Source organism: Myotis yumanensis, unplaced genomic scaffold (assembly GCF_028538775.1).
Source record: "Myotis yumanensis isolate MYYU_CA2020_CCGP unplaced genomic scaffold, mMyoYum1.0.hap1 SCAF_1, whole genome shotgun sequence".
NCBI lineage: Eukaryota > Metazoa > Chordata > Mammalia > Chiroptera > Vespertilionidae > Myotis > Myotis yumanensis.
The window spans coordinates 236,961,737-237,101,422 of NW_027223752.1; the positions used below are offsets into that span (position 1 = coordinate 236,961,737).

A 139,686-nucleotide genomic window follows, 5' to 3' on the forward strand; every position below is an offset into this window, starting at 1 on the left:
CGCCAACCTGGCTTTTCTAAGCTAGAAAGCGATGGCGGCCAGGGTGGAGCACGTTCCTGCTATTGGTCTCGTTTCCCAGCTGGCCCAGAACTCAGGGTGGGGGAGAGGAGAGCTCTTTACGACCCCCTCGGGCACTCCCAACAGCTGAGGGGGTTCCTTTTATTTCCAAGAAACCGCTAAGAGGAGGATGAACCTCAGGGTCTAGATGGGGTGTGTGGGAGGGGAGATGCCAAGTAAGACAGAACATCCGTCTGCAAAGGTCACGGTGCACAGCAGAGGGGCCGGTGGGGGAGGGGGAGGGGGTGGGGAGGAGGCATTAGTCCAGCTCGTGCTGTCTCACTGCCCCGTGTGTGTCTGTGTGCGCTGCTTCTCCCTGTGGGCGATGGGCATCTTGGGGGCCTTGCTTTTCTCAGCCTCTTCCCCGGCACCGCGCACAGCGTCAGGCGCTCAGCGGGAGCTCAGTCCACCCTTGCTGAGAGAAGACAGTGTTCATTGGACACAGGACTCCTCCACGAAGCCTTCCCTTGCTGGGAAGATGACAGTGCGGGTTGCCATGGGAACCAGAGGCATCACAGCTGCTCTGCTCTGGAGCGGTCCTCTTCTGTCCCCCATAAAAATCCCTCCCTGCTGGTCAGACACGCAGGAACCCCACACCCTGCAGGAAAGCCAGCAGCGAGCGAGGCACAGGTGTGAGGAAGGGCTGCTGCCCACCTTCGCTGGACAGCGGAGCAAGGACGCTGTGTCAGCCGTCTGGTGGTCTAGGTCCGTGGTCGGCAAACTGCGGCTCGCGAGCCACATGCGGCTCTTTGGCCCCTTGAATGCGGCTCTTCCTAAGCCTTAGGAGTACCCTAATTAAGCTAATAACAATGTACCTACCTATATAGTTTAAGTTTAAAAAATTTGGCTCTCAGAAGAAATTTCAATCGTTGTACTGTTGATATTTGGTTTTGTTGACTAATGAGTTTGCCGACCACTGGCCTAGGTGAACCCTGATGTCGATCCTCCAGAAACCTAGCAACGACCTAGACACCTGTCATCCATCTGATGGTCACACTGCTCCACCTCTGCTCCCCCACGGCGATGCTCCTTTCAACAGCAGCCCCCACCTACTGTCACCGTCACTGCTCCCACCGCCTGCCCCTGCCTCCCCCACACCCGCTCTGGTCACCCATAGCGTCCCCATCACGAAAGTCAAGACATTCCTCCGGCCTCAGGTGACTAAACTCCAGCAACGTCAGGCACGCTGCCCACTCCTTCTTCCGGATCCCCTTTTCTCGCCTTCCTGACTTCCCCGCCCTCCCGGGTCCCCGACTTCTAAATGTGGGAATTCCTTAGGCCCCCATCCCGGTTCCCTCTCCTCTCTGTCCTCTCTCGGAGGTTCCTCCCTCAATCCCACCTGCGGCCCAGAACTCTCTGAGAACAGACCCACACGACTGCCCACTGACACCTCCATTCGGGGTCTCCCAGGCATCGCCACCTAAAGCCCGACAAGAGTGGCTCCCCCCGCGCTCCCCCTGCTGCTCAGCCTGAAACTCAGGGTCAGCAGTGCCGGCTTGCGAACCCGCCCCCAACCCATCGGCAGGTCCTGCTGACTGTCCCTCAAACGCCTTGATTCCACCGACACATATGAGCCCGTAGATGGACGTCAGACGGGCCTACATCCTGGGGGATCCTCCGGGAGGATGGCCTCACTCCACTCGGAGCGAGGGGCGAGGGAGCAGCTGAGGGATGGACTGTCACGGGGGAGCACCGCTGTGTGGGTGGCAGGAATGCCCCCCCCCCCCCCCCGTGAGGGTGTCCTGGACACGGCGGACGTCCTCGGGGGAGCGCTGGGCCACCTGTGAGGCCGTGTCACACCTGGGACGTGCTGGGTTATCTTCTGGTTTGAGAAACCTCGAAGCTTCTCACAACCTTCGCTGTCAAAGTCACCGGACAGTGACTGTCCATCACGGCCATCGCTGTGGGTGGCTCCCACCCCACAGGTACCTACTGTGTGTCAGGCACCGTCCACGGCATCGGAGATGCATCAGAGACCCCTGTCCTGTGAACTGACCGCCTGGGCGGGCAGCCACATTCCAACGACATCACAAAAACAGACAAGCAGACTGCGTGCCTTGGACAGCCTGTGCGATGCGAAGAAAACTGGTTTTTAGGATAAAGACCGGAGGCGGAGCTGCTCCAGGTAACACCGCGCACTGGCTGTGCAACCCTCCAGCCACCTCCCCAGGCTCCTGCCACCGGCCCTGGCTTCTCTTTTTTCTTTTTTTACTATATTTTTAAAATTGATTTCAGAGAGGAAGGGAGAGAGAGAGACATACAGAAACATCAATGATGAGAATCACTGATCTGCTGCCTCCTGCACACCCCACACTGGAGATGGAGCCTAAAACCCGGGCATGTGCCCTGACTGGGAATCGAACCGTGACCTCCTGGTTCATAGGTCAACACTCAACCACTGAGCCACACTGGCTGGGCTGTCCTGTCCTCTTTTTGATCATCAAATGCCACCCCCTGAGCTCTGCACATGCTGCCCCCCACGGAGTGCCCATCACTGAAGCCTCCACACAGCCGACCCTCCCTTGGAGGGACCTCCCCGAGCCCCCGAACTAGAGCAGCCATTCCCCCCGCTGCCCTGGCCACGGGGACGCGTGCGCAGCTGTCGGGAAGCACCTGTATTTTGTCATGAACTTGGTGGGGACAGAAGCCAGGACTCTGGAGCACCCCGCAGCCTGCCGCCGCGCCCACGCAGAAGGGGCTCCGCGGGAGCTGCTGCCTGAACGATCCGCTTGGAAATCACTGCACCGCGAACCAAGAACCCAACCAAAGGAGGAGTGAACAAAGGAGCCCTGGGCGAGCGGCTTCAGGTCTGAGAGGAGGAACAGAACCACAGCTCGGGGTGTCTCTATAGACGCCAAAGACAGCGGTCACAGAACGGCTTCAGGTCTGAGAGGAGGAACAGAAGCACAGCTGGGGGTGTCTCTATAGCCGCCAAAGACAGCGGTCACAGGAGCACACCCCGCGGCGGCACAGGGAACACAGCTCCCGGAACCCCTGCTTTGCACGAAGCACAATTCTGAGAGCTCAGAGGGCGGTGCTGGTCGCATCGAAAGACAGGAATAAGCTTCCTCCGCCTGACAGAAACAAACGCAGGCCTGGAGCTCCGTTCTTCTCATTTTCCTCGCCTCGCTGGGAAATTCTAAGCTCAGGCTTTTTAAAAAGCTGTGATGTCAGGCCGGGCCCAAACCCATGACCACGCGTGTGACCGTGGGCAAAACCAACAAACCTTTCTGAGCATCAGCTCCCCCCGAGAGTTGCTGCCAGAATTAAGGGAGATCTCGGGCAAGAGGTGCTCGGCGGTGGTCAGGCCAGAGCAAGGCCCGAGCTCAAACCCTGCCGGGACCAGCCAGTGGTGCCCCGTTCCTCCTTCCTCCTGTCCCAGCATGCCTGGGGCTGAGCCACCTCCATCAGGGCAACAGTCAGGGAGCCTAATATAAATTTCAAAGGAGCCCGGGCTGGTGGTTAGAGCATCGGCCCACGCACCTAAGGTTACAGGTTCAATCCCCGGTCAAGGGCACGGACCTGGGTTGCAGGTTCAATCAGGCGGGAAGCAACCTATCGATGTGCCGCCTCCCCCCTCTCTCTCCCCTCCTTGCCTCCCTTCCATTCTCTCTAAAAATCAATGGAAAAAATATCCTTGGATTAACAACAACAACAATCAAAGGAAATACCCCCTCCTCAAGTCCTCTCCGCAGAGCTGGCCTCCAGAGAAACAGCCACGCAAGCCAAGCAAATGCCCTTTGTCAAAAATCAGTCAGGGAGCCTGGCCGGTGTGGCTCAGTAGTTGAGTGTTGACCTATGAACCAGGAAGTCACGTTTCGATTCCCGGTCAGGGCACATGCCCAGGTTGTGGGCTCGATCCCGTGTGGGGCGTGCAGGAGGCCGCCGATCAAAGATTCTCTCTCATCATTGATGTTTCTCTCTCTTTCTTCCTCCCTCTCTGAAATCAATAAAAATATATTTTTAAAGATAATAATAATAATACCACCTGCTCTGGGGAGCATTCCCATGACCCTCTCAGAGGTAATCACTTCTAGGCTCAGCTGGCCCTGATCTTCCCCGTAGCGTGCTGCTCATCAAACTCTGACAGGCACTAGGTCAGCCTGTCTCAGCACAAACCATGTCTTATTCACCTCTTCTCCCAAGTACCAAGCATAGTGTTCAGTGCATGGCAGTTGCTCGATTATGACCACTGAGTCATGAGTGACTGCATGAGTTCATGAATGAATGAAACGTGCCCAGCGTTCGCTCTCATGCCTCTCCCGTTAAGCCACTCACCACAGCTAAGAAAGCATCATAAGATTAGAACTCTTACTCTTCCAGGGCTTGCAGCATGCTCCCGGGGTCCTCTGAGGACAGGATGCCAATCATCTGGTCATTCAGAGCCAGATCTTCATTCACACCGTCGGCCGCTGTGAACTGGGAGTGCTCCAGCCTGCTCTCCTGATGCCGAGCCTTCGGGAGAATTGCAGAAACAACAGAGTAGGCCTTGTTGCGAATGTCGCGTGTGGAAAGTCAGGAGGGAAGGTGGGGACTCATAGGCCTCACCTCTGTGAGCAGGGTAAACTCATCAAAGAAATAGGATCATAATTCCAATAGCCCTGCACAGAGTGATGTGGCTAAAACAAAGCAATGAATGGATAGACCAGTGGTCGGCAAATTGCGGTTTGCAAGCCACATGCAGCTCTTTGGCCCCTTGAGTGTGGCTCTTCCACAAAATACCGACTTCTGCGCATGGGCCATGGAGTTTCAATCGCACGGTACATGTGCGCCCACACATGGTATTTTGTGGAAGAGCCACACTCAAGGGGCCAAAGAGCCGCATGTGGCTCACGAGCCGCAGTTTGCCGACCATTGGGATAGACCATTGCAACCAGTCAAGGCCTATACAAATACTTCACCATCACCACCATCATCACAACCATCACCATCATCATCACCAACAGCACCACCACCATTGCCATCCTCACCATGACCATCACAATACCACTATCATCACCACCACCACCATCACCACCACCACATCATTACCATCATTAATATCACTGTCACCATAACCACCATCATCATAATTATTACTATCACCATCATATCCTCACCATCACCACCATCATCATAATCATCACTATCACCATCATATCCTCACCATCACCAACATCATCGGCATCACCATCGGGTAGAGAAAAATTACAGTTGGCAGATAGACTTCAACATCATGAATCTGCCAGGTTTCTAATTAGCATATACAATTGTAAGATTGAAGTGACATCAGAAATAATTAAGCCCAACCCTCTGATGGGATCGATGACACGTCTGCTTTGTTCCTGCCGGGGTTCTTGTTCCAGCATCTAAAAGGGTTCAGCAATCTGGAGAAGGCTGTGTGTAACTTAAAGAGTCCAGAGACGAAGCATAATTTTGAAAGGCATATGGGGGTCAGAGGAGCTTAGCTAAAAGGAGCTAAGATCTCCTTGTCTCAGGACCCCATGCTTTTTATTAACACAAATTGTCCTGAGGCGAGGTGGAGATACACACTTCAGAGGGTCAGGGTTTCGTATAGAGTCCATTGTCAGAATGGGGGAATTTGCCTATGGCTGTTCAGGTGTTTGGCCAGTAGGAGGCAATAACATGTAGATTAAGATGCCCTGAGCTGTCTGGCAGCTAAGCAATCATCCCTTTTCAGGTTTGGGGAAATGCCATCAGCCATTCCCAACAGGTGACAACTTATGTGACTCAGCCCTTGTTGAGTCCCCAAGTTCCATCAACCTTTTGATGAAACTCTTGCAATTATGACCTGCTGGCATTGGCTTCCAGCAGTCCCCAATATTAATTCTGCAGAAATGGGTGATAACTATAGCTAACATTTAACAGTAATTCCTGCCCCTGTGCCTTGTATGTGTTATATCATGAAACTATCACAAGAAAATAAATGTTGTTGCCCTCACTTTACATATGAGGAACCTGCAGCTCAGAGAGGTGAAGTAACATTATGTGAGTTGACACAGATCGTAAAGGGCCAGGTGGGTATTTGATCCCAAGACAATCTAACCCTAAAGGCTTCTTCTGTTTTACATAATGTTGTCTTATCGATTGCCACCATGCTGGCACCAACAAAGAAAAATGTGAAAAGATTTCATTCTGTGCTGCAGGAAAAAAAAAATACCGCAAGTGTTTTCAACCTTAAATCAAATTCACACTTTGCTTTCCTCTCCGCGGTTGTAATGATCAGCCTTTAATCTTCAGGAAATGAATCCTGCTCCTACATCAAAGTGAAGGATGAGTTTTGTTCTTCTGTGACTGATAACAGCTCCGGGAGAGTAAGCAGGATGCCTGATGAGATGGCCATTTTTCTCCTCACTCTTGCTGCCAAGGAGATTGTGGGCTGACCTCACACTGAAATGACAATTCTTTCCTCTGGCGAAGCAGGAGCAAATTGAACAAGGGGGCAAGCCTTCCAGCCTCCAGAGAGAGGGGATCTCCAGAAGCCAGTCTACATTTGGCCACTTAAAGCAAGTTGTTTAACTTCACGGGCCTCAGTTTCACCAATATAAAGGGAGAAAGATGATAGCTGTTCCTCCAAGTTGCTGGGCCTCTGGGTAACAGCAGCTCCAGCCCTCCATGGCCCTGAAGAAGCACTGACTCCCAGCAGTGCCTCTGGCAGCACTCCTGCTGAGCTCATCTCACTCAATGAGTGCTGTCCTGCTTTCCCCAATACCACCAACAGCATCATCATCATCACCATCACTACCATCATCACTACCACCATCACCAACATCATAATCACAATCACCATCATCATCATCATCACCATCACTACCATCACCAACATCATAATCACTATCACCATCATCATCACCATCACCAACATCATAATCACTATCACCATCATCATCACCATCACCAACATCATAATCACTATCACCATCATCATCACCATCATCAACATCATAATCACTATCACCATCACTACACCATCACCAACATCATAATCACTATCACCATCACTACACCATCACCAACATCATAATCACTAGCACCATCATCATCACCATCACCAACATCATAATCACTAGCACCATCACCAACATCATAATCACTAGAACCATCATCAACATCATAATCATCATCACCATCACTACACCATCACCAACATCATAATCACTAGCACCATCATCATCACCATCACTAACATCATAATCACTATCACCATCATTATGATCACCATCACTACCACCATCACCAACATCATAATCACTATCACCATCATCATCATCATCACCATCACTACCATCACCAACATCATAATCACTAGCACCATCATCATCACCATCACCAACATCATAATCACTAGCACCATCACCAACATCATAATCACTAGCACCATCATCATCACCATCACTAACATCATAATCACTATCACCATCATTATCATCACCATCACTACCACCATCACCAACATCATAATCACTAGCACCATCATCATCATCACCAACACCAACATCATAATCACTATCACCAACATAATCACTATCACCATTATCATCATCACCATCATCAACATCATAATCACTATCACCATCATCACCAACATCATAATCACAATCACCATCATCATCATCATCACCATCACTACCATCACCAACATCATAATCATTATCACCATCATCATCATCACCATCACCAACATCATAATCATTATCACCAGGGGTCCTCAAACTTTTTAAACGGGGGGCCAGTTCACTGTCCCTCAGACCGTTGGAGGGCCGGACTATAGTTTAAAAAAAAAAACTATGAACAAATTCCTATGCACACTGCACATATCTTATTTTGAAGTAAAAAAACAAAACGGGAACAAATACAATATTTGTATTTGCATGTGGCCCGCGGGCCGTAGTTTGAGGACCCCTGATTATCATCATCATCATCACCATCACCAACATCATAATCACCATCACCAACATAATCACTATCACCATTATCATCATCACCATCATCATCATCATCACTATCACCATCATCATCATCATCATCATCACTATCACCATCATCATCACCACCATCACTACCATCATCATCACTATCACTACCACCATCACCAACATCATAATCACTATCACCATCATCATCATCACCATCACTACCATCACCATCATCATCACTAACTATATCACCACCATCACCATCATCATGTAAAGGAAAATTATAGTTGGCGGATGACTTCAACATCAAGAATCTGGCAGGTTTATGATCAGAATACAGAATTGTAAGATAGAAGTGACTGCTGCTTGCCTGAGGCCTTATTCATTCCTTCACATATGTACTGAGTGCCTTCTAGGCACCAGGCTCTGTCGTGGGCAATGGGGATGTAGCAGACACCATCTGTTTTCTGCCCATGTTCCCTCACCCTTGCCACTTCAGTGCCCACAACCCCAAGATCCACCAGCCTTCAGAGCCCGTGCCTGGGAAATACCACCCTTCATCTTGCCCCGCACCTTGGCCTCAACCAATAACCATTGGGCCTTGGTGGACAAATACCCCAGCTCCTTCCCTGAGGTTCATTCCACTGTCCCCAGAGTTCCTGAGCACAATAAAGCTCCAGGTGCCCACAGGGGTAACTGGATTGGCTGCCTTCCCTTCCTGCCTCACTCCCCCAGCCCTCACCATTATTCCCTGGGGTCCCTTCCCATATAATCTACCTGCATTTGGATCCTGGTCTCAGGATGTGCTTCTGGGGGAACCCAGACCAAGACCGGAATGTGGAGACTGAGGAGTTTAGAGGGGCCCAACAGATGAGGGAAGTGCTGCATGGGGTCTACAGTGCTGTGTGGGAACCCAGGGAGAAGCCCCTAACTCAGCCAGGAAGTGGCCAGTGTTGACTTCCAGGGACAGGCAAGGCCCGAGCTGAGTCTTAAAGGACAGGTCCAAATTATGCTCAATGAAGAGCAGAGACCGAAGAAGCTCTGAGGCGAGTATGGAGGGCTCGGCACTCCCAGAGAATGTCAAGTCACTGGGGGGAGGGTTCGGCTGCAGTGTGAGGCGGAAAGTGGCAGGAGCGGTGGGCAGAGGCAGGGCCCGGGGGCTGTATAAGCCGTGCGAGGGAGTCCAGGCTTCCCCCTGAGGATGAAGTGAGTCTCCAACAGCATTTCAGCGGGGAGTGTGGAACCGGACCTGAGTTAGGGTGTGGCAAGACGACGGAGCTCACACAGGTGGGCGCTCAGTTACTCAGCCAGACCACAGGGGTTCTCCACACTGGCCACTCGCAGGGGCCTGGACATCAGCGCTTGTCTGTAGTTCCCCAGGGGATTCTGATGTCCACCCGGGATTGAGACCCATTGAACTGGAGGATAAACTTCAACTTCACAACCATCACCAAGCAAACAACCCCCCAGGAAGAAGATGCGTGCGGAGACTCACCTGATATCTGGTGAACATGCTTCTCTTGAAACACTGATAGCGAACCATGAAGAAAAGTGTGACCCAGGCCAGCCCAAGGGAGACGATGAAGGCCACGAAGAACCCGGCTGCATGAAGGCCATGGTTTGGTAGAACCTACTGGGACAAGAGCGTGACAGGGACTCACCTGCGGTCATACTTTACATCTTTCAAGTTGAGCTACAACTTACTTATAGCAGAACAAGGATGGAGTCAGCGAGACCGAGCTGGGGTTGGACGCAGCTTGCCACCTACTAGCTGGTGCCCTTAAGACAGCGGTTCTCAACCTGTGGGTCGCGACCCCTTTGGGGGTCGAACGACCCTTTCACAGGGGTCGCCTAAGACCATCGGAAAACACATATATAATTACATATTGTTTTTGTGATTAATCACTGTGCTTTAATGCTGTTCAATTTGTAACAATGAAATTGGGGGTCACCACAACATGAGGAACTGTATTAAAGGGTCGTGGCATTAGGAAGGTTGAGAATCACTGCCTTAAGAGAAGTCTAGTTTATCTATTTTTCCTTTTGTTGTCTGTGCTTTTGGTGTCATAGCCAAGAAATCATTGCTAACCCAATGCCATGAAGCTTTCCCTCTATGTTTTCTTCTAAGAGTTTCATAGTTTTAGATCTTACATTTGTCTTTGATCATTTTTGGCTAATTTTGGTAGATGCTTCAAGGTAAGGGCTCAACTTCATTCTTGTGCATGTGGAGATCCAGTTTCCCCAACATCATTTGTTGAAATGACTGTCCTTGCCCCCATTGCATGGTCTTGTCGCTCTTGTTGAAAATCATTTGACTATACATGTGAGGTTTATCCAGGGTTTTTGATTCTATTCCATTGGTCCATGTCTGTCTTTATGCCAGTACCCTGCAGGTTTGATGACTGTAGCTTTGTGGTACGTTTTGAAGTCAGGAAGTGTGTGACTCCCAGTTTTGATCTTTTTTAGGTTATTTTGGCAATTCAGAGTTCCCTGAGAGTCCATATGAATTTTAGGATGGGTTTTCCTATTTCTACAAAAAGATGCCATTGGCATTTTGACAGAAATTGCATTGAATCTGTAGATCAGAACAACATGAGGTCTTCCGGTCCTCGTGCAAGGATGGCCTAACACTTAGTTGTGTCTCCTCTCATTTCCCTCAGCGGCACTCTGTGGTGCTCAGTGTACAAGTCTTTCTCCTCTCGGTTAAGTTTCTTCCCCAGTATCCGATTCTCTTTGATGCTACAGTAAATGAAATTGTTTTCATAATTTCCTTTTTATATTGTTCATTGTAAGTGGACAGACATGCACTGATTTGTGTGTGCTGAACTTTTAATAGCATAATGCTTATGTCCTAATGTAACATTTTTAAAGAAGAGACAAAACTATATACACAAGAAGATTCCACTTTCATTAAAGTAAAAATAACATCTATGCGCACAGACACGCATGTAACCCAGAGCTGGTCCGCAGTGGGCCTGGGATGCACACCCAGCAGCCTGGCTGTAGTCTTCGTGCCACAGCCGCCTCTCGGGCTCCGGCCTCAGCGGACCTTCCCCCAGGAGCACTGCCCCTGGGTCCTCAGATGCACGCAGTCCTTGTCTGCTGTGGGGCACGGCCGTCCGCCCCTCCCCCCCCCCCCAGGTTCTGAGAGGGGACTGCACCCCGTGGGCATAAACACACCCGGGGCAGCAGGAGCGCCCAGGCTGGACCTTCCTCTTACCGTTACTGCTTCCTCTGCTGTGATGGTGAGCAGGGCTTTCAGCTGTGTTCTGTTCTAGAAAACAAAAAAAAAAACGTGTTGGTCAACAGGTTTTGGAGTCTGACGCGTGGGGTAACGTTTGGTGTACTTCCCACCCACTGTGCCCAGAGCCCTAAGGGGCCTGACTGTGGGGGTGTCAGAGCGTGCAGGGTTCTTAGTCCCGTCAGGGGGGGAGGTGGGACCTGGGAGGCTGCCTTCTCTCCCAGAGGCGCTGTGGCTCCTACCCCGTGTCCTCACTGAGACACTGGCAGCCAGCTGCAGCCGAGAGCGACAGCCGGGTCCTAACCGGCTCACGCTGCGCGCTCCTCTCCCTCGGCCCCGCCCTGTCTTCCCACACCCAAGGCCCAAGCAGACAGGAGCTTCAAGCGCTGGGAGCTGGTCTTCGCCTCTGCAAAATGTCCATCCTCACCCGGGCCCACGGCAAACACTCCGGGCTGGGAAACACGGTCCGGTCAGCGCGTGAAGTCAGAGGCGCGACTGGGTCCCTCCCTGCAGGACCCGGGGCTGCACTGCCACTGGCCCCGAGTTGCCTTGTTGGCTCTGACAACCGTGTCATCTGAGACTTGATTTAACCCACCCGGTTGCCAGGCCTCTGAAATCGGGAGTGCTTCTAGGCCAGTGGTTCTCAACCTTGGCTGCACATTAGAATCACCTGGGAATCTTTTTAAAATCCTGATTTCTGGGCCTCATCCTCCGGAAATTCTGTTTCTTTGTTACCAATGTTGTGGCCCCACCCCATAACAGAGAAACAGAATTTCCAGAGGATGAGGCTCAGAAATCAGGATTTTAAAAAGATTCCCAGGTGATTCTAATGTGCAGCCAAGGTTGAGAACCACTGTTCTAGGCCGTTTTATTTCTATTTTTTAACTCTTCTCTGTCCTCTGTCCTTGACTTTGTGCTGAATTATTTTCTGAGAGATTTGTCTTTTCTGACAGTTTCATATTGTTTTCTTGTATCCGGTCCTTCCCTTCTGGAATCTTCCATTTGATCTAACTTTACCTGGGATGTTCCCCCTATTGCAGCAGCAACGCCACACACAGGCCCGTCAGCCTCGGGTGCGAGGGCCGGGCAGCTGTGGGTCTGAGTCTGCCGCTGCCCTGTGACCTGGGCAGTCCCCTCTGGTCTTGTTTCCCAGGCGCGTGAATATCCTTTCTCCAGGGGCTGACGCCAGAACTAAACGGCCAAAGCAACTAGCACATGAGCTGCTTGAGGACAAGGACGGAACCTCCCCCTCCCGGGCCCCCAGGTGTGCACAGCGCCTGGCACACGCCACACAACCAGGGCATTCACCGCCCACGGGGATTAACAGAGAGGTGAATGCATGGGCTGAACCGTGCCCCGCCCCCCAAATCCCCAGGGTGAAGCCAGCCCTCCCCCAGTGCGACAGGATGTGACTGTGATTAGAGATGGGGTCCTCTCAGGGGTCATTAAGGTCAGACGAGGCCATCAGGGTGGGCTCTGTCCAGTGGGACTGGTGGCCTTATGGGGAGGGGAGGACACAGAGGGACAGGCCTCAGAGGGAACCACCCTGCGGACACCCCGACCTCGGACTCCAGCCTCCCGGTGTGAGGGTGTAAGAGTCTGTTTTAAGCCATCTCATCCGCGGTACTTGGTCATGCAGCTCCCGCAAACCAACCAGGGTGAAGGCCACTGGCTGGATGCTCGTTCTGCGCACGGCACGGCAGGAGCATCAACATCTAGTATCAGTGATCCTCCTAAGTCTGCCGCGGCCCACGGCGTTCAGTGATCACTCAGGGACACAGCGAGGGGTCAGGGCCCCGGCTCACGGCAAAGTGTGTGAGATGCCTGGGCCTGTGCACTTATCTGTAATTGGATGTCACTGAAGGAGGAAGGCAGGGAGGGAGGGAGAGTCAGGGGAGGGAGGAACAGATCATGTGCCCTACGTGTGGATGCTGCTAAAACCACCTCCCGGGCAGTGAGCAGGCAGACAGCAGAGCGACGCAGCCATACACACCGCGGAGGCGCTCTGGAAGGTGAGCAGGGCCGGCAGCAGCAGGACCTCTCCACGCCCAAGGTCCCCGGCCTCCAGCGAGGCTGTGTAGCTGACTGAGAAGGAGTCTCCGACTGCTCAGAGAGAAGGCACATGGGGGTCACGACAGGGCCTCTGCCACGTAGCCACGCCCACCGCACCCCAGACACCCATGTCCCACCACCAAGAGATAGCCATGCCCAATACCCCGACAGCCACACCCACCACCACCAGACAGCTACATCTTCAAGAGGAGGTGGCCACCGAGGCCCACGTGGGCAGTAAGGGAGTCTGAGACTCCCCCACCTGTTAGCAGGGAGAGTATGCTCACCCTTGGCGCCCTGGCTTTTCCCTTGGGAGGGGCTGTGGGCAGGTGCCAGGGGCAGGAGCCCCTCTCTGCTCCTGTGATGTCATACCTGCCCCTCCCCCCCAGCACTGCATCAGACGGGGTCTGTCTCCCGATGCAGGATGTGTTCAGCTCACTCTCGTAGGAAATCTAGAACCTTCCTGTTTGCTTCGGAATCCAGGTGGGATGTGTTCATCCCAGCATCCCATCCACGCTAAGGGAAGGCATCTGCAGGTCTGTGGGCCCTGGTGACAGGGTACCCACTGCCGTGTGGACACGCCAGGCAGTGGGGTCTGCGCACAGCAAGCGGCGCCAAGCCAGGGCCTGCAGGTCTTACCTACGCATGCCCTCCAACTTCGCCTCCCTGTGTGACAGGCTATACCAGCCTAGCATGGGTTCCATCTCTCTGTACTCACACCTCTCTCCGGCATATCCCGAAACGGGCTCCGCTTACTGAGTGATGGCAATTTTGGTCATGTGGGTGATGGATGCACTGGGGTTCACTATAAATCCATCTTTGCTCATGTTTGAAATAAGAATGAAATATAGCCCTGGCCGGTTTGGCTCAGTGAATAGAGCATCGGCCTGTGGACTGAAGGGTCCCAGGTTCGATTCCAGCCAAGGGCACATGCCTGGGTTGCGGGCTCGATCCCCAGTGGGGGTTGTGCAGGAGGCAGCCGATCAATAATTCTCTCTCATCACTGATGTTTCTATCTCTCTCTCCCTCTCCCTTCCTCACTAAAATCAATAAAAATACTTTTTAAAGAAAGAATGGAATATATATAATACTTTAAAGACTCTTTCCCCAAATCCTCTCTCTCTGTAAGTGAAGTAACAAATCCAGCCTGTCAGATGCAGATACTGGAAGGCGGTCCCCTCCTCTGACGGCCCATCCGCCGGGAGGACTACCTGGGAGAACACGTGTGCTGTGTCTAAGCGCACGCCTGTGGGCGACCCCGTGCTCCTCGAGCCTGCCGTTCCCTCCCTGCCCGGCCCCGCTACCACCACCTTGCAGAAACCGCCGCCTGAAGGCCTGCAGCCCTGTCGACGTCTTGTTTCCCGCTGACTCCCTGACGGTGAGGCCGGTGATGTTGTCGAGCAAAAGCAGATCTGACAGGTCGGAGGCCCCCGGCGCCGCGGTGTTGTTCACCAGCAGATGCACCTGGGCCGTCTGCGCCACGCTCGGCCCCGACACCTGCGTCGGGATGGAGAGAGGGCAGATTCAGGGAAAAGGCCCACTCCCTAAAACGGTGCTCCGGCTCCACTTAGGCGCGTTAGGTCAGGCAGAGGTCCATGTACTATGCACGTGTGTATACATGTGTGGAGGGGCACACACATGTGTGCACCCGCTCATACTTGCATGCACATGGCACAAAACGTCCCTAGGACAGAGGGCATGAGGGTCTCACAGAGGTTCTGAGAATTCCCCAGGCTGATCTCAGAGGCCCGGGAGAGTCCTGGCACAGCCAAGCTGTGGCCTAGAGACAGTTTGCAGTAACCGGGACCCTGGGATGCGGTGAAATCGTTCCTACAGAGAAACGTAGAGAAAGCATCCGGGCACAGAACCAAAGTCAGGCTGGGGAGAGCGACACTGGGTGCCACCGAGAGAAGCAAACAGTGGGCTGTCTCCCTCCCTGATCTGGAGAGTTGGCCCCAGAACCCGCCGGGGCCTCTGCCTGCCATCTGGTCTCCAGCGTCGCCCGAGCTGGGCTCCTGCCTGCAGGCCTGTGCCCCTTCAGGTTCTGTCCGGCCACGTCTGGCTTGGCTGTTGGAAGCAGCCCAGTGCCCAACAGCTGGGCTCCCCACCCGGGCTCTGCAAGCTCGCCCTGCTCCCCTCTCTAACTCATCTGCCACCCTCCCTACCCCTCCTTTGCCCGGCATGTCCCCAGGAAAGTGACTCAGGGATACAAGTGCAGAAAGCAGGTCGGAGACTGTGTGCCGTGCACGCACCTGTGTAGGGGGAAGAGGAAGGTGTGGGTCCAGATACACACAAGTACACACATGCACACTTAAGATTGCATGCATGTGGAGAAAACATTCTACGACATGGAGGGACTGGAACACTCATTGTAGGGGGCAGGGCACAGGACACCCGCGGGCCTGGGACAGGATGAGGGCTGTGCACAGGGTTCGCTCAGAGGGCTGGGGCTGCCCCACCCTGCACATCCCAAGGGAAGGCTGGCCCTGGACCAGCTCCTGCGGGACTGACCTCCAACGCCCTTGGAACACCGCCTGGAAGGGGGTGTTCACACACCTGTGGATACCTGTGGCCTCGGGCCACAACAGGGAGTGCGTGCTCACAGGGGGATTCCTGGTGGGGCCACGGGCCACGGGCCACGCTGTGTCATGGTGACCTCTGGGGGGGCTGGAGACTCAGTAGCTGACCCACCCCAATAAAAATCCGGGACACCAAGGCTCAGGTGAGCGTGCCTGGCTGACGTCACGCTTCACTGGAAAATTAAACGCTGTCCATTCAATTCTCCAGGAGAGGGCAGTGGGGAGCTATCCCTCTGGAATGCTGCCCCACGGCTGCCCCGGCTGCCCCAAGTGTGTTTTCCGTTGCTGAGCACAACCTCTTTGCTGAGTTCTGTGAGGCCTCCTGTTTGTTTAGTTTTGTTTTGTTAATCCTCACTTGAGGGTATTTTCCCATTGATTTTTAGAGAGTGTAAGGAAGGGGGAGAAACAGAGAGAAACCTAGAGGTGAGAGAGACACATCAACTGGTGGCCTCCTGCACATGCCCCGATCAGGGCCGGGGACCGAGCCTGCAACTGAGGCACATGCCCCTGAATGGGGAGCAACCCTTCAGTCTGGGAACCAATGCTCTACCCACTGAGCAAACTGGCTAGGATGGTAACGCCTTCTATTGAACCACTGAGCCTGAGGGTGGGCTTTCGGGCCCCACCACAGGATGACGCAAAAGCCGTCTCGTAGGATTAAAGGCCTAGAAGATGGTAAATAACTCTTTAAACTGTCAAGCACCACAGCCCTGTGAAAACCTACGGTAAGTGATCCCAGTGGATTTTCACTAACAATAATTTCACCGTCACCAAAAAACTTAGCCCTGGTGAAATAAGATGTAAATCCCTCGTTGGCCAGCTCATCACTCAGTGCCCAGACCTGGGTAGGTGACCCTGCGGTCTCCCCGTTCTTAAATGCGTCGCCTCGCTAATCGATGATGTGGGCAAAACCCAATTATTTTCCCTCCGCGCGTGAGCCCCCTCCGAGCACTCACCACCGCACATTTCTGGAAAACCACTCTGTCCTCAGAAGTTCCTTGAGTGTCTCTTGAAATGTCTCCACGCTACAAGGAGATACAGAAATTATTAGGAAACAAAAACCATGTCATGCCGCACGCATTTAGGGAAAGTGCAAGGTGCACTTTTGAGGGGGTAAAGCAATGCCTTCTGCTAGTCCAGCACCTGCCTTACGTAACCTCGGAGGTTTCTTTTAAAGAGCAGCAAAGGGTTGGAACCCAAACCCAGGAGGAAAGAGGAATGCGGGCTTTTCCTGGTCTGGGTGCATGGGAGCGACACCCGCTGTCACAGGGACGCCACAAACCAGGGCTGGCATTTCAGCCGGAGGCATTAATGACTGCTCACGCCTCCTGGGTGTCGGCCCACGGGGTACACCAGCCCACACAGGGGTGACGGAGTGGACGCGGGTTGCCGTGCACAGGGAGGACTCCCGTCAGCTGGTCCATCATCCACGTAGAGAAGGCGCCCAGGTCTGGCCCGCTCCAGCCCTGCCATGGCTCCCCTGGAAAATCCCAACGGAGAGCCCGGGCTCGCCCACCAGACGCCAGCCCTGCCGCCCCTCATCCTCACAATGTGTTCGTTCTGCCCTTGCCACGTGCCCCCTGACCCAGGCCTGGCCCCCATAAGGACACACCCTTTACCTACATACTCTGAATCACAGACCGGGCAGGGCAGCTCTCAGTGAGGTCAGTAACTATAATAATGGCCATTATTTCCCTGGTGCTAGGCGTAGGCCCATCACTCTATATACCCTAATTCTTTTTATTTAAAATACTAGTGGCCCAGCGTGTGAAATTGCGCACAGTATGCCGCCCGCCACTTCCGAGGGAGCCGGCGGGAGCCGGCGGGAGCCAGTGGGAGGGGGTTCTGGGGGAGGGACCGAGAGGTGCTCCATGCGATGAAGCCAGTCACGTACACAGCCCCACCCACCTGCACATGCCTGCTGCACACTCAGCCTCCTGCCGACCGGTTATTATGCGTGAGGGCATGACGACCATTTGCATATTAGCCTTTTATTATATAGGATATTTTTATTGATTTCAGCGAGGAAGGGTGAGGGAGAAAGACAGAAACATCAATGATAAGTGAGAATCATGGATTGGCTGCCTCTTGCACGTCCCACACTGGGGATCGAGCCTGCAACCTGGGCATGTGCCCTGACTGGGAATCAAACCGTGACCTCCTGGTTCATAGGTCAATGCTCAACCACTGAGTCACGCTGGCCGGGCCATACCCAAATTCTATTTCTCCCATTTGAGAGATGAGGAAACTGGCTCATGGAGGCTAGCTCACCTGCCCAAGGTTGCACAGGCAGGAAGCTTGGACTCTACCCCGGCCTGTGTGACTCCACACCCTATGATCCTTCCACAATGCACACCCCTCTCCAGAGTGCTGCCCTCCCACTGCACAGGGGCACAAAGATGCACAAAGGAGAAGCGATGCTCCTGAGGACGCCTGCACTCGCAGCAGCATCAGTCACCAGGCCTCTGCCTCGTGCTACGCTCCCGGCTCTGTGACATGCCAGCACCCCAGCCAGTCTCTGAGCCCTCACGCAGGGTCCTGGCTGGCGAGTCCTCTGATGCTCACACAGCATCCTGCAACCAGCTAAGAAACACAGCTTGGCCTGGCCAACGTGGCTCAGTGGTTGAGCGTCAACCTATGAACCAGGAGGTCACGGTTCGATTCCCAGGCAGGGTACATGGCTGCTTTGTGGGCTTGATCCCCAGTAGGGGGCATGCAGGAGGCAGCCGATCAATGATTCTTTCTCATCATTGATATTTCTATCTTCCTCTCCCTTCTCTGAAATCAACAAAAATCTATATATATAAAAGGCTAAACGAGCAGCTGACCAGCTAACCGGCCGGTAGGTATGACACACACTGACTACCAGAGGGTAGACGCTCAACGCAGGAACTGCCGAGCAACAACAACTTTGCAGAGTGCCCGCTCACACTCGGGGACCCCTCGGGGGATGTTGGACTGCCGGTTTCAGCCCGATCCCCATAGGCCAGGCCGAGGGACCCCACCTGCCTGAGGGACCCCACTCACTCCGCAGACGCCCTTCAAGCCCCAGTGCTGCTCCAGGTGTGGCCGGCCAGGGAGGGACCTCGGGAGGTTGGTTCCAGGGCTGAGGCAGCCGCTGGGGCTACTGCCTTGGCCTGAGGCAGCCGGGGCTGCAAAGGCCTACTCTTGCACAAATTTTGTGCATCGGGCCTCTAGTCTATAATAATAAAAGGGTAACATGCTAATTAGGCTGGATGTCATTCCAGATGAAGCTGGGGCCAGAGGGAAGCTGCCCGGGTCCTGGGTCCCGGGTCCTGGAGGGAAGCCGGTGCTGGCAGCCGGGGGAAGGAAGGCCTACTCTTGCACAAATTTTCGTGCATCGGGCCTCTAGTATATTTATAAAAGAAAAAGAAACACAGCTTGTAGAGCAAATACGTGCAGGAGGGGCAGCTGAGCACAGAGGTGCTGATGCAGGAGGCGCTGCTGTGAGAGGCTTCCACGAGTTAGCTGAGGACTCCCCAGTCTTCCATCTGCTCAGGCCCAGGTCTTCACTTACTAGTACATCCTTGACCCACACTCAACTCATGTTCAGTGTCAGTTTCTCCATCAACCCACACCCACTCCCAGCAAATCCCACTGCCTCTACTCTACCTTCAAAACATTCCCACAACTCAGCACCGCTCACCGCCCTGTCCAGCCCGTCTCCATCGCCCGCCTGGTCTCCACCTGCCTCCTCTCTTGGTCTCCTGACTCCCTCCACTGCCCTGTGCTCTATTCTCACTCCTGCCATAGGGATGCTTTAATTATTAAAGTTTAATAGGACGGCTCAGAGCACGTCATGTGCCTGCTCCCATGGCCTCCATCCTACTCAGAGTACCAGCCGGAGGCCCGACCACTGGCTCTACTCTTTCTGTGGGGCCTTTCCTGGGCCCCTCCTCACCCTCTGGCCTCACCCCTCCCCTCCCCCTGCTCTGCTCCTCTGCACAGACCTCCTTGCTGGCTGGCCCTGGACCACACCAAGCAGACCCACCAATGGCCTTAGTCTCACTATTATCTCAGCCTGGAAAGCTCTTCTCCAACATGATCTTGACCTCATTCATCCCATACAGGGAGGGCTCTGCTCAACAGGCCGTCTCCTCAAAGCACCTCCCTGCCACCCTGTCTGGAGGGCACTCGTCGCCCTCTCTCGATCCCCTTCGCCCGCTGTATTTCTCTCTCTGTCACCTCAACCACCATCTGTCACCAGGGCGACAGCATTACCTAGTGTCCTTCCCCTGCCCTGAGAAAGCAGGTCTCCTACGAGCAGGGACTGCCCTGTGCCCTTGTCCTGAGCCCCCAGAGCCCCCAGGGGGGCCTCCGGAAGCACTGGGGACGAATGGCCCTCTCGAAGCCCCTTGTCCACTCCGCCCTTCACCCTCTCTCCTTCCAGCAAACCTGCAGGAGAACTGTCCTTGGGGATGGGAACATTCTATGGTCCGGGCTTCCAATACATCAGCCACCAGCACAGGGGCCACCGAGCACTTGACCTGTTTACGTTTAAACAGCTACACGTGGCTCTGGCTACTGAAGTGGACAGAGCAGGTGGCGACCGTGTGGGAAATGGGGTAAGTGCCTATTGGCTCACTCACCTCTGTGGGAGGAGAGAGAGAGAGGATAGGTTAACAGGGAGAGTTTATGTTCAGGTTTTCAAAGTACTTTCTTGCAGAGCCGAGCAACAATCTTCTATCAGAACGTTCCGGCACTGGCTTCCCGAGGGAGGAGCAGGTGCAGAACAGCAAGGAGGGGTGGGGAGGGGGCAATGCCTCTGGACTGGGGCCAGGGCCTGAGCACAGGGCTTCCTGCAAAGCCAGGCCACTTACTTGCCTCCTCGGTGGCAGGAACAGGCAAGGGGACCCTGTGAAATGCCTGTCAGGGTACTTTTTAAAAGCTCAGTAATTGACGCCATGGTATCACTTTTGTCTTCTCTAGGAAAAACCTGAGAACCAATAATAGAAAGTGAAGGAGACCTCATTAAGAGACCTGCGATCTGTAGCCCCCTCTGCAGGTGCCCTGGGGCAGCAGGTAGAGACCCTTCCTGGACCAGGGGGCTGGGTGAAGGATGGCCGGTGGACCCCAGGGTGGGGATAGCCCCTGAGCCCACATTCCTGGGAACAGAGGCTGGGGTGTGCCACGGGCCTCGGGTGTACACAGGGGAGGGAAGTGGTCAGAGGTATACACCTGGACAGACCACCTAGAGATCTGGGGGAGATGGGTGGGAGAGAGCACAAATCAGGGGGCGAGGGAGACCCAGAGAAAACAGTCCAGGAAGGCCAGAGGGGAAGGGGTGGGGACTGAACCAGGGCAGGTGGCCCTGCGGGAGGGGCAGACATCTGGCCTGATCAGGAGAAAAAGGCAGCAGGACTGGTGACCACTTGGGGGAGAAGAGGTGAAATCTAGGGTGACAGCCAGGGCTTCGAGTCTTCCCAGTTTGGGGACCGCAGAAGGAGGAGCAGGGTGGAGAGGGCAGTGGCTAAATCCATCCGCCAGGAGAGTGCAGCCAGGCGCAACTCCAGCCGGTGATCCCCAAACTGTTCTCCTGGCAACCGGCGCTCTTGGTGGAGCGCTCCCTCCCTGAGACGTGAACTCACCAAACTCTCACATCGCCCCCTGCGCCCTCCCTTTCTGCTCAGATCCCGGCTCCACGGAGCCCAGCCACCGCAGTCAGACCCCGGACGGGCGCCCTCCTTACCTGCGCCGCGCGCTCGGGGCCCGCCCCGCGGGCTGCGCGGGGACCCGGGGGCGCCTGCGCGCCGAGGGGATGCTGGAGGGGACCCGGGCCCGCGGGGAGCCGGCCTCGGACCCCGGGCACAGCGGGCAGCGCCAGGGCGGCGACCAGGAGGCCCCCAGCCAGCACCCAAGCGGCGTGCCCCGGGGAGGCCGCCCAGCCCATCGCCGCCCCGGCTCCGCGGCTCCAAAGTGGCGGGCGCGGCGGCGTCTCGGGAGTTTTGGCCGCTTCCGGGCCCGGGCCCGCCCCGCCGGCCGCCGCCGAGCATGCCCAGTGCGCGCCCAGCCCCGGGAAAGTTTTCTGGAGACGCCAGGGGCTGGGCTCGGAGGGCGGGAGGCGGTCCCGGCCAAGGACCGGGTGGGAGGGAGCGGGCCAGGCTGGCGCGCCGGCGCTCGGCACTACCCACCGCAGACCTGGAGACCCCCCTGCTCCCGAAGATTCCAGGGGCTCCGAGTGCCCCTCCACGAAGGCCCACATTGTTCTCTAAGTGTGGGGTGTGCAGGAGGCAGCCAATCAATGATTCCCTCTCATCACTGATGTTTCCATCTCTCTCTCTCCCTCTCCCTTCGTCTCTGAAATCAATAAAAATATATTAAAACAACAACAAACTAAAGCTGGGTAACCAAAGAAATAGCCCCCATAAAGCAAGACCCCAGGTTATTGCCCCCACAGGCCTCCCCAGGAGTCTCGCAGATGCTTCTAAGGACGCATTTACAGACCCAGGCGTCAACATACCTGTCCCATCGCCTGGTGGCAACACCTGGGGGACCACTTTTCCCTCGAGTGTCAGTTTCTCCATCTATAAAAACTGAATCTGGATAATAGTTCCCAGCCTGCCCCCAGGAAGGGCTGATGAGGAAACGATGAAAAAACTAGAAGTTTGAGCTGCACGCCCAGGTTAAGAACACGGAAGCCATTCTCGGCTGTAGCAGCTCCCCGTGGTCCCCTGCCCCAGCCCTCCTAGGGAATTAAGCTCCAACCTGTAAGAGTGTGTGTATGTGTGTGTGCACACGTGTGTTCCCTGCTGTGCCCCCAGCCCCCAGGACAAGAGCTGGCACATAGTAGCTGCTCAGCTAATGTTTGCTGCGAGAAAGAGCAAGCTGGACACATCCGGTTGTTTCTCCCCACACAGGCGTGCGATACTCCAGGCCCTGACCTTGTCTGGTTCCTTGCTGGCCTGGTGCTGGTTGGAGCGGCGGGTTTGCTGTAAATGCCCAGGAATGAATGTCCAGGCAGCCTCTGGTTTCTCCAGCGGCTGGGAGCACAGTGTCTTAGAGCAGTGGTTCTCAACCTTCCTGATGCTGCGACCCTTTAATGCAGTTCCTCATGTTGTGGTGACCCCCAACCATAAAATTGTTTTCGTTGCTACTTCATAACTATAATTTTGCTACTGTTATGAATAGTCATGTAACTTATCTGATATGCAGGATGTATTTTCATTGTTACAAATTGAACATACTTAAAGCAGAGCAATTAATCACAAAAACAATATGTAATTATATATGTGTTTTCCGATGGTCTTAGGCAACCCCTGTGAAAGGGTCGTTCGGCCCCCAGAGGGGTCGCGACCCACAGGTTGAGAACCGCTGGTCTTAGAGGAAAGAAAAGGCATTGAGACCCGATTCTTAAGAACAAGTTCAGAGGCAGTGGTGGCCTCGCCCAAGGTGGCCAAGGGGTGGAGGTGGAGGCCAGGCTGGAGTCGGGCCTGCCCTGAGTCCCGAGGCTCTCACTCCACGCCTCCTCCATCCCCAGGTTTGCTGAGAAAGTTAGAGATCCTCAGACTGAACGCTTGGCGGACTGTAAGCGCCCAGTAAACTGCTCCAAGCAACGCCCTCCTCCGCGGATGGGCACCCCTCTCCGCTGAAGTCCGGAGGCCCAGGGGAAACCAAGAACCCTCCCAAAACTCCGGCTGGAAAACAGCTCCCTCCGGGCATGCTCAGTACAAAGGCAGGGCTGGGGCGGGGGCGGCTCAAAGTTTTGGGCGGAAGATCCAGGCTCCTCCCTCAGGCTCAGGCAGCGCCGGGTCCCGGGAAAGAAGACCAGGGAAGGAGACTACACAGGCCGGAAAGTCGGGAGAGCGCAGCGGCCCTGGCCCGCCCGGGCTCCGGGCTCCGAGTCCGGCGTCGCCGACCTGGCGGAGACGGTGCACCGGACGGCGGGCCGGAGCGGTGCCTGCCGGCCGGCGGGATGCAGCCGGGCCGCGGCCTGAGCGCCCCCGATGGCCCGCGGCGGGGCGGACTGCGGGAGCGACGCGCGGCTGCTGCTGGGCCGGGACGCGGTGCAGCCGGTGCCCGCGCTGCTGGCCCCCGCCGTGCTGCTGGGCGCCGCGCTCGGCCTCGGCCTCGGCCTCTGGCTTAGCTGCCGCGCCGCGCGCCCGCGGCCCCGACACCAGGTAGGTCTTCCGAGCCGGTAGCCAGAGTGCGGGGCGCACGGGGCGCGGGTTTCCTAGGTCCCTGGGCTGCGAGCTTGGGCTCTGCGTCCCCTGGAGCGGGATGGCGGGCTTCGCGCGCAGCTGGTCCTTGCTCAGGGCTCCCATTAGGTCCAGGAGGATGCGGGAGGCGGTGCCTGCCACGTGATGTAAACAACCGCTCAAGTCCCCGGGCCTCGCCTCCGCATCGGGTAGCCCAGGGGGCTTGGCCTGTGTTGGGGTCCAACCCCAGCAGGTCCAGGGGCCCCCAAAGGTGTGGACGGAGTCAGCGAAGAAGGAAGGACACGGAGGCAGCGTTCAGTTGATCAGCATGGTTGGGTTTCTCGCCTGGTTCTAGCCAGGATCTCTAGCCAGGATCTGTCCATTTCTCGCCTGGTTCTAGCCAGGATCTCTAGCCAGGATCTGTCCAGGATCTCCAGCCAAGTTCTGTCTAGGATCTCCAGCCAGGTTCTCTCCAGGTTCTCTCCCTAGGTTCTCCAGCCAGGTTCTGTCCAGGTTCTCTTGCCATGTTCTCTCGCTAGGTTCTCCAGCTAGGTTAGGTCGCCAGGTTCTCCAGCCAGGCTCTATCCAGGTTCTCCTGCCATGTTCTGTAGCCAGGTTTGGGGGGTTACAGATAAAGTTTAGCAAGCTCTCGAATTTGCAAATGCAGAATCTGCTAAGTGCGGTCACTGGCCGTTCACATAAAGCCATTCTGTGATTCAAGGCAATCTAACACATTTTCTGAAAAGTCATCCCGTGACATCACTGGTTACAGGGCCACCGCCCTGAAGAACGATGGAATGCGCTTTGACCCAAGTGTTCCTCTGGGGCCTGAGGACATGCTGAGAGGGGGTTCCGGGGCTCCTCAGGGTGACCCCTGGACAGCCTGGCAGGATGCGGCTGCCCCCGAGTGGGAGTGAGAGAAGGGGAAGTGCACACAGGCCAGGAGGAAGCCCGGAGCCGAGCCAGTGTGACCGCTGGGGGTAGGGGCCCTGGGCTGCGCACTTCAACCCGTCCCCACCTTTGGTTTTAGGTAGACGACGCGCAGAGTCTGCTCAAGAATTTGGAGTCTAGTGCACAGACCCTGTCCGAAGCCGGCTCCCCGCCCAGGAGGAGGAAGAGAGAGGCGCGGGCCTCAAAGGATGCGGAGGCTCTGGACGTAAGTGGGGTGTGGGATGTGTCTGCCCAGGTGCATGCTGGGGTCCTCTGTCCCCCCTGCCAGCACAGGTGTCCTCCAGACGAGCCTCTGACAGAGCTGAGGTCCCAGTGGGCTTCCTTTTGAGGCATCATTTACACACAGTAACAGGCAAGCTTTTCAGCTTAGTTTGATGAGTGAAAGCTGTGTACACCCTTGTCACCGATACCCCAGTCAGAGACGCTGCACCCCCTGGAAAGCTCCCCAGCGCCCTGCGCCCCTTTCCGGGCTACCCCCCACCCCAGCCCCTTCCCGAGGCGACCACTGCAGCATTTCTAGTGCTGTGCTGGCCTCGCTGTTCCAGGCTTTTACACGTGCGTCTGGTGCCTGCGTTTCCCCGTGTCTCGCCTTCGAGATGCAGCCTCGTCCTTGCACCTGTCAGTCATTCGTCCTGTGATCACGTGGCCCGTCATGGGGATGTGCCCGGCGTGGCGCTGGCCGTGGCCGCTATTCCTAATAAGGCCTCTGTGAATGTGTGTATAGGTTTGTTTGTTTTCATTTTGTTTTATTTCTTTTAAGTAAAAACTAAGTAAACATCCAGGAGGTGGAGTCCTGGGCCTTGGACGGAGATATTCAAAGATGGATTCTCCCTGGACCCCCTTCCTGGCCCCCCACTCAGTCCAGCCTGAGCCTCCAGGGAGCCTCGCTTCCTGGGTGGGATCCAGGATCCTGGAACCCAGGCCCAGCTCTGCCACCTGTTTGCTGTGTGAGGTGGGGCAAGAAACATACCCTCTCTGAGCCTCAGGTTTCTCAGCTTTATGATGACAGTGATCCGCCGGCTCCCGGGGTCCCCATGAGTCGCCTGGGATCATTCCGACCGAAGCAGTGTGTGCAGGGAGCCACGGCCTTCCCCCTCCCAGGAGGCACGCTCATGTTTTCTCCCTGCGGACTGTTTAGCTGTGCCCAGGCCACGCCCTTGACAGGCTAATAATTGCCAGAGCTGAGTTAACGATCTGCCCGCTCCAGGGACTGGCTGCCCGGGTGCCCCTGCCCTCTGCAAATAGCGCCTCCGAGACTGGGCAGGGGACTGATTCTGACAGGGTGCGTCCAGCTGACCCCCGTGTCCCCTAAGGCACAGAGAACCGAGGCACGGTGCCTCCTGTCCCTCCTGGTCTGAGCTCTGGAGAAATAGCTCACGTCAGCCCAAAGCAAACACAATCCCCCGGGCTCCGGGCGTGCGGCTCCCAGCCCCGGCTCGCTGCTCTGCGTCCTGGCCTGGCAGTGGGCGAGACGGCCTCTCCGTCCCTTCAGTCCTGCTCTCAGTCATTTCTGAATAATGGCATTGCTTTGGCGGAGGAAGTTTTACATGGAAATTTCCGCTGCATCCAGTTTCCTGAATGACCGCGTGGCTGGTGCTAGGAGGTCGTCAGAGCTGGGGGGAGCTCTGAACTGGGGAGCCCTGAAAGCCCACACAGCCGGGCCCGCAGGCTTCGGACGCCTGTGCCCTGCCCCAGGCCGTGCTGAGTGCCTCCGGGCCTCCATCCGCTGACAGGCACCGTGACCGGCCCTGGGCCTGCCCTCGAGGGGATGGTGCACCCCAGGGGACAGGACAGAAGAGCCACAGCAGTCTCAGGTCTCCCTCGTGGCTGGGGTCACACCATCAGCTGGGACTGCGTTTTCCTGCACAGGCCCGGGCGCCCCACCCTCAGGTCCTGCTTCCATAGGTGTCAGCTGGACCAGCCTCTACCCTAGTGATGGCGAACCTTTTGAGCTCGGCGTGTCAGCATTTTGAAAAACCCTAACTTAACTCTGGTGCTGTGTCACATATAGACATTTTTTGATATTTGCAACCATAGTAAAACAAAGACTTATATTTTTGATATTTATTTTATATATTTAAATGCCATTTAACAAAGAAAAATCAACCAAAAAAATGAGTTCACGTGTCACCTCTGACACGCGTGTCATAGGTTCGCCACCACTGCTCTACATCCTTTTCTTCTCATAACTATGGGTTGTTTTAATTGATTTCAGAGAGGATGGGAGAGGGAGAGAGAGACACACCCAGAAACATCAAAGATGAGAGAGAATCATGGATCGGCTGCCTCCTGCACACCCCCCACTGGGGATTGAGCCCACAACCCAGGCATGTGTCCTGATCAGGAATCAAATCGAGACCCCCTGGTTCATAGGTCGACGCTCAACCCCTGAGCCATGCCGGCCGGGCAATGCTTTTCACAGGAAGCGCAGTTTTTGTTTTGTGTCTCCCCGCTGAAAATGAACCCCCGGAAGGCAGGGACCAGGCCTTCCTCCCACTGTTCACCTCTTCTGTTCTGTCCTCTCACTCGATGTGAGGAGGTTAAAGTGGCCGCGCCCTCTCTGCTTTCGCGTGGAATTCTCAGCATGGGTGTCTCCTCTTGTACGTCAGCCAGGCCTGTGATGTCACATGGCCGCGTTCCATCGGGCCCGCCCCTGCTTCGCAGACTCGGCTGTCTTGAACTTCTTAATCATTTCGGAATAAGACCCCCGTATTCATTTTGTACTGAGCCCCACAAATTATGTAACCAGTTCTGAAGACAGACTTTGCATCTTACTGCCATTCTTTGCTTTTGTCCTAAAAAAGCAGAGAGCGAGACTGGATGCTGGGGGCCGGGGGGCGGTCCTCCCCTGGGGTCAGAGGGCAGCCAAGAGGGTCGGCAGTTGGGCAGTGACGGGAACTGCATGTTTAAAAGGTCATCTGATTGCCCAGGAGGATGAAATGGAGGGTGTCGCCCTCTCAGCCTTGGTTTGCCCCTCCGGAGCCAGAGATCTGAGTTCAAATCCCAGTTCTGGCATGTATTAGCTGTGCAGCCCCGGGCACATGGCTTAACCTCTCTGTGCTCATCTCTCCTGTGTGAGAAATGGAGACAGAAACCGCTGTTGCCAGACCCTTGGGAGCTTAAGGATGAGGCACATGTGGGAGGTTTCCCATTCTTGTCACCTAAGCCTATTTCTGCGAGTCATAAGGGACGAACAGAAATGACGAGAACCGGGCCCTGCCCCTCCCTGCCCTGCTCAGTGGGGCTTCATGGGGAACCCTCTCAGGAGACATAAGGGGCCTGGTGCTGGCTCGGGCAGGTGCTGTTCCAACCTTCCACGTTGTGAGGAAGTAGAAAAGCTGTATTTTTCGCTCATTGTCATGGAGCTCTTTCTTCAGGATTCAGCTGCAAAGCAGGGAAGTAGGAGTGGGTGCGGTTTCCCCCACCAGCCTCTTCGAACTGGTGGGTGGAGATGGCTGGAGGTCTGGGCGCCAGGCTCCTGACTTAGTTGCCTGCTCACCTTCTTCCACGTGCTGGTTGTTTCCAGAACATTCATTCAGCACCGACTCTGCCACGTGCAGGGGGACGTGCTGGCAGGGGAGAGATGTGAGAGACGCGGGATGGAGAGTGGCTGGGAAGAGCCATCCAGCTGCGGTCAGGAAGGCTTCCGGGGCGGTTCCTGAGCAGGGCCTTGCTCGCGGGCTCCTCGCCATCCCTTCCAGCTGCGTGGTCTCGCTTCACCTGCGCGGCCACTTGCTGGGTGCTCCACCTGCGCGGTCCTGGGGACAGGCACCCACCTGGGCTCTGTCTGGGAGGACCAAGGCTCAGAAGAGTGAGAAGACCGCCCACCTCTGCTTTTTGTGCGAGGGAGGGTCTAACCCCAAGTCTTGCGTGATTACTGCCGCGTGTAAGTGTTTATGCCGGCGGCACAGCTAAAATTACTCAGTCGGACTTTTCCACTAAAATGTGCACAGTTTTAGGAACGCTCTTGTTCATTATTGTCATGGTATTTAAATCCTGATTTCTTCCAAAGGTGAAGACTTGGAATTAAATGCATGTGCTATTTAACATCTGTCAGTACATCCCTCCCTCCCCCATCCAGCCATCCACCATCCACCCACTTGTCAATCCGTCTATTCATACCTATCCATCCATTCATCTGTCCATATACCCACCCACCTATTTGTGTGTCCGTCTGTCTATCCATCATCCATCCATCCATCCATTCATTTACCTGCCCATCTATCTTTCCAGCTGTCTGTACGTTCCTCTATCTACCCATTTGTCCATTAATTCACTCATTCATCCATCTGTCCACCCACTTATTCACCTGCCCATCCATCTACCCATCTATCTGTACATTCATCTGTATACTCATCTGTCCACGTATTTGTCCATCCATCCATCCACCCACTCACCTGCCCATCTATCCATCCATCCACTCACCTGCCCATCCATCTATCCATCCACCCATCTATCCACCCATCTATCCATCCATCCACTCACCTGCCCATCCATTTATCCATCTGTGTGTTCATCTGTCCATCCATCCCTCTACCTGTTATCTGTCCATCCATCTCTCTACCTGTTGTCTGTCCATCCATCCACCCACCTGTTGTCTGTCCGTTCGTCCATCCACCTGTTCCCCTATCCATCATCCATCCTCTGCCGAGGGCGTGCTTACTTTGGCCTGTGTGAGCCTGTGGTCCCTTTCCCAGGCCGCCGACACAGCGCGGTGTGGCACTTTGGAAACCCTTGGCGGTTTATCCTTCGTCTCGCGGAAGCTCCCCATGCCGTTTGTTCTTCTTCCCAGGAACGCGAGCCGTCCTTCAACAGCAACGTCACAGCATTCGCACTGAAGGCGAAAGTCGTCTATCCCATCAACCAGAAGTTCCGGGTGAGAGGCCCGAGCTCCGTCTCGGGAACCAGTCGCTCAGTGGTGCCCTGGAGGTCGGGGTGCAGTCTTGGGGTTCGATGGGCAGTTCAGGTTCTACTTGTGGGTTTATGGCAGCCAGTGTAATAGGGATGAGCGTGAGGCTTTGTCACCGAGCAGCACTTAGGGGTTTGGTGGCAGTGTGGTCAGGGCCAGGGTGTGCCTGGGTGTATGAGGTAAGGAATCACCATGGTGTTTGTAACCCGGGGACACCAGGGACAGCACAGTAGGACAGCGCCCACCCCGCTCGAGCAACACTAATACAAATACCGATACTGACACAGCTTCCAGCATCTCATTCCCAGACCCTGAGGTTCACGCCAGCAGCTGACACTCCTGAACACTTGCGGTGGGGCCGGCCTTGTGCTAAGCGTTTGTCGTGCATCCGGCATTCCAGCCTTACAGGCTCCTATGAGATAAATAATACTGTCGTCTCCACCTTACACAGAGGAAACTGAGGCCCAGAGGGGCTAATGACCTCCCGAGGCTGCTGCAGAAAGAGGCGGGTCCAGTCACCCCCCTCACCCGGCTACAGGCCTTACACCAAAGGCAGGCGTTCATACCCCAGCCGGGAGCTTCGCAGAGAGCGGGCTATCCCCTGGCGCCTCAGGAGCCCCCAGCCGGCGAGATGCTCTGTGGGAAAAAGAGTTTCCTGGTCAAGAAAGTTGAGGAAAATGCTGGCGGGAAAGAGGACAGGACCCCGACTCAGTCCGAAGTCCCCCCGGTCCGCTGTGTACTGCAGGCCATTTCCTGACTTCTGGGGCCTCAGTTTCTTTATCTGTGAAATGGGAGCAATGGGCCCTCCTGCCTCACCCAGTGGTTTGGGTTAAATCGGACAGTAGACGTCAGGGCTGAGGCCCGTGTGTGACAGCTAAGCCTGCACCCGTTCTGTTCCTAGATCAGCACTTGCCTGGGAACAGCCAGAGCATATCGAAGGCTCTGAGAATTCCCACCCCGAGGAAACTAGTCCACCCTGGTTCACACAGACTTTCCCAAATTAGATTCCCCGGGGAACCCTTACGGTGAACAGAAACAGGTGGCAGTTCATGGACCTGTTCCCTGGAACACACACTGGGAACCACTTCCTCCCTTAGCTCTGTGTGTGTGTGTGTGTGGGGGGGGGGGGGGGGGGGGAGCACTCCCAGAGCAGGGGCATTTCTTCAGCACCACACCCACGGCTGGGCCACCTCCCCAGTGGCCACTGGGCATGGCTCGGGGTCAGGGGAGCATGGTCCTCACCCGGGAGGCTGCCCCGTCTGGGAGGGACATGGTGTGGTGTCAGGCTGCACAGAGAGGACAGAGGCCTGTAGGAGCTGGTGTGGGCTGGGCGTCGGAGAAGGTAGGCTCTGGACTCTGTCTGGGGTACGGCTGCTTCCTCCCAGCAAAGAGCGGGGAGAGGGTTTCAGCCTGGGGGGCAGAGCCCTGCTCAGGCTGCGCCCTCTTGAGGTCATGGCAGGAACTGCATTTCTTTGAGCCAACCCCAGGGCAATGGCAGGTCTGGGGAGAGGAGGTGGCGCCCACGTCAGTGCAGGTGAAGAAGAGCTAGGTGGTCAGCGGGTTAGTGGACAGAGCTGGCCCCGGGTCTGAGACAGCAGCGAGACAGGTGGGCCAGGGCCGGGGGGCTGCTGTGGACACGGGCAGGTGGCAGCTGAGTGCCAGGTGAGGGGTCATCGGGGCAGAGACAGGCTCCTAGCTAAGGGGTGGGAGCCTGGTGCAGAGCCTTGGCCTCTTGGGGACAAGAGAGCTGTGACACGGGTCCACTCCCACCCCTGCCCGCCTGGCCGCCCCGGGAGCCACTGTCCAGTGTTACGGGTGGAATTACCGCGTCAGACTCCTGATGGTCACGTGCACTGAGTCCCATGTCTCTTCTGCCACCCCAGCCTCTGGCCGACGGCTCCTCCAACCCGTCTCTGCATGAAAACTTAAAGCAGGTAGTTCTGCCCAACCAGCCGGTGGAGGCGTCGCCGTGCAGCAGCCTGGGGAGCCTGAGCCAGGCTGAGAAGGACGAGTGCAGCTCCTCGTCCAGCATCCACTCGGCCGCCAGCGACGACAGGTTCCTCCGCCGCACCTTCCTCCGCGTCCACAGCTTCCCCGAGGCCCTGACCTGCGAGAGGTGAGGAGGGCGGAGGGAAGATGCGGGCCCATGAGGCATGTGGTTGTCAGAGGAGGAAACAGAGAACAGAGGCCCAGAGAGGTTAAGCAACTCAGCCAGGGACACACAGCCGCCCCGTGTCAGAGTGGGACCCTGTCTCCCTCTGTCACTTGCCATGTGGTATTGACCCGCATAGGAGTTAAGGAGTCAGGCTCCAGCCGCGGAGAGACTTCAGGGGACCCTGATACGTCACCAGCATGCCTGTGCATGGCATAGCAGCCAGCACTGAGTAGGCGCCTTCCAGTGTGCCCTGTGCACGGCATCGCAGCCAGCACTGAGTAGGCGCCTTCCAGTGTGCCCTGTGCATGGCATAGCAGCCAGCACTGAGTAGGCGCCTTCCAGCGTGCCTGTGCATGGCATCGCAGCCAGCACTGAGTAGGCGCCTTCCAGCGTGCCTGTGCATGGCATCGCAGCCAGCACTGAGTAGGCGCCTTCCAGCATGCTCTGTGCATGGCATCGCAGCCAGCACCGAGTAGGCACCTTCCAGCATGCCCTGTGCACGGCATAGCAGCCAGCACCGAGTAGGCGCCTTCCAGCATGCCCTGTGCACGGCATAGCAGCCAGCACTGAGTAGGCGCCTTCCAGCATGCCCTGTGCATGGCATCGCAGCCAGCACTGAGTAGGCGCCTTCCAGCGTGCCTGTGCATGGCATAGCAGCCAGCACCGAGTAGGCGCCTTCCAGCGTGCCTGTGCATGGCATAGCAGCCAGCACTGAGTAGGCGCCTTCCAGCATGCCCTGTGCATGGCATCGCAGCCAGCACTGAGTAGGCGCCTTCCAGCGTGCCTGTGCATGGCATAGCAGCCAGCACTGAGTAGGCGCCTTCCAGCGTGCCTGTGCCCGGCATCGCAGCCAGCACTGAGTAGGCACCTTCCGGGTGTTGGGCAGAGTGCCAGGCAGTTTGCAGGGGGTACTTATTGCATGAGCATAAGGAACAGTCCATCCCATCCCCTGCCCTGTCTCTTCCGCCAGTGGGAGCCTGGGACCGGTTCAGTGATGGTAACTACTGGTCAACGAACTAATTCCCCCTGCCAACCTTATCAGGTGGGGGCAGCTTTGCCCCATTTTATGAAGGAAATGTGCCCTGACCAGGAATCGAACCATGACCTCCCTGTTCATAGGTAGATGCTAAACCTCTGAGCCACACCTGCCGATCAATGGTTCTCTCTCATCATTGATGTTTCTACCTCTCTCCCTCTCCCTTCCTCTCTGAAATCAATAAAAATATGTATTTACGGAAGTAATAAAAAAAATAAAGTGAGTCTCAGAGAGGCTAGTGACCTGCCCAAGGTCACACAGCAGATGGTGATGGAACCAGGTTTGACCCCACCACCTTATCTCCAAAGCCCACGCTCAAAATCTTCAAACTATCCAGCCTGGAGGAGGGCTCAGCTCGTGGTCAGTGGCCAGAAACTCACTCTGGGGCGGGGGTGTGTTGTGGGGGGGCGGGCCGGTCCTCAGGCCTGTCTGCTCTGACATTCGGTGAGCTCGAGGGGCCGTGGACGCGGCCAGGGCTGTGGCATGAGTGGGCTCAGAACCGGAGCTTGGTGAGGACCCTGCAGGTGGCCCGTGGCGGGAGGGACGTGGCTGGACTGGAGCCCCTTTCCTCGCTGGGAGAGGCTGTGTCTGAGCCTTGGACTTAGAGGACATCTAACCGTTCGGGGTTAGTCATTCAAAAGGCCTTTGCCTGTGTCAGAGAGAAGGCAGAGCCTTTCCCTGCACCCTGCCGCCGACCGGCCCTGTGACCGCCACCAACACTGATTTCTCCGGCCCTCGATGTCCTGCGTCAGCGTCGTCTGCACGGTGGGCACAGGATGTCCACGCTGAGCCCTCAGGAAGGCGGCCTGTGATACGGGATGCACGTGCCAGTGTCTTTCTCCCACCTGCCGTCTTCCGGCTTCGTCCTCGGTGTTCAGGCCAAGTCCCCTCCGGTCACGAGTGGGTCGCAAAGAGCTCCTGACACTGGTCTCGTAGACCGTGTGGCTATTGGGAATCTCCGCGCGCGCACACGCTGCGGATGTAAAATCTGGGGGCAGGACCCGCGAGGCTGGTACTGAGCAGGGACGCCCTATCTGTCACCCCCCTCCCCACCTCAGACACTAAAGGTCTCGCTTCCTCTTGCGACTTTGCAGCGCCGACCTTGACCTTTGCATCTATCACCTCCACTTAAAGGATCTGCTCCAGCTGGACGCGGTGCTGAGGCAGGACGAGCACTCGGTAGGTGGCGAGGGGCTCGGCACCCCTCAGGGCTCCGGCACCGCGACCCGGGCACCGTGCGCCGGGACCCCCGGGAGGTGGGTGTGGGGAGAGAGAGCCAGCACCTCGGGAGGAAGAGCCATCTTAGGAAGAGACCCCAAGCTGGGAAGGCAGCTCCTGTCTGTGGGTGGGTGCCGGCTTCACTTTACCCAGAGAGGGAGGGAGAAAGAGAAAAAGAGAGACCGAGAGAGAAAAGGAAGCAGAGAGAGAGAGAGAGAGAAACAGAGAAGCAGGAGGGGGGAAGGAGAGGAGGGAGGGAGATTCTGTTGTTTAAACCTTTGTTTCTGTTACGTTCCCTTCTTTGGCAATAGATGTTTATTCAGATTTTTAAAATGTGCCTCATTGACCTCCTTCCGAGAAAGAAGCCTGATGACGAATTCTACCAGAAGATTCTTTCTAAACAGGAAAATGTAAGTCTTCAATCTATATTTCCAGGTAATTGGAAAATAGCTTATTACAATATTAGAGGCTGGGTGCACGCATTCGTGCTCCGATGGGGTCCCTCGGCCTGGCCTGCAGGGATCAGGCCAAAACCAGCTCTCTGACATCCAGGGTCCCTGGTTGCGAGAGGGTGGTTCTCGGGTGACACACCCCAGAATCGGGCCCCCTCCTCTCCGGTTCCAGGTGTGTCACGTGAGAACCGCCGCTGCCAAGTCACCGCAGCTCCTGTGTTGAGTGCCTGCTCCCTGGTGGTCAGTGTGCATCATAGATACTGGCCAGTAGGATGGTCGCTTAGGCTTCATATTAATAAAAGGCCAAGAGGCGTCATGACTGAAACGACCAAACGACCAGTCACCATGAGGTGCATGGAGCACCTCTCGGGCCCTCCCCCATAGCCCACAGGCACCTATTGCAGCAAGGCTGGCGGCTGGCAGGCAGGCGGGTGGGCGAGGCGGGCATGGCGAGGCACTCGCAGATGGGCAGGGCTGCGAGCATGGCCGGGGTGGCGGGTGGGTGGGTGGAGCTGCGGGCGCAGTAGGGCACACGCGGGTGGGCGGGGGCCACTCGATTTCGCACGCTGGGCCTCTAGTTTATATATATATAGATACACTTTTAACGTAATACAGAGATACAGATATGAGTACAGATGTAAAAACCACAATGTGGGCTAAAATGGGAAAAAACATTGGAGGCAGAAAAGTGAGAAGAATGTTAGTCATGTTCTCTGTCCAAGGGAGTTGCTGTGGGCGGGACTTCCTGTTCAGGCTGGGGCGTTTTTAAATATCTGATTTCCCAGGGCTTCAGAGTGAAAGATGCTGTTTCATTGCTTTCTAAGCCTGGTCTACTTTTTGTGGGGGGTGAGGACTATAGAAGAGAATAATCCATCATTCTCGAGGCTCTACGTTTAAGGAGAAAAATCGATTTCTATCATCCAACCTTAAATAGGACAAAACCCATAGCACTGACGTAGGGTTAAGAAATATTACCCGGGGGGAAGAAATAAGTATTCCATGAGAATGTGAAAAACAAAAGCATTTCTTTCTCCAGAACTTAAGACACATCCAACTTGTTCTTTATTTTCTCTTTTGCCTTTTGCAGGATTTGGAGGAATTAGAAAAGGGACTTCGGGTCAGACTGTCAGACACGGAGACGCTGGGCGCCGGCGACTCCCAGTACATCACGCTGGCGGACGTGGAGAAGAAGGAGAGGGAGTACTCCGAGCAGCTGATCGATAACGTACGTGATGGGCTTGTTCCTGCGTAAAAGCCGGGGTTTGGGGACAGTCCAGCGGGGAGATTAGGGAGTGGATGCGCCTAGAAACGTGTTTAACACTGGGATTTCCTGCTGGGTCGGCCCTGGAACCAGGGATCCTCTCCGAATTGAGTGATGGAGAAGGTGTCATTAAGGGCCAGGATTTTCAGAGGGAGGCGTCTTATTGTTATAACCGATTCCTCTGGCTTAAGTTTTAGATGGGCCTTCATATCATTTAAAGCAGAGGTTGCTCTGACCCTGTGTGGGTGCAGCGGGTGCTGGCTGCCACCTCCTCACCCCCTGGGCATCTCCTAAAAGCAGGTTTTAAGTTCCAGAGAGGAGGGCTTCCGGGGGGCGGGGGGGGGCAGCGGGGGGGGGGGGTGACAATGACAGGTGAGCAGATGAGGGTTACAAGTGTGACAGATGGGAACACAGGAGCGCTGAGGCGCAGGGGAGAGAGGAACCGTCTTACCCCCGATTAGGGAAGTTTTCAGAGAAGAAAGGGCCACTGAGAGGCTGCCTGGGAGAGGTGTGGTGCTGGCCAGCAGGCGGCAGAGAAGACAGCAGGGAGCTGAGAAGCAGGCAGAGGGAGCTGAGCAGAGCCTGGCAGAGGGGCCTCCTCTCACCAGGAGGGGGAGTCGCTGAGGGTTGCAGCAGAGGGTGGCTGGGTCCCCTCCTGCTTTGAAGGGCTGCACAGGCTGCTGTGTGGAGGCCGGTGGGAGCTACGGGGCTAGTGCACTGGGGTTTCATGAAGGTGTTGCAGTGGGTGGAGGGTAAGGAGAAGTGGGAGCCGATAGGATGGGACGTAAGGAGGTGCAGGGGCAGGGCAGGGGGTGCAGAGAACTGTCTACAGAAATCAGGACCCAGATTGAGAACAGGCTGGGAGGGGATGGTGGGCGGGGTCTGACCAGGCCCAGGGGGGAGGTCGCGGGGAGCGAGCGCGTTCTCGAAGGCGGCGGCGCGCAGGAGGGTCTCAGCCAGGAGTCCGACAGGCACATGGCGTCCAGGCTGCACAGCTCAGGAGAGGGCGCACGGTCCTCGGAGGTTCTGTGAAGTCCTGGTGACCCACGAAGGAGATGCCCCGGGCCCAGGACTGTGTGGAGGACGGCAGAGAGGCACCTGGATCCTGCCCACAGCGAGGAGCACGGGCGGAGGGGGCCTGGAGGCACCAGGAGGAAGTCGTGTCACGGACGCCCGGGGAAGTCAGAGGTTCATAAGAAGGACGGCCGAGTGTCCTGGCTCCCGGGGTGGAGAGGAAGCCGCAGGCTGGGGGACATGCAGTCTGTCCTGGGCAGGAATGCGTGGACGAGCGTCCACGTCTCTTACGGAGGGCGGAGAGGTCGTCTGACGGTCGAGGGGACAGCAGGTGTGAACCTGCAGGGGCGGGGTGGGTCCGATGGGATGAGCTGCTGACGGGCGGCGAAGGGTGTGCTGAGCTGCCCGGAGGCCCCAAGATGGGACAGGAAGCTTCTGAAGAGGCGCCAGTGCCTCTGGGTGATGTTCTGTCCTGGCCGAGCCCGGCCCTGGCGTCGGCTGTCAGGATTAAGCGAGCCTCAGGTTGTCATTATCTCTACCTTCAGCCATAGCAGCCAGGTCAGTGTGGGCTTCTGGGGCCACTGACCCCTGACCCCTCCCACGCGGGTCCAGCAAGAAGTGTCCCTCTCAGCCTCAGAGACGGGCACCAAGGAGATGCTCCAGCTGGAGCTGCAGGGACCTGCCCCAGATCCGCTGCCTCTGCCTCTCGCTCGCTCCAGGGCCAGGGCCCATCCCCTGCGCCTGGTCCTCGTCCTCGTCCGCTCCAGCTGTACTGTTTCTGGAAGGAAACTGCGTGCCACATGCACCCTGCACGTCATAAAGCAAAAGACGCTGAGACCCCGGGGTCACTGTCCTCGGTGCTGAGGCCACAGGGACAGCCCGAAGCCGGGCATTCGCAGCCACTGGCCGTCCCAGCGCCGTGCCTGACGAGATGGGGCAGGAAAAAGGGTTTCCAGGAGGACGTTCCCACGCTCAGCATCGTCTCTGCCGCGTTCTCTCTGGTGCTTTTGGAACGAGAACTAACATTTCAATGGCCGTTCGTGCTGTTATTTCCAGGACACGTTCAATCTCTTTTAAATCTCTGGAAGATTCCTAGAGGGCACTGGAATTCACGCACTCCTCCCCCGCCGGCAGGACTCGCCTGCTGGGTGTCTCCGCCTTTAAGCTGGGAGATCCCGGGGTCCGCAGCTCATTGCTGTTCACTATGTGGAACAGGAGGAACCTCTGGAGAGTGTGACGCTGCGAGGTGAACGTGCCCCGGGGGGTAGAACTGTCCAGAATCTCGGTCTGTGATACGCAGTGATTGCAGTTCCCACGCCTGACCATATGGCGTTGCACTTTCTTAACTAAGTCTCCTCCCCTCCTGCCTCTCCTCCCTCACAGATGGACGCCTTCTGGAGGCAGATGGAGAGCATCCCGCACTGCCTGGTGGACCAGTTCAAGTGTCCCAGCGCCAGAGCGCGCCAGCTCGGGGCGGCCCTGACGGCCAGAATGATCACTGCGGAGGGGCTGCTGCGGGACTCCCAGGACGTGCAGGCGCTGGTAATGCGGGTGGGAGGGGCGGGGGGTGGGGGGTTTACACAGAGATGGAATCAGGAAGCTCCACGTGCTGTAGAGATTGTCCGGTCAAACACCTTCGTATTGTGGATGGGGAGAGAGAGCCCAGAGAAAAGCAATGAATTCGTCCTTCCATCATCCCTTCAGTCCTATCCAGTCCTTTTTTTTTAAAAGATATATTTTATTGATTTTTTACAGAGAGAGAGGAAGGGAGAGGGATAAAGAGAAACATCAATCAGCTGCCTCCTGCACATCCACACTGGGGATGTGCCCGCAACCGAGGTACATGCCCTTGACTGGAATCGAACCCGGGACCCTTGAGTCCGCAGGCCGACACTCTATCCACTGAGCCAAACCGGTCAGGGCCCTTCTTTCTATCCTTCCTTCCTTCCTTCCTTCCTTCCTTCCTTCCTTCCTTCCTTCCTTCCTTCTATCCTTCCTCCCATCCATCTATCCGTCCACCACCCATCCATCCTGTCCTTCTATTCCATCCTTTCTTCCTTCCATTCCATCATTTCCTTCCTTCCCTCCTTCCCTCCATTCCATCTATCCATCATCCATCCTTCCATTCACCTTCCTTCCTCCCTTCCTTCCTCCCTTCCTTCCTCCCATCCATCCCATTCATTCATCCTTCTATCCATCTATCCTTTCATCCCATCCATCTATCCATCCACCACCCATTCATCTAGTCCTTCTATTCCATCCTTCCTTCCTCCCTTCCTTCCCTCCCTCCCAGGTGTGGAGATGGGGCTGCTCCATGTCCCGCAGCTCAGAGCACTGTGCCTCCCCCCTGGCTGCACACTGACATGATCCGGGAGCTTTACAAGGCACTGATGCTGGGGTCCCAGATGAGCCCCCACCCGAGAGCCTGAGTTACTCAGCCTGGGGTTGGAGCTCCGGTGACCACGGAGGCGAGCAGTCGGGGTTGACGCCCACTGGTGGATGGAGCTTTGGTTTGCTCTCCTGCTGCCTCCCGAGCCACCGAGGGAGCTTCCAGCAATGTCTGCGCCTGGGCCTCGTGCCCAGAGGCCCCTTCTGACCGGAGCGAAGCAGAGGCCCTGGTTCTGCTGGTTGTAAACTCCCCAAACAATTCTGACGTGCAGCTGGGATGCAAACCACTGGGGCCGAAGAAGCTGCAAATCCATCTGCTAGGCCCAGCCCCTTGCAGCTGTGTCACCTGGAGCTGGTTACTTCCTCTCTGAGTTCCAGTTGCTCTGTTTATGAAAGGGTGGTCCTGGGCCTTGTCACAGACAGGCCCGGGGAAGCGCTCCGTGACCTGTAACACGTTAATCACCAGGAGGTTTCTCTGTGGAGGTTTTGGGCTCACCTTGCTGTGTGCAAGGCCCGGGGCACGACCCACCCATCTCCCCTCCCTCTGGCCTTGGGAACTCGTAGGTTACATTTCAGAGCCGTGCACCTGCCCAGGTCACACGCAGCTCAGAACCCTCTAGCGGCCACCCTGCCCCCGGCGCAGACTCAGCTCTCAGACCCGCGGAGCCGGTCCTGAGGAGCCAGAGCGACTCCTGCCGCTTCTCCACAACCATCTGCCCCGAGTGTGGCTGCAGACCAGCGGCTTCCACGTCCCCTGAGAGCTGGTTAGAGACGCAGGTCCTCCCCGCACGCCCAGATCCACTGTGCGCGTTAGCAGACGCCCGGTGCACAAGGCCGCTGGAGAACACTGTGTGCTTCCGTCCTGTACACAGTCCCCTCTCCGCCTGGGCCCTGCTGGAAGAGGCAGGAAGCAGCCGGCTGTGACGCACCTGGGCCACCCTGCCTAACGGCGTGGCCGAGCCTGCGCCCCCGGCCTCAGGTTGGCCGTCCAAGCCCCTTGAGCTGGACTTTAATTTGATCCGGCTGCTGATATGGACGCTCAACAAAGGAAAACGACTTTCCTTTTCTCTTTTTTCTTTATTTATTATCATCCTGTCAGCACGATATTGATGCAAAAAAACCCACACACACAAAAAACACAGTGTAGCCTGAGCTGACTCTGGCCCAGGAATTAGCCAGAAACTTCCAAGTAGGAAGGAGGGAATGAGTTATTCGAGTTCTCAGTAGGCTCTTCCTTCAGCCAACATTTAATGAGCACCTACTATGTGCCGTGTCATGTTACAGAAACCGTATTGCAGACTCGAGCCAGGAACCTGAGCACAAACCACAGTCCTGCCACTTCCTAGCCGTGCGGCCTCGGGCCGTTACTCAACCTCTCTGTGACTCAGTTTGACCGTCTGTAAAATGGGATCGGAGTGGCACCTGCTCCGAGAGTGTCGGAGATCAGACAGGACGTTGATCTCACGTGGGAAGCGCGCATGTCCGGCCACATGTCAGCGGGCAGAATGGACAAAGAAGGCACCGCAGTGCTGCCTGGGAAGGGGGACGGTTAGCTCCCTGCATCCACACCCCCCCGCCCCCACCCCGAGAGGTATCTAGGAATGTGCTGTGATAAACTCTGGAATTTCAGTGCTTGGGCTGGTGTCTGAGCATTTGGCCTGGGCAGGTGGCCCTGGAACATGGCACTGGCCTCGGGGACTCTCAGAACAGAGCCTGGAAGGGGCCATAAAGGTTGTGCTGCCACTAGGAGCCTGGAGGGCCTCCGTGAGCTAAACCAGAGGTGGCTGTCCCGCCGCCGCCCTGCCTGGACCCTGCCACGGGGCACCTGCGCTTATCCTCCTGCGCCCTCTAGTGGCCATGGGCCCTGACTGCTGGCAGGTGTTGCACTGAAGGAGGCAGATTCCCAGCCATTGTCCCTCGGGCTGGTTATGTGGCCTTCCGGGATAGACCTCAGCATCCTTGTCCAGAATCGGGGGATCATCATCCATGCCCCGTTCACACGCTGTTAGAACGCCTCCCCCCCCCAGTGGGGCTCAGCCACAGTGAGGGCAGGCTGGGCAGTGGGTGGCTCAGATACACTTCTGGCATCAGGGCTCTCCAGTAGGTTCCTTAGATCAGAGCCTGTTGGGCGAGCAGGGCTCAGCCAAGCCGCGGAGTGAGTACGAGGAGGCAGGGAGGTGGCCCAGGAGGAGGCCCGCCAGGAGCTGCAGGGAGCTCCCGTGTTCTGGGAGGCCAGGAGTCGGCAGGTGGGTGGGGCCAGGCTGGGGACGAGGCCAGGCTGGTCCTGAAGGCCATGTGCCCCAAGCCCGGGAGTTTGGACTCGGTCTGGGGGCAGTGAGAGAGGGTTGGGGCCAGGGGACTCGAGAGCCACGTCTGCGTCTCAGAAAGGCCCGCTGCCATGCGGGGCCCAGTGTGAGGGGACAGGTGGAGGCTGGGAGGCCAGGCTCGGTCCCAGGGCAGGAGTGACTGTGAGCTGGCGGGAAGGGAATAGGGAGGGGGATCTGAACAGGGCAGGATTGCAGGCGGTGAAGGGGCCGGGCTAACTCGGGCCTCCCGAGCCAGGTGGCGGGTGGGGAGGGACGCAGCCCTGCACCTCTCACGTGGTCCACGTGGCCAGCGCGGTGATGCTGCTCCTTCCAGTGTCCTTACTCTCATTCGACAGCCTCACTCATTGGGCATCTCCTCTCTGTGATAGAAGGAGCCCCGGCCCTGTAGTCCTCATTTCCTGCGTGGGGAGGGGGTCGGGGTGTCTTTCCCAGGAGTCCTGCCCTAAGTCACGACCACGCCCAGGACAAGGTGGGCGGTCCTAAGGTCTGACGCTGGGCATCGCCCCCTCAGTCTCTGAGTCCCAGCACCCGGGCTCTGAGCGCAGAAGCCCTGGCTCCTGTGACCTTGACTCTCCCTGTGCCGCTTCCCGGGCTGTGGCGGCCGAGGCCCGGTGGCTGCGGGAGGCGTGGCTGTGATCATAGGCGTGCACTGAACTCCTTCCCGAAGAGCGACCCTCGGGGGAGCACTCAGTATGTACGAAGCGCTTTGCGTGTGCTCTCCGTGTCCGCCTCGCCACGTCCCCACGAGGGACCACGGGGTCCCCATCTGAGAGGCAGACACGGGAGGCTCAGAGGGGAGCTACTCCGTCTGTGCTCAGCGCTCAGCGAGGTTTGGGGCCAGGAAGCAGCCGAGGCCGAGCGCCGCCCCAAGATTCCCCACCTGACGTCTGGTGCCTCTCCCCTCAGGACCTCCTGGAGAGAACGATGGGCCGTGTGCACATGGCGAAGACGATCGAGTTCCTGAGGCTGCAGATCCAGGAGGAGACCAGGTGCCGGCTGGCCGCCATCTCCCGCAGCCTGGACCTGCTGGCCGCCCAGGGCCGGCTGTCCGGGCGGCAGAAGGAGGAGCTGCTGACCCAGCAGCACAAGGCCTTCTGGGAGGAGGCTGAGCGCTTCAGCAGGGGTGAGCGGCTTCCTCGGGGCCTGGGGCCAGGCTGGGGGCCAGGGGGCCGGGCTGGGGGCAGCAAGAGTCCCAGTTCTGCCCTTGGGGACCAGCCCCTTATATGCTCTGCGCTCGCTTGCCTTCCCCATAGATCGGGGTAGACAGGGCTGCCTCCCTGGCGGGCTCTCCTGCTCCATTTCCTCGTCGGTGATTCCGGCTCACGGAGACCCCAGGGTCTCTCGGCAGAGCCACCAGGAATGTGCAGAGGGCAGGAGGGCGGAGGTGCCCAGCGCCCGCAGCCCTGCACCAGCCACGGGCCCTGAGATGCCGGGTGGGGTGTGCGAGGCAGGAGAGGGCACCCGCCGTGGCCGCTTCCCACACACACGCCTGCTGCTCTGCCGTCTGGGAAGTGGCAGGTGAGGGTTCAAGACATCCGGGCACCGAGGCTTAGTCGGGGTCAGACCTTTGGTGGGGCTGCAGGAAGCAACCTGGCCTCCTCCCTGCAGGGCGGGGACCCCTTCTGCGCCCTCTTCCTCACAGCCTGGGCGAGAGAGCCCGTTGGTGCTGACCCAAGGCTGCGTGTGCCCGGGGCCCCTCGGGTCTCGTCGGGACGTCTGTAGGGCATCTGTGTGCCTCGCGAGCCCCCCAGCAGGTTCTGACCCCCACACTGGCCTGGATCCTGTAGGACCGGGGAGTCTCCGGGTGTCTTGGCTCGGGCCACGGTGACAAGATGGTACCTACAGGGGCCCGGACAGCAGACATTTGTTCTGGAAGCTGGAAGTCCAACTCAGTGTGCCCAGATTTGGTTCCCGGGGAGGGCCCACTCCTGGCTAGCAGGACGTGGCGGAAGGCGCGCGCTCACATCTCTTCTAAGGCCTCTCTCCCCGCTCCCTTCCTCCCTCCCGCCATCTCTGATGCGGGCCTTGGGCTGGAGGACCAGGCTCTTGACACCGGCCTTTTGGAGCACATGTGCCCGAATAATGAAACTGAAATAAACTGGGGTTCGCCCCTCAGTGGCGCCCCTCTTGGTGCTGGCAGAAGAAGCCAGGGAGGTTCTGCTGGGAGAGTCACCTGTGACGTCCTGGCTTATTCCACTTTCAGAGTTTGTGCAGCGAGGCCAAGAGCTGGTCCAGGCGTCGTGGGCTCGCCAGGCGGAGGGCACGGCGCAGCTCATGCGGGCCCAGGAGGAGGAACGGAGGGCCTTCCTGGCGGAGGCGCCACTGACCGCCAACCCCGAGGAGCTCCTCCAGGTGACCCTGCGCGCGACCCAGCTGGCCTGGCGTGGCTCAGGCCCTGTCACCGGCATCCAGCAGACGGGGGCACTTCTCGGCCTCCCGTGGGTCCGCCCAGTGACCGAGTCCTCTGAGCCTGCATCCCCGGCTCCTGGTCTGCACACCGGTGACCAGGGCTCCGCAGGGCGGGTCTCCCAGGCCTGGGCAGGGCCTGCAGCACTAAGCCAGAGGACGCTGTCCGGGCGGCCTGTGTCCAGGAGAGAGCAGTCAGGGCGGCCTGCAGCCCCTCCGCCTTCTGGCTGGACCAAAGCTCAGTACATGGCTTTCCTGGGTCCAGGCTTGCTGGTCCCTGCCGTGGCCTCAGCCTGCAAGCCACAGAAACCCCGTGGCCCCATGCCTCACTTTTCTCAGATATAAACCAAGGGTGAACGTCCTTTTGATCTGAGAGTTGGGGGCAGGTGGAGAGAACTGTGCATTTTCGGCGGGGGGGTGGGGGGGGGTGGTTGTGCATTTTTCTGTCCGATTCAGCTCCTGCATTTACTCTCAGGCTTTTCACGGGGTCCTGGAGCGGCAGAGGGTGACGCGCAGTGACCTGGAGGAAGAGGAGAACTTCAGGGCCACCGAGGCCGCGGCGACGCTCTGCCAGGTATATGGCCCCCAGGTGGGCCGGGCTGAGAGCCCTCAGGATCTGAGTGCGTGAGGACCGCACATCCTCCTGGGCCCAGGCCCCAAAGGCCGAGAGTGACTCGCCTTGCTTTCCGAGGCCTGTGCAGACAGTGGCCTGCAGGGGGCAGCGCTGGGAGCAGGGAGATGGGGAGGCATCATGGAGAGAGAGCTGGGGCCGGGTCTGTTTTGGTGGCCAGCATCAAAGTCTCCTCCGTGAAGATGGGGTAGTGAGCTTTCTTCACAGGACTGTCCGGCGGTTTAAATAAGCTTCCACAGGCAGAGCACAGAGATGCTGTGGGCACGGAGTGAGCATCGTACAGCGTTATAAGTATTCTCGTCCTCACTGTCTGTCTAGGAGGGTTCGCGTGCACAGGAGGGTGCGCGTGCATGGGAGAGCTCTCGTGCATGGGATATGCTGACAAGGTACCTCACCCTGCAGCCTGGCAGGCTCTTTCCCAGACCTCTCCCAGCAGGATATGGTGGGCACAGGGCTATGAGAGAGACACCATCATGGTATGGTGGGCACGGGGCTGTGAGAGAGACACCATCATGGTATGGTGGGCACGGGGCTGTGAGAGAGACACCATCATGGTATGGTGGGCACAGGGCTATGAGAGAGACACCATCATGGTGTGGTGGGCACGGGGCTGTGAGGCACCATATGGTATGGTGGGCACAGGGCTGTGAGAGAGACACCATCATGGTGTGGTGGGCACGGGGCTGTGAGGCACCATATGGTATGGTGGGCACGGGGCTGTGAGACACCATATGGTATGGTGGGCACAGGGCTGTGAGAGAGACACCATCATGGTGTGGTGGGCACGGGGCTGTGAGAGAGACACCATCATGGTATGGTGGGCACAGGGCTGTGAGAGAGACACCATCATGGTGTGGTGGGCACGGGGCTGTGAGAGAGACACCATCATGGTATGGTGGGCACGGGGCTGTGAGGCACCATATGGTATGGTGGGCACAGGGCTGTGAGAGAGACACCATCATGGTGTGGTGGGCACAGGGCTATGAGAGAGACACCATCATGGTATGGTGGGCACGGGGCTGTGAGGCACCATATGGTAAGGTGGGCACGGGGCTGTGAGGCTCCATCATGGTGTGGTGGGCACGGGGCTGTGAGACACCATCATGGTATGGTGGGCACAGGGCTGTGAGGCACCATCATGGTATGGTGGGCACGGGGCTGTGAGGCTCCATCATGGTGTGGTGGGCACGGGGCTGTGAGATAAACTGACGACCACCTCCCGTTCTCAGGCAGCAGAGAGCAGCATTTTTCTAAATGCCCGCTGTCTCCTGACCTGTGAACAAACAGTGAGGTCCCAGCTTGGCTGACGTGGATGCTACTAAATCCCAGGTCACACGGCTCATAGAGAGGTCTCTGAGCCCAGCCCAGCGCCACCCGGCCCGTGGGGACAGGCGCGGAGCCGAGCGCCACGCGGGCCTGCCTGCTGCCTGTCCTGCCTGTGCCATTTCTCTTGAAAGGCTCCGGGGAGTGGGTGAAACAGCCCCGCCACGCTCCGGCTTCGCGGCCTCGGTTCTCACCAGGAGTCGGGGTGGACAAGGAGAGAAATGAACCTCCTCAGAGAACACAGGGACAGTAGACACGGGTGATGTGCCCCCGCCCACCGAGCGTCTCAGGTTCGGTTCTCGGTCAAGGGCGCATACCTGGGTTGCCGGGTCACTCCCCGCCGGTCGGTTGCGTGCCGGGGTAACCAGTTGAGTCTCACATTGCGTTTCTCTCTTTCCCCTCCCCCTCCCTCCCTCCCTCCCTTCCTCTCCTTCTGAAAAGCAATGGGAAAACTATGCTCAGGTGAGGATGGAACAGAAACATAGTCCCCACAAGATGCCTCACTGACACCAAACGCAAGTCCCCAAGACCACCCTCGGCTCTTCAGTTCTCTAAAGCAGCGGCGCCCGCGGGTGGTCCCTGAGGTCCTAAAGGGTGGCGCCCGCTGCTCTAAAGGACTCGCTGCAGCTGTTCCCATGGCGGGTGGTTGCAGCGGGAGCTACAGACCCAGGTCAGCCGGAGGTCCCAGGCAGAGGCCTCCAGCATCCTCTCAGGGGGCACGGGCAGCACTGGCCTCCTGACAGCGCTGTGAGCACACACTGGCCACTGCCTACCCGGAGGCTCCCCGAGCTCGGCGTCCAGTTTTACTGGGACGCGGTCACACAGACGTGGTCGCCCGCCGGTGTGGCTGGCCTTAACCCCCCTCCCCCCTCCCCCCTGCCCCCCACCCTCTGCGGGATGAACTGATAGCACGCGGCCTGAGGCCCCAGCCTGATCACATCACTGTCACAGGCTCCCTGACGGGGCCCAGGCTCCCCCCTAACCTGAGACCCTCGTATCCTATCAGGGAGGACATTCCAAGAACGTGGAGGTCCCCTCGCAGGAACCGGGGCAAACAGGCCCCTCCCAACAAGGTCGGTTCTTGCTGCCCAGCGGTGAAAGGTTAAGGTGTTTTGTTTTAGGAAACTCAGCTGGGAGCCTGGGCTTCAGGCCTGGGGCTCATAGCATTCAAAGAGGAGGGAGAAGTGGCCTGGTGAGCAAGAGAAGGGAGAGGCGGTCAGGCAAAACGGATGAATAAACGAACGAGGGGATCGAGGAATGAGCGCGCAACTGAAATTCGGGCGTTCTGATGAGAAATTAACACAAACTCTCAACAAATTAACACAAACTCAGTGGCTAAAGACAACAGTTATTACCTTGCAGTCCTGGAGGTTGGACGTCCGAGGGGGCGTCACTGGCCAAAAGGAAGGTGCCCGTGGGCTGGGTTCCGGCTGGGGGCCCCGAGGGAGAATCCGTTCCCTTGACTTTCCCAGCTGCTGGGGGCGCCCACATCCCTGGGCTCGTGGCCCCTCCTCCGTGCCAGAGCCAGAGACCTGGTGCTCCCGCCTCTGTGCCCACCATCCCGTCTCCGCTCACCCTGACTTCCTGCCTCCCTCTCACCTGGACGGGCCCTTGTGCTTACATTGGACTCACCTGGGTCTCTTCCTGTCTCAGTCCCTAACGTGCGTCTGCAAAATCTCTTGGACCAGTGGTTCTCAACCTTGGCTGCACATTAGAATCACCTGGGAATCTTTCTAAAATCCTGATTTCTGGGCCTCATCCTTGGGAAATTCTGTTTCTTTGTTATGGGGTGGGGCCACAACATTAGTAACAAAGAAACAGAATTTCCGGAGGATGAGGCCCAGAAATCAGGATTTTAAAAAGATTCCCAGGTGATTCTAATGTGCAGCCAAGGTTGAGAACCACTGTCTTGGACCCTGTAAGGTGGCATATTCTGGGGATTTGGACATGGGCGACTTGGGGAGATATTATTTTGCCTAACGAGATAGGAAGCACTAGGTTTCAAAGAGTAAAAGAAATTGGGTTTGGGGGAAATGCCAGAGCAATGGTTCCCTGGGCCGTAGTCTACCTGAGGTAGGTCTGGAGGAGCGAACGGTAGACGCTTGGCACCCTGTGGTCCGTGTCCCTGGAAGGAGGTGTCCGTGGGGCGGGAGGGTGGGAGTCAGTTTGCCTGGTCCTTTAGCAAGGTGAAAGGGTAACAGGTCGTCTCCAAGGGCGCAGAGTCTGAGAAATACAGACTGGCACATACAGGTGTACCCCATGGCAGCTGGCGAAGGGAACGTGGCTCTTTGTTGTGACGTAAAGCCACTGGAGCCGTTAATTTACGTTTTCTTTATTTGCAGAAGTTAGACTGGCCAGCGCCTTCATGGTCCTGCATGCTAAGTGGTTATAGCCCCTCCTCCCTTGTAGTCATTTTCCCAACCAGCTGACCTCCCTGCAAAGAGGCGCAGATTTGCAAAGTAGAGAAGAGTCGCTTGGGAAGCAGACAGAGCAGAGCAGTGTGGCCCTTCCTGGCTGTGTACCCACCGTGCGGCCCTGTCCGTATCGCCCGACCTCTCTCACCCAGGAATTCTTAGCTGCCCTCCGTGTAGACTGAGCACATGAATGAACTCACGTAACACCCAAAATGCCACCCGTAGCCCCCAGGCTGAGCTAACACCCCTCACCTGGTCCGTGATGACCACCCAGGCTGGTCTGTGATGCTCCCATATGGCCTGGCCCACGAGACCCAGCCCGTCCGACCCAGAGACCTGCCCAGCCTGGCCCATAAGCTCCCCTATTGTAGCCCACCAGGCCCTCATGACCACGTATCTGGGGTCATGTCCCTTGCTTGCTTCCTTCCAGACATCCCTCAGTTCCGCAGAGATGCCCGTCCCTCCTACCCCAGTGCCTTTGCGTGTGCTTTCTCACTGCCTGAAACTCGGTCCCCTCCCTTCCCTCTGTTTTGCTTGTTCTCGTTCTTGTCTCAGTTAAACGTCCCTTCCTCAGACCAGATTCCCTGGTCTGTCCCTAGGGCCGCCACCCTCCCGGCCATCGCACTTGTCAGAGCAACCCCTGCCCCCGCTGGGCTGTGCACTCCCTGAGGTCCGGGTCCACGTCTGCCTGTCACTGCCATGTCCCTGGCACGGAGCCCATAGCAAGGACTGGAGAGACGTTTGCAGAGTGAGCCTCTGAGCTGTGAGCATAAGCCTCCTTTGTCCCTCGGCTGTGAGGGACCCGCCCCTGCTGTGGTGGAGGTCACGTCACCATGACCACGTAATGTCGTGCAGCGAGACACCTCGGAACCCAGTGCTGGAAGCGACAGTGACGTGTGCTCGCGGTCTGCACTGGCCTGAGGCGGCCGACCTGGGCTTGATGGACACAGCGTGCTCCACCTGCCTCATGTCCTCCCGAGGCCGTGGGCTGCCTGGGGATGTCTCCCACCGCAGAGGTGGAGGTCTGGCCTGCACTCTAGCCCACGGCACACCACCTCATTTGATTGGCTGACACAGGTCACATGACTGGCCCCAACCCTAGAGGACAGGAGGGTCCTCCCCTCTCCCTCCCCTCTCCTGGGGCAGAAAGCCGGCCCTGTGCCAGGTGCTGTGTGTCATCATTGCAGTCGGCCCCCAAAGCAGGTGCTGTCCTCACAGACCTTCTGCAGACGCAGGTGTGAGCACTCCCCCTGCCCCAGCATTGCTCCCCAGGCGCCAGGCTGCAGAGGGGACACGGACACGAGTGAAGGCCCGAAGTCAGAGGGAATTCCTGCCCTTGCCTGGTGCCCTGGGCTTCTGTCTGAGGGAGAGTGCAGGGCTGAGGCCCGGGGCCGGCCTCTCTCCCCACCAGGTACCCCCCCCCCCCCCACTCCCCACCCCCGGCTGCCCTGACCCGCACACGCACAGAGGAGCACCACGAGTCAGTTCGGTTCTGTTCCGGGCGCAGCATAGACCAGTATCCCCCAAATGAAACGCGTCAGCGTGAAGCAGGAGCACATGGATGTGGCCTGTCGGAGCAGGTGACAGAGGCAGAGGAAGTGACTCTGCAGGCAGGACCCAGCGCGGTCTCATTAGAAAGAGCCTGGGCTCGAGGACCGTGGCGCTTGTACAGAGTTCGCCTTTTCTTGAGTTTGCAAACAGCTTATTTCTGTGGCTTGACAGTCACGAAGGAGAAAGAAAAAGGTGTGTCCCAGCCACTGCTGTGCAATGACAGCGTCCAAGGCAGGAGGATCGATTTAAAACCCTGTCTCCCGGCGGAAAGCTGGGCCAGCAGAGGCTGGAGGGAAATGTAAACCAGTCCCATGGTTTCAACCCTTCTTCGCTGTGAATTGAAACACCCGTAAATACGTGGGCAGCACAGCCGTATGGACTAGCAGATGGTTATTAAAAACCATCTCTGTAACCATCACCCAGATGAAGAAAGATCGTGGCAAGGACCCTGGAAGCCCCCTCACACCCCCTCAATCCCAGGACCCCCCCTCCTCACAGGACCCATATCTGGTTTATTTGGCAAACATCAGGTCCTTGCTTTTCTATAAACTAGAGGCCTGGTGCATGAAATTCATGCAGGGTCAGGCCCCTAGGCCTCGCCTCCCTGCCTCCCCGCCTCCTCCTTCCCTCACTCTCTCAAGTGCCCCACAGCTGCTGGTTGCCCCCCCCCCCAGTTCCACGCCACCCCCTGGTGGTCAGCGCACGTCATAGCAAGCAATCGAACTCACGCTCTCCCGGTCAAACTCCTGAGTGGAAAATTTGGATATTAGCCTTTTATATATATAGATGGAATCGTGTGACACATGCTCTTGTGTGCCAGGCTGCTTTCACTCAGCTTTATGCTTAGGAGATTCATCTGGGTTGCATGTAGCAGTTCATTCTTCCTCGTCAGTCTGTATTATCCCATGGTATAAATATATCACCATTTACCTGTTCTACTGTTGATGGGCATTTGTATGGCTTCTTAGTTTAGACTATTGCACTCTCTGCTGATATAAACTTTCCTGTAGAAGTTGTTTGATATGCTTGTACATGCATTTCTCTCGGGCAGAGACCAAGGAGCAGAATTGTTGGGTGAAAGAGTATATGTAGCCTGGCCGGAGTGGCTCAATTGGCTGAGCCTCGTCCTGTGCACCAAAATGTTGCTGGTTTGATTCCTGATCAGGGCACATACCCAGGTTGTGGGTTCTCACATTGATGTTTCTCTCTCTCTCTCTGTCTCTCCCTTTCTTTCTCTAAGCATGTCCTTGGGTGAGGATTTTTTTAAAAAGAACAGATATAGATTCAATCCATATTCTCCATAGTTATTGATATAACCACCAATTTGATTAGCATTAGTAATTTATGGATATTTTGGTTAGAATTAACATCTTTACAATGTCAACCTTCCAATCCAGAAACATGGTATTTCCTTACATTTATTTCAGTCTTATTTAATTCTTTTAATATTATTTTACAGTTTCCACCCTTAGGTATAATTTTGCTATAGTGTTTTGGGGTTTTTTTCAGATTAAAGAAGTTTCCTTTCATTTCTGTTTTGCTAAGGGTGTTTCTTATGCATGGAAATTAAATTTTGTAAAATGTTTTTTCCTCATCTAGTCACATAGTCATCACGATATTTTTCTGCTCTACCAGGTATACTGTTAATGTGTCAGATTGCATTGATGCACTGATGTGGGTAATGCCATTAAGTGCATACAAATTTAGATTTTCACATCTTTCTGTTGAGTTAGATCTTTTAGCATTATGAAGTAAACCCCTTTATTTCTAGTCACCTTTTTTTTTCTTAAAGACTATTTTATCTACTATTAATGTAGCAGAAAGTGGTCCTATGTTTACTAGATTCTGGTTATACACTCATTCATTCATTTTCAAAAAAATTTGCTAAGATCCTAGGTGCGAGGGCCTCCTATGTAAACTTGTGCAATTTATGGCACCTCCCTTTTACTGTGCAGATGAAGCCTTCATTTTCTCAGCTGTAAATTTCTTCCAGCAGTTTTGGGAAATGTCTAAGCCATCATCACATCAAATATTGCTTCTACCTGGGCTCTCCCTTCCTTTCTTTGGAGACTCCAATGAAAAATGTTAGATTTTTGCCCTGCCCAGTGTCCTCAGTGGTTAGGGCGTATGCCACGCACTGAATTTTGTAAAATGTTTTTTCCTCATCTACTAGTAGTCACACAGTCACCATGATATTCGTCTGCTCTATACTGTTCATGTGTCAGATTGCATTGATGCATCGATGTGGGCAACGCCATTAAGTGCATATTCCGGTCAAGAGCATGTACCGGGTTGCGGGTTCACTCCCCACCCCTCATTGGGCATATGGGGAAGGCAGCCAGTCGATGAGTCTCACATTGATGTTTATCTCTCTTTCTCTCTCTCCCTTCCTCCCTCCCTTCTACTCTCTCTCTGAAAAGCAATGGGGGGGGGGGGGAAAATCCTTGGGTGAGGACAAAATAAAAAATATGTTGGGTTTTCTCATTGCATCTTTTGTGCTTTTATCTTCTCCATATTTCCCATCGCTAGTCTCTCCTTACTTTGTTGTGGCTTTCCTCCTGATCTGTCTTCCAGCGTACTGACTCTCTCTTTAGCTGCTTCTAGCTGCCATTAAGCCTATTCATCACTATCTATACTAATAAAAGCGTAATATGCTAATTAGATCTGATAGACCGGACATCTTCCGGATGTCATTCCCAACGTCCTTCCTGACAAAGCTGGGGCCCAGCCCAGGTGAAGCCACCTGGGGTCCTGGGTGCCTGTGGCCGGCCCAGGCAAAGCCAGCCCAGGTCCTGGGTGCCAGAGAAAAAACGGTGCTGGCAGCTTGGGGAAGGAAGGCCTACTCTTACACAAATTTTCGTGCAATGGGCCTCTAGTTAGGTTAATAAAATTGGACCACATTCTTCAATTCTGAAAATCCTAACTGGTTCGTTTAAACTAAGCAGTGTTATTCCCAGCTCCTTGCTTAATGTGTTAAGCGTGGCTTTGGCCGTCATGAGCACAGAAAACATCCACACTTCCGGGTCCAGCCTTGTACTCACGCTCTCTGGACAACCCGTGGTCTGACGGGAACCCCGCCGTGTGGCTCTCGGTTGCAGGAGCTGTACCGCAGCACCATGGGAACGTTCCAGACGCTTGCAGACGTCCTGTTCCTGCAGACGCTCCCCGACATGACGGGCCTCTCGCGGGCTGAGTGCGACTCCGTGAGGCAGGAGGCCCAGGAGGACGCCGCCCTGCAGCTGGGGAACGCGGATCGCTTCCGCCGACAGCAGTGGAGGCTGTCCCAGGACCTCCTGGAGCACGAGCAGCAGGTGCGGCCCCTGTGGAGCGGCCCAGAGTCGCTCTTTTTGAAACTTAGGAAGAATAAGGAGCGTTTTGTTCCCTGAGCACCTCCCGGGGTCCTGCTGGGGGCTTGACCAGGATCCTGGTGGCCAGCCTTTCACCTCAGCCCTCAGGGGGGTCAGGGAAGATTGCAAAGCGCTCCTGTCCCAGGACAGGAAGTCATCAGATAATCCCTTTAGCCGATCCAGTGAGGAAGAGCAGCAAAACCGGCTCTTTAGAGAGAAACGAACAGCAGAAGGTGGCTCCCAGGGCCGTGGGCTGGGGTGGGCTGGGGGCTGCACTCATGGGACACCTGCTTTCCAGTGAGTCTGTTTCACCATTAAAACCTCATCCATATGCCGGAGGTAGAGTAATGGCCCCCACAGATGCCCACATCCTAACCCCAGAACCAGAATCTGTCACTTCACGGGGCACACGGGCCTTTGCAGATGCCGTTACAGATCTTGAGATTTGGAGCTCATTGTGCCTTCTCTGGGTGGGCCCAGTGCCATCATGAGGGGCCTTATAGGAGGGAGGTGAGGAGGAGGCAGAGGGAGACTGTGCCGGAGCAGAAGCTGGCATGGTGGGGCCAGGAGCCGAGGGATGTGACGCCTCCAGACGCTGGAGGAGGCCAGGACAGGGCCCCCCTGGAGCCGCCCCAGGAGCCAGACCTTGACGTTGGCCCAGGGAGACCAGTCAGCTCTGACCCCCAGAGCTGTGAGATGATGTGTGTATGGTTGGCTCCTGCTCTCACCCCCTGCATCCAGCTGGCGGGGAATAGTGTCCGTTCCACCTTCAATCCAGACGGTAGCCCCTCCCATTGCCCGCACGCTGAGCACCCTGGGCAGAGCCACCTCTTGTCACTGAAGGGTGGCTCCCCGGTCTCCCTGCGGCCACCCTGGCCCGTGATCTATTCTCGACCCCCAGCCAGAATACATTTAAAATACTGTAAGCCACTCATTGTTAAGATCTTAAATATATATTTATATATTTTAAATATGTTTAAACGTCCCCAAACCCATTTAAAATGTATCTTAACCCCCGGGAATGGAGAAGCAGCTTCCTGTAATTGGCAGCGGTTTCTCCCTTAGTGAGACCTAAAGAGACGGTGCATCTTGTCATCGCTGCACCTTCGACTGGACAAGACACCACATTGCATCGTGTCACCTCTCTGCTCAGAACCCCCCACGGCTTCTCCTTTCACGGAGCGTAAAAGCCAGAGTCGCCACCAGGCCCCGCCAGGACCCGGGGTCGGGGCCCGGTCACCCTCTGCCCTCCTCATCCTCTCCTGGCTCGCTCCGCGCCCGCCTCTCCGGCTCCTTGGCGGCTCTGGCTCGCTGGGCACGGTCCTGCCTCAGTCGTCCTGCTTCAGGTCTTTGCTGCCTTGCCCTCCCCAGCCCCCCAGTGTCTGCGTAGAGCCCGCTCCCCTGGGAACCCCTGAGCCCGCCCGGGATAACGGCGGAGAGGTCGGAGGGACAGTGCAGGCACACCTGGTTGGTGACCTTGGTGCTGTGGCTGGTGGTGTCTGCATCCTCCAAACTCACACCAAAGACCCCATAGGCTTTAGGGACAAAGCCAGTTTACCTTTCAGAGAAGCAAGACTAGCGTTTTCTGTGTCCTGGTTTCCCGGGCACTTTGTTCCTGTAGACGCCTCACTAGCGGAGCCAGAGACCGTCCGTGACAGGAGAGGAGACGCAATGCGATTTTGTGACATTAGGTTTAAGTGGTACGAGTCACAACGCCCAGAATGAACTCTGGCTGCGGTGCTTGGTGTAGGCTCTGTTCTACCCGAGTTCTGTGTGCAGCGGGCGCCCTCTTCAGGCGGCTGAGGGTAGCGCCCCTCGAGCAACCACAGATGCTGGAAAAGTGAAGGTCTCGTTCAGGCCTGAGACCCTGGCTGTAAGTCCGGCTGCCTGGGCGAGTCCTGGTGGCACAGACTAGTTGGGGAGGAGCAGCGCAGGGCCAGACAGGACTTGGCTTTGGAGAAAGACAGGCCTAGATTCAGTTCCTGCCCCACTCTTTAAACTTATTAGCTCTGTGGCCTTGGACCTCACAGGAGTGTTCACAGATGTAATCCAATCAAACAACAAGAAAACCCAGGGGAAAAAGCTGTTTTTCCAAAACTTGCTAAAATCCATGGGAAAGGAAGAATAACCAAGCGTAGCTAATGCAGTGTTGTGCACGAGAACATGGGAGGCCCTGCCCTGGCAGCCTGAGGCTTGCTGTGAGTGGCAGCTGAAAAGCAAGTGGTGTGATACAGAAACGAACAGACCACAGACTACAAGAGCATAGAAGGAGGCGCATGTTTCTATGGAAACTATGTACCTCCGGAAACTACTAGATCCAAGGTGGCATGACGGCCAGTCATACAAAGATAACCGCTAACAAAGGGTGCTGGCACAATCGGTATCCATCCATCCACAGCAAACCAGATCCCTTCCTCACGCCATAGAAAATTCGTATTAGATGCTTTACCATGCAAATAGGAAAACGTGTAAGTCTTTAGAAGGAACTATAAGAGAAAATGGTCATGAAATCAGGGGAGACGGGTTTTAAACAAGAAATAAAAGGCAGGTTCCAACAAAGCAGTGATGGATGAGAGGAGCTCGAGGTGACCGTGTCCCTCTGTCTGGCGTCCAGGTGTGGATGGAGGAGCACGCCCTGTCCACTGTGCTGCAGACACGCCTGCGGGACGACCACGAGAGCGCCATCCACTGCGTGCTGGGCCGGCTCGGGGGCCTCAGTGAAGAGTGAGTACGGCTTCCTGAAGGGCCGGGCCTTGTCTCCGGTGTGACACCCACACCGGTCCTCACCCGTGAGTGGGCACATGGACGCCCGCCTCTTACAGTGCCGTGTGACTATTGGGACATTTCTTGGTAGCTCAGTGTATTAGGGTTCTCTGGAGAAGCAGGGCCAACGAGGGGTGTGTGTGTGTGTGTGCGTGTGTGTGTGCGCGCGTGTGCGTGTGTGTGTGCATGTGTGTGTGCGTGTGCGTGTGTGTGTTTAGCTATCTATGTGTCTATCGATGCATCTATACCTGTAGAGACAGAAGGAGAGGAGAGAGCAGCTGAGAAGTTGCAATATCTGCCGGTTGGCAACCTGGAGACTCGGGAGAGCCCACGCGCATCCCCGTCCGAGTCTGAAGGTCTAGAACCAGGAGAGCCGGTGGGGTCAGTCAGAAAGCCGCCGGCTCGAGACCCAGGAAGAACCAGTCTCTCAGTCTGAGCCCCAAGGCGGGGAAAGGTGTCCCAGCTCAAGGCGGGCCGACGGGCAGTTCCCTCTTGTTTATGGGAGGGTCAGCCTCTTCTCTGCTTCAAGCACTCACCTGATTAGGCAGGGCCCACCCCATGAGGAAGGGCAATCTGCTGTCCTCGTCTACCATGTCAGCATTGCTCTACCCAGAAACCCCAGAGAACATGTGAGCAGCTGACACATAAGAGTAACCACCCCAGGCAGAGAAGCCAAGAGCACTGACCCCCATCCCTGCTCTCCCCAAAGGTCTGCACGGTGCCTCCTGCAGGGGCATGAGCTGCTCCTGTGCTCCGCCCTCCGGAGGCTGGCTCTCCGTGACCACTCCGTCGCCGTGCTGGCGCAGATGCGGCTGTCTGGGAAGAAGCGCCTGCTGCAGGAGCTGCGCGAGCAGCACGCCCTGGAGCAGGGCTCCTCCCAGTGCCTGGACGAGCATCAGTGGCAGCTGCTCGGAGCCCTGGTGAGATCGCTGCGCGGCCCTAGCCAGTCCCAGCCAGGCTCCAGCATGGTAGCCAGAACCCAGCACTGCCTCCCCATGGTCTCAGGGTGGGGGTGGGGGGGGGTGATGACCACCCTGTCCAGGGGCTGCCCAAAGGCTCCAGTGCATGCTCGGATGAGAATTGTACTGAAAGTGCATTTGAAATCAGAGCGCAGATGGGCACAGTCATCCCTGGGAAAAGGGGGCCCTGTCATCTGAAGGGTTTAACAATCGGAAGGAAGAACATGTAAGTTACAGGGCTGAGCTATGGGAGCAGCCGGCGTTTTCTGGCCCGTTGGTGAGGGACATGCTCACTCCCACTGCCCCGGAGGCGCTGTGGGAAGCAGGCTGCTCTGCCTCTGACTCCCCTCGCCTCCTTCTCTGACTCATGGGCACGAGGAAAGCCGTCCCCAAGGCTCCATATGCCCTGCTGTGGCTTCGGTGATGTCCCAGATTCCTCCCAGACTCGGATCTGCTGTGTGACTTTTAGAAAGTTACTTAACCTCTCTGAGCCTCTGTGTCCTGATCACGCCTAACGCTCAGGCTCCCAGTGTTCAGGAAGAATGAGGAAGTGCTTGTGCATGTGATGGCCCTGGGCATGCAGCTGATGCTCACTAAATGCCTTGGGTTGAAGGTACCTTCAGCAGACACCTCGCTCATCCATTGTGCTGGGGTTTGCAAGCCCAGAGGCCCCCACTTTCTGGCCCTTCTCCCTCCCTTCCCCAACCCTCCTGGCCCTGGGCAGGGCGAGCCCATGTCTGGTCCTGCCGATCTGGTGCAGGGCCGCAGCGAGGCTCCTCCCTCCCTCTGTCCCGTCCTTCCAGGAGGCCCGCGTGCTGGAGGAGACCGGCCGGCTGGAGGAGGAGGCGCAGCTCACGCGGCTGCAGCTGCAGCAGCAGCTCCTGGCGGAGGCGCAGGAGGTGGGCCGGCTCCTGCAGCAGCACACGGAGCGGGCGGTGGGGCAGGCGCTGCTGGGGCACGCGCGGACCGCCGCCACCAGGAGCCGGAACAAGGACCGGGAGGACTTCAAGGTGCGTGCCAACCCCATCCCTGGGAAACGCGAGGGCAGGAAGGATGGGGGAGGGAGGCAGGGGCAGACGAGGAGATGGACTTGGACAGAGCGGCCTCCTGGGCGCTGCACCTGCTGTCCCCACCCGGGAGCTATGGCCTTGCAGAGGGTGTCCATTATTTTAAGTGGAAGGATGGTAACCAGTAACCCTGGTGGACCGGGCACCCAGCCATCACATCTCCAGCCACAGGCATCTCAGCATTTCCTCTCCTTCCTGCCTTGGGTCAGAAGGTGTATCACTGAGGAATGCATATAACTCATGTCACCAAGTCCTACTGAAATGACTCCAATAAGTGAGCCACTCATCCCACATAATGAGCCACGTGGAGGCGGGCGGGCCCAGGCTCAGAGGCCCTGCCATAGCGCCAAGGCCCAGGCTCTTGCTTTCTGATCCACATTCTCAGTGTTAGTTTGTTGCCTCATGGTCTCAGAACGGCCACCGATCCTCCGACATCACATCTGCATCCCAGGAAGGGGGAGGAAGATGGCCAAGTCTCTCTTCCCGCTGGAAAGGGAAGCCCCGCCCCAGCAGACTTCCCTAATGGCGCATCTCATTGGCCAGGGTCGTACACCAGCCTGAGACCATCCCCGACCATGGAAAATAACACAGGGTGGGCAAGAGTAGGCTCACAGGTGCGAGTCCGTGAGACACGGAGTTCATTCTTGTGTTAATCATTTATTAATTATTATGTATTTTCTTTTTTTTAAAGGATTGTTTTGCTTTAAATACATTTTTTATATATATTTTTATTGATTTCAGAGAGGAAGGGAGAGGGAGAGAGAGATAGAAACATCAATGATAAGAGAGAGTCATTGACCGGCTGCCTCCTGCACACCCCACACTGGGGATCGAGCCCGCAACCCAGGCATGTGCCCTGACCAGGAATCAAACCATGACCTCCTGGTTCATAGGTCAACGCTCAATGCTCAACCACTGAGCCACACCAACTAGGCAATCTATATATATAAAACCCTAAGCATCCAAATGACCGAACAAGTTGACTGGTCGCTATGACGTGCACTGACCACCAGGGGCAGGTGCTCAACCCAGGAGCGGCCCCCTGGTGGTCAGTGCGCTCCCACCACGGGAGCACCGCTCAGTTGACGGACAGGTGCCAGACAGATAGGAGCACCTCTCCCGCCTCCGTGGCTGCGCTACCAAGCAGCGGCGGCAGGCACAGCGGGGCTGGGAGGAGCAGGAACAGAGCAGCGCCCGCAGAGCCTGGCCCGGGCTGGGGCTCCTCCCTGGCCACCTGGCGTGTCCCGCACCACTACATCCCCCGAGGGGTCCTGGATTGCGAGAGGGCGCAGGCCAGGCTGAGGGACCCCACCGGTGCACGAATCTATGCACCCGGCCTCTAGTTATTGTATATTTTCTGTACGAACAACTGAAAACCTACTTGTGCCCCACCCCATGTTATCAACTGGTTTAAACCAACCACGCACTCTCTGCCCGCTCCCTGCCCAGTCCAGGTTGGGAGTGGGGGGAGGAGGAGAGCCAGGGCCGGGGAGGTGGGGACCACATGTGACCTGCTAAGGCCTTTCCCCTCCTCCCTCAGAGGACGCTGCTGGAGGCGGCCGTGGAGAGCGTGTACGTGACCAGAGCGGGCGTCGGCCGGCTGGTGCAGGCGTACGACCAGCAGGTTGGGAGGGCCATGCGGGACCACGCGGAACGCAGGCTGGAGCACCTGGAGAGCCTGCAGGGTATGCGCCTGGGGAGCCCCCCGCCGGGAGCTGGCGAGCTGGGAGTGCTCAAATTCCACTTTTGGAAACCTTCTCTCTTTAATATTTTGTTTCCTTATGTGTCCCCTGCTCGTCCCTAAAAGGCACTTAGAGAAACGTATGCATGCAGCACGTTGAAGTAGATGGATCGGGACAAGAGCAGTGAGGTGGAGTGGGGAGGGCTCTGTACCTGGGACCTATGTCACCAGAGCCCCACTGAGTGGCCCCATGGTTCGGCTCTGGCTTCCTCGTGGCCAGAGAGATGGACACGTCCTCAACCTGAGCTGTTAAGGGGCCGTGAGTGAGAACAGGCCAGTGGCCCCTACGCTGTGCCCAAGACCAGGGAGTTTTCCCGGGGGGCTCGCGTAGTGGTGACTGGGTAACGGCATGGACGTGTCCCCAAGACCAGCGTAATAACAGACAAAAGCCGCTGCTGTGACGTCCCTCCCTGCACAGGCCTGCGCGCTCTGAGGGCTGCGCTCGGCTTGTCCACGGGCAGAGTTGGATGGGTCCCCGCTGAACGCGTGGCAGCAGTCGGAGGCAGGCTCCTGTGATATGATTTCCCTCAACCAGCTCAGCTGGCCTGTCCCCCCTTATCCTGGGGAATTTGAACCCTGGATTCAAATAAAACCTGGGACAAACCCAGAAATGTGCCGGCCCCGCGGACCCTTCGCTGGGGTTTTCCAGAGTCAGGGTGGGTCTCGCCCGGTGGGGGACGGCCGAGGCTGGGACACTCAGGACCGGGGAGCTCACTTCCCCTTTCTCGGCCTCAGTTTCCCCATCTGTGGAACGGGGGATCCGTCAGCCCTCCACGCTTCCTCTCGGCTCTGATTTCCCGCTTCCCTGATGCCCAGCCCTAATGTGGGGATTGCCTGTCAGCGAACGGAAACAATGTCACTGAGCTTGATCGACCACATTAACGTCACCTTTTCCTTCATTCCGTAAATTCCTTTCTATTTAAAACTCGCAGAGTGCCATAGCCCTGGAGGTCACCCAGTTAAACCTCCCTTTAAGGGCTAGAGCCATGGTCGGCAAACTGCAGCTCGAGAGGCACATGCAGCTCTTTGGCCCCTTGAGTGTGGCTCTTCCTAAGCCTTAGGAGTACCCTAATTAAGTTAATAACAATGTACCTACCTATATAGTTTAAGTTTCAAAAGTTTGGCTCTCAAAAGAAATTTCAATCGTTGCACTGTTGATATTTGGCTCTGTTGAGTAATGAGTTTGCCAACCACTGGCCTAGAAGCTCAGGTCCAGCCAGGAAGGTGGCCTGTTGGACAACCCACAGAGAGGCAGGTATGGTGGCTAGTTAAGTGTGACAGCTAGTTAAGTGTGACAGCTAAACTAACAACTAGGGAAGTGAAGCAGCTAGCTAGGCATGGCAGCTAGTTAGGCACAGCTAGTTAGGTGCAACTAGTTAGGCATGGCAGCTAGTTAGTTAGGTGTGGCAGCTGAGTCAGTGTGCGTCTGTGTGGACACGCAGTCCCGTGCACCTCAAACTCAGAGGCCAAACTCCCCAGATCCGTGGAAAGCACCCACCTCAGCACCCACGCCTGGAGGGGAACGCTGTCTGCACGTCCACAGCTCTGCATGTCGAGCCGCTTCTCCTTTCTGGGGTGGGTTGTGGCCGTGTGGTGGCCTCTCGGTGTGAAATCGTTCTCACACGCCTCCCCTTCCGCCTGGTACAGGAACTCAGGCCTGAGAGGTCGGAGGGAGAGCATGATTGCTTTCCCGCGGGGCTGCCATTATGTGACGGAAGCCAGGGGATCCATCCCCCCAAGTCCTCCCAGGGCAGATGGGGGTGGGGGGGCGTGTCCCTGGTGCTCTGCCAGCACCCACCCCGACCTGGCACAGAGTCAGTCCCTCCAACACATTCATGATCGCTGTGTGTTACCGTCCTAGGTGAGAGAAGGGACAGTTACAAGCTGCGGAAAAAGCAGGGACTCAGCGACCCTCCGTCGGAGGGCAAGGAGGCGGGTGGAACTCATGAAGCGCCCCAAGGCGTCCACCAGAGGTGAGGCCCCGCTCCGGGCACACTCAGCCCGCACGTCATGCTTCTCCTCATGGCCTGCGGGCATCTCCTGTCCACGGGGGCCCGGCCAGGGCCTGGCACAGGGCACGCACCATCAGTGTGGCCCTGGCTGCGTTCCTAGTTCTAGGTGGCGCCCACAGCCCTGACACAGCACCCCACCTTCTCCCTCATACCTTGGGGTCCTCCAGAAGCCGGCCAGGACTTGAGGATTGGGAGGTGGGTTTATGGGCGGTGACCCCAGGAAGCCAGGCAGCCGGGGTCTCGGCTGCTGCCTCCCAGGGACCCGCACAGACCTCGCAGGTAGCCGATGACTCACGGTTCCGCGGGTCAGGCGCCTGGGCGCTGCTACTTCCCCGAGACCCACATGGCCACATCAGGTGTGGGCGGGACGGGCCCTGATTGCGGGCTCCAGGCGGGCGCTCCAGGCAGTGGCCCTGCCTTCGAGAACGAGGTCCTGTTTCCTTGTGGCTGTGAATGGGGGTCCCCTGACCGCCTCTCGGCTCTCTCTGCTCCCCGCACGTGGCCCCCACATCCGGGCAGCAGGTCCCGGCCACACCTGGGACTCCCTGCCTTCTTCCCCCTGGTCTCTGGCTCCAGCTGGAGAGACCTCTGCTTTAAGGGCCCCGCTGATTGAGGCACCTGTAACCCAGGTCCTCTCTGAATCCCACAGTCACGCCCTCAGCAGGACCGCCAACCCCCGCGTGGCGTAACCTTCACGGGCTCCAGGGATTGTGGCGTGGACGCCTGTGGGGACACTGTGTGGCCGACCCCCACGGGAGCACAGCCAGCACCACCTGCGATAAGGAGGGTTTCCAGGGCAACAGAGGCCGGAGCATTGACCTCCGGGTATCACAGCCAGGTGTCCCATAGCGATCCCTCGCCCCCCAGCTCGGGGGGCTCCGGGAAGGCCGGGGCTGTGAGTCTCACTCACGCCTGCATCTTCAAAACCCGGCACAGAACCTGGCAGCCCCGAGATGCTTTTATGAAGGAACAAAGGAGTGGATGGGTGGGTCCATGCAGGATGGGTGAACGGATGACGGGGTCTTGTAGGATGAATAGGAGTTTGCCAGGCAAATAGAAAGAAAAGAGCATGAAGCAAAAGCCAGGTGGCATTTTGTGCCTTCAGTGCACTTCCTGGGCCGCTGCCTGTGATGCAGAAGGCGGCTTCTGCCTTTAGGTCTAGAAATTCAGCAAATCAGACACAAAGGACAGAGAAGGGGGCAGAGAGTAATCCTGGAAGCAGGTGATGGGGTTGCAGAGGCCAGAGGACCGTGGGCCAAGGAAGGGAGGGAGTTCACACAGCCAGGGGAGGTTTCAGTGCCTGAAAGGGCGGGGGGCGACTTCTCGGGTCGGGGACCCGCTTTTGGCCCAGCTCTGTCCTCCACTCGGAGGGACTCAGCTTCCTGGGGAAGGGGCGGGGCCAGGGCGATCCTGCAGTGTTAACAAGGAGCGCGCCCCCACCCGGGCTAAGATCGCTTTCTCACACGAAGACGTCACCTGCTGCTCAGCCACTTTGCAGCTGCAGGACTCCAGGGACACCCGCCCCTCTGGGCTTCTCCTGCCCCCAACTTTTCTGATCTCTGTCCTGCTGGTGTCACCAAGCCACTCAGTAAAAATGTGCCCGAGAGATTCCGTAACCCCCAGAGTGAATCGCTTTCGTGGTGAGCCAGCCTGTGGGCCAGGGGCCCTAGTGTGGCCACAGATGGCGGCCTTTCTTCTCTCACAGCTGTGGGTCACGGGCCTGCAGGACGCAGCGGGCTGGGGGAGGTTGGCGCTGGGTCTGATGCTCCTGGCGCCCGGGCAGCGCTGACGGCCGTTCCCTCTGCCAGGATGCGGGCGCAGCAGAAACGGTTCCTGGCCCAGTTCACGGCCCACCAGCGCACCCGCCTGGACACGTGGCAGCAGAGGGCGCGGGGCCTGGACCTCCTGGAAGCCCAGCTGGAGACGCAGCTGCAGGTACAAGTTTGGAAGCAGGCCTGGGAGGTGCGGGCAGGGCTTAGCGGGGTGGCCACAGCAAAGACTGGCCCTGCCATCAAAGGTCAGCGATGGGGCCTTGGTGAGGGGACGCCCACCCCGCTCGCTCGGGACCCCTCGGCCCCCGCTGAGTGTCACCGCTGATGCCGCATCAGCCTCTCGGAGCCTCTGTGAGCCTGGGGCCCCCGAGAGTCTGCAGCGCCCGGCTCACCAGGCCAGTCCTGGGCAGGGGGCGTCTCCCTGGCGGGGTCGGCCAGCAGGTGGGCTGCTCCTGTCAGGGCTGATCGGTCCTTTAGGCAGTGTTGCTGGGGACTGAGGCTTGTCCTTGACGTAGAACATCCCGGAAGCTCAGCGCTTGTGCTCGAACGTGGGCGTCTCAGCACAGAAAATCCTCATCGGCGTGTGATTGTGAATTGCGGCTAGAAAGCGAATCGGCTGCCTTTAAAGCAGCGGTTCTCAACCTGTGGGTCTCGACCCCTTTGGGGGTCGAACGACCCTTTCACAGGGGTCGCCTAAGACCATCGGAAAACACAGATATGATTACATATTGTTTTTGTGATTAATCACTATGCTTTCATTATGTTCAATTTGTAACAATGAAATTGGGGGTCACCACAACATGAGGAACTGTATTAAAGGGTCGCGGCATTAGGAAGGTTGAGAACCACTGCTTTAAAGGCAGTCAAATATTGGAGGCAGTTGTGAGGGTGTTGGGCCTGGCAGAGCACAGGCCACCAGAGTGGCAGTGATGGTGGTGGCGGCGATGAGGATGGAGAGGGCATTCAGTAACAGAGGGTGAGTGGTGGCATCCCTGGCTGGGCCACCTGTGCCACCTGAGGAGGAGGTTCCTGTGGGGATCCCAGCTACAGATGGGGAGACTGAGGCTCCAAGAGGTTGAGTCACGGCCAGGGTCGCATAGTCAGGAAGTCGTGGAGCCCAGGTCTGTGTGGTTAAACCACGGGGCTGGTGTCACAAACTGAGACTGGAGTCAGGCAGAAGCGGGCGAGATCCTGGACCAGCCGCTGCCGCCTCTGTGGCCCTCCCTGAGCGCCCCTCACCTCAGTGTTCCCACCTGTAGAATGGGGGCATATGGCTGGTGTGAGTGAGGAGGGACAGCTACCTGGCAGGAGCTGGCTCATGTCAGCTCCCCGCCCCCCCTCAGGTGCCTCTGCCCTGCTCCTGGCCTCCCTGGTGCTTCTGGGAGGATTCTCCTCCCCGTGGGACATGCCCTCCTGGCGGAGGGATTGGGAGGCCCCGCTGATCCTCTGGCTTTGCGTTCAGGAAGCCGAGCAGAGCTTCATCGCCGAGCTGGCGGCCTTGGCCCGGGTGCCCCTTGCCGAAAGCAAACCGTCTCCAAGTAAGCGGGGCCTGCCAGGTAAGGTGTGGGCGAGGCTGGGAAGAGGGGGTCCAGTCCCATGTCTCCCACACCTGGCGGTGTGGCCTTGGGAACTGTAGGTGCCCTCTCTGGGCTTCCGTGTCATATCTGTAATGAGCAGCCTCCGTGAGGACACCCGGGGGCCCCCTTGCTCTCCATGGGTCAGTGATTCCCCTTCCGGGGCCTGCTGCCCACCAGCTGCGTCCGAGCTCTGACTCCGTTTCCCCATCTGTAAAAAGGGGATGATTAACCCTCCCCCTGCCAGAGACAACTCAGTATGGTCACCGGCAGTGGCAGCCGCTGACGGGAGAGTGCGGGGAAGGTGTGTGGACAGACACGGCTTCTTAAAATACCGTCTGGGTCCTGGGCTGTGTGCTCGGGGTCCTGCTGCTTCCGGGCCTTCCCACCAGCCGTGGCTGGGGAAACACAGGGAGCCTGGCGGCCCCGAGTGCGAATCCCGACTCTGCCACGGCGGGCTGTGCGGCTCGGGGGAGGGCACCTCGCCCGTTCCCTTACCCGTTAAGCGGGTGTGAGACACTGAGTCCCGAGGCATCCTGGCCCCGAGAGACTCAGGTCAGGCTGGCGGGAGCGAGGCCGAGGTTGCACGTGCCCAGGTCACAGCCCCGCCCGGGTCCTGTGTCTTCACAGAGAAGCCCCTCAGGACCAAACGGAAGAAGCCGGTGCTCCGGGACCGAGGGGACCTGGGGGGGGCCAGCAACGACGAGCCTGCCTCCGGGGAGCATCCCTCAGGATCGCTCAGGTACACAGGGTGCCCGGCTTAGTGCCCCGGCTGCTCGTGGACCACCTACTGTGTGCGTCGGCCTGGCCAGATGCACATCAGCTCTGACGCGGCCTCTCTTCCATGCTTCACGCAGCCCAAGGCCCAGCCAGCAGGAGGGCGACGCTGGTGCCGGGGAGGACCCCAGGAAGCTGCTGAAGAGAAGGAGCAACTTATAGTCTAAGGCCTGTCGGTGGGGCGGAATGTGAGGTCTGAGTGCCTGCCCCGCCCCCTGCCTTGTGAGACTGAGGAGGGCCCCCACACAGAGGTGCAGACTGCACCCCCTCCCTAGGAGGAGTTCCTGGGGGCACCGCTTCCCTAGTGGACGCTGAGAAGGCCCGAGGCTTCCAGACCGGCCCACATCCACCCCCCAGGAGAGGTCTTCCTACGAGGAAGGAAACGGCTCTACTCGGCCAAATCCTGGATTTCGACCTCGGCACGTGGTCGTGTTGGGTGAGACCATTCTTTGGGGGGCCGCCCTGGGCATTACGGGGTGTTTGGCAGCGTCTGGCCTCTCCCCACCAGATGCCAGTAGATGTTTTTGACAACCAAAGACGTCTGCAGACACTTCCAGATGCCCCGGGGGCACCCCCGTGACCTGAGGCCACCCCGATGAAGAGCTCAGTGCTGCCACGAATCCCCGGAATAAGGAGGGCTCTGGGCTCTGGGCGCCATGTCTCGGGGATATTCTAATCTAGACTGTTTATGACCCGAGTGTTTATTTCTTAAAACCCAAACTAGACTCTCTCAGGCAGGAGGGTGGCTCCTTAAAGAAGTGACCCACACGAATGACGGGGTTTAACCATCCTCCGAGCATCCCTCAGTCCCCACTGGTCAGCAGACAGACGGGATTCCCCAAGTCGGCCAACAGCGCCCTCTTGTGGCCAAGGAAAGCGCCTCCTTATTCTGCAGCGTCTGGAACACAGCTCCTTGGAGCAGCACTTAGAACCTGGTTCACAGAGAAATCATTTCTGTTTTCGTCCCGTGGGTCCCGCACAGAGGCCTTCAGGCAGCGGGCTCCCAGCTGGGACGTCTGATTGGGTGACGAGGTCATGGTAGAGGCCGCGCGCTGGCGGCCTCCACCCTCTTGCACTGACAACTGTTTCACTCCCTCGGTGCCGCTTCCTTAGCCCGAGGGGGAGGGGGTGTCACAGGTCCCCCGCCTGAACCCTAACTGCTGCACGGGCAGCTCGGGGCACGGAGCTCTGAGAAAGCGTCAATGACGACACCCCAGGCGGGCCAGGGGCCGTTCCTTTTATTTTCCACAAGCTTTGAATTCAGAAATAAGAGCCACGATAAGTCGGTTATTAAGTAAAAATGGGGGTGATTACAAAGGAAAACTCTGTACAAAACGTTAAAAATCTGGCTGCCCCGTCAGCCTCCTCAGGGACGAGGACACGGGCAGCCGGAAGCAGCATCCCCCACGGTCGTCAGCCCTGCATGGGGACGAGGGACCCCGTTCTGAGTGTGAGTCCGGCGCGGCCCGACGCCCAGAGCTGGCTGGGAGGACAGACACGCTGGCCGAAAGGCGTCAGGGCCAGGGGCACGCGCCACGGAGGCCGGGACACGGGATGTGGATGGCAGGCGTTGCTCAAAGCTCCCCGCCTTCCGAGAGCTCACAGGTCCCGGGGGATCGGGGGGCGTGGGCTCCTCTTGTGCCCACAGAGGTGGGGGCGATGAGTAAACACCTTCGCGTGGAGTTTGGGACCCTGAGGTCCTCGTGTGCCGTCAGACGCTCGCACAGACTTGCATACATAACTTAGCAACATGCATCAACTACCCTAGAACAGCTACGAGGGTGCAAGGGAACCACTCGGGGACCGTGAGCCGGGACAGAGGTGGGAGGGGCGGTACAGACGGCTGGACACACACCTGCGGGGCGAGGGATTTCCAAGCAAACAGACCACACTAGTACCACGTCTTCCTAAACGTCAGCAAAAGGAAAGAGCATCATCCGATGTGTCCCCCGTCAGGACCAAATGAAACACTGGGCTTGGAACACACTGACGGGGGAAGGAATGGACATGATTTTCCCAGAATCCTCCACTCCAGCGCATCCGCTCCTCTGTGGTCAACCGAGGCTGGTGATGTTGCAGCGGCCACCAGGGGGCGCCACGATGCGGTGGCCCGTGCGCCTGGGGTTGTTGTCATCTGTCTGGGCACCTGAAAGAGACCGCCGGTCACCAGCGCCGCTCGCTGCCCCTGAGGGCTGGGTGCCTCCCACGGCCCCTCCCCATTGTGTGCGGGATCATAGGAGCGCGGCCCCGGAAACCGCGTGGGGGTGGCGCCGCGCCGCGGCCCTTACCGGACAGGCTGAAGTTGGACTGGTGCAGGTTCCGGAAGGGCGGGGGCTGGTGTTTGGAAGGCGAGGATTTGGCAGAAGGAGCGGGAGTTGCATATTTGGGCGTGGCTGGCACCTCGTACACGGGACCGTCGTACATGCCCCTGGGGACCCCTTGCAATCCACAGACCTAAACGGGGAGGGGGAGCACGAATGATGGGCAAGGTGCCCGCACACCTTCCTGTTCAGAGGCCTGTGGGCGCGAGAGTGGCCTGAGGTCTCCTCGGGACATGCACACACACACACACACGCACACACGCACACACTACAAGGTGCCTGCTCACTCCACACACACATGTGCACGCCCCTCTACAGTCGGCAAAGCCCTGGGATCTTCTGGTTGGCGGTGACTCCAGCCTGAGGTGCAGGCAGGACTGTGCCACAGCTCCACTGACACACGAGCTCAGGGAGGCCCCGTGGCTATGACGCCCGCTGGCGCTGCACACGGGGACCAGGGCACGCACCTTGCTCCTGATCCTGACGCGCTGGTAGAGGTGCTCGGGGAAAGGCTTCCGGGGGATGAAGCGGCCCATGCCCTTGCTGACGCTGATGGTGCCGTCCTCGAAGACGATCTTGCCCTGGCTGATGACCACCAGCGGGGAGCCGTGGCACTCCATTCCCTCGAAGATGTTGTACTCCACGGCCTGCCGGCGAGAACCACGCTGTGCCTTACGGCTTCCACGGCCCCGTGGTCCCCCACAGTGACTCCACGCCCCCTCAGATCACAGGCACTTCCGGGGTTCCTCTGGAGACACCTTTTTCAAGGCTGTGTAATATTCCACTGTGTGCTCCTCCATTTGCATGACCAACCCCTCGCTATTGGGCATTTGGGTGGAGGGTGGTTTTTTATGATCAAACTAATGTGGTCTGAGACGTCATGGATGTGAGGGGCCCCTGGGGTTAGGCACATGGCTGCACTGATGAACAGACATTTCTGGGTCTTTTAAAAAATATTCTTTCTTGCCCGGCCGGCGTGGCGCAGTGGCTGAGCGTCAACTTATGAACCGGGAGGTCATGGTTCGATTCCTGGTCAGGGCACATGCCCGGGTTGCAGGCTCAATCCCCAGTAGGGGGTGTGCAGGAGGCAGCCGATCCATGATTCTCTCTCATCATTGATGTTTCCATCCCTCTCTCCCTCTTCCTTCCTCTCTGTGAAGTCAATAAAAACATTTTCTTAAAGTGAACTAGACAGAATATTTTAAAAACAAAAAGGAAAACAGCATCTGACTGTCAGGATTTGCACCTGGTTAATTACCAGTGAGACCGGGTCTGTTCTGAAGTGAACACAAAGCGTTCGCCGTTCCTTCTGGGTCCCAGTTTTGTGTTTCTGCCCACCCTTCTATCTACCAGGTTTTCAGATAAATGCCCTTAGGTTTGCCGGATGCACGGAGAGGTCAGGGACACGTAAGGCACAAAGCGCAGAGGTAACGGCCCGCCACGGGCGTGGGGCCTGGGACCCGGGAGCAGCCCCCGGGGCTGTGTGCAAACAGGCGGCTGCAGGCCCAGGCCTCTCCACTGCTGACCGTCAGCAGTGGACACGCATCGGAGCAGGAGGTTTCTAAACCAGACCTAACGCTCTCCAGCTCCACAACGGGAGGAAGATTCTCGGACCCTGCACTCACGGTCCTGGTCTCTGTGAGCGAGAGCCAGAGATGGGGGTTGGGGGGGGCAGGAAGGAACAGCTGGCCGTGCCCATAACAGCGCGAGCCCAGCTGCCCAGACCCCGTCCCCCCAGGAGGAGGATGTGAGCGGCCGAGTCAGGCAGACAAGCAGATCACACCCTGGCGGAAGCCTCGCGAGTCATTTCTACCCAGAGGCCCCTCAGTGACCGCGGGGCACGACTCGCTGGCCGGGCCAGGAGTGTCCGGGGAACCAGACTCACCGACTTGTGGCTCTTGGCCGTGATGGTCTTCACCCTGTCGGGGTCCCAGATGACCACGTCGGCGTCCGAGCCCACGGCGATCCGCCCTTTCCTGGGGTACAGGTTGAAGATCTTGGCCGCGTTGGTGCTGGTGACCGCCACAAACTGGTTCTCGTCCATTTTGCCTGTGGCCTGAAGGGAGGCGAGACCCGCAGATGAGAAGACCGTCCCATAAGAGGGCCGGAGACGGCAGGCGCCACAGACCCAGCCTGGGGGCGGGGGTCCTGCAAGGAGCCTGGAACCTTCTCTCCTGGCTGAGAGCGCCCCAGGGCCAGGCACCAGGTGAAGGGAAGTGAACTGACCGCCCACAGGCACCTGCGCCTGCGGCAGAGCCTCACGGCGTCCCGCCACCCCTGGGCGAAGGGTAACACAAAATAACAGCGTTTGGTTTCTAGTCAGTGAAGTCACCTTCACAGGAGCTAAAACGTGGTTACAAACAAAACAAGACGGCCCGGCCAGCGTGGCTCGGTTGAGCACCAACTTATGAACCAGGAGGTCACTGGTTCGATTCCCGGTCAGAGCACATGCCCAGATTGCGGGCTCGATCCCCAGTGGGAGGCGTGCAGGAGGCAGCCGGTCCATGATTCTCTCATCATCGATGTTCCTATCGCTCTCTCCCTCTCCCTTCCTCTCTGAAATCAGTAAAATATTATTTTAAAAAAACAAGCACTTTTGTCATTCCTGAGGAGGAAGGACAGCTGTCAATGTGAGGGCCCCCGGCCTGGGCCTCTTCCTCCGCTCTCGGCCTCGGCCCCCACATCATTGAGGACGGCGAGCTGAGGACCACGGCAGGCTGGCTTTTGACGGCCAGGAAGGGTGCTTCTAGGATGTTCCTGGGGGCGGGAGGGGGGCCGCCTTACCACCGCCTTGTCCCAGACGACGGTCATCCGCTCCTCGATGCCGTTGACGCCCTCGGGGATGAGGGTGAAGTTGTCCTTGCCCACCGCCTTCTGGGCGGTGCTGTAGGGACAGTGGCCGCTGCCCGTGACCTGCAGGTCTCCGCTGGGAGGAACGAAAGCGGGTGGGGCTCAGAGCAGAGTTCAGGTTAAAGGGCAGATCCCTGCTTCACCCGACATGGGCTTGAACTTGCAACCCCAGGGAGCTGCTGGGAGGGGGCTTGGAGCACATCACGGGCACGTGAGGGACGTGACAAGGCCCTGCGGCCGCGGGCGTCTTGCTGAAGACCGGGAGGAGCCATGGACACGGGAGAAGGTCCTAGGTTAGAGTGGGCTCCGGGCTGGTCTGGGGAAGGAGGGCTCCCTGTGGGCCTCCTCTTCCTCACCTGAGAGGGGTCGGCCAGAGGGGCCGGGCTCTGCTGCCCTGAAACGCTCTGGTCCCAGGACAGCTGGGCCGAGAGGGTGGGGGCGGCAGGTGAGTCGGGGAGTGAGGGCCGGGTCGGGTTCTGCCTGCGGGACACCATGGGGACTCGTGCTTCTCACTCTGAGAGGAGGGAACTGCAGGTCCCCGGGGGGAAGAGGCTTGGTCTGACTCAGGTTTTAAAATACCTGGGCGCCCGCTGGGAGTGACTGACACGTGGGGCGGGGGCGGGAGGGGGGGCGTATGGGAGTGGGAAGGCCAGTCAGGAGGGAGAGACAGGCAGCGTGAGCCCGGGCGGCCACGCCATGGGTGGGAAGAGGCCCATGTCCTGCCCTCAGTCCGTGTCCTGCCGCCCGACAAGGCTGTGGGCTGCAGCTCTGGGGGAAGGTGGAGCCTGCATTTTGAACTTGGACGTGGAGCCGCAGGCGTCGGGCTGCGGGCGGCAGGAAGCTGCTGGCTGTGCAAGCCCAGGCTGCACATCTTTGGGGGAAAGAGAGCCCCATGGCAGGCACACACCCTCAATCCCGTGCTTCCTTCTGACCAGAGCCCCATCTCCTCCTCACCCATCCTGCAAGCTGCTACCATCCCAGCGTCAGGCCCGCTGCCACCTCCTCCCGGAAGCCCCTGCAAGCCTCCTGGCTCAGACCCGCACACTCAGCACCCGCACCCTCAGCACCCCACCTCCTCTCGGCCAGAGTGGCCCCCGCGCCTGGCTAACGGCACGGAGTGGGGGAGTGACTGTGCTCCTACTGTGTGCACGTCGCACAGCTCAGCCCAGCGGCTGCGTAGGGAACCGGAAATGCCAGCTTTCCCCCACCGCCTCCTGCCCAGCTCTGCGGAGGTTCCACATTCTCCCACTTCCCAATGCGTAAACCGAGGCAGAGACATCCGGGCTATGCGACATGCCCACGGTGACACCGCCAATCAGTGGCCGAGGCAGGATTTGAACCCGGTCTCTCCTTCCTAATCCTGGCTGCTCCCCAATATCCACAATGTTGGGGGGGGGGGCGCAAAGGAGGTGCTGAACGAGCAGGAGCGGGCTGATAGCCGATGGAAGGGCTGGGAGTAAAGCAGACCCTGGCCCTGAGGGCGCCGCAAACACTCAGGTTTGTGCCGAGGCCTCCATGTCGCCAGCCTGGCTCCCCCTCCGCCTGCTGCCCCCCAAGCCCTCCCGCCCTCACCAGGCCAGCAGGGAGGTCAGGTAGTCGGGCGTGGTGGGGTCCGGACTCAGGGGTGGGGACGTCACAAAGGCCGCCGCCTTGGCCCAGTTCTTGCTCCAGTAGTGGGTGCCGTCCGTGCCCAGGCTGGCAGCGATGGGCTCGCCGAACACGAGGGGGCCTGGGGGACACACACGCAAGCACGCGGTTAAGAGCGAGTGGTCTCAGTGTGGATATGGTTGCAAAAAAGGAGAGGAGCTCAGGCTGGAGAAAATAAACCCGAAAAGGCTTCCCCCTGCGCCGGCCCCGGCTCGACCCCCGCTGCCACCCACAAGCTTAGGGATGGCGGTGCTGTCAGTCCTCGGGCAGGACTGCCCTCTCCTGGCGCAGGCTGGTCCTCGGAGGCCGAGCCTGACCGGCTGCCCCATTAGGGACCTGCCAGAAGCAGATGCTCGAGGAGGAGTCAAGGTCAAGGTCACACCTGGGAGGTGATGCCGAGACACACCGGCTGGGGACTGAGGACAGGACGCACGGGGGCAAAGCAGCCACGAGGTGAGTCATCACCGAGTCATGGCTGTGGGCACCTGGCTCAGTGCATGGGGCCCCCTCACCTTCCAGGGAGGGGCTGGGACAGTCTTCGCATGAGAGACAAACCCAACAGCACCTCGAGGATCACCCCAGTCTCCCTGAGGCTCAGACACCCTCACCCAGGGTCACACAGGGCCCACGGCACCCAGGGATCGCCTAAAACCCGCCTCACGTCTATGACCTGCCACCATCCCATCTCCCTCTCCCAATGTGCAGGGGCCCGGGGGGCCCAGGCTCCTGGCCGGGCAGAGTCAGTGACCTTGAACCTGCTGGCCACCCCCTGCCTTGGACAGAGCCGCCGCGGAGGCCGGCACGGGCGCACCTCTCTTCCTGGCCAGGGCGATGATGTCGGCCGCACTCTTGCTCATCACCTTGGTGATGTACACGGGGCAGTTGATCCGGCCAGCGATGGTGATGGCCCGGAACACGGCCTCGGCCTCCAGCTGGGCGACAGCAAATCCAAGGTCACAGGAGGGAGGGGCGAGGGCAGCCACCCGCTCCCAGAGTTCCCAGGGCTCTCCCTGAATCAGTCCTCCGGCCTTCCTCGAGTGTGGCCGGAGGAAACCTACTGCCTCAAAGGAGGAAACAGTGTAGACATAAGACAGGAAAGAGCCCTGGCCTGTGGCTCCGAGGGTCGGAGGGCCATCCGTGTGCGAAGGGCCTTGGGTTTGAGTCCCGTCAGGGCACATGCCCAGGTTGGAGGTTTAAAACCCATCGAGTGTGTAAGGGAGGCAACAGATGTATCTCCCTCTCTCTCTCCCTGTCCCTTCCACTCTCTCTAGAATCAATGAAAAGCATATCCTCAGGTGAGGATTAAAAAAAGAGAGAGAGAGAGAACATTAATCAAAATGCATCTGGGTGGAGGGCTGGGAGGCAGGATTACGTTTCTATGCTGCATGTTCTGCTGGGAGGGGATACGCCGGGCAGAGCAGGGCATCAAAAGGCCATAAAATGGTCCATCGTTTATGAAACGCCTGACGCAGTGACCCCCGGCGTCCACCACGCCTCCCCTCCCCTCCCCTCCCCTCCCTTCCCTTGCCAGGTGACTGCCTGTGGTGGCTCTGGTCTCTGCCCGAGCCCAGGGCTTCTTGAACAAAAGGTCCAGCTATGTTTCCTATAGTTTTGTTTTTAGTTTCCAGTCTGTGATGCCCCAAACCGGGTCCTTCTGCCCGTGGCTGGCACACAGCCCTGGCAGCGACCGTGTGATATGAAAGTGTGTGAACAGAGTCTGCGGGTCTGTCCTACCTCACCAGGGCCCAGAAGCAAACCGCTGGCGGGCCTGGGCAGGGGCAGGGCTCCGGGGGAGGAGCCTGTCTACTGTGCTGTGGCCCCAGGGGTCTGACCCGGGCCAGGCCCAGAGCAGAAATCTGGGAGGACGGGTATGAAGTGACGAGGACACAGGGAACATACTCAGCTCGAAGGCTTCCAGGGCGCCCTGCTTGCCTTCCTCTGTCCCCACACATACACACACGCTCACATGCCTGCTCCTATGCGCACACATATGCACACACGCACACACACTCTGCCACTCCAGGGAACTCATCCTTTCTGAGTCTTGGGAACACAGTGGGAACCACGTCATAGGCACGAGGCCTGGAACACGTGGCTGCACTTCCCTGTCATCAGATCTGCCAGGTCCTCCACCAGGGACTGGACGCTGGGCTGCCCGTGGGGCCTGGTGTGAGCGTCTGGCTCCCTGGGCTCTGGGGCAGCGCCTCTCCCTGCTCCTTGGTTGGCCTGCAGCCCCCAGGGCTCCCGATCAGAGGGCAGACCCCGGAGGGCCAGGCATGCCGGGTGCTCGTGCAGGGGGCATGGCAGGGGGCGGGGGCTGGCGGGGCTGTTCCAGCTAGAAGGGCACGGGGTAAGCTCAGCGGCGTCACAGTCCTGCCCTTTACCTCCTCGGGTCTGCTCAACACGTGGCCCTCGGGCCCGGTGATGCCCATCTCCAAGATCCGCTTTTGTTCCTGCAGGACAAGCACAGTGAGTCGCCGTCACCGAGCATCAGAGCTGGGGAGGCCGGTCCCCAACCCCTGCCCTCAGACAGAGAACAGCTGAGGACAGGGGTGCAGGGCTGGGCCCATCCAGCGCTCCCTCTCCTTCCAGACACCTGCCCACCTTCCCTCTGCAGCCCATCACTGCAGCCCCACCTGCCTCTGTGCCTGGCAGGGGCCAGCCCCGCCCTCCCAGTCTTGGGCTCGCTGCAGGCTCTCATCTGGAAGACAGGTGCTGCTCGGACATAGAAATCAAAGCCCCTGAGCTGGGAGCCTGGCTCCTGGCTCCCGGAGCCCATCCTGTGACCGGACAAGCCTGTCTTCCCTTCCTCTCTCTGGGGACAGAGCGCCTGCCTCCCCGAGTGCCCGTCTGAGTGAGGCCGCACGTCCAGGGCCAGGCAGTGCCCGGCGTGTGAGGCTCCTCGCCTGGGAGCCGGCTCTCATTATCTCTGCGTTGCCTCGTCCCGGTACCTGCCATCTTCCCGGCAGGAAACCCTCCTACAACCTTGAAATGGCCCTGAGCCCACGGCCCAGATTCAAACCTGTTTGCTCTGCATTTTCTCGCCCCAGGAATACGTTCATTTCTCAAAAACCATTTATTTTTACTTTGCCCGACGTCAGCTGAGCTGCTGCTGATTCTCACTGCTGCACGCAGTTCCTGTACCACCGTCCTTCCGGGGAGCCCTGGGCCGTGTCACCCTAAAAATCACCACCTCCACCGCATCTATGGCTGTGCCGCTTGGGCTCCTGAGAGGACCAGGCACTGGAAACGATTTCAGCTGGGGGGGGCGGACCTAAGTACACAACCAAATCACCTGGGCTACTGGAGGTGATGCTGACAGAGCACTTTTGTAAAACTTTTTACAAAGAGATTGTAGGTGTGGACACGGCCCTGTGCAGCATTGTTTAAAAGTCAGTTACTCTTTCTGAGGGAGGGAGGGGGAGGAAGGGAGGGAGGGAGGGAGGAAGGGAGGAAGGGAGGAAGGAGAGGGAGGAAGGGAATAAAGGAGGGAGGGAGGGAGGAGAGGGGAAGGTCGGGGACAAAAGTGACCATGGGGGAAAGCACAGGTCACTGGAGACCGGAAATGAAGATCGGGGGCTGGGACTTGCATTACTTTTGCTCCCCCGGAAGCCCCGTCAAGTGACAGGAAAAGTACACAAAAGCCGAGAGAACGCAGAGAAGACCACAGACAGCATGATGGGGCTGCAGAGCGGACGTAAAGGTGGCAGGTGCAGGGGCGGGGAGCGCGAGGGAAGCGGAGTGACAACTGCTCGGCAGTAACAGTACCGCCTGATGCTGAAGAGCACACAGCCACCTGCAGCCCCGCCCAGGGCCGTGCTGCGGGACCGCCCAGGGCCGTGCTGCGGACCCGCCCAGGGCCGTGCTGCGGGACCCGCCCAGGGCTGTGCTGCGGGACCGCCCAGGGCCGTGCTGCGGGACCCGCCCAGGGCCGTGCTGCGGGACCCGCCCAGGGCCGTGCTTCGGGACCGCCCAGGGCCCTGCTGCGGGACCCGCCCAGGGCCGTGCTGCGGGACCCGCCCAGGGCCGTGCTGCGGACCCGCCCAGGGCCGTGCTGCGGACCCGCCCAGGGCCGTGCTGCGGGAACGGGAGCCCAGGTTTCTCGGAAGCCTGACCCAGACTCACGGGAGCTTCACACACAACAGCCCCAAATCGGAAACGATCCGAATTCCCACCCCCTGGAGGATGGTCGTGACAAACTCCCGCAGCGGATTCCACGCTGGATGACAAAGAGGCTGCTGCTGCGCGGAGCCAGGGACCGAGTCTCAGACTCAGCACCGAGCCAGAGCAGCCAAGAGCGCTCACCGTCGGCTCCATTTTTATCAGTTAAGACCCGGCAGAACTGAGCAGCGAGTGGCTGAGCTGCCTCCTGGTCTCCACGCCCTTGTGCCACCCCCATCCCTGTGGAGCAGGCAAAGGACCAGGCCCTCCCAGGTCCGCAGGGCAGTGGCCACCCCATGATGCAGATGAGCAAACCGAGAGGCCCGAGGCCACGTGGACTGCGCGAGGCCCGGCTGCAGATGGCGGGCGCGTGCCCCATGCCTGGAGTGTCTGATCCGCCGCCCAGTCCTTGGCCTGGTCTCGTTGCCCAGTCACCTCCCTGCTCAATGCCCGCACCCCCTTTGTCAGGCCTTTACAGCAGGGGAAGGGGTGGGGACGCACACCGCTCACCTGAGCTATCAAGTCTCCGTTCTCCGCGTGGACCAGGCTCACAGCTCCCAGGCCCTTGAGGAAGGTGAAGGCTTCATAGAGCTGAGGGGGGACACACAGGGGTCAGTGGGGTAAGATTAGCAGCGGTGCCGCCAGCGCTGGCCCCGGCGGGGGCTGCATGGCCGCTCCATCGAGATCAGGGGATGTCTCTCTCAACAGGTGAGACTCCGGCAGGGTCTGGCCTTGACCCTGAGAGGCTGGGCGGGCGGAGCTGGTCCATGTCCCAGCAGGGACTGCACCCTCCGTCTCCGTGCCTTCTGCTTGGAGTTCTCCCCCCCAACGCTTGAGAAGCCAGTGTGTAGTTTTACTGAACCTGTAACTAACCTGCTAAGCCCTGTAATCACCACACACCTCCGAGGCCTGTGCCTCTTTGCAAAGCTGCAACCTGTGTCATTTATAGACCTCACAGGCAGGGGGCAAGCTCTCCCATAACTGTGACACTCAGATGGTACACAACCCCCCGCATCCCCGGAGTAGCCGGAGTAGCCAACATGGGCCTTGCCGCTGCCAGGCCCTCCTCCCGCCCACGAGGGAGCTGCAATCGACCTTCGTTCACACAGCGAGGACCAACGCCACCGTCCCCCTCTTCAGGGCTCTCGAATCCTAGCTTTGTTCTCCGTGTGTGCAAGACAACCCCCACCTCCCCGTGTGCGTTCAGGGGCAGACAGCAGGGGGCACTGGGAGGCGTGAGCACTTTCGAGGCCCCGGACCCCGAGTCCACCCGGGGCTGCAGAGAGAAACGGGGGTGGCGGGGCCTACCTGGCTGTCGGACATCTGGTAGAGGTCCTTATAGGCCATGTAGACCTGGAAGGAATTGACGCCTGTTCAAGAGAGAGAGGAACGCAGGTGAGAAACACGGAGGTGTCTCCTGCAGGTCGGGGATCACAGCGCAGGGTGGGCGCGGCCAGGACGGAAGGCGCCTCGGAATTCACAGGGGGAACGTGCTCCGCTGCGCCCAGCCAGCGCCTGTCCAGAGCTGAGAGCAAGCGGCAACTGCTTGTTTTCATCAGTTGTGGGAAAATGCTATGAAGCGCCCAAACCTACGGCGCATTCTTTATGAGCTTATGTGAGCCAAACAGACGACATATGCACCGGGGAGCAAGATCTCAGATAAACTCTTATAAGAATTCCCTACAGGTCCCGGCGTTTCTTGTGCTGAAATGTGCTTGGGGCGGTGGCAGGAATGGTTCCAGGATGGCTGACCAGGGTCTGTGCTCCCTGGGGCGGTCCTGTGGAAGGTGAGCTAACCTGGAGGCACAGACAGGGGCGGGGCTGCTGAGGGCAGGGACACTGCTCTCACCGCAGGGGGAGAGGGGTGTGGGGCGGGGGGAGATCCGCATCTGGGGCGGATGGAGGGGACTTCACCACGCTGCCCGGGAGAGCACACTTAAAACTCAGGAACTGCTTATTTCCGTAATTTTCCAGTTAATATTTGTGGGCCCTGCTTGACCGCAAAGAGCTGAAACCCTGGGAGGTGAAACTGCAGAGAAGCAGGACTCCTGTGCAAAACTGCAGCCTTCCCTGGACCATGACTGTGGACAAAGCCAGTGTGGCTCCGGGACTGCGCTGGAGGGCGATGCCTTCCTGATACACAGAGTCGGACACACAGACACCCTGCCTGACGGGGGCTAAAGTGCCATCGGACACGCACACAGGGCAACACCTGCACAAAGCGTTCATCATCAGCCATTAGAGAGCGGCACGCACAAGGGGAGACGGACCCTCCCCTCAAATCCACAAGGGGGCCCCAGAAGCAGCCACGCCCCAGGGTGCGAACACGCAGGGGCGAGCCGGCCAGTGGGTGCACCTTTCAGGAAAGCGATTTGGCACTATGTTTCCTGACCCTGAACGAGGTTAAAACCGTGACCTCAGCCCTAGCTGGTGTGGCTCAGTGGACAGAGCGTCAGCCTGCGGACTGGAGGGACCCAGGTTTGATTCTGGTCAAGGGCACATGCCCGGGTTGCAGGCTCCATCCCCAGTAAGAGGCCTGCAGGAGTCAGCCAATCAATGGTTCTCTCTCATCATTAATGTTTCTATCTCTCTCTCCCTCTCCCTTCCTCTCTGAAATCAATAATATACATATATTAAAAAAACAAAAAACCTTGACCTCTTAATTTCACTTCTGGAAATCGAAGGAAAAAAGTAGAAATCCAAGCTCATGTTCACATAGGAAGATGTTCTCCATGTCATAGCTTTCAGTGGTTCTCAACCTTCTGGCCCTTTAACTACAGTTCCTCATGTAGTGACCCAACCATAAAATTGTTTTCATTGCTACTTCATCACTGTAATGTTGCTAATGTTATGAATCGTCATGTAAATATCTGATATGCAGGATGGTCTTGGGCGACCCCTGTGAAAGGGTCGTTCTACCGCCAAAGGGGTCGCGACCCACAGGTTGAGAACCGCTCGCTGGCTTAGAGTGAAGCAAACAGAAAACCCAGGTGCCCAATAAAAACGAAACAGCTACGCAGATGAACCGGGACCCTGTACATCACGAGCCATTAAAGAAGTTATTAATGAAGAGTAACGATTACTCATCAAATGTGAAGTAAGAAGAGGAGGATTCTAGTGACTGCTTTCACATAACCACGTAAGGAGAACCTCGTCTCCATAGACAGGATGGAGGGTAACACTCGTTACCGTGAATGGCAAGTGGCAACTGGGGAGAGGACAGAAGGAAAGAAGATTTTGCCGTCTGTTCATTTTCTGACGTTTCTGTACGTGGTAATGGTACTTTCATAATGAGAACACATAGCATATCTATCTAAAAACTGCAAACAGCCCCGCCGGTGTGGCTCAGTGGTTGAACGTTGACCCAGGAACTAAGAGGTCACAGTTCGATTGCCAGTCAGGGCACGTACCCAGTGTGTGGGCTCCATCCCCAGTGGGGATCGGGGGGACCGTGCGTGAGGCAGCGGATCGATGATGCTGTTCCTCTCTCATCAATGTTTCTCTCTCTCTCTCCCTTCCGCTCTCTCTAAAAATCAATAAAAACTTTTTTTAAAAAAAGGTTGATTTAGAAAAACAAAACCTGAAAACACCCGCTAGCTCTCCCTGAAGAATCGCATTCATTTCAGGCTGCCTCCTCAGGCGGCCCCCGAACGCCCCTCTCCGGCCTCGTGCCCTGTGCACCCTGTTCTCTCGCTCTTGGCTTCCGCGTGTCTCCTGTTCGGTTCCCCTCCCCGCGATGGGACGCACACTGTCAGCATCTACACTGTGCAGGGCCACCTGGCGGAGCCGAGGGGAGCGGAGTGGGATGCCGAGATGTGAAGGCTCAACCCCTCCTGCACAGAGCTCAGGGTTCAATGGCGGAGCCAGGCGGACAACCAGTGTCCTGCCATCCAAGAACAATGGAAACGGTGCCTCAAAGAAGCCCACGTAACCTGCTCTGGATATGCAGGAGGAGAAGCCGTCCTGACTAGGGAAACTGGAGAGGTGAGGGCTGAGCTGGGGAGCAGGGTAGAAGGGCATTCTGGGGGGAGCAGCGTGAGCCAAGGCCCAGCGGGGGAGCAGGATTTAGGGGATGGCATCCAGGACAGCAGTGCCCAGATGAGTTTATGGTGGAGAAAGAAGAGCCAGGCCAGGTCAGCGAGGCCTGTGTGCCAGGCGAATGCAACCGGGCGTTCTTCTATGAACAGGGGTCCCTCCAGGGCCTGAAGGGGAAGACAGGCTCCTTAAAGAGGGTCCTGTTTCTCCAGTTTGTCGCAGTACACAGCTCAAAGTTGGGCTCGTGGCACGCAGATAAAGGGATTTTAACTCCATACAATCAGATCCACCACAGAGCCAGGGATTCCAGAACTGCCCCGCCCCCCCAGGGCATGAACTGACCTTTGTCCTGCACCAGCACCTCCAGCTCCTCCCGAACGCCATCGGACCAGCCTGTGATGTCCACGTGGAGGGAGTAGTCACAGCAGGATTTGGTGTCAGCTGCTTCATGCCACTTCTCGAAGGCGGTCAGCAGGCTGGACCCAGGTTCTGGGACCACATGGTCAACTAGGACAGAAACATGTGTCACATTCTAAGATGCTTAGGACCCAACTTGTTCCAATGGTGGCCTCTTCAGCATTATCACCACCACCACCATCATCATCGTCACCACCATCACCATCATCACTATCATCATCACATCAACATTACCACCATAATCAATATCACCATCATTGTCAGCATCATCATCACCACTACCATAACCATTGTCACTACCATCACCATCATCATCATCACCATCATCATCATCACCACCATCACTATCATCATCACCACATTAACATTATCACCATAAACAATATCACCATCATTATTAGCAGCAACATCACCACTACCATAACCATCATCACTACCATCACCATCATCACCACTATCATCATCATCACCACATTAACATTATCACCATAATCAATATCACCATCATTATCAGCATCACCACTACCATAACCATGGTCACCACCATCACTATCATCACCACCATCACCATCATCATCACCATCACAATCAATATCACCATCATTATCAGCATTATCATCACCTGCAGGAAGCCACTGCTTGCCAATACTGTCACAGGAACGCACCAAGGAACGCGGAAGGTCGATGGACCTTGGGCGTTAGCAGGGCTGTGTTGAGACAGTGGTGGCTCAAGGCAATTCCCTAATCTGATCATCCTTTTACTGTTTACCAAACTTTACCTTTGATATGTCTGTATGCATTACTGAAGAGCAAATGTGTATTCGAGTAAATAGAAGACCAGGCCAGAAGTCAGTGTGTCTCTTCAAGAAAGAGGCTCCCCCTGGCCTCCAATGCCTTCTAAATTCATATTTCTTGTATAGCATTTTCATTTGTGGGTTGCCCCTCCTTCAGATCCTGAACCCCACTGCGAAGGTCGAGGCATCCACCATCACCATAACCATCATCATTACCACCATCATTCACCATCACCACCATCACCACCATCATCACCATCATCACCATCACCACATCATTAACATCACCATCGTTATCATCATCATCACCCTCACCATCATCACCACCACCATCACTATCATCATCATCACTACCATCACCACTACTGCCATCATTAAGATCAATATCCTCATCTTCACAATTCTTTTCATCAACACTCCCACCATCATCACTGTCAATATTGCCATCAATGTCACCATCATATTATTATCATTAGCAGTGATACTTCAGTGAGTCTTCATTACCACCATTGTCATCACCATGGTTACTGTTGTCATCCTCAGCATCATCATCACAACTATTTATTGAATGCTTATTTATGTGTCAGATACTGCCACAGAGGCTTTACATAAATTATCTAATTAAATCCTCACAACCATCCTGTAACATTTTTCAGATGAAGAAAATGAGGCTCAAAGAGGGTAAGGAACTTGTCCAAGGTCACACAACTAGTAAATGAAGGTGGGGGTTAGATTCCCAGAGTCCTGTGAGCTCAGAGTCTGAACTCTTTCCCACTACTCCACACTGTGTCTGTTGGAGGGAACTATTTGTTATGCAGCATTGTGGCAGCAATACTGACTAATACAACCACTTCCCAGCTGTGTAGTCTTGAGAAGGCTACTTCACCTCTCTGAGCTTCTACTCCTACATGTGACATAATAATACATATGTCACTGGTTCTAAAACTTTAGCCATCAGCAAACCATGTTTAGGAATATTTTGCTTTATCTCCCTATAATTCATATCACTGTTTACTTAATGCTTTTCTTAAATCAATTCACAGTTTCTAAAAGTCTAAATTCTGACTTCAGACTCAACCTAAGCAGTAATATCCATGAGGTGTCATTTATTTTATTTCCATACGCACTAAAATACTTTAATATTTTCAATGCCTATATTGCCTCTAAAATCACTTTGTGCACCACCAGTGGCACGTAATATACGGATATATATTAGGTATAAGGCAGGGTTTAGTGACAATCACGTTAAACTGAGCTAAGTGCCTGGTACACACTGAGCACTGTGTTGCTGCTGATGCTGGTGATGGAGAGACGTCACAGCCTATGTCCCTGAGGCGGGTGCAACTCACTGATCATTGTGGTCCCGCCCGCCAGTGCTGCCCTGGTCCCTTGGAAGAAGTCGTCGGCGGCGGTCATCCCCTGGGACGGCTTCTGCAGGTACGTGTTGACGTCGATGCCCCCGGGGATCACCATCCGCCCGTTGGCCTCGATGGTCTTCACTCCACCAGGAACGATTAAGTTCTCTCCTATTTGTCTGGAGACAAACAACAGAGAAGGCGTCGGTTCTTTGAAAGAGGAAATGGTACCAGCCACCTTGCAGCTTCAGACCATCAGGGAGACACCTCCGAGCCAGGCCCCATCCCGGGCACTGGGCGGACAGAGACAACGCAGGCAGGGCTCTGCCCTCGAGGACTCAGGTCTAACAAGGAGGCAGCTCATGTCGGCAGATGGTCACGATCCAGTGCAGCAGAGGGTGGGTCACGTCAGTAGCCTGGTTATCTGGGAAGGCTTCCAGGGGGAGGTGGCGGCAGAGCTGAGACCAGCATCGCCATCAAGTGGTAAAGGGTTCCCCGGACAGCCCGTCACTCCAGAGCACGTCACACACCTCTAGCAACTGGCTCGGGAACGGAGGGGAGTGTTTGCAGCAAGACAGAGTGAAAAGCCCCCTGGGCCCTACGAGCTTTCAGACAGTGTGATGGGCTGAACTGTGCGCCCCCACATTCCCAGGTTGAAGCCCTAACACCGGACCTCAGAATGTGACCGTTTACCAGGGTACAAGGAGGCCGTAGGGTGGGCCCTGACCCAGCAGGACTGGAGATTCCGAGCAGCTGGAAGGAAGCTGTGAGCTCAGTCGGGTGTGCGAGGCTGGAATTCACGCAGCCCCTCACTGGGTCTGTGACGCGGGACAGACTTCTCCCTGCCCAGCCTCCCAGGAGGCTGTGTGTTTCCCAGCCTCCACGGGAGCTGTGGCCTGCAAGAGGCTGTGGCAGAGCCAGGCACCGGGGTGGGGACACTCAGTAAATGCTAGGACCTCCTCCACCCGCAGTGTAAACCTCCCCAAATCTCTCCAGCCCTGATAGTCACAGCAACACGGCAGTCACTGTGTGGCAGAGCCCAGCTTCCCATTCCCTCTGAGACTGGCTTCTTAACAGGTCTGTTTGGCCCGGCTGGTGTGGCTCAGTGGTTGAACATCAACCTATGAACCAGGAGGTCACGGTTCAATTCCTGGTCAGGGCACAGGCCCGGGTTGTGGGCTCAATCCCCAGTGGGGGGCGTGCAGGAGGCAGCTGGTCAATGACACTCTCTCATCATTGATGTTTCCATCTCTCTCTTCCTCTCCCTTCCTCTGTGAAATCAATACATACACACACACACACACACACACACACACACACACACACAAAAGGTCTGTTTGGTCCACGCACTTTATAAGCCCGTCTTCCAGGTAGACGTCGGCATAGAAGGACTGGTCATCGTTGATGATCCGTCCACCTTTGATGAGGAGCCGGTCACTCTGAAAAGAAAGCAAAGTGTTAAGTGTCACTGGGGAAAAGCCAGGAGGTCTTTTTATTTGCTTTTAACTTTTAATATGAAATTATTCAAACATTTTCAAAAGTAACAAGTGGCGTAAAAAAGCAAGGCCCGACAATCTGGAATCTCGAGCTCTTGGGAGAGTTCGCTCTCCCACTTGCTTTCGGCCTCTGCTCAGCGTCACTTACCTGAGAGCCCTCCCCTGCTGCCCTCTTAGGAAGACCATACACAGCTTCCTGCCAGCCGCCCCCACACCCCTCCCCCATTTATGGTTACCCAGCACTTATTGCAGGGCGTCTGACATACTAGGTATTTACATGTTTGTCTGAAATGTGACTCCCCATGGGCATCAGAGTTGCAGTGTGTTAGTTACCCCACCTGCTGAGTCCAGCGAAAACTCACAGAGGGTCAAACACACACACGTGGGTGTGGATGGATGGCGCCACCTGGAGCTGAGCCCTGCACTTGCCCTTACGAGACTGTCAGCTCCAAGGGGGCAGAGATGTCATCCATTTTACTCACAGCTGCATCCCTGACACCTTGGACACAGCCTGGCCAGATGGGTGGATGAAAGGATGGGTGGGTGGGTGGGTGGATGGAGGGTTGGAAGGAAGGAAAGAAGGAAGGAAGGAAGGAGGGAGGGAGGGAGGGAGGGAGGGAGGGAAGGAAGGAAGGAAGGAAGGAAGGAAGGAAGGAAGGAAGGAAGGAAGGAAGGAAGGAAGGAAGGTTGGGTGGATGGATGGAAGGAAGGATGAGTGGATAGATGGACAGATGACTGGGTGGGTGGGTGGATAGATGGACAGATGACTGGGTGGGTGGGAGGATGAATGAGTAAATGGATGGATGACTGGGTGGGTGGATGTGTGAATGGATGGGTGGATGACTGGGTGGGTGGGGGATGAATGAGGAAATGGATGGAAGAATAGATGGATAGATGGATACCTTGAAGGACGAATGGGTGAAGATGGAGAGAAAGGCATTGCAGCCACGAGACAAGAACTAAGCCACGATCCAAGGAGGAGATGTGTGAACGGCACGTCCTGTCCCCCGGCAGGAGGGTCTCTGGAGGGAGGGGCTCCAGCTCAGTCAGGGCCCGGCCCAGCACCTGCCTCTTATCCCTGCGGGAGAGGCCAGCCAGGACGTGTGCGTCCCAGGGAGGACGCCCTCTGGAGGGCACTCCAGGACCAAAGGAAAGAGGAGGCGCAGGCTGTGCAAATGCAGATGCAGAGACAAGCTCCCGAGGGAGCAGGGAACTAACTGTGAGTCACAGGCAGCTGGCGCGTGGCTTCCGGGACCCGGCCTCCCGCAGGCAGCCGTCTGCCTTCACTTCTAAGAGAGAGCTTCTCAGGCTCCGCCTGCAACATGGCATTAGGTGTGCTGTGAGCCGAACACCAGCCCCACCTGCTCTGCTCTTCCTGGAACCCACGGTGGAGCTCGGGCTCATACCCCGCCCCTCCCAGCACCCAACTACCAGCACGTACCGAGGCAGCTGCTGCAAACGGGGCCACGCCCCTGCTGTCCTCAGGGGCCAGCGTTTTTCTTAAAATATAAGTCCATGACCCGGCAAGAGCTTATGTGACTTTCTCGTTATCTGTGCCTTTGCCTTTTAATTGGCATTTTCCAAGCCATGTTCCTTGGGACCCTCAGTCACAGGGGTTTAGCAGCTGGTGTCCCAAAAAAGGGAATCCCAGGTGTCGTGAGCTTAGAAAAGTCTGGGTTAAACAGAAGCCAAGACTGTCTCTGTGACAGGAACTCCCAGGTCCTTTACTCCGCGGTGTGATGTGCATATTCAGAGGGAACCGAGCTCACGGCTTTCCCAGCGGATCCTTTTGTTTTGCGGGAACTCTGACCAGGAGACTTCCCCGCAGGAGGCGTCTGGGGACGTGCTCCAGAGCCCGAAGGTCCTGCCTGCGCGGACCCTCATGGCGCGTCCGGTCCGACCGAGGGGGGAGCGGCTCAGACGGGTGACTCCCAGGTTCACACACAAACAAGGGCGCAGGTTGCCTTTCCTAGCTTCCTCCCCAGCGTTCACTCCATCAGACACACTCTGTCACATCTTAAAACATGTTCAGATCCATCACATCCCATAATCAGATTCCATCAGGAAAAACCCAGGGCTGTGATCCACGGGCCAGTTCCCTGGGGCTCTGCTTCTTCACTCAGCAAACTCACAGCAAGAGCCAATTGTGTATGGGACACCAAATTTTAAGAATTTTGTAAAAGTCACACATTTAAAAGAAAAATGATAATACCCTGCCTCTCCCAGACTACCACGAGGGACAAACAAGATATGTGAGCGAGGACAAGCTCTGTATAAAAATCGCTGTTTAAATACTTTGAAGAAAATAAAACAGCTAATTAAAAATCCAACAAAAATCTGACTGTCAGGGTGCCGGAGACGGCCAGTTCCGGATTACGACCCGCTCGGCTCGTGTCCCGGATCAGGGTGCGTGAGAATGAAGTGTCCAGAGTCCGACAGGTGTGGGTTCCGATCCCTCCGCTCTTCCCATCCAGGTGACTTAACCCCTGCTGGCCTCAGTTTCCTCATCCGTAAAATGGGGATAAGTGTCCCTGTCTCCTAGGGCTGCAGGGAGGACTCCTGGGGACAGTTCCACCATGATGGGTGCTCTGTGCTTAGCACAGGCCTGGCTCATGTACACTGTGGGGTCAGCTACACACCGTTAACTCCTCACTGTTCTCTGCAGCAGGAACTCCGCTCCATACACAGCTGTTTGAGGAAGGAGGGTGCAGCTAAAAGAAGCAGTTCTCAGGCCAGGGGGGGCACTGAGTGGTAACCCGGCCTTTGCACCCAGGCTGGGAAGGGCTGGCAGAGATTGGCAAGGAGGCCTCCACACCAGCCCTCCCAGGGAAAATGAGTAGGATTTAGCCCCACAAAAAGAAGCAAAGAGCCTGCAGAGAAGGGGAGAGGCGCGGAGGCCGCAAGGCACCTGGTGGGCTCGGGGGTCTGTCAGCCGTTTCCTCTGGCTGCACTGTGGCCTCCGAGGGCACCTGGAGGGGTATGCAGGTGCCAGCTCACAGGACCCTGAGGGACTCTAACATCCTGGTGGGAGGAGCCTGGGCTGGCGGCGAAGTAACTGCAGGGCTTGCATCAGGGAGGAGCTCAGACACAGAGGGCCCTGAACAAAGACATCGTGGAAACCCTGGGCAGAAGGGGACGAAGGAACACTCGTCACCTTCACACCCTCCTCAGAGCTGGCCTTTCTCAGTTAGAACAAGTGCCAGCCAAGTTTGCAAACGGTGTCAAGGGCCTTAAAATGGGTCGTGACTTGACCTAGAAATCCAGCGCCGGGAACTCGTTCTCTGGAAAATGTCCCGACGCAGGGCAGGGAACTGCACTGAAGTGATCCCGAATTAATTCCCATCGCACGACTGCACCACCAACGGGGTGTCGCTCAGATACTAAAATGCTCCCCGGGGACTTCTGAGAACGAACAGAGGCATTGAGCAATGACATGTTAGGTGAAAAAATAACATTTCTACAGTGGTATTCTGGGGTGGGTAGATCTTTCTGGCAGTAACTGACTCCCCCCAACAGAGAGTTTGGGGTGCCTCCCCCATGTCTCTGCTGCCCATCCCTCTCCCATTACAGTCATCACACTTCATGGTTGCTGTTCACATGACCCTCCCTCGGGTGGACACCTTCATGGCCAGGAGGGCCTGTGCCATTCATCGCTGTGTCCTCAGGGACCCGCCAGGGGCTGTGAGGGCACCGTATTTAGCAAATGTTTGCTGAGCGGGAGGAGAGGGGCTTGACAGGCAGGAGGCAAAGGAAAAGGGAGGAAAAAGCAAGAGAATATTTGAAGAGAGTGAGAAGGAGAGTGATATAAAAATTATGAAGAGCCCGGCCGGCGTGGCTCAGTGGTTGAGCATTAACCTATGAACCAGGAGGTCACGGTTCGACTCCTGGTCAGGGCACATGCCCGGGTTGCAGGCTTCATCTCCAGTAAAGGACGTGCAGGAGGCAGTCGATCAATGGTTCTCTCTCATCATTGGTGTTTCTATCCTTCTCTCCCTCTCTCTTCCTCTCTGAAATCAACAAATATATATTTAAAAATTAAAAATAAAATACCTCCAGGCATTGCCCGGCTGGTGTGGTTTAGTGGTTGAGTGTTGGCCCATGAACCAGGAGGTCACGGTTTGATTCCAGTCAGGACACATACCCAGTTGCAGGCTCAATCCCCAGCAGAGTGTGTGCAAGAGGCAGCCAGTCAATGATTCTCTCTCATCATTGATGTTTTTCTCTCTCTCTCCCTCTCCGTTCCTCTCTCTGAAATCAATAAAAATACGTTTTTTTTAAATGTCAGGCACTCCTTCCCATACAACAGCAAAAGAAACAGCAGCCTCGGCTTGGGGGGAGGGTGGGGGGAGGTCCGGGTCACAGTGCATTTCTTCCGTCACCGTCTATCCCTGAGCAAAGCATGAAACCTCTGAGTTGTGTTCCCCCCACTGCATGGTGGGAAGAAAATCCATCATCTCCACCAGAGTCAGAGGAATAAAACATCCGTTGCAGCCTGAAGATCCTCAGGAGAAAAGAGAGGTGCTTTTCACATCAAACCCACACGTACCCCATAATCACGCGCTTAGCAACCTTGGCTGTCTGGTAAACAGCAGAGAACCAAAGCTGTTATTACAGAGACAACAGGGAAAGAGAGAGGCTATGTCATCCAGGAGGGGGCGTCTGAGCTGGGTTCTGAAATATGAGAAGTTCAAGCAGCTGCAAAAAGGAGAAGGGGCACATTGCAGCCAGGTAAGCAGTATAAGCCCAGACAGACAGCCTGCTGAGAGATCCAGGTAGAAGATGGAAGGAGGGTGTGTGCTGTCCATGGTCCTGAAACGCCCTTGGTATCAGGACAGTGAGGTCTCTCCAAACCCCAGGATATTGAAGTTCCCTCTCCCGCCTCTCTCTCTCTCTCTCTCTCTCTCTCTCTCTCTCTCTCTCTCTCACACACACACACACACACACGCCCATATTTCCTCACTGCTTTTCTTTCTCAGCTCACTGGCATATCTGTAATCTTTACGCTCCCGCAGAACCAAAGCAACCATGGCTTAGAGTCGGTTTCAAGTCCTTTCGACTCTTAGTACCAACCTTTCAATACTTTACTTCTCCTTCCCCAGGAAGTTGGGGGAGGACATGAACCCCCTCTCCTATGATGCTTCACTAATGCAGAGATTGGAATCTGCAGCTAACAAATGGGTAAATGTCAAAAAAAAAAAAAAAAAAAAAAAAAAAAAAAAGGATTGCAGCCCAGCTATGAACCAGGAGGTCACGGTTCGATTCCTGGTCAGGGCACATGCCCAGGTTGCGGGCTCAATCCCCAGTGTGGGGCATGCAGGAGGCAGTCGATCAATGATTCTCTCTCATCATTGATTTTTCTATCGCTCTCTCCCTCTCCCTTCCTCTTTGAAATCAACAAAAATATATACATTTAAAAAAAAAGGGATCTCAGAGGTTAGTCTTCACACTGGGAAGGCAGCTCCAGCCGAGGCTGCTGGGACACACGGATTCCAGTGGGGCTGCCTGGTTCATCCCTGGGAAGGGGCTCGGAATAACTAAAAGACCTGTCGTTTCTGGAAAGATAAAGAACATGTTTTCTCTAAAGGGCAAGCACGGAAACGAGTCTCAAAAAGTTCAGGAAGCCCCGTTTTTTTGTTTATTATTAATTTCAGAGAGGGAGGAAGCGGGAGAGAGAGATAGAAACATCAATGATGGGAGAGAATCACTGATTGGCTGCCTCCTGCATGCTCCCCACTGGGGATTGAGCCAGCAACCTGGGCATGTGCCCTTGACCGGAATCGAACCTGGAACCCTTTAGTCCGCAGGTCGATGCTCTATCCACTGAGCCAAACCTGCTAAGGCAGGAAGCCCCATTTTTATAGACACCTGCTTGTCTGTGCATTAAATGCTGATGGAATTGCTTTCTCTTTAGACAAAGGAAATGTCAAGATAAGCTTTGAAAGTTATGAATCCTTCAAATCCTACAAGCCATTGATGGTGAGCTCATGTTTGCAACTCAAAAATTCAACAGGACCAAACCCCACTCGTACACATACAACTCACATGGCACCGTAGCCTTGGTGAGCCTCAAGTCCTTCGGGATGGGCTGCGAAAATTCCAGGCCAGGTGCTCTGGTGGGCCAGGAATTCACAAACACCCCAGGTAATGCCTGCCGGGACCTTCCGTGGTAGATTGGGTTCCTGTTTCACAATCCCACCTGCCTCCGCCCACATGACTTGCTTTGACCAATAGAATGAGAGCGGGCGTGACCGCACCCTCTGAGCACAGGCTTCCAGAGGCTGGGGGGTTTCAGCTCAGGCTCGGAGAGCCCACTCTCTGCTGGGAAAACCACACGACCCAAGAAATGGTGTCTCCTTAGGTCTGAGTCCCAGGATGAGAAGAAAGGCGGGGCAGACCTGACCTAGGCAGAAGCCCGAAGACAAATCTGGCTGAGCCCCCTGCGCCTCGGCCCCTCCCAGACCTTTCGCTGTAAGTAAATCGTTGGTGCCGTGAGCCAGGGCAGCAGGGTTGCCTGCTGCTGGGCATCGCTGCCATGGAAGAGAACTGGCACCCCATCAGGGTTCCGTGCCCAAAGCCACAGCCAGAGGTCGATATCTGGCCCAGAGACTTCATAATTCCATGACTCGGTCACGACCTTTAGTAGCCAGAGCCGCCTGCCTCCCAGCTCTGGGTGCCATCCCCCCAGCCTCCTATGGCTGCAGGGCACTCCTGTGACTCACAGAAAGCCAGCCCATTGCCTTTGCCTCTGCCTCGGGGGATGGCCTGTCAGCTGGAGGCCCTTTCTCACTTCCCAGGAAGGCAGCCCCGGTGACAGGCCTGACACCGAATCCAATTAACACACATTGTACTCCACTTGCATGGGCAGGGCACACATAGCATGGCATTCTCCTCCTCCACCAATCAGAACCACAGGCAGTCCCCATGGGCTGCAGGTCTTTTCTGCGAGCTCAGGCCCGTTTCCATGACAACCGCAGTTACAACACAGAGATCTCAAGTCCCATGATACCTGGTAGGTATTCAGGAAATCCTCCCTGTGGGACTGAGCACCTGGTTTTAAAACAACACCCCTCTGTGGTGCCCTCAGGAGTGGGCAGGGCCTCAGGCTGCCCACAGGAGGTGGGGCCCAGCTGTGTCGGCCTCTACGCCTACACTCAGTTTTGTGTGTCCTGTCTGCTTCTCGCCTCACACAAACCACTCTGAACAGAAGCCCACCGCCTTTAAGAGACTCACATTCCCGAACGCAGGCTCAGCGTCAGCTCTGCATCCCGTGGGTTTCCAGTTTCAATTCTTAAAGAAGTGGGTCTGATTGCTGCACAGGAGGAAACTGAGAAGTGAAGCCATTGGCTCCAGGTCACACATCGAGGAGCCGGTGGAGACCCACTGTAACCTAGTGCCCCCTGCTGGTTAGCCCAGGGTCTCCCCCCTGTATCTGATCAGCATGTGTGAGCCTCAGTTCCTTCCCCTGCACAATGGGGACAGGTGAGGACAGACAGTCCGCATCTACTCGGCTCCTATGCAGCCCGTCCCCAGGCACGTGCACCTCCTCTTCCCTCCGGGTAGCGTTGCTGCAATTATGGCCAAAAGGGAGGAGGCAGAGTAAAGGCTCTGCAAGTTGCCAAGGGCTCTCCAGAGGGAAGAAATCAAATGTGAGACCCGATCAGCTAATGAACATCGGCAACACCCCCGCAAGCCAGGTGCCTTCACCTTTATCACCGCGCTGGTTAAGGACAGGGGCCCGGCCAGCTGCCTGTGGCCTCCCCTGCCCCACAGGTGCCAATAACCCCGAGGCTCAGGCAGGTTGCCTCTCTGTGCGTCAGTTTCCCGTCGTAAAGTAGAGGGCAGTTCTGAACGTTAAATGAACACGGCACTTAGAACGGGGCCTGGTTTTTTAATGTCCTTGCAACCTGGGGGGATGGATCGCATTCAGATGCTCACGTCCATCCTCAACTTCTCTCTAACCGTCACCCCCAACCCCTCCCCAGGACAGCCCGTGACCCTGCTGACACACACGTACGCGTCAGCCCTCCCCTTGAAACCCGTGCCCAACTGTCCTCACGCAGACAAAGCACATCCTCCTGGCTCCTCCCGGCCTGGCCGCCCCCCTCTCCTGGCCTTGTGCGGCCATATTGGTCTACTCGCACGGCACTGTCACAGCCTGGGCCTCCCTGAGGCCTTCCTGCCGCCTGGAGGTGCTGCCATACCTGCTGCCCCCCCCCCCCCCCCCCCCCCGCCCATCTCCAGCTCACCTGCTGGGCACCTGCTCTGACGCCAGGAACCTGCTGTCTCCCCCTGGAGTGCCCACGGCGCGAGGCGCACACCTGGTTAGCGCTGTGTCCTGACACCGGACGCTCTGTCTGCCGGCTTGTCTCGATATGTATCTTCTCCCTGAGCCTGTGAGATCCTTTCCACCAGGGACCGCGCCTCAGCCCACCAGCCGCTCAGCAGGGAGGCCGGGGCAAGGCCCTCCGCTCTGGGAGCCTCCGGTGGAACTAACCACAGCGCCTCCCTCCCGGGGCTGGTTCAGAGCACATGTAGGAGCTCTCCACACACTCAACACTGGCCTCTGAGCGCCAACGCCTGAGGCCACGTGTCTGCACCGGACGTTTCCACCGCTTTTATCAGCTCCTCAGAGTCTATGACCCGGGATGTTTTTAAGTCTGTGTAAAAGGTGCCCAGGAATTAAGTTTTATTTTGGATCCATTTTGTTCTGCAGGCTCAGAAACCAAGGACAGCAGAAAGAAGAAAAAAATGGAACAAAAAGTCCAAACATTGTACCTGGAAACTGTGCTGGGCGAGGACTAGAGAACTGGGAACAGAGGAGGTCCTGGGTCTCTGTGAAACAGCTTCCAGGAATATCCGTGTGGAAGAGGAAGGAACCATAAGATTCTCAGGGCACACATGGGGCAAAAGGCAGACCCTCAGGCCACATACAGAAGAGCTGCCCAGCCCTGACCGGTTTGGCTCAGTGGATAGAGCATCCGCCTGCGGACTGAATGGTCCCAGGTTCGATTCTGGCCAAGGGCCAGGAGGCAGCTGATCGATGTTTCTCTCTCATTGATGTTTCTAACTCTCTATCCCTCTCCCTTCCTCTCTGTATAAAATCAATAAAATATATATATATTTTAAAAAGAGCTGCCCCACGGCAGAGCTGTCCTAGAGTAAACAGGCTGCTGGGTAAGGTGGTGATCTCCCCGTCACTGGAGGTATGCAAAAGGAGGGTTTGGAATTCCTACACTAGAGGGGAGATTGAAGTGGAATAGATGCAATGGACACTCTCAGCCTCCTTAAATGCACAAGCACAAAAAAATACATACGTTAAAAGGTTCCTTCCAACTTTGAGGTTGTATCAATCAAATATTTGCAGAGATTGGGGCTGAAGGCCTGAGGGCCTACAGATATGGTGTGACAACAAGTACATGCAGCATAATTGGGGTCAGGTCCAGCCTCTCCCCCAGGCGGCCACCTGGTTGCTCAGTGCATTTCTGCTTCATGACCATGGAGTCTTCCATGGAACCGACCCCAAGTTCTGACACCAAGCAGTTACTCAGAGGAGGTCCTGGAGAAGGTGAGCCACCATGACCCAGCCTGTCTCTGGACGGTTCTTACTGTAAAAGCTTGCCTTTCAGGGGGACATGCAGCGAAGCCCGTTAGTAAATCAGATCCACCCTCTTCCCGCTGCCCACGCACCACGAGGAGGCTTTCGCTCTCTCCAAAAGCCCTTTGTGCCACGCTGGTCTCCTTCTGGGTGGCAGCCACCTAGCTCTATGGAGAGGACATTTGTTACGGGGAGTCAGATGCAGGAGGGGCTGGGACCTGGCTCGGCGAAGAAGCCCGTTTGCCACCCCCTCTTCATTCATCCCCTCACACGGCACGGCGTCCCAGCTATGAGTCAGCAGTGCATAGCGTGCTCCTGGGGACGCGCCAGGGAGAATCAGATGCTGCCCCCGCCCTCCAAGCGCATGAACCAGAGTGAATGGAGTGGAATCCCTGCAGGGAACGGGCATGGCTTACATGCAGGCCAAGGGCCGCAAGGGTGAGCCTGGTCAGGGAGAGTGGCCGGTGCCTGGGCTCGGGCCTAGGGAAGGAGTGGGACCTGCCTCCTCGTGTGTCCACAGCCATCACCCCCCTCCTCTGGCTGCTTATTTTCCAGACCAGCTACCCCACGAAGCATCCTAGACTCCATGTCATTTCCGAGGCCACCAACTGTTGGAAGCTACCCGTTGTCTTCACTATCAGGAAAGTGTAAACAAGGAGCCCGGAATGCTGGTGGACCTTGAGCTCTGGCAAGGGCCAAAGCTATGCACCAATTGTTTAGCCGAGACAATGGTGGCTCAAGCAATTTCCTGACCAAATAGTCTCAGAGTAAATCTTTACTACTATTTACTGACCTTTAAGATAGTCTGTCTGCTACCAGAATTGCCTGCCTAAGGGCTATATGTGTATCTGAAATTGGATAAAAGGTTGGCAGGGCCTTGAGAAAGACTCTCTGCCTGGCCCCCCAATTTCCAAATTATTTCTTGTCTCATCTCGTCATTTGCCTGCGGCCCTTTTCCAGGTCCTGAACCCAAGCCATGCAGGATGTGGCCATCAAAACCCTTGCAACCAACACCAGTTCAGGGCAGTCGGCTCGCAGAGCAGTTATGATCCGGCCATTGCCTCTCTCCAGGAAGTGACTCCCAACCTTTCTCTGTTGAGGTCATACTTACAAATACAGTCCCCTTTGCCACGGTTTCACTTTCTGAGGTGTCAGTTACCTGTGGCCAACTGCGGTCCAAAAGTATTAAACGGAAAATTTTAGAAATACGTAAACAATGCCTATGTTTTCAACTGTGCGCCCTTCCGAGCAGCGTGCTGAAATCCCGCTCCATCCCACCTGGGACGCCAATCGTCCTTGTCCAGCGTATCCACCCACACCGTATGCACGACCCGCCTGTCAGCTCCTTAGTAGCTGCCTCCGTTACCAGATGGCAGCATCGCAGCGCTGTGTCCAAGTCACCCTCATTTAACCTAACAACGACCCCGAAGTGCAGGAGTGGGGAGGCCGGCAGTGAGGACACGCCAGAGAGAAGCGGTGAGTGTGTGCATCTACCGGAAAAATCCCAGTCTACATAGGGCTCAGTACTACCCCTGCTTTCCAACACCCACTGGGGGTCCCGGAACGTACCTGGAGATGGGGGTTTGGGGGGTGACTGTGGTGTAAAAATTTGCAGCATCATTAAACACCACCACCAATAAGTCAGCCATCGTTACCAACCAGCCCTACTACATGGGACCGTGTCTGTCTCAAGGGGCCTTTAATAAAAGCTCCTTAACTGCACTTGCTTGCTCTTCAGCACCAGGCGCTGTCCGCTGCCCTCACTGCTTTTTCTTCGCTCAAGGGGCCAAGTCCTCTGAGGTCCCCGCCCAGGGAGAGACCTTTTACTCCCACAAAAATGAGACTCCACTCAACACCGTTCTGCTTGTGCGTGCTCAGGGCTCCAGCCAAGAGGTGTGACTAGAATACTCTGTACACTTGGCCGTAGCAAACGTCAATTTTAAATGCTGATCACATGTAGCAGCACACCCTGGAGGACTGTTTCCGTGCACAGCACGTGGGCGGGGCCCTGGGGATGGGACTCCTGCATTCTCCTGGCTTCTGTACTCGGCTCCCTAATCTCCATCTCTGGCCCCATACCTCTCACCCCCATTCCATCCGATTTCACTCTGCATAACAAACCGCTACAGGCATCTCAAATCCTTTGTGTAAAAGGGCAGGGAAATAAACGGAATATGTATAGACAGGCTGAATGCCACCCTCAGGAGCGCAACAGGCCTCACACGGTTTCTGCATATTTGCACGTTAGAGCAACGACTTCCGTCCCATGTGACTCTCGCTTGATCTCTTTCTTCCCTGCTCAACGTTCCTGATTGTTTTGCACACCATACAGTATCACATCTACACTCACACACTCAATTACACACACACACACACACACACACACACACACACTGAAACACATTGTAACACACACAGAGACTTCAAATCAGATAGTGATTGCTGAGCCGGCAGACCAGCCTGTCGGCCCTCCTGCTTGACTCTGAGTTCCCCATGCCTCCGCAGGCCACGGCAAGAGCCTACACATGCCACCACGTCTCTGTGGGCCTCAGTTTACTCTTTGGAACTTAAGGAGGACACATCCAGGCTGTTTCCCTCACAGGACAGCTCCAAATGAGAGGCCATGGAATTCCTGCTGGATTCCTGCTGGCATACTCGGCAAAAGCGGGGATGATCGGGACTCAGCAAGTATTATTTTGAATATTAATGCTCAGCCACCATGGCGGACACTGTCTCCCCCACAAGGAGCAGGCGGCCCCCTTCAGTGGCTCGGTGAGGGCCAGGAGCCTCGGCGGGGCCAGGAGGCCACGTGCCTTTGTTTGCCCAGAGCCACGCCCAGGACCTTCTCGTCACTTAACCACAGCCCTGGGCGCCCAGGGCGAGAAACAGCTTCTGCTGAGTTAATCCCCGGCTGGTCATTAATTTTTTAAAAGCCACACATGAAACAGAGCCTCGTGAATATTTTAAACAACCCTTGGGGGCTGAAGCTAAGTGGTTCTGCTTTCCCCCCTCTTCTCTCTCAAGCTATTGTGTTTTCTCAGGAAAAGGCTGAGGTGGAAAAAAGAGGGAAAAGACGCCACCATCGTAATCAACAGGAGCAGAACGTTTCATAACCCGGCCGTGTCCCTACCTGTGTCCACACTGCGCCCCGCCTGGGTGAGTGTCCACTCTCCTAGCTCTGCGTTCATTGGCAAAGCTGGGACCTTATCCCCGTTGTTCAGATGAGAAAACTGAGGCTCACAGGGGCACAGAGTGACCCACCATCAAGCAGGGGTGACGTGAGGATGCACTTCCGAGCTGTAGCTGGTCCTTTCTGAAGCCCCTCCAGGCCCCAAGGCTGCACACACCCTGCCTGCCAACTGTGTTTTACTGTTTCCAAGGTTTGCTCTAAGTGCGCGAGAAGCTGCCTGGGGAGCAGAGGCTGGGCTCCCACGATGCTGGCTTTGCTGGCTTTCCTTCAGTCTCTCCAACATGCCACACTGGGGGGGGGGGGGGGGGGGGGGGCGGGGAGGAGGGCTCCTCCCTGCCGTGTCTCCTCCAGCCTCCAGCCTCCAGCCTCCAGCCTCCAGTACTCCCCCTTACAACAGCCCCTCCAATGGGTTGTGATTTCAGGCTGAAACGTCAGCCTCTGCTAAACTCTGGGAAGGTAAGGGCCAGGCTGGCTCCTTCCCACGTTCCCTAGCCCCCAGCACCCCCATCAGACCAGGTGCTTCAACTTCCGGTAATTACCAACCAAGAGCTATTGCCCAGACTGAGGGTGCACCTGGGGAAGCCACAGCCCCGCCCACTTAACCACTCCTGCTCCTGGGGAAGATGAGGGGCCCAGAAAGGAGCTCCAGCCAAGGCCACCCTCTGGGGTTCGCTGTTTCTCCTTTAAACCACGGTCTCTCTGGCTGGGATGGGCTTGAGAGACCGGCCCAATGGAACACAGATGCCTCCTCAAGGGCGGCTTCCTCGGAACCAGGCATGATTCTCAGCATCTCCTCTCTCGCCCCAGGCTACGGAAGCCCTTAGGGTCCCTTACACAGGGGTCGCAGGAAGGACTAAAGCAGCAGGACCAGCCAGCAGTTCTGAAGCCCCTACTATGTGCTAACACGCACTGGGAGCTCAGTCAGGGTCCTCTTAGATGCTCAAGGGGCCTGGGAAGCGGCCAGTGTGATACCCACTTTGGATAGCAGAGCTGGAGGCTCAGCGAGGCCACCGAGCAGGATGCACCCAGACACCTGGCGCAGAAGCTGTCCCATCTCCATTCCAGAGCGTCATGCGGGAAGGCTGGCAGGGCGAGTGCTGTGAGCAGACTGAGACCTGTGTGCCCCCAGGGGCACCACTCCCCCTGGCCCGCCTCAAAGACCGTCCTGCTAAACTTCCTTCTTGGAAACTGGGGTCCTGGGAGGGGTACAGACCTGCCATGGGCCACAGTCACAAAGGGACTCGGGGCTCCTAACGTATCCGTCACTGCATCGCCCTCCCCATCACCTGCCTCAGTTCCCCTGGAGGGGAGGGTTAGAAAGCCCCAAGAAAGGGACCTGCTCAACAAATACCCCAGACCTTCCTACCACTGGGCTCAGCCTGAAGCAAGCACACTCCTGCCACAGATTCTTAGCCAACAGCACCGAGAAGGCATCGGTCACTGTGCCTCCCGGTCCCAGGGCAGGGATTCAGGGTGGGGAAGTGGGGGGCCCCCCCTCAGGAGTTGCATCTCTGTACAGGAACACAGCACAGGTCCGCTGGCTACACCTGCAGCCGGCCCGTCGGAGGGGATTTCTCGGGGAAGATTCAGCCCATCGTTGGGTAGGATGCAGGGCTGTTCTGGTGGAGCAGGGACCCAGGTCCCTCCCAACCTCCCTCCACCTGCATCCTGGCCGGCACACAACGCTCCCCTCAAAGGACTTATTGGGAAGATTCAATAAAACAAGGTCTGCAATATGCCGGGCAGGCGGGCGAGTGGGGATGCCAGCTGCCTCCTCCTCCCAAGGCGGCCCCCTGCAGGGTCCCTGGGGTCATCCCTGAGTCCGGATTTTGGATCCCTGAGGATGCTGGGTCTCCCGTCCGCAAACCTCGGGCATCACCCTGGAGCATTCCTCACGCCCAGAGGCCCCTCTCCCAGCACCCAGCTGCTCCCGCACCCACCACCCCAGGCCCGAGGGCCCCCGTCCCTCAGGAATGGTCTGGTTCCACTCGGATACCAGGCAGGCCATGGGGCAAAGCCCTCAGCACCCCACCCAGAGACAAAGCTTAAAGAAGTGGGATGCTTTGTTTCCGGCCACACCCAGGGACCCAGGGACCCAGGGACTGCTCAGCGCCCACGCCCCCGCGGTAACCCTTCCAGGGCCACAGCCCCCAGTGCTGCCGGTGCGGCGGGGAATGGAAGGGGCCCTCCTTCATGGCGCGGTCTCTAGGTGCAGACTTCCACCCCACGGTCTGGGAGCGGAGCTGGCGGCCCTGGATCTTTTTCCTTCCTCTGTGCTAGAAGGAACCCGTCTGCGAGGTGCAGGAGCTGGGCAGTGCGGGCCCAGGTGCGGGAGGCTGGGCTCCAGGCCAAGCGAGGAGGTTCGGACCCTGAGCCCCTCCCTCTTTTGTTCAGCTCAGCATCCTTCCTCCCAGGCCACGCCAGCCTCTGGCACATCCCCTGGGGAGGCGGGGGCTGCAGGCCTGGGGACCCAAGCCTAGCCTCCAGCCCCGCCCCGCCCGCCGAGTGGGGGGGCTCCCCCACCCATTGTCCCCCGAGGCTGGGGGGAGGGGGCTGCAATGCGAGACCCGCCCCGCCCCAACCGCTGTGTCGCAGAAACCCTCGGGGCCGCCCCTACTTTCCCAGGCGGATCCCGACCCGGCGGTGACCACCCCCACCGCACAAAGGGGCGGGCGGCGGCTTACCGTGATGTGCGGGATGCTCTTCTTGCCCTGGTAAGACATGGCCCCGGTGGCGCCCTGGGCCCGCTGGTGGACCTGGGGGCTGTCTTTCGCACTGTCGGGCTCTCTCTCGGTCCCACTCCCCGTGGGCGCGGTGACAAAGCCCGGGAGGGACGCAGAGACTCGGAGCTCGCGCCCGCTGACGCACCGCTGCCCGGCTCCCGGCCTGCGCACCGCCGCTCCGGCTGCCAGCACCGCCCGGCGCCGCGAGGGGGCGGGAGGAGGAGGGAGGACGCGGGCGGGCGGGAGGAGGGCGCGGCAGACACACAGCTCCTCCCGGCGGCAGAGCCGAGCCCTATTCGCCCCTCGGGCAGGAACCGGGAAGCGCTTCCCTTCCGATCTCCCCACTCCGCCCCCGCCCCCCAAATCGCGCCGGCTGGCTGACCCCCGCCCGGTGCGCACCGGCGGCCTCGCTCTCGCGATGGGCAAGGGCCGGTGTGCAGGGTTCTTTTTAAAGCAGGAGACGGCCTTGCGATGCGATGCGCAGGCAGAGCCGGGCCGCAGCGCGCAACGGTGGCCTCCCCGTCACAGCCGCTTGGGGGAGGGAGAGCGCGCCGGTGCCCAGGACCCGCCCAGGCGGCTGGAGCTTTCAAAGCCCCCAGAACCGGCTCAGAGGCGGCCCCCTCCTGCCTCTCTCCCTCAGATCCCGTTTGTCCGCAAGCCATTCCCTGAATAGACCCAGCACTTTCCCATCTCCAACTCCAAGCCTTTCTTCAAGCTGTACCCTCTCCCTGAATAGCCTGCTCGAGACAAAAGCTTCCCCATCCTCCCAGACTCATCCCCAAGGCTTCTCAGTAACGCTCCTTCCCATCACCCTCGCCACCCGTCACCGAACCAGCCTGCCTGAGGCCTCAGCAGGGGCCTCCTGCCTTCGGAGAGGGGACAGCAGGGACCCAGGAGACTGGGTCCTAATTCATGGCTGCCCTGCTCCACCCCTGCATCCGCTGAGGCGTCAATGCCAGGCCATCAGGGCTCCACCACAGTCTTGCCGACTGGACAGGGACTGTTTCCAGGGCCAGACCATTGGCGCCAAGGTCCCCACAGCCTCCTGAACAGACGGGAGGCAGGAGGAGGAACAGGACCTCTTGACTCCCAGGGGAGAGGGGACATTAGCCCAGGACTCAGAATTGCTCCAAGGAGGGAGGCAGGAGGCCAGGGCATAGCTGGATAGACTTCATGACAAGGGAGGAATAAAAGATACGAAGGAGAAAGGAGAAAGCCCCAGCAGGCCCCACAACACTGGACAGAGTAAAATGCTGACCTGCTCTCTGCCTATAAAATCCCAGCCCGCGGGGGCTGTACAATGACCCGTCTCCTTTACTTTCCAGTTGTCACCCAGAGGCGTGGTGAAGCTCCCACATGCAGGCTGGGGCTGAGGCCCTCACCGTTACCCCTCCCGTCCAGGACAGGAGCCAGAGGTGCCTAGGCCTTCGAATGGAGGTGGGTTGGAGCTCTGCACAGAAGTAGCTCCACATTCCAGGAACACTAGGCCACACTTTCCCACGCTGCAGGTGGGGAACTGAGGGTTACAGAGGTCAAGTACCTCAGGTGCGATGCACACGAGCTGCAGCAGAGCAGAACCTGGGAGCCGGGTTCCTGCACACCTCGGCTGAGCTCACTCACTCATCCAGTCAGCCTCTGCCCTGAGCTGGGTGGATGCCTTGTCCATGACGGGACACTGTGAGGACACGCTCCCCCCCACCCCCGCCCCTACACACACACCTCCATTCTCTCTCCCCACTTAGTTAAATCCTTGGACCCATGCACGAGGGCGTCCCCAGGGCTCAGCCTGGGCAGGGACAAGACCACGTGTGTATCGGGGGAGGGGCACCGGCCAGAGATTGGCCAAACAGACAGCTGCTCCCAAGCAGACTTCCCCGGTACAAAGCCCCGCAGTAGCTCAGCCTTGGGCCTCGGAAAATGCTGCGCCTGCGCTGCAGAAACCCCTCCTCCCTCCCCAGGGAAGAGCTTGATGGGTGGGGGGGAGGGCTGGCACCCCCTGCAAAGCGCAGGAGCAAGGAGGCCCGCCCGAACGGAGCTCCGTGGCCGCTCGATCCGCAGAAAGTAAAAGGTTGCCCCCAGGGAGACCCGGAGGCCCCCTGGACTCATAGTCTGGAACCTCCAGGGCCTCCAGAGTCCTCAGCTGGCTGGAGGCGCCGCCTTTTGTCCTGACCCCTGTCCCGGAGGAGCCGTGGAGAAAGGGGAGAGAGGAAGGGGTGTGTTGGGGGGGGGGGGGTGGGTAGCAGGCTGCGATCCGGCCCAGGCGGAGCCCCAGGGGCCATGCTGCTGTAGGTAAAACTGACCGCAGCTCCACCAGGGATGTGCTTCCTGCCAGCTCCCCGCCCGGCACAAAGTGCCCTGGCCTCCGGGGCACTCCAGCGCGCTTGGAGGGGGGCCTGGAGGAAAATGTCACCCGCACTTCCCATATGGAGCAGCTGAGGCTCAAGAGGGCGAAGGGCCCTGGTTGGAAACCAGGGTTTCCCAGTATTGACCCCGGCTTCTCAGTCTGTAGCCCTAAAGCCTCCCTTTTGGGCTCGGAAGGCTGGATCCTAAGTGAGGTTGGCCTCCAGAGAAGCGAGGTGGGCAGGGGGAGAAAAAGGAGTAGAAAAAAGGAGATGGGACGCTCTCACTATCACCTTCCCTCGCCCCCACCCGTTCACACCCCCTCAATGTACACCTTCCCTTCACGGGGCGCCGGCTTCAGAACCATGGAGAGTTCCCGACTTATGGGGACACAGTCGCAGGCAGGGGTGGGGGGCGGGGGGCAGAAGGAGACTCACTATTGCGCGGTAGCAGCCAAAAGCTTGCCTACCCTATTCCTCCAGGAAGCCCACCCAGATTTCTGTCCTGGTCAAGCTCTGACTCCTGCTGGCTCGCTTTATGCCTCTCAGAGCATTTAAGGGAAGGGCGAATTAAGATGATGATGATGATGATAAAACGAACAACCTGCCTTTGAATGGTCACTACTTACTTCATTCTCACAAGGAATCTGTTTCCCAATCTGGCCTGGGGTGGGGCTGGGGTGCTGAGCGGTGCTCGGACGTCTACTTCCCGGGCTAAGCCTACAGGTCGCCGGCCCGCTGCTGCTCCAACTTACATTTCCCAGACACCTGGCCCTGACCCATATATGCCCTGCTCCTGCAGCGGAGAATGCGGGTCCCTGGGAGATGGATGGATAAGTTGTGCCCTTATCCATCCATCTCCCCCGGTTCCCTGGCGACCTGCAGCTCAAGGGAGGTGGGCCCTCGGGCCAAGGCCTGGCGTTCCTTCTCCACGGTGCTCCCCCGCTTTGGGAGAGGGGGCTCCGAGTCCAGGAAGCTAGGGGCTCGGGTTCAGATCCCCAGTCGGCCTCCAGCTTGCTGTGCAGCACACTGAAGCCCGCACCCCAGGCTGTGCTGGGGGGCTCGGGAGCAGCCCCTGGGAATGCCTGCGCTTGGGGGTGCGACGTTTCCCGTCCCATCTAAATCTTTAACCAAACCCTTCCCGCGGAAAGCCCCCCGGGGCGAGGCTTCCCTCCGCTGCCAGCTGTGTGACCACGTCCCTGACCCTGTCCCAGAGCCGGCACACAGCAGGTGCTCTGAAATTCCTAACGAGTGAGCGAATGCATGCGTGGACGAATGCGGAACGGAGCTGCCCTGCTCCTGCAGCGGAGAATGCGGGTCCCTGGGTTAGATGCACCCCAAGGGGCCCATGTGGCCGCTTAGCTAACTTACTTCCCCTCTCAGAACCTCCTGCTCTCTTTCTGCAGAGGAGGGTGGGAGCCGGCTCTCACCGGCTATACTGGCCACCCTGACCCGGCGCGCAACCTCTCGGAACCTCCCACCGGACGGGTGGGGGAGGGGCCTTCCACAGCTCTCCCCAACCTGGCGGCGGCGGCCCCGGCACTCAGGCCTCCGCACTGCCCTCGGGCGACCCCACTCCCCGCGGCCCCCGAGGCCCCGCCCCCTCCGTCCGGCCCACGCGAGCCCCGAGGGTACCTGGCCATTGTCCCGGCCGAGGGGCAGGTCGCGGGGCGCAGGGCAGCGGATGCACAGCGCCGGCGGCCGCTCGTCGCGCTCGCCGGGAGAGCTGATGGCCGAGCCCGAGGGCTCGCTCACGTCGCTGGCCGTGTCCTCGCTGCCGCCGGGGCCCGGCAGGCCGACGGCGTCCAGCTGGCCCGCACCGCGCGGCGTGCGCGCCGAGCCGCGGCGGCCCACGCTGTACGCGTCGAAGTCGATGGTCTTGTTCTCGTAGGCGCCCTCCACCGCGGCGAACATGCCGCCGTACTTCTGGCGCGGGGTCTGCGCCGCGCTGCCCGGCCGCGCCAGGTACACGGGCAGGTCGTCCTCCGTGTTCCACGCGCGCCGCCGGTCCGCCATGCCGGCCCCAGGCCGCCCGCCCGCCGCGGTCCTAACCACCGCTGTGCGCCGCGCTCCGCGTCGGGTGCGGGCCCGCGGCGGCCCAGGCGCGTCTGCGGCCCGAGGCGGGGCGGGGCGGGGCGGGGGCGGGGCCTCGGGGCGGCCGGCTGCGGCGCGTCGCTGGCTACAAAGGACCGGGAGGCGGGGACGCGGCGAGCGCGGGGAGGGACGATGACGTACCCGAGCCGCAGCGCCGAGGGGCGGCCGAACTGCAGTACCCTCCTGCACCCGCTCCCGCCCGCAGGCTGAGCTCGGGCGGGCGCCCAGAGAGCGAGGGTGGGGTCCCGTGCATCACACACACACACACACACACACACACACACAGAGACACACACGAGTCACACACAGGTTGGTACTAGCACACCAGACAATTAAGGCCATACAAACAAGAGAAAGATGCACAGACATGCTGGCACACACGAGTGGATGACACGCAGTCTCCCCAGACACACACAGGCTCGGTCACACACATCATAGACACTTCTGTACACACATGCATGCTCGCACATATTCCAAGCCTGTTACACACAGACCAGAAATTCTCAGTCACCCAACCCCGTGCGTGCACAGCGTCCCGTCGAGATGGATTGCACCATCGGAGAGACGCATACATGTTGGACACCGAGTACATTTACTCAGCAGTCACAGCGAATGACCCTGGCACCTGGCACGTTTTTTGGTGCTGGGGACAGAGCCATGCACAAAGTAAACCGAGGCCGGCCCTCCAGGAGAAGACATTCTAAGGAGGGAGACACACCCACATAACGTTCCAGGTAGGACGAACAGCAAGACAAGACTCGTTCACTCAGACAGAGAAATACACTCTTGCTTGAGAACCAGTGACTCACACGTAGATGATGCTCACGCCTGCAACACCCACGCAGCAAAGAGATTTTCACACCCTCATGCCAAAGACAAACTCACAGGGTGACTCCACCCACACAAACCCCAACAGGACACCCCCCCCCCCCACACACACACACAAATCCACAACAGATAGAAGGGAAGCCGAGAGCTTAAATAGAAATGCTCCAGAAATGGACAAAGAGTTAGATCTCAAACACACACACACACACACACACACACACACACACAGAATCCTGTCAGTCGCCCAGACAAATATTCTCCATTCTCGGGGTCACCTCTCAGGACCCCAGTCCAGCCTATCCTTGCTGAGCCAGGAACATGCAGCCTGGGGGTGCTGGGCTTCCTGTGAGTAGAGCCAAGGTGGAAGCATGGGCTTAGGGTCTCTCTGCTGGGGCTCCCCTCACCCTCTCTTCAAGCCAGGAGCAGTGTGTGTCCCCTAGACACCGTCCCTCATTTTTCCATGATGATTACAGGCAGAGGGGCCTGCGGGTCTCTGGGGACCTAGGGGTCCCAGCTGCTCTTTCTGGACCGGCGGAATCGCCAATGCCAAACCCTTCTGCAGCAAGTCCAGACGCACAGCATAGCGGCTGGTGGGGACCAGGGCCAACACCCTCAGTGCCTCCAGGCTCTGTGCGCCCACCCCAGCGCCCCTCCCCATGCTGGGAGCTGTCCCTTCAGCACCAGCCAGTCCTACAGCCCCTGGGAGTCCCAGACAGACAGCAGGATTCACATGATTCTTCTTGTGATTGGGCCTATGGGCTGAAGACTGGGGGTGTGGGCTCCATGGCCTCAGGGACACCCCTCCCGCTGCCCTTACTGTTATTTCGCCCAGGAGCAGGCTGGTCTGGGCAGTGAGTGGGGAAAACTGAGGCTCAGAGAGAGAAGTCATTCACCGAGGGTCACAGCTGGCAAGTGGTGCCCCTTAAGGGTTAAAACAGTAGAGTGGTCCCAGTGTCTGCGCCTTACCGGTCTCCTTTAGCCCCTCCACCCACCACCACCACCCCCCCCAGGAGCCTAGCAGAAGGGGTCCCGCTGGGAGAAGGGCGATAAAGGAATGGACAAGGTTGTTGAGTTGGAATCCTGCTCTCCATGCAACCTTGGACAATGCTTCCACATTCGTCCAGCACTGGGGGTGCCCACCGGCTCTCAGGCTTCCTCATGCCTCATCTTCTTCAGGCAGGAGGGGATCTGACTTGGTTCGAGTGCCTGCCACGCATAAGGGTCTTTGCACACGCGGTTTCTTTCTACACATCACGTCCTGCCTTCAGCAGCCCCGGGGGCAGGCAGTGCCACCTCCGTTTCCAGGCTGGAGCACGGGGAGGCCAAGGGGGCAGCCTTGGCCGAGGCCAACAGAGGGAGAGCCCAGGAAACCTGAGCGAACCCCACTCGGTCCAGAGGGTGGCGGTGACCTTCCCCACCCGGCCCCCAGCCGCTGCGCCCGGTCCTCCAGGGAGGGAGTGCTCATGTGTGACTCCAACCAGGACACTTGGTGAAGGACAAGCGAGAGCTCACCCGTCCGCCTGGGGCCTTCCAGGGCGAAGCACGGAAGGGAGGGCTGTGTCGGGCGGCAGTGGGAGCGGACCTGGGGGCCACTCAGCTCCGATGCCTCTTCTCCATCACGGCCTATTTTGGGGGGGAACAACAGAGAAATATTTTTTTAAAAACACCAGTTGTGCTCGGCCAGTATGGCTCACGGTTTGAATCCTGGCCAGGGCACATGCCCGGGTTGTGGGCTCAGTCCCCAGTGTGGGGTGTGCAGAAGGCAGCCGATCCATGATTCTCTCTCATCATTGATGTTTCTCTCTCTCTCTCCCTCTCCTTTCCTCTCTGAAGTCAATAATAAAAATATATTAAAACACACACACACACACACACACACATACACACACACACACACAACAATAACAACAAATATCAGCTGTAAAAAGGAAGTTTCCCAAAAGCAGGGGAAGGGAACTGTGCTCTATTGTGGGTGTATAATCCTCTCAGCAAACCTGTGAGGTGAGGAAGGGCCTACTGCGCTCGTTTTGGATGGGAGAGAGTCAGAGGAGTTACCCGAACTGCTGAGCTGCAGGGCCGGCCAGTGGCAGAGGCGCAGCTCAGGTCCGGGCCTGCTTGGTGGTAAAAGGTCTGTGTGTGTGTGTTTTGCTGCCCCCGAGTCAGCTCCCTAGGGGCTGTGGGGGGCAGAGTGATGCCCCTGCCCTGGCGTCCAGTCCTAATCCCCGAGCCTGTGCACAGGATGCCTCTCACGCCAAAGGGGACTTGCAGGTGTCATAAGAGCAGGGCCTGGAGCAGGGAGGTTACCTGGGCTCACCGGGTGGCCCGATGTCATCACGAGGGTCCTCACAGGTGAAGGAGGGAGGCAGGAGGCTCAGTGTCCAGGGCAACATGACCCCAGATCAGCGAGGGACCGGAAGGAGCTGTGCTGTGAGGACGGAGGAGGGGAGCGAGAGCCCAGGAAGCAGCAGCTCCAGAAGCAAGCTCTCCCCGGGGGTCTCCGGGAGGAGCGCCCCGGCCCTGCCAACACGGCGATTTCCGCCCAGGGACACCCCGTTTGGGCGTCTATTCTCCGAACGGGGAAGTCATAAATCATGTGCTGTCTTAAGCCTCCAGCTCATGGCGCTTTGTTCCAGCAACAATAGTAAACGGACCCAGGCAGGAAATGGATCCCTGAGGAAATCCCTGCTCTCTGTGCCGAGTGGACCGGGCGCCCGAGAAAGTCATTTATCCCCACAAAAGCCGAGACTCTTGGATCCGTGCGGGTCCGCAGCACTTTGTAACGCACCGTTCATAAGTTACACTTTCAAAAGAGAAAAAAACCTTTGTGAAAAAGCAGACGTTTTAATGTCCCAAACTACACGAATGATACATTTAACAAGAATGGAGAAAAATACATCTTGGTAACAAGAGCAAGTTTCCGCCTCTTTTACAGGAGGCTGGGCTGTCACTGTGAATCCTGAAACCCCGGGAGGAGTGTAAGCGCAGTGAGCACTGGTCAGGGATCCGATGAGCCTCTCCAAGGACAGATGGCTCCTCATTTCCCGTCACGCTGAGGGGGCGTCGGGCAGCTGAACCTCCAAAGGGAAGGGGTCCGCTCAGCTTGCCGACCACGGGGCAGAACTCAGACTGGAACATCCTGACCCTTGTGTCTAGGTCACGTAGGAGTCCTATTAGATTCACGCAACTGCAAGGTGTCGCGTCACCGCACGATTTCCACGCTGACGTCTGTGCTCACGGCTTTCATGGGACCCCTGCCCGGGGTGCAGCCTGGAAGAGTGAGGAGACCAGGCGGTCCTGCCCACGTGAACTTGCAAGCCCCGCCCACCCCCTTGGCCAGTGACCCCAAGTCCCTTCCCGGCCGCACCATCAGCAGTTGGCTGTGTAAACCTGAACTTTGGGGGATCGTCCCTAGTCACCCCGCCCAGGCCCTGCCATCGCACTGAAACACATCTGGGCGTTCTCAGGGGGGAGGGGAGGTCCCCCACGTCACAGCACTGCTGTGTGCCGGGCACTTTAGGGAACATGGCTGTCTCCTTCAGGCTCACGCCTTCCCTGGTGCCATGGAGGACAGTGAGGCGGCAGGAGGCCCGGGTGCAGTCATAGGTCAACCCTGTGCATCTGGCCCATCACTCACCCTCCAGTCCCTGTGAGAGGCAGACCTTGCCCTGGTCCCAGTGGGGAGTCTAACACAGTTATAACAGTGCCTTGTAGGTGGGTACAGCCCCATCGCTGTCAGCGGCGCATTTACAAACATGGTATCTATCATACCACTTTACTTGGGAAAGAACATGTTGATACCGAGTGGCTATCAAGTTTCCAGCCATTTTTGGCAATTCCATTCATTGGTCTTTCTCTCCCCTTATTCTACGATCATGCAAAGGGCCTGTCCGTGTCCCTCTGGCCTAGCCTGAAGGTGGAGCCGAAGCAAACTCCACTTCTCGCATCAGTCTCCCCAGGACTCTGCGTCCTGCATTCAGGCCAAGAATGCAGGCATCAGACCTGGAGCCACGCTTCTAAGACCAGAGCAGGAATCTGGGAAAATCAGACGGAACAGGAAAGCCCAGTCCTTCCACCCTGAGCCTACCGGCTTCTTAAAAGCAGCTTTAGGTCCAAGGCCCACGCTACCTTTTTCTAGAAATCCCCATAAAACAGGAAGGAGTTCTAATACAGGAACAGCCCCAGGGCTTCTCCTTCCTTCTCCGCCTCCGGAGACGCCAGAAAATCCCCGAAGCGTTTGTGTCAAGGCCAGGTGGGAGTCCAGCTGGCCATCGGGACAAAGGCCGAATAGAAATCGCCATGTGCTCACGCACTGGTCACCGTATGTGCCACGGTGCACTGAGCACATCGGCCTCTAAAACACGAGGATGCAGGCCACCTCGGTGTGCAGAGCCCCTCGGTGTGCCTTTACGCCACCAACCGTACCGTCTGAGCCTGCGTGTCGTTGTGCCGAGGTCGGCCACTAGGAGCCTGGCACCCCGGTCCCGCCACAGCGCAGCGGTCCTGCATTTAACTCTCATAAGGGCCATTGGCTGCTTCAAGGGCCTCTGAAGGGGAGGTTACAGAGCCGCCTCTGGTCCCAAATGTTCCAAATGTGAGCAGTCTCCTTCTGTCAACGCTGAGCACACATTTCTTCCTCCATGAGAAACACATAGATACGCGTCTCACGTGGGAGAGACGGGCGAGCTGGGAGGGACCGTGAGGCCAGAGCCTGAGGGTTCGCCCCTGGATGCCCGTTTGAATCACTGTGGGACTTTCAAAGACCCCAGCCTGCCCCCTCCCAAGGCAATCTGATTTAAGGGGCCTGGAGCAGGGCCTGGGGTTGGTTTTTTATAAACCTCTGCAGCCTGGCCGGTGTGGCTCAGTGGTCGACCTATGAACCAGGAGGTCGTGGTTCAATTCCTGGTCGGGACACACACCCAGGTTTTGGGCTCGATCCCCAGCAGGAGGCGTGTGGGAGGCAGCCGATCAATGATGCTCTCTCAACACTGACGTTACTATCTCTCTCCCCCACTCCCTTCCTCTCTGAAATCAATAAAAACATATTAAAAAGCTCTGCAGATGAGTCCAACGTGCAACCAGGGTGAAGAATCACCAGTGTGGGCGGAGTGCAATGTGCACCCTACAAATGGAGCTCATGTGACACCCGCCCCCCCCACCCCCCGAGCCCCACCTCCTCCCCTGCAAGGCCCTGTCTGAAGAGAGAAAGCCGCCGAGTGTGTTAAACATGTGAGAGACGTCTAGCGCCTGCTCTCAGGGGTTGCTCGACTTCTCACAAAGTTCCCCGTCCCGGAATTCCAGCCTGGGATCCGTCACGAGCTGTGACTCTCTTGAAAGGAACTTACCAGCCCGAAGGTATAAGGCTGCCCCACCCCCACCTCAGTTTTATGAAGTTTAATCAATAAATTGCTGAGTAACACCAATAGGAAGGAAGGAACTCCCCTTCTAAAGGATTTGGATTCCCGCTTCTTTGCAACGATGGGTGAGTAATTCCCACTGTAATCGCATCGCCAAGTGATTCAGAAACGTTGGCTGAGCGTGTCTGCTTGGATTTCACATCGGAAAGCTGGGGTCGGGGCGGCTGCAACCACCTTCGTCCCAGCCGCACCGAGACCTAGTGAGGCTCCGGGATATCCGGGACTCGGGGCCCCCCAGGCAGGAATGTGGCGTGGAAAGAGCTCCTTGATTTACTTCCTGTTGCCCAGCGATGCCCCTTAGAGAATGGGTTGCATAAGACCCAGCTCTGGAATTCCAGATCAGAAGAGCACTTGTGGAGCAGGCACCCTCGGCCACGGACAGCCGGGTTCAGTCCCAGCTGCCGTGGAGGGACCCTGCCGGTGCCTGTGCCGCTGAGCCTCCGCGGGCTCCCTTCCCCTCTGTGAAACGGGAAGGCGGTGTTCGTACCGATAAAGCTCCGGCTCTCACAACAGACACTCCGGAATCTGTCATCTTTTTAAAAATATATTCTTATTGATTTCAGAGAGGAAGGGAGAGGGAGAGGGAGAGAGAGACAGAAACATCGATGACAAGAGAGAATCACTGATGGGCTGGCTGTCTCCCGCATGCCCCCCACTGGGGAACAAGCCCACAGCCTGGGCACGTGCCCTGAGCAGGAATTGAACTGTGACCTGGTTCATAGGTTGATGCTCAACCACTGAGTCCTGCTGGCCAGGAGGGTCTGTCGTCTTAATGACCGCACCGTCGGCCGGCTTGGCGAGGGCAGGGGCAGGGGCAGGAGCACCGCGCACACGGGTGGCGGCACAGGCACCTTGGTCTGTGGAGCCGGCAGACCGATCGCCGGGCGCTCTCCACGGCCGCCACCCTCTGGTGGGCCTATTTTAAGAACACCACCTAGCGATTCGCAGGGAAGCGTTGCCATGCCAACTCGCTGGCTGTTGCTAATCATAATCGACGAGTGTGCAGAATAACCATCTGACAGGCAAGCTTTCCTTCCTTAGCCTGGGGACTTTTTCCAAACTGCCATAACAGACCTCCCTCATTGCTCATGATGGCGCACAGTAGGCACATACCAGACACACACTGAGTCAGGGACATGGACCAGGCGTGCGCACACACTGACCTCTGCCCAGTGCTTTCCCATCCGGCGTGTCCATGAAGGCTCTCAGCAGGTGCTGAGGCAGGTACGTGTTCACCCCATTCACCAAGGGGGTTCGCTGAGGAGGGGACGTGACTTCCCCATGACCTCGGAGCTGAGGCACCGCTCAGCTCCAGCCCGGGCTTCCGGTTCACGCCCTGACCGCTTTCTCCCGCTCCAGGTGGTCTCTCAGCTTCCGATCACGCAACAGTCACATCCTGTATGTTGCTGCCAAATGTAAGCGTTTGCATTCACGTGCCCATCGCATCTAAGCCTGGAGCACAGCCTCAAGCTCGGCCGCGGCCACCCTGCCTCTGAGGTCTCCGTGGGCAGTGGGATGGCCTGCCCCCCGGGGGTGCCGCCCTGGCCCCCAGTGGCTCAGGGGCCTCCCTCAGGGACTCTGGACCGGGCAGGGGGCAGACAGAGCTGGGTGGGCGGGGTCAGGGCCCTGCATCCTCCTCTCCCGTCTCCACAATAAGCCGGTGAGGTTGCCGGAGGCGGGACCTTCTCTCCCATCTTCCTCTGAAAGTTTTCCCCTGAAAGAGGAAACTTGGGCTGCGCAGGGCTAAGGACAGGTATGGCCGAGAACCCAGTGCAGGCCCTGCCTGGCCCACGGTGGTCAGCTCACCGCCCCTCCCCGAGACTTCGGGCCCAGGTCCTGCGTCTCTCTGAGCCTCATGTGTCCCCCCATGACGTGAGGGTGCTGACCCGGCAGGTCAGAGGGTGAGCGGAGAAGACAGGCCCACCAGGCCGGGTGCGCCCCTCGAGGGAGAGGGTGGGCTGCCTCCTTCAGCTCCGAGTGTGGCCGTGAGAATAGACACCCCGGGTTGCCAGATCCACTCCTTTTCCAAGAGAAGCCAGAAATCCAGAATTTTATGAGCAATCGCTTGGTGTCTGCATGTCACTTGCTAATTCCAGTATCAACCTACAGCGCAGGCGCGTGCACCCCTCGTCATCGCAGCGTCATTCACAGGAGCCCAGGGAGGGAAGCAGCAGGTGGAGGGATAACAACATGTGGGGGACATGCCCACACGGGGAGCACCACGCAGCCTTCACCAGGAGGGAGTCTGACACCTGCTCCTGCCGGGAGGAGCCTGGGGGGCCCTGTGCTCAGTGAGAAGCGCCACAAAGTGATGGAAACCGCCTGACTCCACACACATGCGTCCCCGGAACAGTCCGAGTCACAGAGAAAGTGGAAGGGGGTCAGGGGTCAGGGGTCAGGGGTCAGGGGTCAGGGCCGGGAAGGGGAGTTAGAGGTCAGTGGGGACTGAGTTTCGGTTTTGCCAGATGAAGTGCTGGAGCTGATGGTGGTGACGGCTGCACAGCAGTGAATGCACTTAATGCCGCTGACCTGGCGTTCAAACATGGTTGGGACCGTAGGCTTGACGTTATGTGTATTTTACCACAATTTTAAAGGAACGTAAGCAAACAAGACATGTGATGACCCGATGTGGCCCGAGGGCCGCTGTGTGCGGCTGTGGATGGGGAATCTGAACGCCGTCCGGGGGCAGACCGCGCTGTGACTTCAGGTGACGGCCAAGACTTGTCAAAACCATATCCCGCTGCACCCCGCCTTTCCCTTGGGGGCGCTGCTAGGACTGCATGATGGCCACCCTGGCAGTGCGTGCTCCTGAGCAGCGAGAGGGACTCACACTACACAGCAGTGACCTCTGAGCCACAAGAGGGACTCACACTACACAGCAGTGACCCCTGAGCCACCAGAGGGACTCACACTACACAGCAGTGACCTCTGAGCCACCAGAGGGACTCACACTACACAGCAGTGACCTCTGAGCCACTAGCAGGACTCACACTACACAGCAGTGACCTCTGAGCCACTAGCAGGACTCACACTACACAGCAGTGACCTCTGAACCACGAGAGGGACTCACACTACACATCAGTGACCTCTGAGCCACGAGAGGGACTCACGCTACACAGCGGTGACCTCTGAGCCACGAGAGGGACTCACACTACACAGCAGTGACCTCTGAACCACGAGAGGGACTCACACTACACAGCAGTGACCTCTGAGCCACGAGAGGGACTCACACTACACATCAGTGACCTCTGAGCCACGAGAGGGACTCACGCTACACAGCGGTGACCTCTGAGCCATGAGAGGGACTCACACTACACAGCAGTGACCTCTGAACCATGAGAGGGACTCACGCTACACAGCAGTGACCTCTGAGCCACGAGAGGGACTCACGCTACACAGCAGTGACCTCTGGACCATGAGAGGGACTCGCACTACACAGCAGTGACCTCTGAGCCACGAGGGGGACTACGCAGCAATGGCCCTGACCCTTGGGAGGGCCTCACCGTGTCCGGGGCACTTTCGCAGCCACTGGCTCATTTGTTCGTCACAATGACACTGTGGTGTGGTGAGCAGGCGTTAGAAGCCTCACACAGATGATGTGGAATTTCAAGGTGGTGAGGCGTTTGTGTTGGTGACACAGCTCAGGCGTGGCAGTGCCAGCCAGGCCGTGGGACCCCAGCCCCAGGTTCCTGCCACCACCCTTGCCAGTGCACATGGCTCCCGATGGTCAACAGTCACAGCTCTGGTCGCCTGGCTGGTGTCAGAGATGCTCACTCCCAGGAATGACTTGAAATGGGAAGATGGTGGTCTGGCTGGTGGCTCAGCTCCGCGGACGGGATCGCAAGCCCCGGGGCCACCTCTGCTCCGCTGGTCAGTGAGGAGGGTGTGGGGATCTCCCAGCTTGATGTGCTCGAATCTGAGCTGTCTCCTTTCCTGCAACCACAGAAGTTCTTAAAGGGGACGTACCCACCATGTGGCGTCTACATAAGCCATCGGAATGAACGCACAAGCCTTTGAGGTGCTGGGAGGCCCACTTTCATCTCTAAAGGTGGCGGCCTGAAGCCACGATACCTGTGCACAATTCACCATCTGTGCTCTCAGCAAAGAATCGTAGTTGGGGATTCATGGACAACACCCTCTCTATGAGGGGGCGGGAGCGTAAGAAGCCAGTGTGGGGGGAGCGAGGGGCAGCGTGAGGCTGGGAAGGTGCAGTGTGGTAGATGCTGGGCTGGAGGGAAGTTGGGGGGCCAGTGCAGTGCGGGGATATGGTAAGGGCTCAGTTAATGAAGGCGATGAGGGAGGCGCCGGAGGAAGACTGCCTGGAGACGGTGCCATTTGGACGGAGTCTTGGAGAGGAAAAGGAGTGATGGGGCAGAGGGAGCAGCTGGGGCAGAAGCCGGGAGGTTTGCGAGAACGTGAGCAGGGAGGGGCTCGGCCAAGCAGACCGGTGTGCCAGGAGGAGCCTTCGGGATGCAGCCAGAGCCGTACATGTATTGGGTGGTCCGTTTGCAGAAGGGCCCGGAAACACTGAACCTGTCAGGCAGCAGCCACCCTTCTCAGCTGCACTGCTGGCCCAATAACTGACTTCCCTGAGGGGTCCTCAGAGCTGGGTGGTGACGGCTCACTCACAGCTCATGGCCACATCCACGATGAGCTGTTGGTGAGGAGGCCCGACAGTGGTGTGAAGTCAGATCGCATGTTGTCTGCGTAGGTGTTTTTAAGTCTGCTTTTAAGACTGTATTACAGTAGGTCCTGGGGTTATGTGGGAGGTCCGTTCCTACGACGTAACACGATTTTCGCCGTAAGTCGGAACCCACCTACATGAGCACCTACGTCACTCACATGGAGCACACACACAGCAGTAATGGAGTGAAACGGTAAACAAAATTAAAAGAAAGATAACAATTCCTGACCTTTGCTTGTGGTAAATAAATAATAAAAAAACATAAAGCACATATGTACAGACGTCGAAATGACGGAACCTTTTTTTTTATAAATAAATGGGAGATGGCGACGTAACCACGAAACGTCTTACGTTGAGTCGACGTAACCCGAGGACTGTCTGTACATACATTTTGGAAGGCAGCTATGCTCACCACTATACCACCAACGCCGACTGTACATACATTTTGAAAGCTGCTTTCCCTCCTTTTTATTTGAAGGAAATAAACAAGACAAAAATAAATCCACTTCCAATACTCAACGCTTATGGGACCATCGGTACCCAAACTTCTCTCTCCACCAGAATCTCTTGGAGAGCTTAAGAATTCGGATTCCTGGACTTAGTACTGGATGTATGGAATCAGTATCCAGAAATCTGTGTTTTCAATGCATTCAATCGCACACATTAATCTGGGCAATTCTAATGCATTAAACTCATGCACTGAGTACCTGGCATCTGGGGGCTGCTGCATTGGGTGATGCTTCAGTCTGAGGACAAAGCAGAAAATGAAAGTGTGTTTTACTAGAATCAGGTGAGAGAGACCAACCACAGAAAATCACAATCCTTTCATACATCATAAGCAAAGTTGGTGCTCAAATCCTTGTGTCAACTTTGCATTCATCAAGAAATTAATGTAACAACTCTTCCAGGATTAATGAATACCATAGGCTCACCTCTATAACCCAGGGGCGTTATAATGCACAGATGATAATTCCTGATGAAGTCACATTTTAAAAATTATAACAACACAAATCTATTCAACTCCTGAGAGATGGCTAGCAGATACAACAAATAAGAAGAATCACTGTGGGGAGATTACGTGTAACAGGGATTCTAAGAAAGACTTTAAGATAAAAGTAGTTACAATATTCACCTATATCCTACAAATTAAAAACAGAGTAACTGATATAAGACCTCAATGGGCAAGATAAACAGTAGACTAGACACAGCTGAAGAGCGATTTAGTGAACTGGAAGACAGATATGAAGCAATCACCCAGGATTCAGTGGAGACAGGTAAAGAGGTGAAGGGGCAGGGGGAGGTTACTCTAGACTGAGTGGTTAAAAATGACCTTTCTGAGGCAGTGATATTTGAGCTAAGATCCAAATGACAAGGGGAAACATCCAGCCATGGAAAGAAATGGGAGTCAAGTGTCCTGGGCAGAAGAACAGACGTGCAAAGAGCTTAAGGTGGGGACAAGCGTGGCAGGAGCAGGCTGGGATGTCTGAAGAGCAGAAGTAGACCACGTGGCTCCACCATGTGAGAAGCCACCATGAGCAAGAGGAGAGTGTGATCACTTGTGTGGTCAGTGAGTGGGCCTCAGGTCAGAAACTGGTGGTTAGCCGGAAGCAGGTCCCCGCCGAGTGTAAAGAACTTCCTACCAATGGGAGCTAGTCATTCACTCACCATTCACTCACTCACTTGTTCATTCATTCATTTGTTCACTCATTCACTCATTTGCTCTTTGTCAATAAGCTACTCTGTGCCAGGCACTGTGTTCAGGGCTATAGGAAATGTTGAGATGAATAAAACACAGGCATTTTGTTCTCGAGGGCCTCACAGTTGAGGGAGTGAAACAGACAGGCAAGCTGTACTGCAGACAGAAGGTGCAGGCTTCCCATAAACAGCAGTGGCTGCGGAGCGTCAGGGAAAGAAGCATGAAGGACACCTACGGAGACAACAGGACGACTCACGGGAGACAACCGTGAGCTCAGTGCCTGCAGATGCGGGGACATCAGGGAGGCCTTCTGCATGGGGGGAACATGGAACCAGGGGCCCTGTGAACTGAGGATTGTCTGAAACCACGGCAGGCATCCACAGGCCTCAGCCCGCAGCCTCCCTCCATAGTCCAGCGGGGGAAGCAGATGTCTGAGCGGAGAATGGCGGAGATCCCAGGCAGGGAGGCCACCGCATCATGGGGGGAGGGGAACCCTAGGGGATCAGGAAATTAGGGCAAAAACTGGGACACCAGTCCATGCCTTCCTCAGGCCCAGACCTTTGTGAAGACAAGCGCCCCGGGTGAGAGAATGTGCTCTGACTGGCAGGAGGTGCCAACGCAGACGGGACTGTCCTTGACACCATTCATGTACCGCAAGGTCATCAGCCCTCGGCCGGGATGCATGGAGGAGATGGGGAGGTCGAACTTGGGGACTGCTTTGTCACCACCCTTTCTCTCACGTTTATCTGTAAACCAAAGCAGGGCTGACCTGACCTACTTCACAGATTAAAAACGCCCGGAGAGAATAGAACTGGCGTTCTCTGCTCTGTCTCCGGTCTCCCCTGCATGGCCTTCCGCCAGCCCAGACCAGCACCGTCTCTTACCGGGACCCCTGGGACTGCTTCCTGGCCAGGCTTCCTGCTCCTAGGCCGGCCCCTGCCAACCCACCCTGCACACAGCAGCCAGAATCACTAGAAAGCGGATTACGCCACTGCCTGTTTCCACTCTCCATCTCTCTCTGCCCTTAGGACAGAGCCATGCTCCTTGGCAAGACTTCCGGGAGCCCGTGACGTCTAGCCCTGCCCATGGCTCCCAGCCCATCTCTTGACATTGCACTTCACACAGCAGCCACATGAAGCCTTATGCACTGGGCACCCTTGCCTTGGTCACATCAGCGGCATTAGGTGTGCAGGGGTGGAACGAATGAGCGAGCCATTGATGGCAGTGCGCCTGGCACTGGCAGGCATGCTCATTGGTTCTCCCTTGGGGTTGCTCTCTGCTCGGTGTTGGAGCTTCTGTTCCACTGACTCTTCATCAGAAGCAGTTCCCGGGCCACAGGCAGCTCCCCTGTTCACATGTCCTCATCTGAGTGGGAGGCCAGCTGGCCAGGTAAGCAGGTGCCTGCTCCGGGGGCCGGCTGGACACTGGGCGGAGCGCTCGGGAAATGCACCGGCTCTCAGGAGCTTTCGGGACGGGACTGAGGGACCAGCAATCAGGATCTTGAGAGGGGAGTTTGGGAGATGGGGCAGGGCCCAGAGCACCCAGGGCTCCAAGTGGGAGGGCCAGCAGGGGCAAAACCTGATAAGCCAAGAGTTACAAGGACAGCAATCCTGGGCCACACCTACTGTGTGTCAGGCAATCCGGGGCCACACCTACTGTGTGTCGGGCAATCCTGGGCCATACCTACTGTGTGTCGGCCACCGCCCTGAACCCTTGACCAGAGTCTCCACACCGAATCCTCACAGCTCCCCATGCTGCATGTTCATCGCTGTCCCGGGGGCTGAGGGATAAATTCCTCCCAGGTCCCACCGCCGTGAGTGGTGCCGCTGGGATTTTAATCCTGACCCATCAGCCTCCAGGGCCCGCGGAGGAGCAGGTGAGCCGCCAGGCAGAGGAGCAAAGGCTGCTGAGCAGAGCTGTGCCGAGCAGCCGGCTCAGCGTAACATGATGCTGACTGAACCCAGCCTCCCTCCAACTTATGTCCTCGGGGAAAAGTCCACGCTTTTGCAGGTAGAGGGACCAAATGCAAAATTCATGATTTTTTCCCCAAACAAACGCCTTCAGAATGTAGGAACCGACTCAGTGCTCCATCTGGCCACTGATTTTTCCATTTCCAGGGCTGCCTGCTTACGACATGCAGCATGCTGCACACAGGCCGGTGTGGGTCAGCGTTTCAATTAGAACACTCGTTATTCCCGGGAAGTCACCCCAAAGGAGTCCTCGGATAATTGGCTGAGGAAACAGACCCTGGGAGAGAAAGCGACACCACGGTAACCACCCAGCTCCGATCCGCCTGAGCAGGGACAGCTCCCAGGCCTCCCACCATGCTCTCTCCACCTCACCCCACAATTCATCTAGAACCTTCTACGTGCTGGAGCTAGGCAAGAAGCTGTGCTGGTGTCCCTGGGAAATAAGCCGGAGTCCCCGCTCCCAAGCTGCTCACATTTTGTGCGCGCCTCCTCACTGCACTTGAAAGAAGGTTCCTATTTCTCTAATATTTCTCTTCTCCCCCGATGTCTTCTGAGCTGGTGAGGTTTCTGGTCCTTGTCAACTCCGGAACTCCCCGCCCTCGGCCCCTGGAATGGATATTCCCAAGCTCTTCTTGGCTACGTCCTCTCACAGGAGGCTCACCACCTGTGCCAGGGAAGCCTGTTCCAATGGGTGTGTTTTCCAACACCACGCAATTCTCCAGTTCTCAGTGGACACTGACCCCGTGTCCCACAGTTTAACTCAGCCCTGGCACCGCCTGCCTGGAGCTAGCGCCAGCCCCAGCGGTAAGGGCTCAGGCCCAGACCGCCCCTCTTTGGACACCACAAGTCCAGGTTGTCACCTTCGCTTCGAACGGGCTACAAATTCGAGGTCCTAAGGCCGCTCCATGTCCGAGTACGTTACTGGGGGCTGGGGGAACCCAGAGAAACAGCTGCTGACTTTTACCGGTTGGTTATGGAGGGGACGGAAGAGGGACGTAGGGCGAGCTCCAGAGGGTGCTGAGCACAGCAGCTCAGTCCCTGGGGAGCTTGGGGTGCCCCCCTGGCGGCGCCTGGATGCACCCTGGTTTACCCACCTGGGCATTCTCCGAGCCCCGTCCTTTTGGCCACTGAACTCTGGAGCTCTGGGGGGACCCTGGCCACCTGCCCCCACGCTTAGGTGACCTTGAGGCTTTCTGAAAATCATCTCATTAACATAACAAAACACACCCTCATCACTCTCAGGAAATTCCGCCAGGAGCAGGGGATGACTAAGAAATAGCATTTCTAATTATAAACATAATATCACAGCCACTCATCCATGCATGGAGTTGGAACGAGGTCTGCTAGGATGTGTGTGAAGCCACTGAGGCCGACTTCCTGCTCATTAAAACCCCAGAGCTGGGCCTCTCTTTGTTTTTTGTTGCTGTTGTTGTTAATCCTCACCCGAGGATATTTTCCCATTGGTTTTTAGGGAGAGTGGAAGAGAGAGGGAAAGGCAGAAAGAAACATCCATGTGAGAGAAACACACATCAATTCGTTGCCTCCTGCAAGAACCCTGACCAGGGCCTGGGCCGGGAAGGACCCTGCAACCAAGGTACATGCCCTTGACCAGAATCGAACCCAGAACCCTTTGGTCCACAGGCCGATGCTCTATCCACTGAGCAAAACCAGCTAGAGCTGGGCCTCTCTTTAGACTCACAGAGCCTGGTACCAATGAACTCCCCACCCCCCACCTGCTGCCCTGGTTTCCTGGGTGGTGGGGGAACCGGAAGAGAGGCCCAGCTCTGCCCGCTCCCCCTGCCCACAGTGGCCCATCCAGGTGTCGGCCCCAGGGGAGCAGATGAAGGGCAGGTTGCTGCTCTCACGTCCTGGCGGGGCATGGCCATGAGATGGTAAATGCTAGGGACTGACTCTCAGAAAGAACAAACCAAAACAGAACAAAACAAAAACCCCAACCTGATTTATAGTGTTTGCCAATTCCTGTGGTGTAAATGCTCCCACTGTGGCTGATTTCAAGGCACCAATGGGAGGTCGCTGAGGAGCTGGTAAGAGGTGCTGACCATCAGCTCTTGGGAGCCAGGGGAGCCGGCTCTAGCACACCACTGTTTGGGGAGAGCAGGCGCATGAGAGAATGAATGAATGAAGTATGAATGAATGAGTGATACCAATTTTGCAAAGTGGTAGGAGAGAACCGGAATGAGCAGAACGTTCTACAGCTGCAACAGATAAGACTTGACAAATGAAACAAGCTGGGATCAGCGCACAAAGCCTTTTAAGCAGCTTCTCCAAATTACTTTCAAAGACTCACTCCTGCCTTTTCGTAAAGAGCCATGATGACAAAGCTCACCAGCTTCACACCTCCTCCCCCCTGTCGCCTTGGACACACGTTACCTAGTCTTGCTCTCTCTCAGTTTCCCCATCCGTGAAAAGAAGGAGATAATCCCCCCTTAAGTGACTGGGGTGAGGAAGGTCACACCCAGAGAGGCCCCGCAAAGGGCAGAGCGGGCATTTGAACCAGTGATGGAGACTCCGGAGGACAGCTCCTTGAAGATGACCATGTCCCCGTACCGCCACGTCCCCAGCGCCTCGCACACTTTCTGGAGCGTGGTGGGCATGCAATGGTCAGTCTTGAACTAGATTTTGGGTTACGAGGGTTGTGGGGTCCGCGTGGGAGGGTGTGGAAAAACATTTACTCTAAAGCGGACGGGCCTGTACTCAGTTCCCACCAGCTCCCCAGTCATGGGATATGGAAAATGTAGATAAAGATAAAAAGCACCCCCCCCCCCCAATGCCCTAATCCGTGTTTCAATATCAAGATTCCTTGGGGCCATTTTCACTTCCCCTGTTCCTAGCGTCCTGGCCTAACGGATGGGTTCGTTCATGAGTCCAGGACCCTCGGCATCTCATTACGCTGGGGCTCCCGGAGTATTGATCCTGTTTCGAAATAGGCAATCAATTGTCCGCAGACGGCACGTCCAAACCCACGGGCTGCCAGAGCAGAGAGTGCGGCGCGTGGGGCTCTGTCGCGGCAGCGTCACCCTTAACGTCACTTCTCAGGCCTGTGAATGTCTGAGTCAGCGATAGGCACCCGTGGCTTTAAAAGTGGCGGTTCCCTCGGGGTCTAATCCCGGTTCGGAGGATCTCTCTCCGAGAAGTAGCCCTCTGCGCAGGCAGACATCCTCCTACAGGGATAAGCATCCCCTGGTCTATCACAGCAGGAAAGGGAGGCGCGCAGATGGTCCGTCACAGGGGCCATGGCGCTTCGTGTTAGAAAGTTCTGGAAAGAGAACTCAATGAAAACGACGCTGGGTGGGGGAAAGGCCGCCAGAGGAGACCCGATGAGATGGCTCTGAATGCCGTAGGGAAGTCTGCACATGCGAACAGAAAGGATGTGGGCCACGAGAGCAACAGATACTGGTTTTAGGGGTTTGGGATGTTTTCTTGTCCGCAGCTCTTCTCTGTTCTCTACGTCTTCCTGTCGGAGCACACACCCTTGAATGCACTGTCGTCACGTGACGTTCCAGCAGGCAGACAAGCACAGAGCCAGGGCTCCGAGTGAAGGCGCCTGTGCAACGCGCTCCTCATTTTCCCGTTAGAAACACTCGCTGTCCTCGCCTACATCACTCCAGTAATGTGTGCTCGCTCTCCCTCGGCTGTGACCTTGAGCCTGTTTTCCGTGGCTGTGGCCTGGGATTCGCTCCCGCACACGGAAACGCAGGGAGAGCCCTGTGTCAAGTCAGCCCTCGATGTGGGTGCCGCTTCACAGCCCACGGCCCGAGGATCCGTCTCGGGCCTTGCCCAGGAGTTCAGTTCAGTCTCATTTACCTGCCCAGCCCCTGCGTGATCCGCTCGCAGCTCACAAGGCGCTGCTCTGAATTCCCCGCCTGCAAACTCTACCTTCAGTTCACAGCTGGGCACGGCCCATGCTCCCATGGGCTCCCAGTCCAACCCCCACAAGCCTCCCTCCAGGTAATGGCCAGAGCCGTCTTTCTCGAATGTGAATCCGGTCCTGACACCCTCCACGTGGCTTCAGCACCCAGTGGCTCTCACCCCGTGCCAGGTCCGCGCTGGCACCTGTCAACATCGTTTTGTCCTCCCTGCCCGTCCACGCCAAGGCCCCCTCACATCCGGTCCCTACCGTCCCCACACCCAGCCGCTCTTTGACCACAGGGGTGCTGTGGCCTCAGGTGAAGACCTGCTGCTGGCCAGTCCACAGCTATTCCCAACCACCTGTCTGTCACCCCCCGGCCTCGAGGTGGGGAAATGGAAATGAGTCTCAGGCAGCAGTGGCCATGGATTCGCTTCTGGGCAGAAATACAAGGCAGTGTCTGCTGGGAGCACCTGGGAGAGGCCTGCCTTCCCTTTCCCACTGGGGACGCGGGTGTGGAACCACAGCAGCCGCAGCCCTCGGTGGCCACGAGGCAAGAAGCACCGGGAAAAAAGGCTGACAAGCTGAGGACAGTGGGCCCGAGGTGCGGCACGGAGCCGAGCGGCTGGTGGCATTACTGAGAGGCCCGGGCAGCCCCATCTGGGTACCCAGGTTGTGCGTGTATCTTTGCACCCAGTTTGACGGCCTGTGACAAACCACCTGGAAGCGGCCTAGGCAAAAATGGGACGTACTGGCCAACCTTCCCCAGACCCCGGGGACGGTGAGCAGCCCCCCGGGGCTACAGCTGTGAGCGGGGAGCCAGGAAGCCCTCTGCAGGCACCTTTCTGTCTCTCCCGTGGCTCCACCTAGTGACAGGGACACACGCACCACCAGCTCCTGAAGTTAAGGGCGGAACAGAATAACCACAAGCATCAGTGGGCAGCCACCGCCTGGGGCCAGGCTCACAGGGACGTGCGAGGGCTCCAGTCCCCGTTCCTCCCAAAGCCGTGGCTGCTCCCTGAGTGCGAGGCCCACGTCCAGCCTCAGGGTGGCTCCCCAGCCTGTCACGCCCGTGTCGGTCAGCACAAGGCCATCCAGAGGCACCGCCTCCGGCCTCGCACATCCCCGAGGGCCAGCCCAGGCCCAGGGCGGGCGGCTCGGTCAGCTCCGCGTGCAGCGAGACGTGGCCGGCATTTTGATGGACGGATGGATGGACGCACACAAGTGGACGGCGGGGAGGGACCCAGGGAGTTCGCAGCGTCCACACTCCAGGCCACACCTGCCCGAGGCCGCTCACTCCGTCTCCACAAGACGCTCCAAGGCAGGAGGCGAGAGCTCAGCGCACTCCGCATCTCTCCCGGCGGCGCTAAATTTTAATTAGTCATCATCGTTATGAACATGTTTACGGCCCCTCAGCACCGACAAACCACTTTCCGCACGTTATCTCCCTGGGATCTCACGCGACTCAATGAGGATGGGACCATCAACCTGCCCGAGGGTTTTCGGGGTCCCCTGCTCCAGGGGAGGAGGGAGCGGGCGTGTCCATGAGCCCCCGAGTCTTACACGTGCTGCCACTGGGTCATACGGTTACTGGTACATGTGTCACTGAACAATCTCACCGACAGTGCCAGGGAATCATCATCGTCCTCGCTCCACGGACGAGAAACTGGTACCCAGGGAGGGCAGGCGTCTTGCCCGAGGACACGCAGCTAGTGAGCCGGGGAGCTGGGATCCGAGCCCCGTTCTGTCTGACTCCAAGTCCAAGACCATAACAACAAAGAGGACGATGACAACGATGGTAGCGCGTACTGACTGCTAACTCTAGGCCAAGCCTGCGCCCAGCACTTGACGCACTTCATCCATCTCGTCCTCCTTCATTGTTTAATTTCATACCAATTTAGGAGAATATTAACTTGGTGCTCTCCTAACACATCTTTACTTCTGGCCATCCCCAGGAGCGATTGTCTTTATTTTATGTGTTTACTTATTTTGTTAATCCTCACCGAGGGTATTTTTTTCCATTGATTTTAGGGAGAGTGGAAGGGAGGGGGAGAGACGGAGAGAAACATCGATGTGAGAGAGACACAGCGATTGGTTGTCTTCCGCACACACCCTGACAGGGGCTGGGGATCGAGCCTGCAACTGAGACAGGTGCCCCGTCCGGGATCTAAAGCAGAGGTGTGTGTGCAGGACTGGGAAGCAGGCGATGAGGGAGCAGAGAGCTGAGTGGGGCCAGACGCCAGGCCAGGGAGGAAACCGGGGAGAGCGCTGGAGGAGGAGGAGGAGGAGGAGGAGGAGGAGGAGAAGGGGCTCGGGAACTCACAGGCAGGCAGGAAGGGGGACCGTTCCCGCTGTGGCCTGAGACCCACCATGTGAACTTGACGCCAGGCCACAGGGCCAGGTGGGCCAATGTTCACCCCATGGTGGGGGTGGCCCCAGTGGGTTCTGGCAGAGACTATCCCCCCGGCGACCAGCTGTCCCTGGAAATGTGGAGAGAAGGGTGGCTGCACTGAACAGACGGTCCCCGTCCCAGGCATCCAAAAACTGGGTTTCTATGGCAACCTGCCTGCGACCTGCATAGCCCACAAGTGCTCAGTTTCTGCAAAGCACTTTCTGGGCACGAGGGCCTGACACTGCAGAGACACGGGGTGTGGCCCCGGGAGCCTGCAGTCCTGTGGGGGAGAACCCAGAGGGACAGGCACACCCCAGAGGGACAGGCACAGCCCAGTGGGACAGGCACACCCCAGTGGGACAGGCACAGCCTAGTGCAGCCGTGGGCAAACTACGGCCCGCGGGCCGGATCCGGCCCGTTTGAAATGAATAAAACTAAAAAAAAAAAAAAAGACCGTACCCTTTTATGTAATGATGTTTACTTTGAATTTATATTAGTTCACACAAACACTCCATCCATGCTTTTGTCCCGGCCCTCCGGTCCAGTTTAAGAACCCATTGTGGCCCTCGAGTCAAAAAGTTTGCCCGCCCCTGGCCTAGTGGTACAGACACACCCAGGGGGACAGGCACTCCCAGGTGGGGGTGAGGACAGGATGGGGCAGCCGAGGCCAGGACTCCTCCTGGGAGTCAGGGTGGCACAGGGCAGCTGGAGCAGGGGAGCTGGAGTCAGCGGGTGAGGGCTGCTGGGGAGGAAGGACTGGGGGGAGCTTCGGCCACAGGGGAAGGTCTAGGCACAGAGAGAAAGCCGGGAAGAGCAGACAGTGAGGGTCCTGGAGGGCCACGTTGATGGCGATGGTGACTCGGGGAGGGGCTCAGGGACACCCCCCTCCCTGCTATGGGCCTTTCTGTAAGGCTTACAGTTGGAAAATGAGCACACATTAACGTGGTAACCGGACTTCCATCACAGCCAGGAAATGGAAACAACCCGAAGGTCCATGGAGAGACGAGGGGCAAGTAAAACATGGCCAATCCGCACAACGGATTATCCCCGAGCCATAACCAGAGAGCCAGCGCCGCATACCCTGCCACGTGGAGGGCCTGCGCCTCGTGCTCGGTGGGAGGTCAGACACAGGCCTGGCGCTGTCAGACTCCTTTGCAGCAAATGTGCAGACGGGCAGGTCCAGGGAGACGGCCAGCGGGCGGGAGAGGGGGTTCCAGGAGGGGGCGGGGCCTGGGGACCGGCTGCTTCAGGGGAACAGAGTGTCTTTCTAGGATGAACATGCTCTGAAAATGAGATGCGGTGATGGTTGCACAGCACTGCAGATTAAACGCCACTGAGCTACACATTTGAAATGTTGGAAATTGCCCTAACTGGTTTGGCTCAGTGGATAGAGCGTCGGCCTGCGGACTGAAAGGTCCCAGGTTCGATTCCGGTCAAGGGCATGTACCTTGGTTGCGGGCACATCCCCAGTAGGGGGTGTGCAGGAGGCAGCTGATCGATGTTTCTCTCTCATCGATGTTTCTAACTCTTTATCCCTCTCCCTTCCTCTCTGTAAAAAATCAATAAAATATATTTTTTAAAAATAATAAAATAAAACGTTGGAAATGATGCATTTAATGTCGTGAACATTGTACCTAAGCTTTTCTTTAATGGACGGCCCAGCAGAGCATCTGTGCCCTCCGACCTCATTCAGAGCCCACATTTCGGAGCCAGAGGAGGAGCTAGACGAGCTGCTGGGAGGCAACCAGTCTATCAGGAGAACCTGCCCCCCGACCATCATTCCTTCCGCTGCTGGAGCCTGCCCTCTGGCCCCGGGGAGAACCGGGGTCTCATTCATCCACTCATCATGCGCTCAGTACATGCTGTGGGTGCTTTCCGGGTGCCAGCGTCTCTGATGAAAGGCTCGGGGGTCCTGCTCAGACCTCCACGTTGGAGGGGAGGCAGATGAGGGCAGAGGCCCATCGGCCTGGCATCCATGCGCGCTATGAACACCAAGAAGGTAGGACAGGTAGAGAGCGGCTGGCTGGGCAGTGCCCCTGCAGCCAGCTGTGCCTGGGCCCAAGGACCGGCCGTCTGTAGGCAACACGATCATCAGGGCTCGTGGCAAAGACCTGGTGGTTGCGTGTGTCTATGGGGACCCACCATGGGGACCCTCGGCTAAAGGACAGGCGTCCCCCAGACCCTGCTGCCTGCTGCAGCCCGTCCCTGACCGCTGACCATGTCCCCTCCAGCACACGCAGCTCCTTCCGTCTTTCTAGTCACTGGCCCTGGGGTAGTTCTTCCCTCGGCCCGGAACCTTCTCAGTTTCTACCCCCGACTTTTGTGTGATCGAGCCCAACCCCCAGTCTACACGGTTCCGCTGAGACATGGCCCCTCCAGGAAACCGAACTCAGTTACCCTGCCGATCCTGCCCTCCCCCTCCTCTCCTCGGGCCGGGGCCCCGGCTCTCAGCACTTATCACGCATGTCACTGTTGTCTGATTTCAACCCCGCGTCCCTGAGTGGACCCCGAGCTCCCCGGGACAAGAGGCCTCCTGAGTCGTCTGCGTCCCCATGACAGCTCGTCGAAGGGGCTGCAACCCTGGAGCTGGAATGAACACGTGGGACTCGCAATATTAGGGACATAAAGTTTACAGTCTCCGATAAACACCACATGTTCATGGTGCACCTGATACCTTAATTGGGGCAGCGCTCATTAAGTCGGAATAGAAATGAAAACCTCGCACAACATTTCCTCGAGCGATGTGTCCTAATTCGTTTCACATCCCGTGAGTGCCTGCCCTACGCAGGGCCTGGAATGCAAACGGCACGGCGTTCGTCTCACAAGCTCAAAGGCGGGACCAGGAAACAAAGCTCTTGGGTGGATCTCTCTCATACACACACACACACACACACACCACACACACACACGGGCACACACACATGCACACACAGGCATACACATGCAAACATACAGACACACGCACATGCTCCCCCAGCCGGCAACAGCCGAGCCCCCGGCCACCAGGGCGTGCGGGAGCAGATGACGGACTACCTTTGTTCTAAGGAGCGTGGTGGGGGAGCCCGCGGCGGGGCCAGAGCTGGGGGGACAGGAACGGAGAGGCCAGTCCTCCTGGAGCCTTTGGGGGAAGAGGGTGGGCACAGCGTAGCTGGGACATAAATGCCCTGCACAGGCCCAGGGACAAGCCGTCTCCCGGGCCTCGGAGAGGAGGGCTCCCTCCGACACACAGACAATTCCAGGCCCGGCACCACCACGTTCCTGGGGCACCGGGTGTGGGAAGCCTCGTCTCCCCCACATAGGAGGAAATGCTGGCCTGTGGAGTCTCATGCACCCCTTAACAACACTGGGGCGGGGGGTAGATACGGTAAAAAAAAAGTCAGCTTCCCAGAAAGCATGTGTGTGTATGTTTTCAACTGAGATCACACCATTTCCTGGGAGTGGGGGCTGCCTTAGCTTTGTAAGATTCCCTCAAAGCACCGTGTTCCTCGCAGCCTCGTGCACAGCGGCATAGCCACCATCGCATCATGCCTACCCCCTCCTGGGCACACAGGACGCACTCAATAAATGTGTGCTGCATGGAAGTTAAATGCCCATAGTGCCTTGAGGGGCTGTATCGTCGACTTCACGGTTTCCTGCAGGGAGAGGTGTAGGTTGTTCCCAATAACTCGCTGTTACAAATCACACTGTGATCAACCGTGCAATTATCTCTGTGTCTCACTGATCAACGGGGTGAAGAATTGCCCAGAGGGGTGAGGGCCCGCCTCAGGGTGTGGGCGCTCTGCAGGCTGCCGGCTCATCCTGCAGCAGGCACTTCTTCCAGCCACTATCCGCCTCATTCGAAAGGCGGGGAGTTATGCAAACAGTCCTTTATCACAAACCCAGCAGCCAGGGGGCTGGAATTTACACTTTGCTCTGCACGCGAGCACATTCCCTTACGGAATAACCTCACATCTTCTTGGCGTTCGTGCCCAACATGAACTGCGTGCTCTGGAGAAGCCCGGGGCGGACGCGTAAGTGAACTGTATTCCAATAAGTGACTTGTGCTGGCAGCAAAGGGACGGGAGGGACGGGGAGAGGAAATGTACAACCGACTCTTATAAACAGGGAAGTAACTGGGAGAGACGCAGGGACATGGGGCTTCCGCACACAGAGCCCATCCCGGGAAGTTCACAGCCAGCTCTCAGCCCCAGAGCTCCCCCGCCAGGCCCAGCCCCGGGCAGCCCGCACTTCTTGTCGGCAAACCCCACGCTGTAGGCTGCAGAGTAAAAGGTTCCAGTGCTCATCCAATTACCTGATCCTGCTGTGGTCTCATAGGGTAAGTGAGGAAGCCCAGGTCCTCCAGGGCTGTGGTGACAATAACAGCTTCCACTGTGGCCTCCCCCACAGGCGGCCGTGCTCCTATTCCTGGTCCCCGCAGAGCAGTGGCCTTCAGGCTTTTCCAAGACAGGTTTACGGCCTCAGGAATGTTTACAGGCTCCAGCTGACACCTCCCGGTGGGACCCCTGCGGAAATCGTGGGGTCCCGGCAGAGACTGCCCCACATAGTGGGGTGAGGGCTGGGATTCGGGGAGCCGGGCTCCGTCCTGTCACAGCTGCGCTGCAGACCTGCTGCCAGACCTCATCAGGGCGCGGCCCGCCCCTGAGCCCGAGACCCACCCTCCCTGAGGGCCATCAGGTCGGATGGCCTGTGCACCTTCCTCACCAGCAACAAGAGCCGACGTCACAGGGGGTGTGTGCTGAGCCAGGAGCTCTAGCAAAGCTCCGGGGACAACAGGGGACGCCCTGGGCCTGGCCAGGGCTTTTCCTGTGACTCTGGCTTCAAGTGCTGGCTCGGCACCGTCACACGTTCCCGTCGGCCACCTCCAAGGTTGCCAGGGGAGCCGACATGGAGAGGTTTTGTAAGCCTTGAAATGCTAGACAATTTCACAACGTAACCAGCCTGTACCTGAGCAGCCCCGCCCGTGCCACATGCTGGGGATGGGCACAGCAGCCTTGTATTGGGTGCTCAGAGCAAGAGGCCCCCCAACCCACTGCACCTGGGGAGGTCTGACTGCTCCCCCAGAACCTGGGGCACCCCTCCCCGGTTGTGGGTCTGTCTCCCCTGGGAGCACCGAGCCCCCCCCCCCCCCACCAGGGCAGGTACCCCACCTGGATCCCGCTCTGCCCGGAGGCCTGAGCTGGGCCCGGTAGGTGCTCCAAACCTGGCGAGAGGCATAAATAGAATGAGAGGCGGAGGGGACACAGGGAGGAGGGAGGCAGGGCCATGTGGGGTGAAGCAATGCCTTGTGCATGAGCGAGCGAGCAATCCAGGCCTGGCCGGCGCACTCGCCAGGGCCTGGACCGCATCCCAGGAGGCTGGAAGGAACATCGCCGGTCACCGCCGTCCATCTCCATCAGGCCAGCTGAAAGGACGCGCCCAGAGCCTGCGACTGAGCTGCCAGTCCCCGGGAAGGAGCCCCCCGGGCCTCCCCGCCAGGCTGCCCGCTGGTGCGTTCCCATGACCTCGGCCAAGGGAGAGAAACAGAGGCGGGCTCTGCACTCCCTCGGGGTCTCTCTTGGGTCTGAGCGGCCCGGGAGGGGCGGGGCGGGGTTTCCTGCGTGGAGGTGCGTCTCACATGGGCCAGCACTTTCCACTCTCTTCTCCCGTGGGGAAGCGGCAGGGACGTACCATTGTTCTCACTGTACAGAAGGGAAAGGCTTAGCAACAAAGCGCCATTTTCCACGAGGCAGAGCAGCTCTTAAGGGGCCACACAGACCTGACAGCCTCCCCTTTGGCTCTGAGTCCTCGCGTTTCCACCCGAAACCCCATGGTCTGGCTTATCCGGCCCCACTGCGCTCTCCGCCTCCTCCAGGAAGTCTTCTCGGATGACTCACGCCTGCTCCCTCCATCCGCCCATCATCCACTGGTGGATCCTCGGGCTTTAACACAGAATCCACCACCCTGTGCGGCCCCTGTGTTCCTAGTGCCCTTTCCTCCCTCCTTCACTTATGCACTAAAGCAGCGGTTCTCAACCTGGGGGTCGTGACCCCTTTGGGGGTCGAACGACCCTTTCACAGGGGTCGCCTAAGACCATCGGAAAACACATATATAATTACATACTGTTTTTGTGATTAATCACTATGCTTTAATGATGTTCAATGTGTAACAATGAAATTGGGGGTCACCACCACATGAGGAACTGTATTAAAGGGTCTCGACGTTAGGAAGGTTGAGAACCACTGCACTAAAGTTCACAGAGCACCTGGCGAAGTGGAGACTGAGGCGGGGCGGGAGTCAGACTGTGCCACGAGATGACACGGCCCCTCGGTGACCATCCAGACAGAGCTGCCACATGGCCCGGAGGCTGAGCTCCTTCCGACACCTGCCTCCTCACACGGCTCATTTCGCTCATTTCTGCCCGAGCCTCGGACGCCGGCCCCTCCTCCCGGGGCAGGGTGGCAGGTGGAGTGCAGTCCCCGCCAGGGGTTAGCCCGCGGCCACCTGCCATCCCAGGCGGAGGCACCTGGCTCACAGTCCTTGGCCGAGAGCCCTGGGGAGCAGAAGGGGATCGTTTCCAGGCCAGCACCTTCCTCCCTGCCGTGCACAGAGCCCCTGTGAGCAGCTAGGCTGGGCTCCTTCAGAGGCTCCACCCATCAGAGGGCAGGGGGGTGGGGGATGGGGGACGGGGGCCTGGTGCTGTCCGAGGCCAGGCCTCTGCACCCTGGAGAAGGCAGGCAGGCCCCAGCCTGGGAGGGAGGTCCCAGCTGCTGAGGACAGAGAGAGCAGGATTTAACCCCGACCTGCCGCCGGATGGGAAGCAGCGGGGCTCTCTGGAGCCTCAGTTCCCTGCGCTGCCAGATGAGAAGGTTACGAGGTCAGAGAGGGTTCTAGGTGGGCATTCATGACCCCCGTGCAGCTCCTGGCGCCCAGCAGGCTCGCGGCAGACGGCAGAATTAGCCTTCTCATCGCCGTTAACTGTGGCCCCGTCCATCTCTGTGCTACGCTGCTTATCAGTAAGTTTCCCCGCCCCGGCCAGTGCGGCTCAGTGGGAGGGCATCAGCCCGGGCACCAAAGGGTCGAGGGTTGGAAGCCCAGTCAAGGGCATACTCCTGGGTTGCAGGTTCCTTCTTGGCCCCGTTGGGGCTCACGTGGGAGGCAACCGGTGGATGTGTCTCTCTCACATCAATGTTTCTCCCCCTCCCTCCTTCCCTTCCACTTTCTCTAAAAATCAGTGGGAAAAACACCCGTGAGTGAGGACTAACAAACAAATAAAGATATAACAAAATAAGTCAGTGTCTCCTTATTTGTAAATAAGCCAGGAGCCCCACGGGAGTCAGGTGCTGGGGCAAGGACTCCCAGCCGGCAAGTCCTTTAACCCTCGGCTGCTCAGGCTCAGGCTCAGGCTCAGGTTCTGCCCTGTAAGCTGGGACTGTGGCACCTGCCCTCCTCGCTCCCTGCGGCAGAGGGCAGGGGGCAGAGGAGGAGCAGAGGCAGGAGGCACATGAAAACCCTGTCCGCGCCCTTTGCAGAGTGAGCTTCACAGCACACAAATAGATGCTGTTGGTGGAAACGCCGCAGATCCCAACGGATTCTGGGAGATGTGCCAACTCCCCCTCCCAGAACTCTGTGGCTGGGCTTCCCCTGCCTGCCACCCCTCCCCCCGCCCCCTCCCCCCTCCCCCCATACCCTCCATCTGCCTTGACCCCTACTCCCCGACAGGCACCCGTCCCATCAGGCCGCACTCCAATTACTCACTCATGGGACGCAGTCCCTGAGGGCTGGCGCTGTCTCGCATCTGTGCCCCCATCACCAGCCGGGCCAGCCCCAGCTCGCTCAGTGCTCAGTGCCCCGTGTGGGAATGAGCTGGGGGCGGTGCTGTCTCCAGCTGGAGCTGTTTCCTCCCATCAGTGGCTCCTCCCCGCAGGGCTCAGGTGCGCCTGGGAAACGCTGAGAAGCAGGGGTGCCCTTCTGCCCGGACCCACACCAAGGGACCCTCCCGGGAGGCCTGGGAGTGAGCCAGGGTGGTGGTCAAAGCCCCTTCAGGCCAGAAAAATGCCCGAAATGGGGATGCTGGGGAGAAGCCTGCAGGGAGGAGGGGTGGGAACTGGAGGTCAGGGGAGGAGTGGGGAGGAGAGAGGGGGTGCAGAGGAGGGATGAAGGGGGCTGCCTCCCCACTTCCCCTCTAAAACTGGAGAGACAACAGGGCTGAGAGTGGACTTCAAGACCAGCCCCCTCTCCCCTGGGCCCCTGGATGATCTACTGAGCCTCTCTGTGCCTCAGTTTCCTCGTCTGTAAGGAGAGATTTGGAGGCGGACTGCCTCGCTGGGCAGCTGTGAAGGTGAAAGGACCTCAGGAAGTGAGTGCCTGGACATGGCCGGGGCCTGGTCAGCGCCGGGATGTGTCTGCCGCTGTGTTCAAAATTCATGAACCTCAGACCGATCAGTCCTTCCCATGTCACCACTGTCTGTTATCCTTCTGCCCAAATACCATCAGTATGAATGTCTCAAGTAGGAGAAATGAAAAGTAAATATGTCTTAAAGCAGAACTCTAGAATCCCAAAGACAAAGAGAGCTCCTAAAAGCAACGAGAGAGAAAGAGAGAGGGGAGGGGGGAGAGAGAGAGAGAAAGAGAGAGGGAGGGAGAGAGAGAGAGAGAGAGAGAGAGAGAGAGAGAGAGATGGGGGGGAGATTACCTAAAATATGTGGCAATTACAGCAATAGCAGGAGTCTTGATAGAAGCCAGAAGACAATGGAATAACATGTCACATTACCAAGAAGAAATAGCTGAGAATCCAGAATTCTATATCCAGCTAATGATCATTCAATAATGAAAACAAAATAAAGACATTTTCAGGGAAAGACTAAAAAGGTTTACTTCTAAAATGCCTTGCTGATACAATACTAGCAAAATAAATAAAATAATAGCAAAAAAAAGTGCTCCAGAGAGAACTAAATTAAACCCAAAAGGAAAAAATAAAATACAAGAAGAAACAGTAAGCAAAGAAATTGGTAATCTAAACAAGTATTGACTATATAAAATAATAATGACTAATTTGAGAAGTATAAAAATACAGAGTGAAAATATATTATTGGACAATATGAAAGATACAAAAGGAGATATCAGAAGTAAAGCCTTCTAGAATCCTGTGTACAGGAGGAGGTAGAAATATTAAGCTAGGAATGCACCTTGAAACTTTAAATACCAGCTGTGTTCCCTGGCCGGGGTTGCTCAGTGGGTTGAGCAGCATCCCATGCACTTAAAGGTTACTGGTTCGATTCTGATTGGGGCCTGGGTTGTGGGCTCAATCCCCAGTAGGGGGCGTGCAGGAGGCAGCCAATCTATGTTTCTCACATTGACGTTTTTCTCTCCCCTCCTCCCTTCTTCTCTCTCTAAAATCGATAAAAGCATATTTTAAAAAAGAGTAGTTGCTAAGAGAATAGAAATATAATATATACATGGGGTGAAAGGCAGAATAAAGAAAACTTAACCAGTTTAAAAGAAAGCAAGAAAAGAGAAAAATAAGGAGCATGGCAAAGACAGGGTAAATAATAGACACACAATAAGATGATGGAAATAACTATATCAGTTATTACAATAGTTATAAATGGACTAAACTCTCTATTAAAAAGACAGGGATCATCCTATCGGATTTCTAAAATACATGCTGTTACCAGAGACATTCCCAAAATATAACGACAGAGAAAGGTTCAGGGGAAACTTGTACAAAGCAAATACTAACCAAAATCAATTCCCTGTAGTTATTTAACATTAAAGAAAACAGACTGGAAAACATAAACCATGATTAAGAATACAGAGGGTCACTACCTAATGAAAAACAAAGATTGACAGTCTGGTAGAAAAATACTAGCCTGGTATGCACTGAAAAATATAGCCTAAAAACACACAAAGTACAGTTAAGAAAATTAGAGACATTGCCAAATCTACCACAATAGTTGGATGTTTAAACACATCTTCCTCAAACTTGACAGACCACATACAAGAAGACAAATCAAGACAAATTTGAAGAACACATTTAACAAATTTGGTATAATTATATCTATCTCGCCAATACTAACTAAATACATATTATTTTTAAAATTCATGGAGTACAGTGGGGCCTTGACTTAACGAGTGTCCTGACTAACGAGTTTTTTGAGATACCAGCTGTCTCTCCGCAGATTTTTTGCATTGAGTTCACAGAGTAATTTGAGTTAACGAGCTCCTTAACGAGCGCGATCTCGGAACGAATTAAACTTGTAAGTCAAGGCCCCACTGTATTTGCAAGCAGTGACCATATTGTTGGAAACAGAGCAGGTCCTCACAAGTGGAAACGATTCTGAGGGGAACAGTGTGACCAGGTTACTGGGTCCCTTGAAGAAGCCACTTCTCTCCCTGGGCCTCAGCTTCCTCCAATGAGATAGTTAATTCATCCCCAATCTCAGAGAACTGCTCTTTAAAAAAAAAAAAAAAAAAAGAGGAGGACTTAATTTGGGTCCATCCCTGTTTCAATTCTGCTTATTATCGCCCGGATCAGGACACATTTCCTCTCTCCTTGTACAAACCTGTCAACCCCGCGCACAGGGTGATGTCAGTATTCTTTTCCTTTTTATCGGTTAAGACGAATGATGCCTCTTTCCGCCCGGCTTCCCCCTAATCGTCCCAACTTTGCTGGGAGACAAATGGCCCGCTCACCCAGCAGCCGCCTTCCTCCCTCTGCGCGCGTTTATCTGCGCCCTTGATTTATGACGGGAATGGGGGGCATCCATCACCACGCGGCCCCTCGGTCACCGTCCACCACCAGCCAGCGACCTCCCACACATCCCGTCTCCGCCTCCTCCCGCCCCTCCCAGCCTTTCTCCACACCAGGTTCGGCCCCCTGGACACACAGAGCCATCCACGACCTCCCACACATCCCGTCTCCGCCTCCTCCCGCCCCTCCCAGCCTTTCTCCACACCAGGTCCACACGGCCCCCTGGACATACAGAGCCATCCATGACCTCCCACACAACCGTCTCCGCCTCCTCCCACCCCTCCCAGCCTTTCTCCACACCAGGTCGGCAGGGCCCTGCTGAACACGGAGCCACCCCCCTGGTGGAAGCTGCCCCGAAGCTGGGCTGCCGCTGGAGGAGCCGGGAGCTCACATCCCTGCAGGGCAGGTGAGGTGCAGGTGCCCCCTGGGCCCGCCCTCTCCCCGGCAGAGCCTGGACCCTGGCCTTTGCTTCTCAGCATCCAGGCCACGGGAGCTCTGCTCTGCGGTCAAAGGCTTTTTTACCGGTTTACCTGTTTCCCACGCTGCACAGCTGGAGCACCTGGCAACTGTCTGGGGTGGGGGAGGAGGAGGGGGGACCACCAGATGTTTGAAACTCCTCCCACCCCTCCCCGTACCTGCCTCTTACTTTGTCTCTTGGGCCCAGTGAGAGGGCATCCTTGTCCGAAGCAGCAGCACTGACTGGCCTGAGAGACGAAGGGATTTGTCCAAGGCTGCGCAGCCAGAGCCGGGCCTGGAGCCCCGAGTGCTGGCCCCTTTGCCACTGTTCACACCACTTCACACTACCCCCCCCCCCCCGCCCCCTCACCCCCGTAGCTTCCCTGGGACCCACAGAGATGGGTGGGGGAAGGAATGCACATGTACCTGTTGAGTGTTCATTTACGCAGCAACATCCCCCACCCTGCCGTGTGCCCCATGCTGTTCTAGAACAGGGCCCCCGGCTCGGCACACAGTGGACACAGCCTCCGCCCCACGGGGTAAACCCTGCCCAGCACACACACTACTCCAAGCTCTTTCTCCCATGAGGCCTCATTGCAGCCTTGGTGGGGGGGGGCAGCCTCGCCCCACTCCCTATCTTAGACGAGGTGGGGGGATAAATAAGGACTCTCCCAAGGTCCCTCAGGGTGGGACCCAGGTTGGCCCGATCCAGACCCGGGCTTTCCGCAGTTCACGGGGCTCTTCCAGCCTCAGCAACGGGGGGGGGGGGGGGGGGTGGCCCAAGCCTTCTCCAGACGTCCTTGTCCTTCCTGTGTCCTGGTCTCAGTCCCCAGAACGTCCTGTGTGTCGACGGTTACCTTTCAGAGTGGCGTTCTCAGGGGGGCCTGAACTTGTTATACACCAGAGCCTGTTCTAAGTTACATATTTAGTTCATGGATGAGCGGATAGGATGGTGCTGACATCATCTCCATCTTATTTGAGCAAATGGGGGGCTTTGAGGCCCAGAGGGATCCACTGGCTTCGCCTGCAGCTGGTGAGCGGCCCGAGGGACCCACTCTGGACTCCATGACCTACCCCACGCTCCCCTGCCCCCAACGGTGTGACAGTGCACTGCGGACTGTCCCTTCACTGTCACTGAACGCAGCATGACCTCAGCTGGGAAAGGTCTGGCTGCAGGGGATATGGTCACAGCGTCGGGAACGAACACTTCTTCATTGTGAGATTCCACTGTTTTTGTTCACTTTTTGCATTTCCCCAGTGTACTCGGATAGGCATGTATTAATATTCAGAAGCAGGAAATGGTTGTGGGAAGTGCCCCTTTGCGCCTACGGTGCCGCTGTGGTTCGCACTGGGCGCATCGTAAAGGCTATGACATTATTCCAGGTCTCCAGGCGCCTGACACAGCCTCCCCACAGATGCTCCGCCGCGTCCTCACGGTGAGAGCGGTGTCCCGCAAGGCGCGCAGCGGGCAGCCCAAGGCGGCCACCTCCTCTCTGAGACTTCCAGTCCGACAGGGCCCGGCGGTATCTGCATGGCCTTGTTTCTGTTCATTCACCCTCCATAAGCCGCCGAGTTTCCCGGGCTCCCGTTTTAGATCCTCACACCTAACGTTGGGGTTTTGCTGGGGCTGCACGTTGGTGTTGATATCCCAGCAGCCATAGGTGTAGCCTGGGGCTGTGTGGTGTCTTTTCCAGACAATTCCATGGAGTGTTGGGGGGTCATAGTAAAGCCCTTCACCCCAGCTGTGCCATCTTGCTCCATTGACTTCACGGGGCCACTGTGACCCCTGCCATGGCCCCCAGCTGGGAAAGTGGGGTGTCCAGATTTCACCCTGGCTTCTCCCACCCACAGCCCGTCCTCGGGTTTATAATGACAATCTTAACAAAACGCCAGTGGTCCCGTCACTTGATGTGCATGGGGAGGTGCTTGGGGCTGAGAATTTTATTTTTTGAAATATATTTATGTTGATTTCAAAGAGGAAGGGAGAGGAAGAGAGAGAAACATTAGTGATGAGAGAGAATTACGGATTGGCTGCCTCCTGCACGCCACACACTGGGGATCAAGCCCACAACCCAGGCATGTGCCCTGACCAGGAATCGAACCGTGACCTCCTGGTTCATAGGTCGACGCTCAACCACTGAGTCACGCCGGCCGGGGCAGGGGCTGAGACCTTTCAAAACCTTCCATGAAGCAGGGCCTCCCTGTATCCTCGGGCCCAGCCGCGGCAGGAAGGAGTGAGCAGAGGGTTCTCTTGGCCAATGCGCTCTGCTCCTCAGCCTGGCAACCCACCACGTCTTCCCCAACCTCCCCCCAGCGAGTATTTGAGGGTCAGCTCGGCACATGATGCCTCAGGGGCCTCGGAGGTCTGAGTCGCTCCCATGGAGGCTCCCAAAAGTGGCTGCATCCAATCTGTAACTTAACACTCCCCTGAGTCCCGGGTCGGGGGGCACCACCCCACGATGCCAGCAGGATCTGTTCCTGTGGGCGCCGATAAAATCAGGGCTGCTGCATGCAAATCCCGGAAAGTATGAGTGTGAGCTCTCAGCCCCGCCCCCAGGCACACGCCAGCCACCTGACCTGCAC

The 139,686-nt window shown here is 57.3% G+C and overlaps 3 protein-coding genes across 5 annotated transcripts in view; 1 reads left to right on the forward strand and 2 right to left on the reverse strand.

Annotated features, from left to right (window-relative positions):
- The window catches only part of EVC2 (EvC ciliary complex subunit 2), a 49,949-nt gene extending 28,184 nt beyond the window's left edge, over positions 1–21,765 (reverse strand). Inside the window, exons 1-7 of the mRNA XM_070399571.1 lie at positions 21,556–21,765; positions 16,802–16,870; positions 14,577–14,763; positions 13,208–13,317; positions 11,194–11,247; positions 9,469–9,603; positions 4,373–4,512 (exon numbers count right to left, since the gene is read on the reverse strand). Coding sequence (XP_070255672.1) covers positions 4,373–4,512; positions 9,469–9,603; positions 11,194–11,247; positions 13,208–13,317; positions 14,577–14,763; positions 16,802–16,870; positions 21,556–21,756 — 896 coding nt within the window. The 5' untranslated portion in view covers positions 21,757–21,765. The remainder of the gene's footprint in view (positions 1–4,372; positions 4,513–9,468; positions 9,604–11,193; positions 11,248–13,207; positions 13,318–14,576; positions 14,764–16,801; positions 16,871–21,555) is intronic.
- Positions 21,766–23,571: 1,806 nt separating this feature from the next.
- On the forward strand, positions 23,572–69,557 carry EVC (EvC ciliary complex subunit 1). 2 transcript variants are annotated; one of them, XM_070399506.1, is made up of 21 exons: positions 23,572–23,983; positions 25,032–25,157; positions 29,745–29,828; positions 31,745–31,977; positions 34,147–34,231; positions 34,582–34,680; positions 35,810–35,947; positions 38,381–38,539; positions 42,619–42,835; positions 43,916–44,064; positions 44,594–44,692; positions 53,136–53,348; positions 55,999–56,108; positions 56,857–57,067; positions 57,910–58,116; positions 59,714–59,858; positions 61,776–61,887; positions 63,735–63,861; positions 65,161–65,254; positions 65,903–66,014; positions 66,130–69,557. In XM_070399506.1, exons 1-21 carry the CDS (start codon positions 23,810–23,812, stop codon positions 66,209–66,211), a joined length of 2,976 nt encoding a protein of 991 aa, XP_070255607.1. In that variant the 5' UTR covers positions 23,572–23,809; the 3' UTR covers positions 66,212–69,557. The 2 variants fall into 2 exon arrangements, with proteins under 2 accessions (XP_070255607.1, XP_070255615.1); XM_070399514.1 differs by having other exon boundaries at positions 65,161–65,236.
- Positions 67,243–105,053, reverse strand: CRMP1 (collapsin response mediator protein 1). Of its 2 annotated transcripts, none has more exons than XM_070399527.1 (14): positions 104,608–105,053; positions 84,980–85,068; positions 83,624–83,808; positions 81,406–81,570; positions 78,337–78,398; positions 77,539–77,619; positions 75,252–75,320; positions 73,679–73,799; positions 72,793–72,949; positions 71,155–71,296; positions 70,256–70,426; positions 68,838–69,017; positions 68,338–68,503; positions 67,243–68,195 (listed from the first exon to the last, which is right to left on the reverse strand). In XM_070399527.1, exons 1-14 carry the CDS (start codon positions 104,986–104,988, stop codon positions 68,104–68,106), a joined length of 2,061 nt encoding a protein of 686 aa, XP_070255628.1. In that variant the 5' UTR covers positions 104,989–105,053; the 3' UTR covers positions 67,243–68,103. The 2 variants fall into 2 exon arrangements, with proteins under 2 accessions (XP_070255628.1, XP_070255637.1); XM_070399536.1 differs by lacking the exon at positions 104,608–105,053 and adding an exon at positions 100,595–100,775.
- Positions 105,054–139,686: the final 34,633 nt, after the last annotated feature.

Excerpts from the sequence above, each read along its gene's own strand:
- CRMP1 (XM_070399527.1), bottom strand. The coding sequence starts at position 104,988 with ATGGCGGACCGGCGGCGCGCGTGGAACACGGAGGACGACCTGCCCGTG. Across the intron at positions 73,800-75,251 it reads TGTTGAGCAGACCCGAGGAG|CTGGAGGCCGAGGCCGTGTT; the intron begins GTAAAGGGCAGG and ends GCTGTCGCCCAG. Across the intron at positions 68,196-68,337 it reads GTCCAACTTCAGCCTGTCCG|GTGCCCAGACAGATGACAAC; the intron begins GTAAGGGCCGCG and ends GGTCTCTTTCAG.
- EVC (XM_070399506.1), top strand. The coding sequence starts at position 23,810 with ATGGCCCGCGGCGGGGCGGACTGCGGGAGCGACGCGCGGCTGCTGCTG. Across the intron at positions 34,232-34,581 it reads TGAGGCAGGACGAGCACTCG|ATGTTTATTCAGATTTTTAA; the intron begins GTAGGTGGCGAG and ends CTTTGGCAATAG. Across the intron at positions 63,862-65,160 it reads AGCTGGAGACGCAGCTGCAG|GAAGCCGAGCAGAGCTTCAT; the intron begins GTACAAGTTTGG and ends CTTTGCGTTCAG.